The following is a 127,356-nucleotide window of genomic DNA, read 5'->3' as shown; positions in this document are numbered from 1 at the left end:
ATGAGGACGAAATTTTGTGACAACATACTCCAGCATTACTCTTGGCATTTTTCGACAAATCAAGAATGAATCTAGTCGATTTCCCTGGCTACCGCCCTTGTCCATTAAAGTGTCTGTTTGTTGCCTGAGCATTCCCTCTTAACGCCACCGCAAAATCATCGGAACGGCCTTCAGGTACCTCTTTGCTGTGGCCAAAGGCAGCTTTCTTATTACAAAGGCCATCTGTCGTGTTCTGAAAGTTAAAAAAGTTACAGAACTTTATTCCATACTAGTGCAGCACTAAGGCATAACTTGCGCGAGAACAAAGCTACCAAAACATGGATTCTGCAAGTGTTAACTCAACTCAAGAACGTAGAAGGTTTTCAGCGGTGGCCAACCTTCGTTCAATCACTGGATGCTAAATTAGAAAATCCTTAAATGAGACTCGACAGACACCTCATCTCCTATCGAGGCAAAATGAAAGAGCTCTTTGCACAACCCTTGCACTCTCTCGTGTGAATGAAAGTCACATTGCACGATTACATGACTAATTAGAATGATGCGTTCATGCGGCAAAGTTAAATTCATTTAGCTACCAAAACATGGATTCTGTAGGTGTTAACAGCACATAGGCATTCAAAGTCATCAAGCAGCTTGACTTGACTCAACTCAACTCGAGAAAACGCAATATCTATTTACATTGTGGCCCTTGTCAAGCTTTTGGGTTATGAAGCCTGAAATGGTGTGGCCCGACCTAAAATTCTTAATTTTCATACTTTTTCATCCTACATGAAAAAAACAAAAAAAGAAGAACTATCACAAGTGAACAAGATACTTTGTTATATAAAAAAATAAAAATTAAAAAGTAATTTTCGAGGTCTAGCCAGTCATGAATCGGGCAAGCCCGAAATTTTGAATTGAGCCTAATTTGGGGCCGGGATGCAGTAGTAGTCTGGCCTGCCCGAACCATGGCCCTGTATGGTAACCATCTAAACATGGCCAAATTTTGATTCTTTGTTCTCGGAATCAGTTTGGATTGCGTTTGGTAAAATTTTTGTTCCCGGGAACAAATTTGTTCACGAACAAATTGGGAGTAGAATCAAGAATAAAAAAAAAAAAATATGATTCTTGTTCCAGAATTAGAAAAAAGAATTAAACTTAACTGTTCTTCTCTTTTCTTCTTCTTCTTCAATCGCGCGACACCATCCGCCCCCATCCACCACCATCCACCGCCGTCCGCCGGTCCATCGGCAACCGGTCCGGCGAGCTGGCTGGAGGCTCTCCAGACTAGGGCAAGGTCCAGCGAGCTCGTTGGAGGCAAGCCCAGCCACCAACAAGGCTTGTGTGGCCACCGGCGAGGGTCGGCCGGGCGGCGCGGGCAAGCCTCCCGATGCCCGGCCCCCCACCGGTGGCCGGGCGGGCCTCGCCCGGCCCCTGGCAAGGCCGGCCCGGCCACCGACGAGGTTCGGCGGTGGGTGTGCCTTGCCCAAATATTGGCGAAAGAAGAAGAAGAAGAGGAGAAAAAAGAAAAAAAAGAAAAGGAAAAAAAAAAAAAAAAAAAAAAAAAAAAAAGTATAAAAATTATTTAAAAATTAAAATAAATTAATTTGGAACAGAGAAGAAGAAGAAGAAGAATAGGAGAAAAAAAAAAAAAAAGAAAAAAAGAAAAGGAGAAAAAAAAAAAAAAAAAAAAAAATATAAAAATTATTTAAAAATTAAAAAGAAATTAATTTGGAACGAATCAATGAGCACGGTACCAAACACAATTTTATTCCAGAATCGAAATCGTTTGGCAACCATCCAAACAAAGGCTCGATTCTGATTTTTTGTTCCTAGAATCAATTTGGGAACATAATCGCGTTTGATAAATTTTTTTGTCCAAAACCGATTCTGAAACAAATTTACTCCTAGAATCGCTTTGGACAAGAATTCGTAATCAAAAATTATGATTCTTCATCCGAGAATCAAAATTGCCAAAGCCTTATCTCCTCTCTACTCTCTCTCGTCCTTTCATCTCGACTCGCTCATCATTCTCATTCTCTCCCTCAAGAACGGCGACTACTGCTCCTCCCTCCTCAAGAACGGCGACGGCGACGGCCGCTCCTCTCTCCGCAAGAACGGCGACGACGACATCGCTGCTTCTTCATCATTGAAGGGCGTCGTTCAAGGTGAGTTCCTTTCTATGGTTGGTTTGGCGTCTGCGACGGGTGGCGCTCGCTCAGCGAGCGACCCCTAGCCCGAATCGGCGGGCGCCCGCACCGATCCGGCCGAGGGGTCGCTCACCGTCCGACCCCGGGGCTGATTCGCCGCTCGCCCTCGCCGAGCTGGCCGAGGGCGAGCGACGGTGAGCTGGCCGAGGGGTCGCTCGCCATCCGACCCCGGGGCCGATTCGGCTTCGCTCGCCCTCGTCGAGTTGGCAAAGGGCGAGCGACGGCGAGCCGGGCCGAGGGTCGCCGGCCTTTTCAGATTGTCTGGATTTGTAATTTTGTGTGCTGTGCTTGGTCGAATTCGAATCTAGAAATTCCGATCTTTGACTTATAGTGCAAATCTTAGATCCGGAATGATGCTAACGTTTAGGTGTATGGATGTATCATGTAAGCGAAGTGGAGGTCGGGCAGTCCTTGTCTTTTTAAGGTTGCGTAGGAGTCGTGTCTATTATCTTCATTATTTTTCACGCCCCCGACTAAGTTTATCTCCTCGATCCGGACAAAACTGGGCATTGCATTGCGACTCGGGTTCACAAAGGGTTGTTCTTGGTGATCAGATCCCAATTTGATTAGGACGAGAGTAGATTTGGTTTTATAGAGGTTATGTGTTTGTTGGAGAGTCAAATTTGGGCTCTAGCTTTGTAGAGGTGAGGCAGTATGATGAAACAGAAGTTAATGAACGCGAAAATGGTTGATGGTCTTTTACGCATGGAAGTTGGAGTGAAATAGAATGGTTTCCTTGTTTCACGTGGATTCATTTTGATCTTGAGTTCCTGCATACCACTATTGCCGATTCTTTGCGCGGAGAGCTTATTCTTGTTTCGATGTCGTGCGGGGTTTACGTCGGGGTTACGTCGAGATTCACAGCTCCGGTTTCAGAGACTTCCTTTTAGCCAGAGTTGCTTCGTGCTATTGTGAACTCCGGTTTCGAGCACCCATCCGAAGGCAAACTTCATATTCATTGAAGTATTGCAAATCAAATGGCAAGGATTACAATATGCTGGAGATTCAATAACTTTATATTTACGACTTTTGTAATATTGTTTTTAATTATTGACTTATCAAAGCTGATATTCAAAGTTGAACAATGACTATGTTACTTCATTATTCATTTATGGATAAGTTGTAGTGATGAGTTTCTTATTAAAGCCTTTTCTTTGTTTCAAAGAGTCATGTTGGTTTGAAGACTTTTATCTTCTTAAACGTTGGATGTTCGGTTTTGGGGAAGGGAATATATATAGAGAGAGAGTGAGAAGTATCTTGGCTAAATTAAAATTAACATTCATTCATATTAAATTCAAAATGGATTAAATATTTAATCATATAAAAGTAAATATTAATTGAAAATGAGAAATCACCCCGATAAAAGAAACTCTTATTTAAATATAAATAATATTGAAATTCTAATAAGAAAACCAAATTTAAAATAACAACAATTTTTGTTTTATTTTATCTATTTTTTATTTCTATATTTTATTTTTATTTCTTCCTATTATGAAATATATATTTGTTGTATATAGAATACACATTTAATTTTATATTATAATTTAGTATTTATATTTATTACATATTTTAGGGATATTAGTATAGTTTATACTATGGTTTATTATTTACTATATAATAAAAATTGATTAGTTAATATTTGTATTACTTAGTATAAAAATACAATTAATCGTGAATGGTTTATGAAAATTCAATATCAAATTTATATTAATCTAAAAAGGTAATTAAAAAAGAATTGGAATAGAAATTTTATATAGTTACTTCAAACGCGTTTCGTTCTTTTTTTCTATTCCGAATCGAAATTTTATTCGTTACCAAACGCATTTTTTATTCGAATTCAGGGCCTAAATAATAAAAAAATAATTTATTTCGGGAATCGGTTATCGGGGGAATGAATCGTTAAAACGCGCCCTAAACGGTTTAAAATGCTTAGAATCGAGTCTCGAAATGTAATTAAAAATAATAATTTCGATCGTAATTTACTCTTGGGAATGTAATCGTTATCAAATGCGCTCTTAAATCCATAATCGAGTCTCATTGTCAAGCGAGGAAGAGAGGTCAAATGAAGAGGCAAACTCGCTTGTTGGCTTCTTTTATATTTTGAATTATATTATAAATTTTGATTAAAAAATTTAAAAATATTGCTTAAGAAAGTGTAAACAAACACGTAGACACAATCTATAACCAAACACTTTGTCTGTAATGATTGCGTGAGGGGATCAGATCTGCAATGGTTACATTAACGTATAAAATATTTTGCTTAACGTGGTTGATCACGCATTAACCATTCTTTATTCTCTCTTTCCTTCCACGATGTATTTTTTTTTCATTTGTTATGAAACGGGACTTTTATAAAACGACATTCTTTCCTCGCGAGATTTGTTATTGTCCCCCTTGAGATATTGAACTGTCGACTCCCGGATCCATCGTTCAAATGCCGCATCCGTCGTTCAAATGGACCCTAGAGACAATAGACATATCCCGTTCCATTGCATCCATTCCTTCATCCGAAATGACCCAATTTCACCTACTGTAGAGATGATTGCTCCAAAATATATTCTGCAGTTCATGTAAACCAACTAGCCAAGTCCCTGGTCAACGGTTGAAATGGGTTTGATCTATGTTGTCCATTAACCGTGTATAACTTATCTAATAACTCGGATGGATCTAAAATGACGAACTCTCTAAATGAGTTTAGCTCTACATTCCAAACTTCGATTAATTATTCAAGTGAAAGCCCAGAGAAGTTTTGGTCTATCCACGAGACGGGTATGGCTATGTCATAGCATAAGATAACTTTGCCTTCAATTTTATTAGCACCATGGTGCGAGTAGCAATGATGGGCTTATCCAAATGGATAGTAATTTTAGCTCAAATAAAAAATTCGATTACGGGTGTGAAATTCCTACGATATCACCAGGAGTCACGGACACCGATTGCCTTTCCTACCCATTTCCTAATCAAAATGAAACGTGGAGTTTTGAGGTCGATCGATGCATAAATGCACCAATGAGCGACAAGTAATTATGGAAGCAGCAATGAGCAATGATAGAATCTCCATAGATGTGTGGCCGAAATTACAATCCATCTAACGTGGCTCCTGTATATTACACCTTTCCCCATTAACGATCAAATATTACACTTTTCCCCATTAACGATCAAAGGACAAAAACTGAAGGAAAATTATTAAAAGAGTCCTAAAAATATTTTATTTGTGCCTATTTAGTTTTAAACTTTTCAATTGTACCAATTGATTAAATATTTTTACGTTTTGCCAATTGAATCAATTTAGTCAATTTTAGCTGGAAATTGTTGATATGAACGTCGCCTCATCCTCTATGATATGGCCAAATTGTCGACACTAAAAGTCATCATGAAAGTATAATTGAGTTTTGAAACTTATCACAAAAGTGGTTGAGTCATAAAACTTTCAAAAAAGTGAAATTTGACAAATTTTAGGATTTAGTTGCACTTTTTGAAAGTTTTAGAACTTTATTGCAATTTTGTAACAAATTTTAAAACTTGCAACACAATTATTACACATTATCTCTATCAGTTTTTTTTTTTTTTTTTTTGAGTGATGACTTTAATATTACATTCCAATAATGGCACGAGAAAAAAAAAAGACGTGGTATTACATTTCAATGACAACCATAAACAAAATTGCACGCACAATTTCCTTTTCACGAACTTCCTCGATCAACGGTGGTTTGGCCCTAATTTTTTTTTTCTTTTATGTGCAATTGATTTAGCCTCGTAACGTGTTAAAAGCAGAAGTGTCATTGGACAGGAGCCACGATCGCTCGGATGCGAGCGTCCAGTGATTCCTATTTTGGGAGCTTTAGGCCCGCCCGCCCTTCGGAGATTCCATCATTGCTGCGTAATCACGCCAGCTTTGGCACGTTGATGCCCGGGAGAACGAGCTAATCGCGAGGCTTTGACGGGTAGGTGGCGAGCGTCTAATGGTTCCTATATAGAAGTTCAGAAAGTCTCTGCCGCTCCGGCCTTGGGGTGGAGTCTCTTCGAACGTACTCAGACATGGAGCGAGGCCGGGACAAGGGCGAGATCCTGGCAAGCAAAGCTCTCTCGAAGGTTTGGGTTGCTGTCTCTGCATCGCGCGTCTTCTTGCTGTTCGGTTCTTTTAGGATGTCTCGCATGCGCATCTAGAGCTCTGTGTGTGTATTACGTTCTATTGGGTCTCTTCCTGGTGCACATTCTTAAGATATAAACCTCATTTCCGTGTCATTTTTCCTCGATATTTCAAGCTTTTGGAGTAAACAGATACGCACCCAGTTTTAAGTTGGTATTAAGATTGAGTGCCAAATAAGAGAGGGTATTCTGTGATGAGAAGGTGAAGTGCAACCTAACTAACTCAAAGTTGCATTGTTATTCGAAATTGTGAGGACAATAAGAAAGGTATATTGGGGCTAAAATTCGCAAATAGAACTAGTTACATCGATTTTCTTTTTTTCTCGTGCACATGTCATGTCATGTCCCTTATTATATAAATAAATAAATAAAGAAGAAGTCAGGGCAAAGGAAAGAACTCTCTATGAGTGAAGAGTATTTCTGTGAATTTTTGTGTGGTGCGTTGTTGATGTTGCAGTACATATTGGAGACGAATGCATATCCGAGAGAGCACGAGCAGCTGAAAGAACTCAGGGAGGCCACGGTCCAGAAGTACCAAAACCGGTAATTACTAGGATTTCTATAATGGGAAATGAGAGCAAGATGGTATTGTTAATCGTATGAAAGTAACCGTCTTTTGTACACGGCATATTTTCTCAAGAAAACATTGTGACTTGTTTACTCGGTTCCTTGGGAAAATCATTAATCCCACTTGGTGGTTTTGCTAGCCACCGAGTGGGACTTCTCCTATTAGAAAAGAAATTCATTGATATTATTTGCTCGGTTTCTTGAAAAATTCGTGAATATCACTTTGTGAAGATTTTTAAAATCAGAAAGAAAAAACAAATAAACTAAAAAAATCGGGTAGCTTCTAATTGAAATTATAGCATTAGGCTTCTAATCTACCTGAGTGTTTTACGCCAAAATCAGTTATTTTATTCATCTTTTATATCTTCGTTATTGAATTAGAGAGTTGCAATTTTGATAAGGTGTTTAGTCATTGTCAAAGTGGTCGGCTAATGTGATATATATATCCACGGTTCACGACTGCGATGGAATTCATGTTAGAATCACAAATTTGAAATGGTGAATAGATATTTTAAAGCGAGCGGCGAGTGGGGTGTAATTATTAAAATATTAATTGAATTGATTTGCTAATGTTTGCTGCAGGAGTATAATGAACGTGCCGGCTGACGAGGGGCAGCTAATCTCCATGATGTTGAAGCTCATGAATGCGAAGAAGACGATCGAGATCGGAGTCTTCACCGGCTGTTCTCTTCTCACCACCGCACTTGCACTTCCGGCCTATGGCAAAGTAATAATCAATAACTTCAATTGAGTTAGACTCTTATTAGTATTTTAAATTTGTTTATAATTGTGATAAATTTCTTTTGTAATGAAATGAGTTAATCTTTCCTTGGTGCATATAATAGCGATAGACCCGGATAAGGAGGTCTATGAAATTGGCCTGCCATATATCCGAAAAGTCGGAGTTGATCATAAGATCAACTTCATCCAGTCGGATGCTTTTTCGGTTCTGAACGACTTTGTCGCGGATGTAAATATATGCGTGTCAAAGATCATTTTGATTCTACAATTTCTTAGAAAATTTGAAATTATGTGGTCCTAAATTATTATTGGAAATGTTGTCCACGCAACAATAATTGATTGATGTAGAGCCAAGAAAAGGGGACCTTTGATTTTGCTTTTGTGGATGCCAAGAAGGATGACTACATGAAATACCACGAGCTGGTGCTCAAGCTGGTGAAGGTCGGAGGAGTGATGGGGTACGACGACACACTCTGGTTCGGTGCGGTCGCGGTCTCCGAAGACGACGAGATGAACGACCACCTGAGGCTCCGGCGAGGCCAGCTCATGGAGTTCAATAGCTTCTTGGCGAAGGATCCCCGTATTGAGTGCTGTCTTCTTTCCGTCGGAGGTCGCCTCAGAAAATCGGGTATGAAATTCTACAAACCAGGAGCCCAATTACTCTCTAAGATCCTTGTAGTCTCTTCCTTGTAGACCGTTTCCCACAGGGACCGGACTGGACCAGCACTATGCAAAGAAGGCTTCAAAAAGAGGCGCCTACAAAGCGTGAGAAAATATTGGGTGGCCCGGGACCTCCACGTCAGCGTGGTCCCGGACCACTCGTGCGGCGCCACGGGGAAGTGTGGGCCCCTTGCTGTCTCTCCTCCTCTTCTCTCCCACGTCGTTTTAATTCAAACCAACGCGCGGGCATTCTCTCTCCTCTTTGCTCCTTCTCCTCTCTCTCCTCTCCCTTCTCACTCTATCCTCTCTTTCCTGACCCGACGACTCTCTCCCAAATAGCGCTCGCTCTCCGACGACGGCGACGCTCCCTGCCGACGACGGCCTGTCTCTCTACTCGCCGGCCTCTTCCTCCCGACCTCTTTGTTCCCGAATCGCGCTCTCTCCTGACGCTGGGCTTTCTCCGACGAGGGCCGCGCTCTCTCCGCTATGGTCAAAGCCGTCTCTCCCGAGAAGCCCTAGATCTGCGACGACAATCCCCGCTTCACTTCGTACAGGGCCGACGAGGTCCTTGGTCGGAACTGGTGAGTTGGTCCCTCTCGTGTCGATTTGATTCGTGGGGCTTTTCCCGGCCGCCTCTGTTTTGGTCGGTCTAGCGGGTAGTGGAAATGGAGAGGATTTCTGGGCTCTGCTCTTCTTTTGTTTTGCTGTATAGGGGTATTCCTGGATCTATCTGTCGGATGAAGGAGAGCTTGTTGTTTTGAAGTTTGAGATATGTTGTAAAGGAGCGATTTTTCCGGCTGCCTCTGTTTTGGTCGTTCTAGTGGGTAGTGGAAATGGAGAGGATTTCTGGGCTCTGATCTTCTTTGTCTTACTGTTTGGGGTAGTCCTGGGATCTATCTGAAGAATGAAGGAGAACTTGTTGCTTTGATGTTTGAGATTTGTTGTAAAGGAGCGACTTTTCGCGGAGGGCACGTGTTAACTCGTTTGGTATGTGAGAGAATTTGAAGGATAGAAGGAATACGAGGTAAGAGATGTTGATTGGTGTACCAGAGAGCGTGAAAATAGGGAGGTTTTATTGGTACATCATCAGTAATAATTTCAATTTGGGCTGTGGTCTTGTAATATAGATATAGCGTATTTAATAGGCAGACCAATCAGAATACAGGATTACATTTCGCTTGTAGGACTCAAGGAAAGCTTTTTCCGCAGTTACAAGCGAATTCATCATAACTACTCAGCAGTCAGCACATATCCTGTCACGTGAATATGTATGTATTTTTAGGGTGAATTGAATCAGCGATGCCCAACTTGTCCTTCTTTTCTCAGTTTTTACATGCAGCATCAAGAGGAAACTTTCTCTCTGGAGTAGAACATACTTTGATTTGCGATTGCTGTCTGTATATGGTTTTTGTTTTCTTGCGGCAACATTTTCAACTGTTGCCGTGACACGAAAGGAAATTGGAGGAAGAGGATGAAGCGCTTACTAAATCAATAGTATTCCATATCAGTTATTTAATTTCACAGCATTTTGCATCACTAACAGCCAAATTTTCTATTAATTAATAATATTACTTAAGAGTCTTTGTGACAAATGTATTCTGGTTGTAACTTCTGCAGAAATAGATCTTAGGTTCACGTTGCTGTATTAAGGAGTGCTACAAGACCGGGAAGATCTTTGTTTCTGTATGTGTTTGCCTCTCTGTAGTTGGGCTAACATTTTAGTCTCGACAGTCAAGGGTATTGAGTACACTAAGGATTTCAGTTGTGTCTGAAGAATCTATCTTGGGTAAATGTGTTGATGCTAAGTGGCAATGGGCAGGTTGAGTTGCGATAAACTGCTTATGATGTTAAATTAACAAATTGATCTTTGTTTTCTTGTGATAGGAAGCAAGATGGATGGCTTTTCTATTCATCTGGTTGAATTATGTTGTGCTTTCGATGCTTCCCGACCCTTTGCTATTGATTAAATAAGGTTTTGTCTTTTCTTATTGTCGCTCAACAAGCTTAGTGACACACAATGCCAGCCGGAGTCACGCTTGAAGTTCATCATAGAGGCCCTACAATGGTTTTATTACTTAATTCAACTTAAATATGATTTATGTGATTTTCGCCTTTGGAATGTAAATACAGCTGTTATATAGGTTAAAATCTGATGGAGTGTTTATGATTTATTATCCGACTTGCTTCGTGAAACTAAATTAGGCTCCTTTGATGTTTGCGAGATAGTTGAGTGTAGGCGAGTGCTCAAGTGGACATATGCATATGGTTATTATCTACCGAATATGATCATGCTAAGAAACAATTTTTTGAGTATTTGCAAGGTTTGTATTGGAGAGTAGGATTGTGGATAAACAATGGCCATGCATATCCTTCTTGTTTTCCTATTTACTTACATGAAATGGTTTCTTTACCAGGTGAGGCAGAGTTTGGATTGGAAAGGCTTCATCAGTGTGCAGAGAAGGAACTTCACCAGCTCCTTAGTGATGAGAATCCTTCTAGTAACTTTAATGACTTCCGCACCAAGTTAGCTGGACTTAACGCATCTTCTTGTCGATTCAATTTTCATAATTAGTCGAGTAAAATATGTCTGGTACAAATTACAATTGTGTACAGTCAATTTTATTTAGACTTGAGTCCCTAGATATCCATCTATGATATGGGAAATAGTTAGGCTACGATAAAAAAAAAAGTGTCTTGTAAAGGAGGGGGGATAGGCATTCTGTCATATAGGCAAATGCCTGCCCATTTTTATTCTGAATAGCCCATGAAAATACTAATATTGGAATTGGTGATTAAATTCCTTTCGCCAAAAAATGGGCTTTATCATTTCTGGAGAGAGCATGATATGTACCAATGAGCAGCTTCTTCCCGATAAATTAGTGTATGTAATATTCCTGCGGAATCTTCTTTTGGCTTCATATATTATGTAAAAAGTTCTGGGCGAAGCTCATGACTCATCCCGAGCATAGTATTCCTATTTCTAATCCTGCTCTTTATTGTCAAGCTTTCAAAGTTTACTTTATGGAATAATATTGACTCTCGCAGTTTATTGTTAACTTAAAAGCTGATTCGAGCCAAAAGCATTCTCACTAGTTCTTTTGACTGGATTTTTATGCTAAAAGATTGTTGATTCGAAAGTCAAACCTGGACAGTGGACTTACCAAGAATATGATCTTCCAGTGCATATGGCATTGGTTGGTTGTTATAAGGCTATTGGACCGTTACTTGTTTATTTATTTAAGTTCATAGAGTATTAGTGGGAAACAATAATTCTTGGAGCTGTTTTTCCATCACAAACACATCTCTCCTTCTATTAAAAGATCGGTGGCCCTCTCTACTTCAGCTGCAATGTAGTTTACATAGACACTTTTCTTAATAGCCTCTGTTGTGACTTCCAGAAGTAGCACCCATGTGTGCACGTAGACATGCGTTTTGACTTTCTTACATTTGTTTTTGTTGCTACAGTGTGACCAGAAACTACTTTGACAACCTTGTGAGAGCATTGGAGAATGGGCTATCAGATGTGGATTCCCATGGTGGTTGCAGCAGGGCAGCGAGCTCTAAGAATGGAGGGAGCAGCAAGGCAATTAGAGGTGGTGGAAGGGGAAAAGGAACTACCAGCACTCGAGCTGGTTCCAGCCGAACCGACGTATGTTAATGTTAAATCTGCAACCACTTGCCTGATGTGCCAGCATTGCAAATGAGGGCAGTGACGGGAAAATTTACAAAGGATGGTTTTCTCCAGAAACACGACTTTCATGGATAAGGAACTAGTTCAAGCGCATGGGCAGTGTCCTATAAAAGGATTATTGATATGAATCGTTCAAGTTCCCAATGACATATCAATTATTAGGAGGCTTAACTGTTGGTGTGGTGTGCTGACTGATTCAAGCACGAGCAGCAGCAGCTTTCGGCCTGTGTTTACTCTTGTTGTGTGTTGATGGTGGGGGCCTATAATGCCGGCCCATGTATATAGGCTGTAGGGTTTCATTGTCGATACTGTACTAATTTGGCAAAGAAAAAGAAATAGTGATTGTCACCAATCATTTAATATTTCATCTATTTGTTGCTGGAAGAGGCAAATGTACTCCGTTTGTCTTATATTTTGCATATTACTTTGTCTATTGGAGCTCATCCGATCCTTATTTTCCCTTTAATTACGCTTGGCATTGCAAACTAACTCTGATTAGTAGTTTCAATTGATTTTCCCTTTAATTACGGAAAATAAAAACATAAAAAGAGAATTTGAATGCCAAGCGGCGTAGGAATTTGACTATTTAGAATCCATGTATTCAAAATTTTCACAGCATTTATGTCACTGCAGTAGCAAACCAATGCAATGATTTTGTAATGCCTCCTTCCCAATACCCTTTTGATGAGACTTCGATTTTGTTTCTTCTCGATTCATCTGGATCAGATTAAGAAGCCATGGGTGGAACATCTTTTAGCCTCTGAGGGAAGAATGCCTCCTTCCCAATGCCCATTCAGCATCACTCTCGAGTACTGGCGTGAAGCCATTTTCCACTATAATACCCGCAAGGCTAGGAAAATAGCATAAAATCAACATCTTTCACCATAATACCTGCAAGGCAGCAAAATGGCTAGGAACAAATTATGAGAAATCTAGAGTTTCACTCTCACTCTCTGTGAGATATCTCCTTCTGTGGTGCAAAGCAAGAAGTCAATGGCATGTTTCTTTAATCTCCAAGGTAGAGTAGCTGAACAGAACATGCCTTAGCATGCCAATTGCTTGCCACCTTCTGGTTTGACTATCCCAAATTTTATTCTTTACAGCAGTTAAATCCTCCTCAGCATTATGAGCAACAGTTGGTTTGACTACTGACAGTTATGGTGCTGGTCATCATGTCAATAGCAGACCCTGTTATCAAGCCAATGTAAGATAGATAGCAACATCTCAAGAAGTGTGAAAGTTCAATCACAAGGCGGCAGCTAAACCAGAATCTTAAAATCGAAACAAGGTAAGATCAGCGAAACCAGAATCTTGTGAACCCTTCAAGTTATGAGCAATGCGATCAGCCATGTAAAGTAATCCTTCGGGTTCCGCAAGGCGGCAGCTAAATTGGGGAGTGAGACTGGAGGAGCTTTTGGTCGGAGGTGGCAAAGGCAAAGGCGGCAGCGTGGTTAATTGGATGAAAAGAGAGAAAATATTCTGATTGGTCTGCCTATTAAATACGCTATATCTATATTACAAGACCACAGCCCAAATTGAAATTATTACTGATGATGTACCAATAAAACCTCCCTATTTTCACGCTCTCTGGTACACCAATCAACATCTCTTACCTCGTATTCCTTCTATCCTTCAAATTCTCTCACATACCAAACGAGTTAACACGTGCCCTCCGCGAAAAGTCGCTCCTTTACAACAAATCTCAAACATCAAAGCAACAAGTTCTCCTTCATTCTTCAGATAGATCCCAGGACTACCCCAAACAGTAAGACAAAGAAGATCAGAGCCCAGAAATCCTCTCCATTTCCACTACCCACTAGAACGACCAAAACAGAGGCAGCCGGAAAAATCGCTCCTTTACAACATATCTCAAACTTCAAAACAACAAGCTCTCCTTCATCCGACAGATAGATCCAGGAATACCCCTATACAGCAAAACAAAAGAAGAGCAGAGCCCAGAAATCCTCTCCATTTCCACTACCCGCTAGACCGACCAAAACAGAGGCGGCCGGGAAAAGCCCCACGAATCAAATCGACACGAGAGGGACCAACTCACCAGTTCCGACCAAGGACCTCGTCGGCCCTGTACGAAGTGAAGCGGGGATTGTCGTCGCAGATCTAGGGCTTCTCGGGAGACGGCTTTGACCATAGCGGAGAGAGCGCGGCCCTCGTCGGAGAAAGCCCAGCGTCAGGAGAGAGCGCGATTCGGGAGGAAGAGGCCGGCGAGTAGAGAGACAGGCCGTCGTCGGCAGGGAGCGTCGCCGTCGTCGGAGAGCGAGCGCTATTTGGGAGAGAGTCGTCGGGTCAGGAAAGAGAGGATGGAGTGAGAAGGGAGAGGAGAGAGAGGAGAAGGAGCAAAGAGGAGAGAGAATGCCCGCGCGTTGGTTTGAATTAAAACGACGTGGGAGAGAAGAGGAGGAGGAGAGACAGCAAGGGGCCCACACTTCCCCGTGGCGCCGCACGAGTGGTCCGGGACCACGCTGACGTGGAGGTCCCGGACCACCCAATATTTTCTCGGAAGGCTGGCCGAAGAACCGACTTAGTCACCGCCCTAGACAGCTAATTTCCTTCTTCTCCAAGTAGTCTTGCTGTCCACGTACTCTTGATCCTTCTTTCTTCATGATTAAGAGTCAACAATTGTAGGCTTTCCTTTTTTTTATTTTGATAACCCAGAAAATCCCGAACAGCTGATAGACGACAAATAAATCTGGGGCCACGGAAGAATCACCACCTCCGAAAGCGGGTAAGTCACCAATTCGAATCCATTAAGCTAGTAGCTTTTAGATTTTGTTGAAAATGGATCACCGATTTCCAACATTATTTAACTATTTAATAGAAACTAACGCGGAAAGGAAGCTGCCAGGAAATTGTCCAGACTCATTATTTAACTATTTATGTCACGTGTATCTGTCCTCCCGACTCCATCTTCTTCCCATTCATCTTCAAGCCCTCTTCCGCCTTCCGTTTGCTCCAGAGTCTCCTGAGAGTCATTTACCCTGCCTTTTCTTTTCTCCCCTGCTAAAATCCCTAATCAGCCTTGGTCTTTCCACGACCAGCTAACGAGGAAATTCTCATCTCAAAGCAATTGCAATAGGTAGCCATTTCCAGGGTTCTTTTCCGCATTGCTAGAAGCCAAATTTCTCTACCATGAGGTACACTGATGAGATCGATCACCGCAGCCACCCACACAACCTGAAGCCCGAGGACAGCAAGGTCCTGTTCAGATGCAACGGGTGCAAGGAGGACGGCATCGGGTTATGCTACCGCTGCGACCAGTGCAAATTCGACCTTCACTTCCACTGCGCCATCACATCTGAGAGGATGTCTCACCCCTGCTACCCCAATTGCTCCTTCCAGTTCAAGTCGAAGCCCCCGAAGGGGAAGCTCCGCCAATGCAATGCATGCGGGAAGGACGTGAATGGCTTCTTCTACCGCTGCCAGGAAAAAAAAGGGGTCTACCTCCACCCCTGCTGTGCAAAGCTGCCAAAGCACCTGGACGGCGGCGAGGTGAAGCTCTCCTTGTGGATGGCGGTGAGTACGCCTTGCCATAAGTGTGAGAAGAAAAGGAATAGCTGGATCTATAGGTCCAGCTGCAAGGGGTACACTTTGCATGTTGCTTGTTGGAGGGAGATGCTGGTGGAGAGTTGGTGGAAAGGCCGCGGTGGTACTACGAGTGGGGTTCCGACTGGAGTCCCCTGCTTGAAGGACAGGCCCCAGACACCACATAAGATGAGCAAGAGCAAGAGCAAGAAGAAGAAGTGGTGTGAGATGCTTCGTTTGGCTCTTCAATTCCTGATATCTGCGGTGTTAGGTGACCCGACGACCTTTATTGCTGGCGTTTTTGTCTCGCTTATGTCTCGAGCATGACCGGTGATGTGTTGATCGAGGGTGGACGATGAATTTGCTTTTTAAGGATGTAAAGAACGTGGATGTGAAACGATTTGGATGGTGTTTAGATGGTGCGTGTATGCTATTAGAAATTAAACCAAATTCATCGATGCTTAGATACTTTTGAAAAAGAGTCAAAATTGCATCGTTATCTTTAATGAGTTTGTTCGTCGTTATCTATTATGAGTGTATTCCTATTTCTAATTGTAATGAATGCTTGTAGAGATAAAGTAAAATATGAAGATTTTTTATTAGATTTTATCCGGAACGCAAGCTTTTCCTACTAGAAAGAATAAAGGTCATTTAATAAGTCTAAATAGGGAGTCTTGTAATTGTTTTTCTTTAAGAATAGTAGGGAACTAAATCAGTGCTTCTGAAGAGGCGAGGAGTGGAGTTCTAGGATCCATTTTAAGAAGCCCCCGGTATGGGGGAGATCAAACAAAAGGGTATGAGCTTCGCTCTCGCTCCTCTGCTCTCCTCTGCGCCCTGTCGAATCGTCCTCTCTCTCCCTCTCTCTTTTCCCCGTTCTCCGTTCCGTTGCGGGGAGAACAGAAGTCGCACAGGTGCTTCTCTTCCCCCTCCTCTGCTCTCTCTCCTCCGCTGGTTGCCCGCGACGCCGACGCCGACGCCCACCTCCGCCTCCGCCGACGCCTCTGCTCTCTCTCCTCCGCCGGTTGCCCGCGACGCCGACACCAATGCCGACGCCCTCCTCCGCCTCCGCCGACGCCTCTGCTCTCTTTCCTCCGCTGGTTGCCCGCGACGCCGACGCCTCTGCTCTCTCCTCCGCTGGTTGCCCGCGACGCCGACGCCGACGCCCACCTCCGCCTCCGCCAACTTCTCTGGATGTTTTGCGAGTGTGATGATGAGCGCAAACTTTGGTGCAGACGCTGTCCGCTCGTCTGCGATGTATTTTGCAGTGCTGATTTCGGAGGCGGCGGTGGGGGAATTTCTGTAAGCATGGGAGACGTGACTGGGTACGACCGACCGTTTCTTCTTTTATTCCGTTTAGTTGCTGGTAGGGAGAGATTCAATGGCAGAGGCCCACCTCCGCCTCCGCCGAAGCCTCGACCGATCGTTCGGCTGGGGACTCTGCTCATATCTCACAGCGTCCTCGTCAGGTGCCACAGTAGCTTCTCGGTCTTTGATTATCTCTGCTCGTTGTTATTCGGGCGAATCTGTTCCGGCGACTCGAGCGCGAGCTCACGCGCTTCTTCGACCTTGTGGACTTCTTCGCAATGTCATCTGCTGCGTTGCTGGGGTTCTGGCTCTGCTTTTGCTGCCGATTCTCGCCAAGAACACCTACATTTCAGAAAACGCCCTCATGCCAGGTCGATACTCGTTCTTTCTCTGTGAATTTAATTGACTGATACCGTGGATTAGCGTTTTCATTACTGTCGTGTTCTTCCTTTTGACCTCCTCCAATGTAAGATGCAGCACTACATTTCTCTCCATCGTGCAATTAGCGAATAGCATACATTTCTTTTTGGTCTTATCCTTTAGGAGTTTATCTGGAATAGGATAGCTAGCACCTGAAATCACAGTCATTGCTAGAAAATTATGTTATATGTATTTGCAGTTAATTGTGTGGGAGAACCATGTGCTTGGAGGTGACAGATTTCAATGATTCAATTCATGTAGGAAATTATGTATGTTTGAGTGGGATTGTCAAAATATTCAGTTCAGAGGTCAAACCAAAATTCTATCTCATGGTGCAAGAGAGATGGATGGTAATCCAGAAGAAGTTCACTCTTTGACTCCATGATTGATTAGACAGACCTTGATTAGATCATTTATTTCCAGTAGGCATGCTCTCCTGTTTATAGTTTTGCATTGAATGCAGCCAACTATTTATCCAAAGGTCGTCACTGATTTCCTGTATCTGTTGCCACCTCAACGATGATTGGACTGACCATATCTGAAATCTAATAAAGCATCTGCCTTTGTCTTGGAACTTTTTAGGTGATCGCTTTTAGTGATGAAGAGGGAGTTAGATTCCAATCTACCTTCCTAGGTAGTGCTGCTATTGCTGGAATGTTGCCAGCTTCAGCCTTGCAATTTTCTGATAAAAGGTTTCTTGAGTAACTCCCATCTTCTTCTTTTTACCCTTTGTATTCATTATCAATGTAGTTATTCCAATTTTTATGCAGCAGTGTAATTGTACAAGAGGCTCTTAAAGAGAACTCCATACAAATCAGTGAGGAAAACTTACACAACCTCAAGTATGACTGAGATTCTGTTTGGGGTTATGTTGAGGTATATGCCTTTTCTGCCTTGCTAAACCAGCTGAGTACAGCCATTGTCTAATTTCTCATGTTGTCTATTCCGCTCCTGTAGGTTCACATCGAACAAGGACCTGTACTAGAATGGAGGGGTTTGCCTCTCGGTGTGGTGAAAGGAATAGCTGGACAGACAAGATTGAAGGTATAATGGATGTTTGAAATTAACCATGCACCCTGTTTAATTAGTTAATATTAGAAGATCTTGTTGCGTAAGGGAATCGGTTAACGCCTGTGAGAGTTTTCTGTTTTCTGTTAGAGGTAATTTCTCCACACGATTTTGCTATAGCTAATGGTGTGCATTATATTGGGAATAGGATCACACTTAGCCTTCGTATCATCCATCTAAGTTGCTTAATTTGTCAATATGATGAGAGGCAATAGGCCTTCAACAGTTAATCTAGGAAAATCTCTTCTGGGCCATATTCCTATGGATTATTCATATGCCAGAGTGCAATGTCTTATGTTTAGTTATTGAGTTTTATTAGTGACACTTCCAGAAGAATGCATACATTATAGACCGTGAAGCTCTCTACCTTTTGACAATATTTTGCAGGTAACTGTCAGAGGTTCTCAGGGGCATGCTGGTCCGGTTCCAATGTCTATGCGTCAGGACCCTATGTCAGCTGCAGCTGAACTCATTGTGCTACTGGAAAGTCTTTGTAAACGTCCTGAAGATTTTCTCTCCTTCGATGGTCACTACAAGGATACGACAGTGCAGTCACTTTCCACTTCACTTGTTTGCACTGTTGGAGAGATATCATCGTGGCCAAGTGCAAGTAATGTCATTCCAGGCCAAGTAAGAAATTGTTCATCTGCCTTCTGGTTATTATAGCAAGGCTGTCTAAAGATAGCTCAGAATTCTTGATCCATGTGGAGCGATTTAATTTGCCCGGTGGCAGGTGGTATTCACGGTGGATGTACGTGCAATAGATGATATGGGACGTGAAGCGGTGATCTATGAATTATCTAAATATTGTAAGTTTAGTTTTCTTAGAACTTTTTAATAAATTGGATATTCCATCTTGACAATCACATTTGACAATTTCATAGGAGAAAATATACTTATGTTTGCTAAAGTGCTTTTATAATAAAGCTGTCTTCATGTATAATGATGTCTTAAGTCTAACTAAATGCATTATCTAATTGCAGAGCTACGAAGATATTAAGTGCTTCTCTCTCTCTCTCTCTCTCTCTCTCGGTCCAAATGTGCACACATGCACAAAAAGTTTGTTTGAAGCTGGAGATGCTTCACATTTTAGTCAGTTTGGTGCTTGAATGGATATTTGTCAATATCGCCTGAATATATTAATACTCACAATTGGTTACTTCACTTGAGAGGTTCACATATTGCATTTTTCTTACCTTTTTGGTGGTGGTGGTGGTGGTGGTTGGTGTTCTTTTTTTTTTTTTTCTTAGGGGGTCTGTGGTTTAATAGAGATTTGTACTGATTATTTCATTGTTCTCCTGAAGCTATTTGATATGCGCACCAAGAAAATATTCGTAATGTTCTAGTGAAGATTTATGCATCTGAAGGATGCTTTGGGAAGTTATTATTAATGAAAGAGATAAAATTGCTACAAGAAAAGATATCAAGAGGCATTTGGAATGTAGAGACAGTTTAGAATAGGTTGGCATAATGAATCTATTTTATCTAACAACAAAAATGTCAACTTAGTGTATGAAGAATTGGGTTTACAAATTGATGCGTGCCCTTGCTAATTTTATTATGTGGTCACTTATTTCGAGCATCTTGTTCACCCTTTAAATAATCAGGTATTCTGATCTGTATTCTTCATTGTGGATGCTTTTACATGGGGTCTCTCTCAGCAATTGTAGAGCATCTCTTCCATCAGATTGATTCTTAAGCTGAAAGGATTTGAAATACATTAACTGCAAATCTCTGGATTCTGTTTCTGATGCCAGTTGTAACTTTGCAGGGAGCTGGAGCATGGATGCTTTTGGTGGAAAAGCTACTTTGTTTATCTAATCATTGTTCGTTGAGACTAATATGCTTGAGCATAATTGCAAGGAATATTGGTACCTTCATCCTCTCTGAGTTTTGCTGCTTTTGTCTCAAGTTGTGGAATAAAAGAAAAATTAATTGCGATTGTACATTATCTGGTTGGAGTCTTTTCTTGCAGTCAGCATTTTGTCTTTCTGGACTTCCATGGAAATAATATTTGGAAGACTTGGTTGTCTTGTCTCTCTGCTAAGGTAACAATGGTATCTCATATTTGATTAGTTTTGTGTTGGTTAGTTAAGGAAGGTGAGAATAAACTCCCATCTCCAACAGCTCAGTTTCAGTGAGGCTTTATGTTTTGTCTCCTTGTCTATGAGATTCATTTTGCTCTATTGTATATATTTCAGGGCATCCGAGCTGTAACTGGTCCAATGGGGTGTCTACTTATTGTCAAGGTACTTCCTCTACTTTATCCTACCACCTTATAGAGTATTTTGGCATACATGTAAACTTGTGTATACAAGGGAAAAACAAAAAATTTTGTAAACGGCACTTTCATTGCCACGGAAATTCCGGGAGTTTATGCAATTCTAGCAGCCGCATAGACCACAAGTACTTATTTCCATGTGCTATGACATCTGTCCAAAACAGAAGATCTAACAGAAGAAGGATTACAATCTCCCTTTTGCCGAATTATACAGGTGATCACTTGAACTTTGGATTGGCTGCTGAGCTGGCTAAATCTGAAGGTTACATAGTTGAGGTACTTCCCCTGTAATTACTTCTAGATGTGATTGTGATTTTAACATATGCTGGAGACTGGTGTCAAAAGGTTATGCCTTATTGCAGATGGTGATTGTTGGAGATGATTGTGCTTTACCTCCCCCTCGAGGCATAGTCGGGAGGAGAGGATTGACAGGGACTATTCTAGTTCACAAGGTTTGTGGTCTCTTTCTCTCTGAAAGGTTGTGCTTTAAATGTCCCTTTTGGCACTAAACAAGAATCTTTTCCTTCCCCACTTCTCATGGTCCACGCTTGTATCCTTAATTTTTGCCACCATCACTTTCATCTATTCGAGTGACTACGTCAACTTTAAAAACTCTCGTATTTTCTTCTTGTAATAGATCTTTAACATAGGAAGGTCCTGTTTTGGCAAATCAATTTGTAGAAAGTTTTTGAATTTTTAATTAAGAAAGTCAGGACATCCCTTTCAGATTATTCTTCTGAAGTTTTCATGCATCTGGCAATATCTATGGTTCATTGTTGTTGAGAGACTCCACACTTCTTGCCCTACGTTTATGAGTAGTGAAAGTGAAGAATACTGATATGATTCTTTGCTTTCATTTGTCAATATAAGGTCGCTGGAGCTGCAGCCACAGCTGGGCTCTCACTTAAGGATGTTGCAGCAGAGGCGAAGCGTGCATCAGAAATGGTTGGGACGATGGGTGTTGCCTTGTTCAATGTCTTTTGTCTGTTAGGTGTTAGTAATGGCTTGCAGGCTTGAAGATCAGAGAGATTTATGTTTGCTTGAAGTAGTTGTTCAATGCCTGGCAAAGACTTAAGAGTGTCATTTTTAGTTGGTTGGATGGCTTTGCCTTAGGCATTGTTGAGAAATAATCGTGATCGAAATGCAATATTGTGATGCTGAAGGTGATATATTGATTCTGATCTGTTATCGGTTTGTGTGTGCTTTAGGCGTTGGATGAGATTAGATATGAGAGCCTCACGGACAAGAGCAAGCTCGATGCGCAGCTCGAGCTGTTCATTAGGCTGGTGCCGGACAAGGCCAACAAGACCCTTTCGATCATTGACAGCGGCATTGGCATGACTAAAGCAGGTAATGTAATTGGCTGACAGAGATTGATCAATTTTCTTGCTCGTGTCTTTTGGCTATGGCTATGTTCCTACGCGATAACGGTAACTGTTACGCTGAGTTCATTTAAGTTGTGAGATGAATTGGACAGATCTTGTGAACAACCTGGGTACGATTGCGAGGTTGAGGACGAAAGAATTCATGGAGGCATTGTAGGCGGGAGCTAATGAGAGCATGATCGGTCAATTTGGTGTCGGTTTCTACTCTGCTTATTTGGTGGTTGAGAAAGTCATTGTGACTACTAAGCACAATGATGAGCAGTACATCTGGGAGTCCCAGGCCGGTGGTTCCTTCACCGTTACGAGAAATGTGAGTGGGGAGCAACTCAGCAGAGGGACCAATATCACCCTCTTCCTTAAGGAGGACCAGGTGAGTTCATTTATGGTTGCTTTTATGAATTGGTGGAAAAGATTTACTATGGTTTTGGATGATACATGATGCTAACAGCGTCACGTCTCTGTTTTCCTCAGCTGGAGTACCTGGAAGAAAGAAGGATTAAGGACCTTGTGAAGAAGCACTCCGAGTTCATTAGCTACCCCATCTATCTATGGACTGAGAAGACAACCGAGAAAGAGATCAGTGATGATGAGGACGGTGAGCCCGAGAAGGAAGAGGAAGGAGATGTTGAGGACGTCAATGAGGAGAAGGAAGAAAAGAAGTCCAAGAAGAAGAAGATTAAGGACGTTTCTCATGAGTGGTAGCTCATCAACAAACTGAAACCCATCTGGCTGTGAAAGCCAGAGGAGATCACCAAGGAGGAGTATGCTTCCTTCTACAAGAGCTTGACCAATGATTGGGAAGACCATCTTGCCGTGAAGCACTTCTCTGTTGAGGGGCAGCTTGAATTCAAGGCTATTTTGTTTGTCCCAAAACGTGCTCCGTTCAACCTCTTCGATACTCGCAAGAAGATGAACAACATCAAGCTCTATGTTAGGAGGGTTTTCATTATGGACAACTGCAAGGAGCTCATTCCAGAGTATCTTGGATTCGTGAAAGGAGTTGTCGATTCCGATGACTTGTCCCTCAACATTTCTCGTGAGATGCTGCAACAGAACAAGATTCTGAAGGTCATCAGGAAAAATCTTGTCAAGAAGTGCATTGAGATGTTCAATGAGATTGCAGAGAACAAGGAGGACTTAAAAATCTATATGATGGTTGAAAGTGTTTACTTATTTAGTCAATTGATGATAATATTTCGTATTTTAATAAATTAATTTTATAAAATGTATCGTGAATATTTATTTATCAATGATTATGGAGTTTCATATAACATCCACCAATACTACTTATTTTCGTTAGAAAGTTTCATACCAATGTTTACTTAAACAATGCTGATGAGTAGCACCGAGATGTGAATTAGTAGTGAAGCTGCAGGGCATGAAAAGATGAGCGGACATTTTTTCCACATTCATATCATATTTGGATCTAATTCTTATCTTTAGTAGTGAACTCAAGTGCCAAAGGAGTAGGACATCACGGATTTATCGATCATTCTCCGCAATTTAGTCATTGATTACTTGATAGTAGGATGTCGTAATGATGGACAAATGTTGCATTGAATCATAATCGGGCTTAGAATTTAAGCTTTGACGTACACTCCTAAGTCAAAATGAAGAAGAAGTTAGATTTGAATGTTCAGAAAAATATATTAGTACACAATTATAACGCACACATAAATGCTTGATGGCAAGAGTATTGGCACTATAGGACAAGACAACGTACAACGTTCATAACCCATAATGGATCATCAATCAGAGTAGCTGCAAAACCTCCATAGACAGTGTTCATATCCATGACATTTCTTATTTTATCAGTCCCAAGTGCAGGTAGTACTTTCTTGTAGTGCTTTGCCCGCACCTTCCACTTACTATCATCGTGCTTGAAAGCACTCGCGCTTCCTCCTTGTATTTCTGACATGCGCTCAGGTGCGACGTGCAGTCGCTCAGGCCATTTGGGGATGGATTTGAGACTGATATTCTTGAGCTTTAGATCCGGAACAACCACGCAAGGATGGAGCGGAGTATACCAAGCAGAGTCCAGCTCAAGGCTGTCATCGCATTTCGGTGGGTAGGCATCAGGTTTCACAAGGCGATTGTAGCAACTGCTGTTTGAAGTTTTCTGCCACATGGCGATGTCATCCTTCTTGTTATACAGCTTGAAGCACATTGAGGTGAGAAGCTTCTGCAGTCTGTCATAATCTGACTTTTGTTCCTGCACGGTGGTGTTCCATCCACGCCAGCGGTTTTGGTAGTTGACTGGTGGTCCTGAGAGGACCCAGAAACCTCCAGGCTGCAGTATCCGGTTGATTTCTAGGAGGTATAATCCACCTGTGACCAATGCACTTTCATAAGTAAGAAAAGAGAGATTTCATACCCGACATCCAATTCTTCCTGGTATTTAGATTCAACGCATCAAGAAAAGGAGTTACCAAATTCAGTCCATGGGATAAGGCATCTTGAGCAGTGGGCCATATCGAATGAGTTCGACGGGAAAGGTAGCCATTGCGTAGAGATGATGCCTAGTATTGCCGGAATCCCTCGTTCCAAGGCAAATTGGACTTGAGCTTCATGATTATCTCGAGGGGCAAGAGAAACGGTTAATATCCCATGATCCAACAAATTGCCTCCCCAGCTTGCAACCTGAAACAATTTAAAGATATTGTAGGCATCAGCTAAAACTACCACTAGAACTGTAAGTGCCAAATCTATTAAACCACAGAAGCATCTGCACATCTCAGAAATGCTAATTAAAAAAGTACCACAATTCTTTTCCCCTTCATGAGTAAGTACAAACTCACCCCACAACCCGTGTCAATGGCTGTTTGAACTGTGCCATCTTTCATACCCGGGATCAGATCTTGCATCAAATCAACATATGCACTCACACCCTTGGGAAACATCGTACCGCCACCAGGAAAAAGAAACTTCTCTCCTTGCTTTCTCAGCCAGTTCTGGTTTGATTTCTCCTTGTTGATCCAATCATATGGCACGTTCCTATGACCTGATCCACATATCCATTTTCACTATCGTGTCATGAATTCAGAAATTTCTGTTTTCTAGTATGATTGAGGAAACACAATTACCTGTACCAACATTCGTCCCTGCTCTTTGGCCTTCTGATCGGCGGCTTGTACCCTTCTGGTGGCGGGACCAAGCATTCCTTTCTCTCAAAAACCGCCGGGCAATGGCGCTCCATGAAAGTCAGACGATGCATGCCATACTTCCTCCACCTCTGTGCCCAAAAGAAGAAAACCACATATCTTAGATTCGTTCTGGTAGATCAGATCACAACAAACTATTTGGTCTGCTCGTACCTTAGGATCCGTGCAGGAGTGTAGTCTTGGTAGTCTAAGCTACACTCAGGGAACGAGACAAACTTCATCTGAAGTGGAGCAAAAAGAAACAACAGATAATCAAGGAAAGCAAACTAATTGGACGCGCTTCATGTGATTTCATAATTCCTTGAGATGAGAGGCATTCCCCAATTCAGCTGTTGATAATACTTTTATTCATTGATGTTCTCTCTTCAGAATAACTGTTGACTTTCAACAAGAAAAACTCACAATTAAAAGAGAACAGGCAACAAAAGGAAAAGTTAGAACTCGAAAGATCTTCATTGAAATGGACGCCCACCAAAGTATATAGCGTCACATCCACCTGAGTTTTGACTAAAGCAGAACCTAATTAGCAAACCAATTATAAACTGTATTGTTACTCTTGCTCCCATCGGGATAAATCTGACCCCTTCCTCTGTTCCCGGCCTACATATATGGGATATTTTAATAAGTGAACATCTTTATTAGTAGCGGGGTCCAGGGAAAGAATAGGAAAGGTGACTTCACTATATTTCTGACCAGAAACAGGAAACATAAAGAATGCAGAGTGCAATCGAAGTGATAGTACTCTGTTGCCGAGGGGCAACTAAATCTGAGGATACCACCCAAGAATCAGTAAATTTGTGACGATCCATCTAGTCCTTGCTCAAACAAAATCTAACTGTGATAAGCAATGACTGGTCAACTGAATTTGCGGAGCTAGGATCAAGAAGAGAACAAGAAACGAAGTTTACACCCAAGAACAACCAGATCCTCTGCGAATTACTTTGGAAGAGAACGGAGAAGAGCGAAATGGACGAAGGTGGGGTCAAATGTCAACGGGATCTGCGTTACGTGCGACAGAGAAGGAAGAAGAAAAGCAAAGTACCAAAGAAGGAAATGAACAGTTGCGAAACAGAGCAAGAACAAGAACAGGAGTCAGGAAAAGGAGGAGTGACCGTGTTTCAAGAAAGTACCTCACTCGACTCTGAAGAGAGAGAGAGAGAGAGAGAGAGAGAGAGAGAGAGAGAGAGGAGAGCCTTGGACACCTCTCTGCTTCAAATCTTGGGGAGATCCAGATGCAGAGCAACCCACCACTTGTGGGGTCTCAGGTCTCAACAGATGTAGAGAGAGAGAGAGAGAGAGAGAGAGAGGAGATGAGGAATTGAGATGAGCTCCTAGGACTCACAGGGATATAGGCATCAACATTAACATCTCTCCCTCCCTATACATGGCTTTATAAACCACTGGCGGCAAGAAAGGCATCCCGTCATTTAAAGTTAAAAACCCATGTAAACAAGAAGTTTTGGGGGTATTGCAGACTCAATACAGATGCTTACGGACATCAGTCAATTTCACATCCTTGTTCTTTCAAAGGCTTAATTTAAGCCATAGGAAGCCGGTCATCATACACATACACACACAGTGAGCGAGCTATAACTTATATGCTATAATGCTGGCACTTTTCCAGGTATTAGTTTGTCCACAGATTACTACATTGCACTCTATCCAAGTTCTCTGAGTACAAAAGCTCTGCACATTCAATTTAACGATCTCAACAAATGACTATCCAGATTGCCATTTGAAAATACCATATTTTAATTTAATCCATACAGACAAATCATCACTATCAGAGAGCCTACCGTATCCACATATTATGCCAGACGCTAATGCTTATTATTTCCCTGAAGCACTTCAATTGCAAAGCCAGATCACTTGAGAATGCAAATAATCTTTAGCTAGTTGATTCAGGATATGGGACATTGGAGTTTGACAACTTTAATCCGTAAGCTCAAGTTCATGACTACATCCGCTACTAACCTTTCACGATGGCGAGATACCAAAGCTGAATCAAGAGTAGTTTGCTTCAAATTAGCAAATCCTCTTCCCCTGCCCCTTCCTCTTGTAGAAGTTTTCCTTCTTCCTAGATCTGAAGTAGCACGGGAGGATCTAGAAACTCCCAATGATCCTTTCCGGCCTCTGGTGGCAGAGTTTGAGCCGAGTATCTCTGCTGTGTCCTCATCATCGCTAAAAGAAACTGTGCTTCCTATTCCTGCAGCACTCCTATTTCTAGCAGCCTGGGCAGAATTTAACATGAAAAATTTAGCAGTTAATGGCTTCACAGAGAAACTCATAAGAATCCAAGAAGGATAATCAGCACTACAGCTAGATTTACCTCCACAGAAGGTGCACTGGATGTTCCATGTGGGGTGTCACTGGGATGTACAGAACGTTCCTTAACGCGTTCCTGAATATAAAGAAAAAAGTCAATTAAACATCAATCTTTACTTTAGGCAGCACTTGGCAGGAAGAAGATGAGTTAAAAAGAACTTCAGCCTATCGTCAACGGGAATTAAAACCAACAGGCAAAAATAATGCTCGAGACTGTATCCAAGCTCCTAGTTTCTCTCATTGAAATGCCCTTCTGTAACTGCTGGAAAGACCTTACAATAAGATATACAAGAAATTCCTGCTTTACTCTAATAACAGCCACAATCATAGCAGAAAGTTAAAGCCTGACTACAGATTGAAGCAAATGAGCTAAAGCCCCAAAAATTTGGAAGAACTCCACACATTAAATGGTTGGATGAGACTAAATTCACCACATTATAAGGATAACAAGTCTCAATAGATAACTTCTTGCCTCCAAACACTCGCCGACTTTAAGAATTAGATCCTCCTCCTCGCATTTCAAGGTGTCGGAATCCCTAGCAATTTTGTTCTGCACATGTTCGTAAACAAAAAAGTATCAACACAGAAGCATAACAGAAACATAACATTTAAAATAAGAATGAACTTTTGATCAGCAGACTTGTGGTTGTCTTTAGCTTGCAGAAATATTACCTTCCCCCACAAAAACATTTAAACTAAGAATGAACTTTTGATCAGCAGACCAGTTGTAAACTTGAGAAGTGAACTCTGGCAGAACCCAAAAAAAAAAATGCAAGCACACTTTATAAACATGTTTAAGTGACCAAGGAAGATCGTTCAGTCCAACCATCACCATACCACAACACAGCAACCTGCGATCCTATGAAAGATATACACACCAAATAGTAATCTCTAATACGAATACATGCAATTCATTGAAAAGTACAGGGCATCTTAAAGTCCCATTTCTTGTATCACATGTGGAAGCATGTATCTCTTTGAGAGGACAATTTTTTCAAGCTCTTTCTGATTTTCTCTTAATTGAAAAGAAGCCTGGACAGAAGTTTGATGATGTTGGGGCCACAATAAATCTTAAAACAATATGTCCAGCATTACAACAAATATTTACGATGTGGAGGCCCAATGCTGTACATTATAAACAAACGCCTGATCTGACTTTTTAGGGGAAAATTTGCTCTTACTTCGCCATTCAGTTTAGACGAGAACTTAGGCTTTTTGCACCTTTCCACAAACATGACAGACATGTAAAATGGATACTTTGCAAGTCCATAATTTATAAACACAAAACATGCAGAAAGTTATCAAACCAAGCATTTGGCCACTCATCACATACCACTCCAGCAGGATCATCATGATTTCCATGAATGCTGAAGACTGGCAAGCCAACATTGAAGTGAGGGTCTTCATAATTCACATGGCCAAACCTGGGAAGACAAGAGTGATCTATTATAGACATAAGACCAACACCTAAAATATATGTACAATTCATTCACAGAAAAATGGTGCAGATGGATGCAAGAATTTTGATTTCAGCACAAAAGGGTGATATCGTACATTTTTGTTTTCTTTTTTGAGGGAGTTGGTTGCAACTTTTTCTCATCTCTCATATAACACAAGGTTGCTACAATTAAATCATGCAACATGTCCTTCATTATCGTCCATTCCTCCAACAAGTAAAAAAACAGAGCCATCATGTGTGAAACAGTAATTGCATATTTTGAAAATTTACGGTCTGGTCGCTAACAACTTCAAATTGCACCAGCCGGTCGTTGAGACAATAGCGACGAAGAATCTCAATGGCCTTTACTAATGTTGATCTTGAGGGTTTGTTCTCATGGAAAAGATCACCGCCTAGAAGTAAGAAATCCACCTGATAGAAGCACGGCAAATGCCAATAATTCAGACAAATGGATAACATATGCGAGTAGCCAAAGAGACTTTCATTCAAGAATTATTTTGAGAAAGACTCAGGATTTGGGAATCAACTATTGGTCTCAAAAGAAAACAACAAACTCTGATTGGTCTGCCTATTAAATACGCTATATCTATATTACAAGACCACAGCCCAAATTGAAATTATTACTGATGATGTACCAATAAAACCTCCCTATTTTCACGCTCTCTGGTACACCAATCAACATCTCTTACCTCGTATTCCTTCTATCCTTCAAATTCTCTCACATACCAAACGAGTTAACACGTGCCCTCCGCGAAAAGTCGCTCCTTTACAACAAATCTCAAACATCAAAGCAACAAGTTCTCCTTCATTCTTCAGATAGATCCCAGGACTACCCCAAACAGTAAGACAAAGAAGATCAGAGCCCAGAAATCCTCTCCATTTCCACTACCCACTAGAACGACCAAAACAGAGGCAGCCGGAAAAATCGCTCCTTTACAACATATCTCAAACTTCAAAACAACAAGCTCTCCTTCATCCGACAGATAGATCCAGGAATACCCCTATACAGCAAAACAAAAGAAGAGCAGAGCCCAGAAATCCTCTCCATTTCCACTACCCGCTAGACCGACCAAAACAGAGGCGGCCGGGAAAAGCCCCACGAATCAAATCGACACGAGAGGACCAACTCACCAGTTCCGACCAAGGACCTCGTCGGCCCTGTACGAAGTGAAGCGGGGATTGTCGTCGCAGATCTAGGGCTTCTCGGGAGAGACGGCTTTGACCATAGCGGAGAGAGCGCGGCCCTCGTCGGAGAAAGCCCAGCGTCAGGAGAGAGCGCGATTCGGGAACAAAGAGGTCGGGAGGAAGAGGCCGGCGAGTAGAGACAGGCCGTCGTCGGCAGGAGCGTCGCCGTCGTCGGAGAGCGAGCGCTATTTGGGAGAGAGTCGTCGGGTCAGGAAAGAGAGGATGGAGTGAGAAGGGAGAGGAGAGAGAGGAGAAGGAGCAAAGAGGAGAGAGAATGCCCGCGCGTTGGTTTGAATTAAAACGACGTGGGAGAGAAGAGGAGGAGAGACAGCAAGGGGCCCACACTTCCCCGTGGCGCCGCACGAGTGGTCCGGGACCACGCTGACGTGGAGGTCCCGGACCACCCAATATTTTTTCACGCTTTGTAGGCGCCTCTTTTTGAAGCCTTCTTTGCATAGTGCTGGTCCAGTCCGGTCCCTGTGGGAAACGGTCTACAAGGAAGAGACTACAAGGATCTTAGAGAGTAATTGGGCTCCTGGTTTGTAGAATTTCATACCCGATTTGCACCCGAGAGTTACTCGGGAAGTAGCAGAAGTTCGACCGTACTTGTGATTGTCGGACTTCCAATTATATCATCCACGCTGCAAATTAACGGACAGATTCGCCGTCAAAGAGGGATCAATTGGGGAGCACATGTTTCGATTTTCACAAGTTCTGTCACCGACCATCAAAGGGGGTCAATGTCTGAGCATACAAGAGCTCATAATGTCATTAGGACGATAGTAAGTAAATTCCATGTGTCGATGATTAGTGAAGAAAACGGTGATGCTAAGTTTGATTATTAGTGAAGAAAATGGTGATGCTAAGTTGGATTTGAGGAAATAATTTAGTTTGGGGGACCCTGAATGTGTAGATAGCTCGCTTGACTGCCCTAACCAAGAACCCATAAAAGATTCAATTGAGCAAGCCCTGAGGACTAGATAGAACATACTACATGTGGGGAAAAGTGTTCCTCTCGTACCAAAGGGTGACGACAAATGTCCTGAATACTACCATGGCAACTAATTGAAAAGAAAACACGAGGACCGTCTTTCGAAACAGTCTCCAGGGTGGAAGACCTGCCACCTTAAGCTTGCGACTTCTTAGATTTGCTGGTTGGCAACTGAGTCTCCGGCTGCAACACCAACATTACATCTAAGAAAATGACTTACAAGCCAACTTATGCCATTCACATGGTAAAAGATGGAACCACAGACTCTTACCTCTTTCCTCATGGGTTCTTCCTTTTCTGACAAAATCAACTCGATGTGGCAAGGAGATGACATATACGCTGTCAAAAATGAAACAAGATAACATTAGCAATAGTAGAACGAAGACGACAATGACAGAGGCGCAACATTTGATAACATACGGTTGATTCTTCCGTGAGCCCTGTAGGTGCGGCGCCTCTGCTTCTGAGCCTGTTTCACCTGGATATGAGACATGTAGAGCGCATCTACGTCCAAACCCTTCACCTGATGCAAATTAGACAGGCTCCATTAGTCTAGCAGAACAGCATAAAACCCATCACCAGAACGAAATTTTGTGCTGACATACTTCAGCGTTACTCTCAGCATTCTTCAACAAATCGAGAATGAATCTAGCCAATTTCACTGGCCACCGTCCTTGTCCATTAGAGTGCCTGTTTTTTGCCTGAGCAGTCCTTCCGACACTACGGCAAAATTGTCGGAATGGTATCGCTTGTTTGTGCACCAGCACATCCTCTAGGTACCTCTTCGCTTTGGCCGAAGGCAGCTTTCTGATTGCAAAGGCCGTCTCTCGTGTTCTGAAAAATGAAATCACAAATATAGATTCAATAATAGTGCAGCACTAAGGCATAACTTGCTCGAGTGCGTAGCTACCAAAAGACGGATTTTATAGGCATAAACAGAAGCATTTAAGTTCATTAAGCAACTTCAACTCAACTCTAGAATGCTGCAAAATTTTCTGGTGGCGGCAAAACTTTGTACAATCACTTTATGCTGAATTAGAAAAACTCACACGACACTTGAGAGACATCTCTCTGCACAACCGTTCACTCTCTCATGTCCACGAAAAGTCACATTGCGCAATTACATGACTAATTAGATCTATACATCTCTGTGTGCAGAGTTAAATTCATTAAGCTGCCAAAAGATGGATTTCATAGATGTTAAAAGAAAATTTTGAATTCATTAAGCAACTCACGCTCAACTCAGCTCAAGAATGTTGGGAAATTCTCTGGTGGCGGCTAACTTTGTACAATCACTGGATGCTCACACCAGGCTCAAGAGACACCTCCTATCGAGGCAAAATGAAAAAAATTCTATGTACTGCCCTTTCACTTTCTCATGTGCACGGAAAGTCACATTGCGCAATTATATGAACAATCAGATCAATACATCTGTGTATGCTGAGTTAAATTCATTAAGGTAATTCCTAAGTGTTCACAGCACGTACGCATTCAAATTCATCAAGCAACTCAACTCAACTCTAGAATGTTACATAATTTCCTGGCGGCGGCAGTATAGCAGGATGAAAAGGTAGACTTCCTCACATGACAGTCGAGAGACACCTAACGCCCTTCACTCTCTGTGCATAAAAAGGTCGCAAAGCGCAAGGTACATCTCTAAATCAGATAAACCCATCTACCGTTCCATCAAATACTGACTTTTTATTGCTAAAATAGATGCAGATGATCCCTCGAAATTTTAGTGACTATCTCCACTTGAGTTTTGATGGCTTCCCGACAAATTCTCGAGGCAAGAGTAATGCAATTTTAACGAACAATAACTTGATAAACCGCCATAAAAAAAAAGAACTTCATACAAATGTTACCTTGAAGTGAACCCTGAGATCAGAGCCCCTAGCCTTGCAAGCTGCGGAAAAGTGTCCGAGGACATCATTAGATCCAAGACACTATCCGATAAACGACCATATAACACCAGACAAATTCTGAATTTCCATGGGCTAAAGATAAAAAGGAAAAGGGGTGATCGAGCTGAAGCTTGCACTAGGTGGGTGTTTCGCTGGTTTTGATTCCGCCAAAAAGCCTTTCACCAAACGTTGCGATTTGATTTTATTATAGGAGACTCGGTTCTCTGTTGGATCCGAAAAGAGAAAGTCAAATGCAAGGGTAAATTTTATTCCCAACTTGTATATACAATCCCGACAATTGATACTCTGACGATTCAAAAACTTATAGCTTTTGGGCACAAATTACATCAAAATCTAGTAAAAAATATAACCTGAACACAAGTAGCTAGATAGCCTATACTTCGAACTCAAACTATATTATAATTTAATATACAACATTGACTGCTTTAGGTGTATAGCTAGAATTTAATTAACAACAATGCTCCTGGATGGGAAACGGAATGATAGAATTTAATCAATGACGTTGAGCTTATGAAACAACACTGAAATTTAATCAATGATGCTGAATTGGATAGAAACATATGCCGGAATTTAATCTACAATGGAAATCTTGAAATACTACAGCTAAAATGCGATAAAGTAAAGATGAAGTAAAGATGGTTATTATGTTGTGTAGGGGTTCCTTGTTGGACAGGTTGTAATATTTATAGGGTGAATTGGTAGCCATAAGTCGGTTACTTCTCCTTGAGAGCTACTCTAAGCATTCTCCATGTTTTCCTTTTTCTTTTCGACAACCTTATCCATAAACAATTATTTCTTGACTTGTCGACGATGTTTGTACGACTTGCTCATTAAGTAAATAACAACTTCTCTATTTTTATGCACATTTCATGTAGCAATTATTCTCGGCCGAGCTCTAATGCTAATCCAACTTAAATTTCAAGTTTGATGTGTTGTTCCTATAGCCCGACACGTGCCAATTAATTACCTTACCGTCAACTCTAGAATTTGTGTCTAGAATTTTGTCAACTACCATTCACAAATGCTGTCAGCCCCTAGCTTTCGCAAACAAAACGGGACGTTTCGTTCTTATTATTCGCCTCGTGACCAGCACGTGACAACATGGGTAATTTTGGATGCCAACAATGGGATTCTCGGGCTCTCTGGAGTACTTCACCAGCGGTGGGTCAAACAGGCAACGGACGATGCTCAAAAAGGATATTCTCGAGATGAATTCTCAAAGGAAGAATGGTCGAAGTAACCAACCATGGTGTCTGATGCGCGTGCCCTGGTGAAAGTTCTCCTCTTGCTTCGTTAGCTTCCGTGGCCGGGAGAGAAGGTACAATAGCACGTAGGCATTTAAATACATCAAGCAACTCAATTCAACTCAACTCCGCTCACCAAATGCAAGAGATGCCCCGTCGCCCATGGAGTGAAAACCCGATGTCTACTTTACATTTCAGGCCTTGTCAAGCTTTTGGATTACGAAGCCTGAAATGGCCCAGCCCGACCTGAAACTCCTAATTTTCATAATTTTCCATCCTACATGAAAAAAAAATGAACTATTGCAAGTGAACAAAATACTTCATTATATTGAAAAAAATTGAAAATTAATTTCGGGGTCAAGCCAGTCTTGAATCGGGGAAGCCCGAAAATTTCGGATCAGGCCCAATTTCGGGCCGGGACGCAGTAGTAGTATGGCCCGCCCAAACCATTTACACCCGTGATAGGGTCCCATTGCCAAGCGAGAGGGGAGAGGCCGAAGGAAGAGGCAAACTCGGTCATCGACTTCTTTTTATATTTTGAATTATATTATAATTTTTTATTAAAAAAATTGCTTAAGAAAGTGTAAACATACTTGTGGACACAACGTATAACCAAACACTTTATGTAGTGATTGCATTAGGGTATCAAATCTTTTTCTCAATGTGATTGATCACGCATTAACTATTCTTTATTCTCTATTTCCTTCCACAATGTTTTTTTTTTCATTTGTTATGAAACAGGACATTTATAAAACAACACATGCTTTCCTCGCGAGATTTGTTATTGTCCCTCTTCAGATATTGAAATGTTGACTCCCGGATCCATCGTTCAAATGCCGTATCCGTCGTTCAAATCAACCCTAGAGACAATAGACATCCCGTTCCATTGCATCCATTCCTTCATCCGAAAGGACCCAATTGTACCTACTGTAGAGATGATTGCTCCAAAATATATTATGCAGTTCATGTAAGCCAACTAGCTAAGTCCATAACCAACAGTTAAAATGGGTTTGATCTATGTTGTCCATAGAATTCGGGTGGATCTAAAATGACGGACTCTCTAAATGAGTTTAGCTCTGCGTTCCAGACTTCGATTAATTATTCAAGCGAAAACCCAAGGAAGCTTTGGTCTATCCACGACACGGGTATGGCCGTGCCATAGCATGAGATAACTTTGCCTCCACTTTCACTAGCACCATGGTGCAAGCAGCAATGATAGGCCTATCCAAATGGATGGTAATTTTAGCTCAAATAAAAAATTCGCTAGACAGTTTATAGTTGTTGCGGAACACCTCCTCAAGATTACTATCGAAGGTTCTTTCTTCCTGGTGCACATTCTTAAGATATACATCACATTTCCGTGTCATTTTTTCTCGATATTTCAAGCTTTTGGAGTAAACAGGGGAAACGTGCCAAAAAAATCCTAAACCTTTTGTTTCTGTGCCGATTTAGTTCTAGACCTTTTTATGTTGTGCCAATTCAGTCATTTCCAGCCAATTTTGCTCGGATTTTGCTTGATTAGACGCCGGCCGATCGACGTGGCCTGATCGGCGTTGACGTGAACAATTTTTAATAATATTTTAATATTTTAATATTTTTGAATTTTTATTTTTATTTTTTCTTATTATTTTTTCTTCTCCTATTCTTCCTCCCGCCGGTCGTCGGACCTCGGCGGCCGGCCAAAGGCGATGGCTAGTGGTCGAGGTCGACCTCACGCCACCTCGCCAATGGCCGTGAGGGTGGCCTCGCACTTGGCGACAAGGGTCAAACCTCGCTCGCCCGGTGCGAGGCCGCCCTCAAGGCTCCTGGCGCGAGGCTCGCCCTTCTTGGATCTGGCGAGGTTGAGCCTTACCCATGGCTAGCGAGGGCAAGCCCCGCCAGCTCGGTGTGAGGAGGCATGTCACTATTGGGAGACAATGGTGACGGCAATGAAGTGGACTGAGGTGATGATGGGGAATGTGACGGAGGAGTTCACTACGGCGATGCATGGAGGGTTCAGCTGGCCTCGCGCTGAGCTAACGAGGCTCAACCCTCGCCAGATCCAGCGAGGGCGAGCCTCGCCGCCCAATGCAAGGTTGCCCTCACGGCCATTGGCAAGGAAGAAGAGGAGAAGAAAAAAAGAAAACGAAAAAAATTATTAAAAATTGTCTACATCGGTGCCAATCAAGCCACATCGGGTCGGCCGGCGTCCACTAAGTAAAATCCGGCCAAAATTAGCTGGAAATTATTGAATTGGCACAACGTAAAAATGTTTAGAACTAAATTGGCACCAAAAAAAGTTTTAAGACTAAATCGGTATAAAGACAAAATGTTTATGACTTTTTGGCACTTTTCTCGAGTAAACAGATACGAACCCAGTTTTAAGTTGGTATTAAGATTGAGTGCCAAATAAGAGAGGGTATTTTGTGATGAGAAGGTGAAGTGCAACTTAACTAACTCAAAGTTGCGTTATTATTCGAAATTGTAAGGACAATAAGAAAGGTATATTGGGGCTAAAATTTGCAGATAGAACTAGTTATATCGATTTTCTTTTTCTTGTGCTCATGTTGTGTCATGTCATGTCCCTTATTATATATATATATATATATAAAAGCTGGGGGCAAAGGAAAGAGCTCTCCATGAGTGAGAGTATTTATGTGGATTTTTGTGTGGTGTGTTGTTGATATTGCAGTACATATTGGAGACGAATGCATATCCGAGAGAGCACGAGCAGCTGAAAGAACTCAGGGAGGCCACGGTCCAGAAGTACCAAATCCGGTAATTACTAGGATTTCTATAATAGGAAATGAGAGCAAGATGGTACTGTTACTCGTATGAAAAGTAACCGTCTTTTGTACACGGCATATTTTCTCAAGAAAACATTGTGACTTGTTTACTCGGTTCCTTGGGAAAATCATTGATCCCACTTGGTGGTTTTGCTGGCCACCGAGTGGGATTTCTCCTATTAGAAAAGAAATTCATTAATATTATTTGCTCGGTTTCTTGAAAAATTCGTGAATATCACTTTGTGAAGATTTTTAACATCAGAAAGAAAAAAAATATAAAAAAATCCGGTAGCTTCTAATTAAAATTATAGCATTAGGCTTCTAATCTACCTGAGTGTTTTACCTTATGCCAAAATAAGTTATTTTATTTATCTTTTTTATCTTCGTTATCGAACCAAAGATTTGGAATTTCGTTAAGGCGTTTAGTCATTGTCAAAGTGGTCAGCTAATGTGATATATATACCCACGGTCCATGATTGTGGTGGAATTCATGTTAGAATCACAAATTTAAAATGGTGAATAGATCTTTTAAAGCGAGCCACGATTTGGGTGTAATTATTAAAATATAAACCGAATTGATTCGCTAATGTTTGCTGCAGGAGTATAATGAACGTGCCGGTTGATGAGGGGCAGCTGATCTCCATGATGTTGAAGCTCATGAATGCGAAGAAGACAATCGAGATCGGAGTCTTCACCGGCTACTCTCTTCTGACCACCGCACTTGCACCTCCGGCCGACGGCAAGGTAATAATCAATAATTCCAATTGAGTTTGACTCTTATAAGTATTTTAATTTTGTTTACAATTGCGATAAATTTCTTTTGTAACGAAACGAGTTAATCTCTCCTTGGTGCAGATAATAGCGATAGATCGGGATAAGGAGGCCTATGAAATTGGCCTGCCATATATCTGAAAAGCCGGAGTCGATCATAAGATCAACTTCATCCAGTCGGATGCTTTCTTGGTTCTAAATGACCTCATTGCAAATGTAAGCATATGCGTGTCAAAGATCATTTCGATTCTACAATTTCTCAGAAAATTTGAAGTTATGTGGTCTTTAAATTATTTTTGGAAATGTTGTCGGTCCATGTAACAATAATTGATTGATGTAGAGCCAAGAACAGGGGACCTTTGATTTTGCTTTTGTGGATGCGAAGAAGGACGACTACATGAAATACCACGAGCTGATGCTCAAGCTGGTGAAGGTCGGAGGAATGATCGGGTACGACGACACCCTGTGGTTTGGTGCGGTCGCACTCTCCGAAGCCGATGACATGGGCGACCACCTGAAGCTCTGGAGAGACCAACTCAGGGAGTTCAACAGCTTCCTGGCGAAGGATCCACGCGTCGAGTGCTGTCTTCTTTCTGTCGGAGGTGGCCTCACGCTTTGTAGGCGCCTCTATTAGAAACCTCCTTACGGTCCAGAAGCAGGAGGTTACAAGGACCTTGGTGAGTCATTGGACTCCTTACTTGTTGACGCAAGGTCCATATGATGTTTCACGAATTTCGTACATGATTTGTTCCCGAGAGTTCCTCGGGAAGTAGCAAAAGTTCGACGGTATTTGTAATCGACCGACTTATAATCATGCGAGAATAAGTTTCGAGAACGTCAAAAACTTGTCAAAAACTTTTTTCCATGTATCATCATTCGAAAATCGATATATATCTTGTGGTCATGGCATTGGTATGATGACGCAAATTAAATAATGCTCATTGTTTCTTAGGATGAAATGAAAGAACTCTCGGCACAACCCTTCACTCGCTCATGGGCACCAAAAGTTGCATTGCCAAATAATTAGCAAAACGTTAGCATTCAAATTCATCAGGCGACTTGGACTCGAGTCAAATTAAGAAAATTGCAAGATTTTCCTAGCAATAGCTAATAATTGTACAATATAAAGATGTTAAACTTCAACTCCTCATGCTAGACTCAAGAGATGTCTCATTGCCTACAGAGGAAAATGTAATAGCCACCTTACATTTTGAGCCTCGCTGAGCTTTTGAGTGGTTATGAAGTTTGAAGTGGCTTAGTCCAACTTGAAACTTTTAATTTTTATTGAGTTTTTTTTATCCTATATGAAAAGAAAAAATTATTTATCCTACTCTCATTTTTATTTTACTTTCAGATTTTTATCTTGCCTCTTTTAAAGCATGGAAACCAAATTTTACACTTGAAACTAAAATGTCTCTAATCCCAGCCCCTTAAGTAGGTGAGGAGACTCCTCGCCTCCTCTTTCAAAGCGAGTGGTGCCTCTTTAATTTTCATATTGCATATCTACATGGTGTGTCGGTATATGTAAAACATGTTGCACATAAGCATAAGCTCATCGACCGGTGTCTAATTATTAAAATATAAACCGAATTGATTTGCTAATATTTGCTGCAGGAGTATAATGAATGTGCCGGCTGATGAGGGGCAGCTAATCTCCATGGTGTTGGAGCTCATGAATGCGAAGAAGACACTCGAGATTGGAGTCTTCATCGTCCACTCTCTCCTCACCACCGCATTTGCACTTTTAGCAGACGGCAAAGTAATTATCGATAATTCCAATGGAGTTCGACTCTGTAAGCATTTTAATGTTGCTTGTAATTGTGATGACATTGGTTTTGCAACGAAACAAGTTAATCTCTCCTTGGTACATATAATAGCTATAGATCGAGACAAGGAGACCTATGAAACTGGCCTGCCATATATTTGAAAAGCCAGAAGATCAACTTCATCTAGTCAGATGCTTTCTTGGTTCTAAATGATCTTGTCGTGAATGTAAGTATATGCGTGTCGAATATCATTTTGAATCTACAATTTCTTAGAAAATTTGAAATTATGTGATCTTAAATTATTTATGGAAATGTTGTCTATCCATGTAACAATAATTGATTGATGTCGGGCAAAGAAGAGGGGAACTTTTGATTTTGTTTTTGTGGATGCCAAGAAGGACGACTACGTGAAATACCAGTAGCTGGTGCTCAAACTGGTGAAGGTCGGAGGAGTGATCGGATATGACTACGCTCAGTGGTTCGGTGTGGTCGTGCTCTCCGACGATGACGAGATGGAGGAGCACCTGAGGTGCCGGAAAGGCCAACTCAGGGAGTTCAACAGCTTCTTGGCAAAGGATTCACATGTCGAGTGCTATCTTCTTTCCATCGAAGGCGGCCTCACGCTTTGTAGGCGCCTCTGTTAGAAGCCTCCTTTGCATGGCGCCGGTTCGGTCCTGTCCGGTTTCCGTGGAAAACAGTCCCGAAGTAGGAGGTTATAGGGATCTTGGAGAGTAATTATACTTCTTGTTTGTTGACGTAAGGTCTGTTTCATGTTCCAAGAATCTCGTATTTGTTTTTCTCCTAAGAGTTACTTGGGAAGTAGCAAAGTTGACCACGTTTGTAATTGATTGAGTTTGATTATACAAGGTAAAATCCTGAGAATGTCTAAGCTTTTTTCCATGCATCATCACTCGAAAATCAAAACATATCTCATAGTTGTGATATTGGTTCGATGGTACTTATTAACCAATCTAAATGAAAATTTGATTAGAAATCTTCACACAAGATTTTCAAGAGATGTCTCAATACTTATCGGGGTCAAATGAAAAAATTCTTGACACGACCCTCCACTTGATCATGGGCACGAAAAGTTGCATTGCACATTAATTGACAGAACATCAGCATTCAAAGTCATCCAGCTAATTGACTCGACTTGAGACTGTTGTAAATTTTTCCTGGCGGCAGCTAAGAATCGTACGTTGCCAAGATGTTAAACTTCAATCCCTTGCGCTACACTCGAGAGACACCTCATTGCCTATGGAGGCAATGTAATATCCACTTTGCATTTCGGGCTTCGCCAGGCTTTTGGGTGGTTATGAAGCACGAGATGGCCGGCCCAACCTGACATTATAATTTTCATTGAGGTTTTTATCCTACATGGAAAAAACAAGTGGAACTTCGCAGGTGAAAAAATACCTCTTTCAATTAAAACTTTAAAAAATAATTTACAATTCCGCCGACAATAGTCCTACTGGTTTCTTCTTTTACTTGGCTCACCGACCCTTCTTTGGCCTGCCTGGCCTCTCTTTAATCTATAAAGTCATCATTTTTTGAGTTCTACTTTCTACACAACGGCAGGGCGAGGTCCACTAACTACATACGAGGAAATGGCACTAGACTAAGCGGTTTCAAGACTGGTTAACCTGTAGCCGGGCAACTTTGTGGTGTCAGAAGCACTTGAATCGACATTATCATCCCTAATCGACTGTGCCGCTCAATATGAAGAATGCAAGAGTCCTAAAAACATGCTGGGCTATCACCATAATTTGATTTTGGAATCATGATAAGTTTGATCGCACGCACTGCAAATTTACAAACAGATTACCCATAAAAGGGAATGAGTGAGCGGATAAGATTTGATAATGTTATTAGGATGATATCAAGTACATTCCATGCCTCGATGATTAGGGAAGAAAAAACTGGTACTGATTTTGATTGAGGAAATAAATTTAGTTTGAAGGACCGTTCCCTCGACTGCCCTAACCAACAACCCGGAAAACGTTCAATTGAGCAAAGCCCTGAGGACTATAACGTATAGGGAAAAAGCGTTCCCCTTGTGCCGAAGGTTGACGACAAATCTCCTAAATACTACCTTAAAAAAGAAAACACGAGGACCGTCTCTCGAAAGAGTCCCGAAAGGAAGACGTGCCGCCTCAAGCTTGTGACTTCTTAGATTTGCTGGTTGCCAACTGAGTCTCCGGCTGCAAGACCAACGTTGCATCTAAGAAAATGACTGACAAGCCAACTTATGCCATTCACATAGTAAAAGATGGAACCACAGACTCTTACCTCTTTCCTCACGGCTTCTTCCTTTTCTGACAAAATCAACTCGATGTGGCAAGGAGATGACATATACGCTGTCAAAAAAGAAACAAGATAACATCAACAATAGTAGAATGAACACGACAGTGACAAAGGCGCAACATTTGATAACATCCGGTTGATTCTTCTGCGAGCCCTGTAGGTGCGGCACCTCTGCTTCTGATCCTGGTTCACCTGGATATAAGATATGTAGAGCGCATCTACGTCCAAACCCTTCACCTGATGCAAATTAGACAGGCTCCATTAGTCTAGCAGAACAGCATAAAACCCCCATCACCAGAACGAAATTTTGTGCTGACATACTTCAGCGTTACTCTCAGCATTCTTCAACAAATCGAGAATGAATCTAGCCGATTTCACTGGCCACCGTCCTTGTCCATTAGAGTGCCAGTTTTTTGCCTGAGCAGTCCTTCCGACGCCACAGCAGAATCGTTGAAATGGTATCGCTTGTTTGTTCACCAGCACATCCTCCAGGTACCTCTTCGCTTTGGCCGAAGGCAGCTTTCTGATTGCAAAGGCCGTCTCTCGTGTTCTGAAAAATGAAATCACAAATATAGATTCAATAATAGTGCAGCACTAAGGCATAACTTGCTCGAGTGCGTAGCTACCAAAAGACGGATTTTATAGGCATAAACAGAAGCATTTAAGTTCATTAAGCAACTTCAACTCAAAGTCTAGAATGCTGCAAAATTTTCTGGTGGCGGCAAAACTTTGTACAATCACTTGATGCTGAATTAGAAAATCTCACACGACACTTGAGAGACATCTCTCTGCACAACTGTTCACTCTCTCATGTCCACGAAAAGTCACATTGCGCAATTACATGACTAATTAGATCTATACATCTCTGTGTGCAGAGTTAAATTCATTAAGCTGCCTGTTGACACCTAAATTTTTGGGGTTAATTTTTGCTAAATAATATATATATAAAAAAAAATCAAATCACATGGCATATAGTTTAGGCAAGTTTTATATTCCATTAAGATTTTAGGTAATATACACTTGGATGTGTTTTTGCACAAAAAGGGGAATTTTTGATCAAATATGCAAAAATGTTGCGCGGGGTGAAATAATATATTCGATGAAATTTTACGCGAGCAAAATTGGTAGTAAAATATACCACGAAGATACAATTTTTGGGGTATAAAAGGAGTTGCGTACAGTCGAAAAGGGGGTTCTTTTCCGTTGCGGGTTCTTTTCCGTTGGGGTAAAAAAAGAACACAAAAAGCAAAAAGGTCAAAAGTGAGTGACGTGAAAGAGAGAAATAGTAAAAAGAAGGGTGAAACCCTAATCGGCTCTTGTTCATCTTCCCCGAAGAGCAGCCGGTGCGCCGCTGCTGCTCACCGCCACCGGCCTCCGTCCGCGAGCGCCCGTGCCCGATCCGCTCAAAGCCGCGATGCCGCCCCTCGTCCGAGCCGCCCTCTTCCGCCGTCGCAGCCGCCGGTCTCCGTCCGCACGACCCGCGCCGCCCGACGCCGAGCCCCGCTTTGCCCCGCCCGTCCCATCCGCTCGTGGAGCCACCGCTGCGCAGATCCGTGGTCCAGACGTCGGGATCTCTCCGCCCGCAGTCCGAAGCCCCGCGCTCTTGTCCCGACACCGCCGTGCCGCCCGATCGCCGATTGACGGAGCCCGCGCCACGATCCGACGTTGCGACGCCCGCGCCCCCGCGACGCCCGCTCTCGGTGCCGTGACGCCGCCGCGCCGATCCCCGGCCCCCGTTGCTGTGCCGCCGTCGCGCCGCTCCCGGTGCCCTCGCCGGAACCCTAGCCGGAGATTTCCCTTCGCCGGACCCACCAGCTTTACTTTTTCTCTTTTTCTTTTTCAGGAAAAAAAAAAAAAAAAAAGAAAAGAAGAAAAGCAAAAGAAAATTTAGGTATTTTCTTTATCTTATTTTTGCTTTATTATTTTTATTTTTATTTTATCTTTTTAGTGTAATTATCCTCTTATGTGAAATTGATAATTCCATGATATAAAATTGCCTTGAAATTAGTGATTGTCAGTCCGATTTTCGCGCCCGAAATCCGACTCGCAATTACTTAAAAAATTGCCAATCCGATCTCCCGCCCGAGATCCGATTCGTGATTTATGTGAAATTGGCCAACCCGATCTCATGCGCGAGATACGGTTCGTCAATTTTGGGTATCAATATTGCTTGATTTGTTGTGGTATTACTTAGGTTAGTTTTCTTAAAAAACAAAAATAAAAAAATGTAGTTTTAGGGTTTGCATTCATAATAGGAATTTTATTTCGAATTTTCAAAAATAAAAAAAATCAAATCAATTAATTTAGGTTGCTAGTTTTCTTTAAAACTTGGATTGCATGTTTAATTATTTGGCAATGATTAATTTCGAAATTTAAAAAAAAAGGGGAAAAAGGGAAAAAATAAAAAAAGTCATTATGCATATGTCGTGTAAAATTAGGGCATTTTTTGCACGTCATAGCATATTAGGGTAAAATTGCATTTAGTTTAATTTTAGATGTTTTTCTTAATTTACCATAAGTTTAGGTATTTTATTAAATAGATTGCATTTTAGGATTATCTAGGTTAAGATAATATTTTAGTTTTAAATTAGGATTTGGCTCAACCTAATTCCTAATATAAATTAAATAGGATCTTAATCTAATTAGGAAATTTTCACATTTCACCTAATTTCGAATTTCATGAAAAATACAAAAAAAAAATGTCATAGGTTAAATTAGTTTTATTATTTAAGATGAAATGCATTCTTTTAGAAAAAAATTTTCATATGCACGTCATTAGGGTTAGATTCATTGAGATGCATGTCATTCAGTATTTTTGCTAGGCCCATTTAATTAGAAATTACATGTCATTAGAATTAAGTCATTTAGTTAATATTGCATTGCATATTGCATGATTTTCATTAAAAAGTGAAAACAAAGAAAAGGAATTGCGTGTTAATTAGAAACCATATCTAGGATTGTTGATGTGGATTTTAATTTAACGCTGCAGATGCTTTCGTTGCTTTGAGGTAAGTTCTGCATTATTTAATTGCTTTATTGGGTGCTAAATTGGTGGTTTGCGCACTTGCATGAACACCTCACATGTTAGGGAGATAGTTTAAAATCAATCCAAATTGCTTGTCAAACATTTTTTCAAAATAAAAGAAAGGTACCGAAAGGGCGTTGGAGAAATCTAACGTAACCAAGTCCCCGTACCCTTAGTCTCTGGTTCGTAGGAGTAAAGTAAATCTCCCGTTACTTTACTAGGGTTTCTAATCGACCCACCAAAAATAGATTAGTGGCGACTCCTAGTTAAAATTCAATTGCATGTTAAAAATTCAAACCTAAGTCGCGAATTGGTATGGGCTTGGGAGAGCCCGAGTTAAGTCTAGGCTTAACAATCCATTAGCCAAACCCTAGGTGGTTCATACCCCAAAAATTGGGTCGCGACAGCTTGGCGACTCCGCTGGGGACTTGAGTTGAAACTTTTAGTGGACTTAGGCCAATTTTCTTAGTTGAAAAAATATTTTTGTTTGGCAGCGAGGATTCCAGGTACGTTCCTAACATTTAAGGTGTTAAATGTTTTTGCAGGATGGGAGGTATAAGGGGAAGTGTTTGCTAACTTTTATTTTGCAGGGAGGTGTAGGAATGTATGGTTTACTTTCATATATGAAGTGTTGTTTGATATAAGCTGTCATGCATGCCTTGCATTTATCACTACACTATTGCACACATAACCTGCCGCCGGACCTGGGCCGCATTAGGATCATCTAGGATGGTATTGAGATGGATACCACTCCGACCGCAAGCCCGCGGTACGAGTCGCCCATCTCAATCCCGAAATTTCATTCATGGTGTCAAGAGTATCCACCTCGGTTCGCACGCCCGCAACCTGGGTCGGCTCTTTGACTAAGCCGGAGTCATGAGGACCCGACATAGTCCACAAGCCCGTGGCTAGTCTGATCATCCTTGTGGCTCCACCTTGTCAAGCCTTATAGACTAGAAATCGAGCCACTTATCATGTGCATGTCTATGTGATTTCCCATCATTGATAAAGTAAGTTCTCTAAATTTTTTGCCTTTGCAATTTACTTACTTTATCGCATTATTTTGTCGGTCCATGGCATTAGGACTGTCCTAAGTCTTGATCAATATACAATGGGGACGTCGGACATTCGAATTATCCTCCCTCCGAAGGAAGAGCTTGGCGCTTGGTGGGACAAATTAGACCAAAATGGCCGTCAGTTTGTAGAGTCACATATTGGTCGACTGCTTCCATTGCTGCGCATCAACATCCATGGCGGCCTCGTCCAAGCACTTGCCCACTCTTGGTGCCCCAAGACTTCTACTTTTATCTTCGGCGATAAGCATGAGCTCACTCCCACCTTGGAAGAGTATAGCATTGCCATAGGAAAGTCCTTGAAAGCTGAATTGATTAGTCCGCCTATCGGAATAGATCCTGTTATGATTTTATCTGATTTTCTGAGAATTAAGGAAGATGATATAAGAAAGGTTTTAAAGGCTCATCGCAATACATGTCCTTTTTCCTTCTTGAAAGAATGTTTTGAGAAAGGCATTTCATCTCAAATGCGAAGGGTTTTCCTTTTAGCTTTCTTTGGGTTTATAGTTTTTCCTTACTACAAGAATGCTATTAACCCTTTGATTGCTCAATTAGTTAAACAAGTGTTGGAAGGAAAGAATTTTGTAAACACTGTTCTAACTGAAACTTTCCTTTCCCTCACTCGGTTTAAAGGGGGTGGTGATAAGACCTTCCATTCCTCTCCCGAACTTTTGCAAATTTGGTTTCTTTCACATATACAAGGGTTTGGTGGTCTAATGACTATACATGATGTTAGTAATTCCAATCACCCTATTATGAGATTTGAGAACAACCAAAAACATGCACCGGATTATCATTATTCTAAATGGCTAGCTTTCATAAAAAAACCAACTTCCAAAGGTTTCCTATGGCATGCTAAATGGTTCCAAGTTCGGGTAGCGAGACTCTCGTGTGGAGGAGTTGGCCCAATCCCTCTATTGGGATTCACTGGAGCATTGGAGTACTATCCGACTAGGGTGACTCGTCAATATCAAGTCGTACAAGAGCTTCCCCCGGCGTTACAAGCAGAGCCACTCCAAGTCAGTTTTGTTGATGGAAGCCGAGACCATGAAGATTCCATTCTTACTATCAAATCGATGTGGGACATGTGCCGTCCACAAAAACTCAAATGGCCCGAGGAGGAGTTGAAAGGCAAGGAAAGGAAGTACTATGCCTCGATTAAGTATGTCCAACAACACAAAATTCCCGAGGAGCTGCTTCCGAAGATACCGAAGGCGCCGTTGAAGATCACCAATCAAGCTGAGAATAAACGCCTCAAAAGAGTTGCTGAAAAAGCTCAAGAGGAGAATAAGCGATTGCGCCGAATGGTGTCCCAAGTGTATATTGATCAAGCCAAATGAAATGCTTGAATCAGTCTTGCTATTTTCATTTTTAGAATAATGTTTAGGAAGTTGGGTCATTTACTTTCTTAGTTCATTTGTTAGGGACATTTCGAATTTCTAGGCTTGTCAAAAGCTCTATTGATGAATAAAATTTCTAGAGTATTGCCATGGATCGACGTATTTTCATATGAGATACTTATTTGTATTCATTTCTTAAATTTAGGTGATAACGGATCCTCCACGCTCCCTATCATCACGCGATTAAGAGCAAGAATGGCCGATCAAAGCGAGATGCGTGATCGCATGTCCTCCGTGGAAGGCCAACTCCAACAGTTAGCTGCCTCTATGGAGCTTATAACAGCTCAACTTCAATCCCTCCAAGTGAATCCGGTTCCTCCACCTGCTCTCCCTGAGATAGTAGTCCCGAGGCAAGCAAATAGGGCCCAAATGAATGATGATGAAATGCCTGAGTTGGAAGATGACGTGGTCCTTGTTGGGAAGGCCAAGCTAGACAATGTTCCCAAGACAGATCAGGATGAGCGTGTTGCAAAGCTGGAGGAGAAAGTGAGACAACCTGCAGAGTCGCAAAGCTCACTCCCATTTGACCTCTCGGTCTATGAGAAGGTTAAAATGCCGAGCAAGTTTAAAATGCCAGAATTTGAGAAGTATGACGGGACATCTTGTCCGAAATCTCATTTGCAGATGTATCATGTGCGCATGGCCCAACACGTCAAAAATGAGCCCCTCATGATCCAATCGTTTCACGCAAGTTTGACTGGGCCCGCACTAAACTGGTATGTGATGAAGAACGTAAACCTCCTCGAAACCTGGAACGAAGTGGCGGATGCGTTTCTTAAACAGTACAAGTTCAACATGGACATCGCACCTTCTCGAGAAGACCTGGAGCGGATGGAAAAGAAAATGAGTGAGTCGTTTAAAGAATATGCCGTGAGATGGAGAAACTTGGCAGCTCAAATTACTCCTGAGCCTACCAACAAAGAGTTGATGAAGTTGTTCGTAAAGACCCTTCCATCGGAGTTCCGCAATCGAATGGCCAGTACGTATGTTGAAAGCTTCAATCAACTTATTCCTGTAGGAGAGCAGATCGAGATGGGGATAAGGGAAGGATGGTTTTCTGAGCCATCTACTAAAAGGTTCTCTGCCAAGAAGGAGAAAGAAGCAGCCGTGGATGTGAACGTGGCTTATAGCCAAGAAAGTGCCAAACGTGCCCCGGCTATACAGGTAAACCCAAGACAGCAACAACCCACTAGCCGTCAATCATTCGCCCAAGCGAATAATAGAAGGCAGTTCTCTCCTCTCCCTGGGTCTCCATCCCAAGTGCTGACAGTCCTCCGAAAGAAGGGTTTGCTTACTAATGAACCAAAGCGCCCTAACCGTGAAAGCATTCGTGGTTACGACCCGACGAAGAAGTGTGACTACCATAACGGTGAATTGGGGCATTCAACTGATGAATGTTTCACCCTCAAGCACAAGATCCAGAATCTCCTCGATACAAAGGCCTTTTCATTTCAAACTGCTCGGCCAAATGTCCAAAAAAATCCACTACCAGGGCATGAGGGTACAGTGAATGCTATCCTGGAACCTGAAGTCGGACGGATCAGGAACTCAAAGGTGCACGTGGCTGATGCCTATAATGGGCTAGTGAGAGCTGGGTATTACCGAGGTCGGGAAAATGTCCCTTTATCGGTGATGAGAGAAAGAGTTGCCAAAATGGTGGATGATGGCATCATTGTGTATGCTGATCGTAACTGCATAGTTTCTACTATCTCCCACCTCATCATTGATTGGGAGGAGGAGCAGGCTACACTTGATGCTGGCAAGCAAGAGGTTGATCCTGCGCTTGTAGACATGCCCCCATTGGAAGATGCATCTGACGAAGAGATAGTGATAGAGGTGCCGCAACCGTATGAGTATGTCAATGATAAGGCAGTGCCTTGGTCCTATGACCAGGATGTGGACCTTGTTACAAGATCTGGTCGAACCTATGGTCAAGCCAGTGCTCAACCTGCAAAGCCGGTCACTGATGAAGAGGCTAAGGAGTTTCTGGCCGTAATCAAAGCAAGTGAGTATAACGTGGTTGACCAACTACGAAAGATGCCTGCTCAGATCTCCTTACTCGAGCTCTTGATGACATCCCCCGTTCATCAAAAGTCGCTAATGAAGGTGCTGAGTGAAATTCGTGTGCCAGAGACGGTTGAGGCAGACAAGCTGGAAGAATTTGTGGGATCGGTCCTTCTTAAGGATTTGATTGCCTTCTCCGATGAGGAATTTCCTCTTGAAGGCAGGGGACATAACAAAGCACTCTACATATCCGTTAAGCACAAGTCTTCTCATGTGTCCCGGGTACTCATTGATAATGGGTCCGCTCTAAACATTTGTCCGTTGGCCACTCTTCATCGCCTTAAGGTAGACCCGTCAAGGATACATGCTGCGAAGACTTCGGTGCGAGCTTTTGATGGAACAAGAAAGGAAGTGATCGGGGAAAACAATCTCGATGTACAAATAGGGCCGGTCATCTTCAACATTCCCTTCCAAGTGCTGGACATCCCTACTGCATTCAATTTCCTGTTAGGTCGACCATGGATACATACTGCTGGAGCAGTGCCTTCAAGTCTACATCAAGCTGTGAAATTTGTGATTGAAAGGAAGTTGGTCACCGTGTATGGCGAGGAAGACCACCGGATTTATCATGAGACGGCTATCCCCTATGTGGAGCCGGATTCTCAGTTTGAATCAAGTTACCACTCATTCGAATTAGTGTCCACTATACATGCTTCTCGGGGTTCATCACCGCCTACCCCTGAAGTATCAAATGCTGCTCTCATGGTGGGAAGAGTAATGGTTGGGAATGACTTTGTCCCTGGCAATGGTCTTGGGAGAAATGGTCGGGCATTCGAAGCCCCATTGAAGCCCCTCGAGGTCCCGTTCGCTGGTTTAGGGTACCATGGACGAGGTGGGGGAAGCTCAAGGGACGAAGACAAGAGAGGCGAAACTCGCCACCCGACCAAGGGCGAGAGAGGCAAAACCCACTACCCCGAGCATTCACGAAACATTCCCGGTCCTCCAAGAATGATGCATGAAGAAGCGAAGTGGTAGACACTTTGGGGCAGCCTAGTGGCAAGTTTGATTACCTGGTGAAGTATTCAACCCCTCCTAGCTACTACATTGATCCTAGTGAGATAGTCCCAGATGGATGGGGTGGCATGAATGATCCGACACCCCCGAATGCAGAGAACCCTAATGATGAGCTGGATGGAGTTGCAAGCTTATTCCACAACCTCATCATAGGAGCCATTAATGAAGGACCCCCTGAAGAAATGGGCATTGGCCCACAAGAGTAACTCTTTTTATTGCACAACATTTCCTGAATTTTTATTGTTTTTTCGAGAGATGTTTTCAATTTCCTTTTCTTTTAGTGATTGAGTGTTGCATTTTTCCATTCAATAAATGTAATTGATTGATGAATATCAATAAAATTGCAAGTTTTATTTTGAGGGCATGATGAGGTATACCAAACCAGCCCGGTGATGATATCCAGCCAACAATAAAAAGAAAGTATCATCCATGGAGAAATTCTGAGGCCTGGGCTTCATCATGCTTCTTCATGTCAAAATGTTTAAAAAAAAAAACATTTTTGTCAAAGATTTTTCTTTCAATAAAAAAAAAAAAAAAAACAAAGATGTTGATTACTCTTTGTTTGTCTTTCGATTTATCTACTTCATGTTTCAGGAACAATCCTATGACATGCAAAGGTGTGGAAATGGTCCAATCCATTGCAACAAGTGCTGATAATGATGATCCTGAAGACTCGATCGAAGACCCCATACAACGTAGCTGGGAGCAACATGAAAAAGCTAAGCCTCTCACATCTGAGCAGACCATCACTATTAATTTGAGTGGCACTGAAGAAGCCAAAGAAGTGAAAATTGGAGCAAATCTACCCAAAGACAAGGCTAAACGCCTAACTCAACTACTAAAGGAATACCAGGATGTCTTTGCATGGACCTATGCTGACATGCCTGGTTTAGACCCATCGATCGTCGAGCATTGCTTGCCTACTAATCCGGACGTACCACCTAAGAAGCAAAGACTCCGGAGAACTAAGCCCGAGCTCTCGAAGAAGATAGAGGAAGAGGTGATGAAGCTCCTGAAAGTGGGATTCATTGAAGTCTCACAATACCCTGAATGGGTGGCTAATATCGTGCCGGTGATGAAGAAGGATGGTCGAGTTCGAGTTTGCGTCGACTATCGAGATCTGAACAAGGCTAGCCCAAAAGACGATTTCCCACTACCTCACATAGATGTCCTCGTGGATAGTATCTTGCCGGATTTGAATTATTCTCGTTTATGGACGGGTTTTCCGGGTACAATCGATAAGGATGAAGGAGGAAGACAAGAGAAGACTGCATTTATCACCCCGTGGGGACCTTTCATTACAAGGTCATGCCCTTTGGACTCAAGAACGCAGGGGCAACTTACCAGCGAGCCATGGTAACACTATTCCACGATATGATGCATCGGGAGATTGAAGTCTATGTTGATGATATGATCGCAAAGACTCGGCCTGGAAGAAGCCATGTGGAAACCCTGAAGAAATTGTTTGATCGACTCCGTGAATTCAAGCTTCGGCTAAATCCCACTAAATGCATGTTCGGGGCAACATCCGGTAAATTACTCGGATTCATTGTAAGCAGTAAGGGGATTGAGATTGACCCATCCAAGGCTAAGGCCATATGCGAATTGCAATCTCCATCAACAAGTGAAGGAAGTTCGGAGCCTCCTAGGAAGACTGAATTACATAGCCCGGTTCATTTCCCAACTTTCTGAGACTGCCAAGCCATTCTTCAAGCTCCTAAAGAAGAATGCACGAATCAAATGGGATGATGAGTGTCGAGAAGCATTCAACAAGTTAAAGCAAAGACGATGAATCCACCGGTTCTTGTCCCACCATCACCGAAGCATCCCTTGATTCTCTACCTCACCATTCATAGTGAGTCATTGGGTGCAATGTTGGCTCAGGAAAGTCCAGTGGATAAAAAAGAACGAGCCGTTTATTATCTGAGTAAAAAGTTCACTGTATCAGAGCTGAAATATTCTGATGTTGAAAAAACTTGTGTGGCATTGGTGTGGGTATTGCATAGATTGCGACAATACACACTACATTATCGACATTTCTCATAACTGAAAACGACCCCATCAAGTATTTACTTGATCGGCCAGCTTTGGTGGGTAAGTTGGCCAAATGGCAAATTTTGATCTCCGAATTTGATGTGCAATACATGCCACAGAAGTTGGTTAAGGGTCGAGTAATTGCCGATCTATTGGCCGGAAATTCACGAGTCTATAATGACGATGACGGTTTCCTTGATGACCGTATCTTGAGTGTAAATGAAGACTCATGGAAGATGTTCTTTGATGGAGCTGTAAACTTGTCAGTTGCAGTGCACCGGGCGGTTTTGATATCCCCGATGGACAGCACTATCCGGTAGCTGCAAAATTGATATTCCCATGCACTAACAATGTGGCCGAGTATGAGGCTTGCATCCTCGGACTTCAAGCTGCGATCGAGATGTGTGTGGCCAAGTTAATGGTATTTGGAGATTCGGCACGATCATATTACGCATCGTAGGTGAGTGGAAGACTAAGGATGCCAAGTTGCTCCCGTACCACAAGTACTTAGAAGATCCGTAAAGGAGTTTGACGAAATTTCATTTGAATACTTGCCAAGGTCTCATAATCAATTTGCGGATGCACTCGCGACTTTGTCATCTATGTTGCAAGTCACTGACGGGTTAGAGGTTGAACCTTTGAAGATAGAGGTTTTGCCAAAGCCGGCTTATTGTATGATTGTGACTGGAGAACCCGATGGAAAACCGTGGTATTACGATATCATGAATTACATTAAAAGACATGAATTTCCCGAAGGAAGCACTCGGGCCGATAGAAAATACATCACGAAGATGGCTTCAAATTTTTCGTTAGTGGTGAAAATTTGTATAAGAGATCTTACGACTGTTTTGTTGCGATGTATAGATGCAATAAGCCACTCAAATCATGCAAGAAGTACACGAAGGAATATGTGGCCCTCATATGAATGGGCACATGATGGCTAAGAAGATTATGAGATTAGGTTACTATTGGCTCACACTAGAAAGTGACTGCATCAAACATGTACGGAGTTGTCATCGTTGCCAAATCCATGGTGATAAGATAAATGTTCCTCCAACCGATCTACATCAGTTCTCCGAGCCATGGCCCTTCTCAATGTGGGGCATTGATGTGATCGGCCCAATAAACCCGAAGGCTTCCAATGGGCACCGATTCATTTTAGTGGCCATAGATTATTTCTCCAAATGGATCGAAGCTACGTCATTTGCAAGTGTCACTGCTCGCAATGTTGCAAAGTTCATCAAACGTGACATAATTGCTCGCTATGGTGTCCTTGAAACAATCATCACTGACAACGGAACAAATTTGAACAACAAGCTTGTTGATGAGTTGTTTAGCGAGTTCAAGATCAAGCATCTGAATTCGTCCCCTTATCGCCCTCAAATGAACGGGCTATTGAAGCAGCCAATAAGAACATTAAGAAGATTTTGGCTAAGACAGCCGAGAATTATAGAGATTGGCATGACAGGTTACCCTTCGCATTAATGGCGTATCGGACATCGATCCGCACTTCCACTGGGGCAACCCCGTTTGCTTTGGTGTACGGCATGGAGGCAATTCTACCTGTAGAAGTGGAGATTCCTTCTCTGAGAGTTTTATCTCAAGTGGAGTTGTCTGAAGCTGAGTGGTCGCAACAAAGACTTGAACAGTTAAACTTGATTGATGAGAAGAGACTGAAGGCTCTTTGTCATGGCCAAGCTTATCAGCAAAGAGTTGCCAGATCCTTCAACCGAAAAGTGCGACCGAGATATTTCGAGGTGAATGATCTTGTTTTGAGAAAACTGTTGCCAATTTTCCCTGATCCTGGTGGCAAGTTCGCCCCAAATTATGGTGGTCCATATGTGGTGAAGAAAGTACTTCCTGGAGGTGCCTTGATCTTGGCAAAAATGGATGGTCGTGAGTTTTCCACTCCAGTTAATTCTGATACTGTCAAGAAGTATTATCCATGATAGAATTCGCCATGTCTTGTCTTGAATTACAAGTATTTTATGATGAATAATATGCTTCAATCAGCTGAATTGTTCAAATTTGTCATAAATCTTGCATTTTTCTTCCTTGATGAATTGTGTGAAATAAATTGAATGTGTCAAATGAGATACTTTGGAATGATGAAAGGCAAGTCTTGTTCCATACACTATCCCATACACTAATCATCGGTGAGTTGTGTGAAGAAATTCCATGCCCACAAGGAAAATGGCTATCTCGCAAAGGGTACGTCAACCAAGGTGATGAGAGACATTCGTTTCTCTATCCCAAACACTACAGGTGATCCATTGCTTAACCCTTTTGAGCCCATACACTTATGGATATTCTTTTCAAATTACCCTGTCAAGAATCACCCCACATTGGGGCAAATGGGAGATAAAATGGCATCATGAGGTGAGAAAATGAATTGAAATTTTCTTGCTCTCACTTGCATCAATCTTTAAGTTGTGCTATTGCATTGAATTCATGTGTTAATTGAAGTGCCTTAGGATGATGAAGAGCATTTCTTTCTTTATCATATACACTTCTATCCATTGCATAGCCCACTTGAGCCTATGAATTTATTTCATTTAAACCTAGTTGGTGATCATCCCCACACTTTGGGGCAAGGAAAAAAAACCATTCAAATAACATGGCTTAGAATGCTAATAAAAATGGAGACTTTGTCCAAAAAAAAAAAATAAGTGCAAAATAATGGGGCATGAAAAAGCAGTGTGCCTGGTAAAAGCAAGGCCAATGCCAAAAAAAATAAAAAATCAAAATCAAACTCTTGGTATAGCAAGTTGTATCCCCAACAAGGTGGTATAAAAAAAAAAACTCTCAAATGCTGTTGCAATCAATGGAGTTGTGAAAAAAATCTTCGGAGAAGGAAAAAATGTCAAGATGATCACCAACTTTAACCCCTCCTAAACACTTTTTGAGCCTAATGATCCTTTCATTTCTCAACCCATGAACCAAGCCTATGTTATGTCCCTTGCAAAGTCTCTTCTGATTATGGCATTTGAATTAACTAAGGGGTTCACATGTTTTAAGCATCGCTCGAAGAAGTGCGAGCAAGATTATTTCTTTCTCATTTTGCAGGGTTCTTGACTTGTAAACCCGTGGATGATTACAGAATATCACTCATTTTTTCAAATAACCTCGACTCAAAAGAGTCCCCTTTGTTAAGCCGTTAACTAAGCCCACATTACGGTCCCTTTTAAAGACCTCTCTCAGATTGGTGAGATCGTACCACTTGCGAGATTGCTCGACCCTTGTTTGACATGACGATGGTGAGATAGAGTGATTGACAAAATCCTGCATCAAAGGTCGGGATGAAATTGCCATTTTAATGAGGATGAGAGAAAAGTCCTTTCGGACCAAAGGATCCCTCATTTGACACATTCATGACACTCATGTGTTCAGAATGGAAATTAGGTGGTGCAAGATTAATGGAAATCATCATGAACCTCCATTATAATGATGCATATTTATGATTACAAATGCATGTTGCTTCTCCTACAACCATGTTTTGCAGGAGACGTATCCCCAAAGATCGGAGATGTTACCAGGTAAGTATATCTCTATCTATACCTTGAATATTTGTCATTGCACAGGTATTCCCTTTTAAGCATACCGACACTCAATTGAGTTGTCCCCCAAAGATTTTTCCTCCAGATTCAATCTGATTAAGGCGACCGAAGAATGGTTCGGGTCCTGATCAGATGATTTCTGTCGCAAGGTTGGGCGACCGAAGAATGGTTCGGGTCCTAGCCAAGCAAAACCTTAATCTAGGCGACCGTAGAATGGTACGGGTCCTAGACTACATTTATTGCTTTAACAGGCGACCGTAGAATGGTACGGGTCTTGGAAAAGTAATTTCCTCATTCAGGCGACCGTAGAATGGTACGGGTCCTGGAAAAATAATTTTCTTCGTTGAGGCGACCGTAGAATGATACGGGTCCTTGACAACACCTATTCCTTATTCAGGCGACCGTAGAATGGTACGGGTCCTGGAAAATGAATCCTCGTTTGGCGACCGTAAAATGGTACGGGTCCTAGACAAAACCTTTCTGTCATACTGGGCGACCGTAGAATGGTACGGGTCCTGGGAAAGCAGTTCCTTACAAAACCTTTCTGCTGTATTGGGCGACCGTAGAATGGTACGGGTCCTAAGAAAGCAACTCCTTTCTGCCATACTGGGCGACCGTAGAATGGTACGGGTCCTAGGAAAGTAGCATCTTCACAAAGTCATGTTACTATTCTAGGCGACCGTAGAATGGTACGGGTCCTGGACAGGTAACACTCACTACCTCGAATTACTTTATCCTCCTCGAAGGTAAGTTATCCCGTAGGTTCATCTATCATTTGCATTAGCATTTCCATGCATCATACAAATTGCATTAAAAAATGGAATTCATATTCTGACAAAAAATCATTCATTGCATGAGCATGACCAAAATTTAGGTCTCAATTTGTCTTTGAAGGCAACCTCGGCGAGCTCACCTTCAAAGAGGGGCAGCTGTTGACACCTAAATTTTTGGGGTTAATTTTTGCTAAATAATATATATAAAAAAAAAAATCAAATCACATGGCATATAGTTTAGGCAAGTTTTATATTCCATTAAGATTTTAGGTAATATACACTTGGATGTGTTTTTGCACAAAAAGGGGAATTTTTTGATCAAATATGCAAAAAATGTTGCGCGGGGTGAAATAATATATTCGATGAAATTTTACGCGAGCAAAATTGGTAGTAAAATATACCACGAAGATACAATTTTTTGGGGTATAAAAGGAGTTGCGTACAGTCGAAAAGGGGGGGTTCTTTTCCGTTGCGGGTTCTTTTCCGTTGGGGTAAAAAAAAGAACACAAAAAGCAAAAAGGTCAAAAGTGAGTGACGTGAGAGAGAGAAATAGTAAAAAAGAAGGGTGAAACCCTAATCGGCTACTGTTCATCTTCCCCGAAGAGCAGCCGGCGCCGCTGCTGCTCACCGCCGCCGGCCTCCGTCCGCGAGCGCCTGTGCCAGTCCGCTCAAAGCCGCGACGCCGCCCCTCGTCTGAGCCGCCCTCTTCCGCCGTCGCAGCCGCCGGTCTCCGTCCGCACGACCCGCGCCGCCCCGACGTCGAGCCCTGCTTTGCCCCGCCCGTCCCAGATCCGCTCGTGGAGCCACTGCCGCTGCAGATCCGTGGTCCCGAGGCGTCGGGATCTCTCCGCCCGCAGTCCGAAGCCCCGGCGCTCTTGTCCCGACACCGCCGTGCCGCCCGATCGCCGATTGACGGAGCCCGCGCCACGATCCGATGTTGCGAGACGCCCGCGACGCCCGCTCTCCCGCCTCGGTGCCGTGACGCCGCCGCGCGATCCCCGAAGCCCCTGTTGCTGTGCCGCCGTCGCGCCGCGCTCCCGGTGCCCTCGCCGGAACCCTAGCCGGAGATTTCCCTTCGCCGGACCCACCAGCTTTACTTTTTCTCTTTTTCTTTTTCAGGAAAAAAGAAAAAAAAAAAAAAAGAAGAGAAAAGCAAAAGAAAATTTAGGTATTTTCTTTATCTTATTTTTGCTTTATTATTTTTATTTTTATTTTATCTTTTTAGTGTAATTATCCTCTTATGTGAAATTGATAATTCCATGATATAAAATTGCCTTGAAATTAGTGATTGTCGAGTCCGATTTTCGCGCCCGAAATCCGACTCGCAATTACTTAAAATTGCCAATCCGATCTCCCGCCCGAGATCCGATTCGTGATTTATGTGAAATTGGCCAACCCGATCTCATGCGCGAGATACGGTTCGTCAATTTTGGGTATCAATATTGCTTGATTTGTTGTGGTATTACTTAGGTTAGTTTTCTTAAAAAAACAAAAATAAAAAATGTAGTTTTAGGGTTTGCATTCATAATAGGAATTTTATTTCGAATTTTCAAAAATAAAAAAATCAAATCAATTAATTTAGGTTGCTAGTTTTCTTTAAAACTTGGATTGCATGTTTAATTATTTGGCAATGATTAATTTCGAAATTTAAAAAAAAAAAGGGGAAAAAGGGAAAAAATAAAAGTCATTATGCATATGTCGTGTAAAATTAGGGCATTTTTTGCACGTCATAGCATATTAGGGTAAAATTGCATTTAGTTTAATTTTAGATGTTTTTCTTAATTTACCATAAGTTTAGGTATTTTATTAAATAGATTGCATTTTAGGATTATCTAGGTTAAGATAATATTTTAGTTTTAAATTAGGATTTGGCTCAACCTAATTCCTAATATAAATTAAATAGGATCTTAATCTAATTAGGAAATTTTCACATTTCACCTAATTTCGAATTTCATGAAAAATACAAAAAAAATGTCATAGGTTAAATTAGTTTTATTATTTAAGATGAAATGCATTCTTTTAGAAAAAAATTTCATATGCACGTCATTAGGGTTAGATTCATTGAGATGCATGTCATTCAGTATTTTTGCTAGGCCCATTTAATTAGAAATTACATGTCATTAGAATTAAGTCATTTAGTTAATATTGCATTGCATATTGCATGATTTTCATTAAAAAAGTGAAAACAAAGAAAAGGAATTGCGTGTTAATTAGAAACCATATCTAGGATTGTTGATGTGGATTTTAATTTAACGCTGCAGATGCTTTCGTTGCTTTGAGGTAAGTTCTGCATTATTTAATTGCTTTATTGGGTGCTAAATTGGTGGTTTGCGCACTTGCATGAACACCTCACATGTTAGGGAGATAGTTTAAAATCAATCCAAATTGCTTGTCAAACATTTTTTTCAAAATAAAAGAAAGGTACCGAAAGGGCGTTGGAGAAATCTAACGTAACCAAGTCCCCGTACCCTTAGTCTCTGGTTCGTAGGAGTAAAGTAAATCTCCCGTTACTTTACTAGGGTTTCTAATCGACCCACCAAAAATAGATTAGTGGCGACTCCTAGTTAAAATTCAATTGCATGTTAAAAATTCAAACCTAAGTCGCGAATTGGTATGGGCTTGGGAGAGCCCGAGTTAAGTCTAGGCTTAACAATCCATTAGCCAAACCCTAGGTGGTTCATACCCCAAAAATTGGGTCGCGACACTGCCAAAAGATGGATTTTATAGATGTTGAAAGAAAATTTTGAATTCATTAAGCAACTCACGCTCAACTCAGCTCGAGAATGTTGGGGAATTCTCTGGTGGCGGCTAACCTTTGTACAATCACTGGATGCTCACACCAGGCTCAAGAGACACCTCCCATCGAGGCAAAATGAAAAAACTCTGTACTGCCCTTTCACTCTCTCATGTGCACGGAAAGTCACATTGTGCAAATATATAAACAATCAGATCAATACATCTTTGTATACTGAGTTAAATTCATTAAGGTAATTCCCTAAGTGTTCACAGCACGTACGCATTCAAATTCATCAAGCAACTCAACAAAATCTGAATTTCCATGAGCTAAAGAAAAAGGAAAAGGGGGTGATCGAGCTGAAGCTTACACTTGGTGGGATTGTCGGGCTCTCTGGAGTACTTCACCTGCGGAGGCTCAAACAGGCAACGGACGATGCTCAAAAAGGATATTCTCGAGATGAATTCTCAAAGGAAGAAGGGTGGACGTAACCAACCATGGTGTCTAATACGCGTCCCCTAATGAAAGTTCTCCTCTTGCTTCGTTAGCTTCCGCGGCCGAGAAAGAAGGTACAACGGCACGTAGGCATTCAAATTCATCAAGCAACTCAACTCACCTCAAGTCGGCTCACCAAATGCAAGAGACGCCTCGGTTGCCCATGGAGTGAAAACCCGATGTCTACTTTACATTTCAGGCCTTGTCAAGCTTTTGGGTTACGAAGCCCGAAATGGCTTGGCCCGACCTGAAACTCCTAATTTTCATAATTTTCCATCCCACATGAAAAAAAAAAAATTAACTATTGCAAGTGAACAAAATACTTCATTATATTAAAAAATTGAAAATTAATTTCGGGGGTCTAGCCAGTCTTGAATCGGGCAAGCCCGGAATTTTCGGAATAGGCCTAATTTCGGGCCGGGACGCAGTGGTAGTATGGCCTGCCCGAACCATTTTCACCCATGATTAGAGGTTGCAAAATGGGTCATGGACTCATTTTGCACCCATATTTTTCACAAATGGGTTGAATGTGAGTTATGAAGTTGTAATGGGCTATAACCCACATTCAACCCATTTTAAGTTTAGTTTTATATGGATTGAAAAAGGGTCACATGTTTGACCCATTTTTGACCCATTTTTAAAACCTAAAAAACATGCTTCCTTAGCGACAGCCCTTTGACCCAGCTTCGCCACTCACCTTCGAGTTGCCTCCGCCACTCGCCGCCGTAGCTTGCCTCTAAGTCGCCTCTGCCGCTCCCTCGAAAGTCGCCGACGACTAAGCCTCGCCGACGACTGGCGAGGCTTGAGACTAGCTAGATTGAGCTCACCGGCATCGGGCAGGCCAAGGCCTCGCCGAATCGGTGAGATAGAGCCTCGCTGCGCCCGCGCCCAATGCCGGTGAGCTCGATCTCGCCCGTGGCCGGTCGCCGCCGAAAAAGAAGAAAAAAAAAAGAAAAGAGAAAAAGAGAAAATAATTATTAAAATTAAAAATGATATTTTAAAAAATAAAAAATTATACTTTTTAAAATAAAAATATTTAAAAAATTAAAAATTCGATTTAAAAAAAATATTTTAAAAAGAATTATAAAAATTTTCCATTAAATTTGTATTGCATAAAAATTGTTAAAAATTTTGTATTGCATAAAAATATTTTAACAATAAGTAGGTTTTAGCAATACGGGTCGGGTATGGGTTGGATCGAGTATAGATTACTAGATTTACACTGAGAATATGGGTCAAAACGGATTAAATGGATCAAATATGGATCGACCCATTTTCGACCCGACCTATACCTGACCCAACCTACCCATTTGCCACCCCTACCCGTGATAGGGTCCCATTGCCAAGCGAGAGGGGAGAGGCCAAAGGAAGAGGCAAACTCGCTTATTGACTTCTTTTTATATTTTGAATTATATTATAATTTTTTATTAAAAAATTAAAAATGTTGCTTAAGAAAGTGTAAACAAACACGTAGACACAATCTATAACCAAACACTTTGTCTGTAATGATTGCATTAAGGGATCAGATCTGCAATAATATTTTGCTTAATGTGGTTGATCACGCATTAACTATTCTTTATTCTCTATTTCCTTTCATGATGTATTTTTTTTTTTTCATTTTATGAAACAGGAAAACGACACATGCTCTCCTCGCGAGATTTGTTATTGTCCACCTTGAGATATTGAAATGTCGACTCCCGGATCCATCGTTCAAATGCCGCGTCCGTCGTTCAAATGGACCCTAAAGACAACTCCGTTCCATTGCATCCATTCCTTCATCCGAAAGGACCTGATTTCACCTACCGTAGAGATAATTACTCAAAAATATATTCTGCAGTTCATGTAAGCCAACTAGCCAAGTCCCTGGTCAACGGTTGAAATGGGTTTGATTTATGTTGTCCATTGACCGTGTAATAACTTATCTAATGATTCGGGTGGATCTAAAATGACGAACTCTCTAAATGAGCATAGCTCTACATTCCAGACTTCGATTAATTATTCAAGCGAAAGCCCAAGGAAGTTTTGGTCTATCCACGACACGGGTATGGTTGTGCCATAGTATAAGATAACTTTGCCTCCACTTTCATTAGCACCATGGTGCGAGTAGCAATGATGGGCTTATTCAAATGGATAGTAATTTTAGCTCAAATCAAAAATTCGATTACGGGTGTGAAATTCCTACGATATCACCGGGAATCGCGGACACTGATTGCCTTTCCTAGCTTTTTCCTAATCAAAATGAAACATGGAGATTTGAGGTTGATTGATGCATAAATGCACCAATGAGCGACGAGTAATAATGGAAGCAGCAATAGGCAATGATAGAATCTCCATAGATGTGTAGCCGAAATTACCATCCATCTAGCGTGGCTCCTGTATATTACACTTTTCCCCATTAATAATCAAAGGGCAAAAACTAAGGTAAAATTATTACAAAGGTCCTAAAAGTATTGCATTTATTTTAATTTAGTCTTAAACTTTTCAATGATACTAATTGAGTAAATATTTTCACATTTTACTAATTGAGTCTATTTAGTCAATTTTAGCTGGAAATCGTTGACATAACATTAGTAATCCTATATGATATAACCAAACGGTCAACACCGACGTAGACAATTTTTACAATTTTTTAAAATGAATTTTTTGTCATTTTTTTCTTTCTTTTCCTTTTTTTTCTTCCACGCGGCCCTTGTAGGACTTGGTAAAAAAATGAAAAGAAAAAAATATATAAAAATTCAGTTTTAAAAAAAATTATCTACATCTATGCTGGCTGTTTTACATAGCACTACTAGCGAGTTTTGATCAAAAGTGATTGAATTGACTCAATTGGTAAAATATGAAAATACTTAAGACTCAATTGACATAATTGAAAAGTATAGGCTTGGATTAACACAAATATAAATTTAGATTTCTTCTTAATAATTTTCCTTGTAAGTAGACGGAGACATAGACTTTCTTCTTTTTTTCTCCTATGAAACAATAATGTCTCCACTCATCCTAACTTGTCTCCTGTTTGTACGGATTTTAAGGCTGAACAACTATTCCTAAAAGTAGTAAATATGATTCATGTTAGAAAATAATACAAAACCATACTTTCTCCATGGGGAGTCCTTAAAATGATAAGGATAGCTTCATCGAGAGTACTAAAATTGGTCGGAATAATTTTCTCGGCTCCTAAAACTTTAAATCTATCCAATTAAGTCCTAGAAGTTGTGCCTGAAAGAGATTCCATTAGCTCCGTGGGAAAATCCTCCTGGCCATTGTTTTTTTTTTTGAAGTAATAAATTCATAGAGAGCAGGAGGTGGCCATGGCATTTGTTAGTTGAGGTCAACAACCCTTGGGCAACTACACCACCGTCGTTGTCGCCACTATCATGAGATGACCATCAACGAGGGCAAGCTTGTCTTCGCCGGCTCGCAGAGAGGACCATAGCCCTTGCCACTGCTCGAGCAAGGGCCGTCACCTTTCCCTTGCAGACTAGAGGGAGCTAGTGTATCACTAGCGGTCCTCTCTCCATGAGATCTCTCTCTACACACACACACACACACACACATATATATAATAGGCTTTTATTATTATTTTTCAGTTTTGGGGTTTCTTTTTTCAATCTTTTAATGGTATAGAGTGAACTTGGCATCATATAAGATGGAAAAAAATTAATTAAAGAGTTCCATGAAGACTTTTCTCTTCCGAAAAAGGGATGAACTTAATAAAGTCCCTCACTTGCATTTTTGGTGCAAGTTTTAGGACTTAAATGAGTAAATTGAACATTTTAAGACTCAAAGTTTGAAATGGCGAACACAATAATGAAGAAGGAAATAAATTGGTTGCTTTTAGAAAATTATAATTTATTTTTTTGAAAGATGTGAGAAAATGATTTTGTAAAAGGAACAAAATTATACAAATGTAGTAGCTTTTATCAAAGTAGATAATAAAAGAGTTAAGCAAACAAAAGATATTGCAAGACAAATATTTATCGGTTCGGCTTTATACTTGGCCTCTTACCCTCGCCCAAACTAACACCCACCAATAAGGCTAGAATGTACTAACAATTTTAGAGAATTTATTGTATGTAGACGGTGCTTTTTTTAAATGAAGCTCGGTAGCTAACTCTACATATATAATCACCTCTCCCTAAAGTTTGAAAGTAGCTATCAAACTTCAAATCAAATTCAAAAAAGGTGCTGGTCTTCTTTATCTAGGATTGGAGATAGGGGTGTGCAATTGGACCGGGTATACCCGAGAATCGGACTGGCCCACCTGGAATATAGGGTCGGGAACCGGTTCCCAAAATTCGAAACGGTTCCCGGACCGGTTTTGGAACCTGTTTTGTAAGTACAAGTCTAAAATCCTATTTTTTCCCCTTATTTCTATTCTTACTCCCGCAATCACACAATGTTTTTCCTCTAAGCTCTCTCAAACACGCATGGCTCTCCTCCTTTGTCGTTCCTCTTGCTCACTTGCTTTCCTCCCTCATCGGCTCCCTCTCACACTGTCCGACGGACAGACGGTGTTCATCGCCGCCAAATTCTTGTGTACCACGTGGATTAGCTCGCCTAATTTCTCTTTTGTAGTAGGATTTATGTTTGCATAAATGAGTAGCTCCATGTAGTAGTTGTGAGAATAAGACAAATATTAAACCCATGTTTGTTGCTAATTCTTTGTCTTATGATTTTATTTATTATAATTAGCGCTGTGAATCCTTAATTTTTTGTTTAGTTAAAAAGTTCATGTATTTATTTATTATAAGTGCTTAATGTTTCGATACAAATTAGGAGGATTACGTTATTTTCTCGTGTATTAATATAAAATTTGAAGTCGTATAGAATATCGGGAGATTGCAAAACAAGTTCTAATGGAAACAGAGTTGACTCTGGACCGGAAAAATAGGATGGATTGGGTACATGGTTCAATACAAATAGAGTTGGATATAGGGCTCAAAAAAAGAGAATTGGTTATAACAGGTTGGGTACATGGTTCAAGTCTAGACTCTACCCACCTGGACTTAATCACCCCTAGTTGGAGAAGCACAAATCATGTACCCTACTAGTCTAAAGCAAAAGTTGCTTCTGTGTGAATTGACAGTTCACGGATCCTTCCAAGCATTTGGGTGACATCTTCTGGTTCTACAAAGATGTTCCCCTTTTTGGGGTGCATTCAAGCCTTAACCAGCCCTTCTTCTACCACTCATTCACCTTCTACACAAGTCCATCCAGCTTTAGACATCCTTCACATCCATTGTAAACCTTCCGTAGATGTAGAGCACTAACATAGCCTTTAGACGATCCCATTCTAGGCTCCATCCGGTATCTGCATTTGCCTTGTGCATTCAACCGATGCATAAATTAGGAGCCTTTGATCATTTTGTCACTCTCAAAATATCATAAGGGATTTTACCCAACTAAACTTATTATCATGCTGATTTTTTGTGACAACTTTTAGGATCCTTAATGAAATTATCTCGGGATACATGTACTAAAAGTCCTAAAACTCATCATGAAAGCATAATTGAGTCTTGAAACTTACTACAAAAGTGCAATTTAAGTCATCAAACTTTCAAAAAAGTGAAATTTAACCTAGTTGCACTTTTTGAAAGTTTTAGAACTCCATTATAATTTCGTGACAAATTTTAGAACTTGCAATACACTTATTATACATTATCTCTATCAGTTTTTTCTTTTTTTTTGAGTGATGACTTTAATATCACATTTCAATAATGGCACGAGAAAAAAAACACATGGTATTACATTTCAATGACAACCATAAACAAAATTGCACGCACAATTTCCTTTTCACGAACTTCCTCCATCAACGGTGGTTTGGCCCTAATTTCCTTTTTTTTTTTCTTTTATGTGCAATTGATTTAGCCTCGTAACGTGTTAAAAGCAGAAGTGTCATTGGACAGGAGCCACGATCGCTCGGATGAGAGCGTCCCGTGATTCCTATTTTGGAAGCTTTAGGCCCGCCCTTTGGAGATTCCATCAGCTAATCGCGAGGCTTTGACCAGTAGGTGGCGAGCGTCTAATGGTTCCCATTTAGAACTACAGAAAGTCTCTGCCGCTCCGGCCTTGCGGCGTAGAGTCTCTTCGAACGTACTCAGACATGGAGCGAGGCCGGGACAAGGGCGAGATCCTGGCAAGCAAAGCTCTCTCGAAGGTTTGGGTTGCTGTCTCTGCATCGCGCGTCTTCTTGCTGTTCGGTTCTTTTAGGATGTCTCGCATGCGTGTGTCTATTACGTTCTATGGGGTGAAGTGGGTCATCGCTAGACAGTTTATAGTTGTTGCAGAACGCCTCCTCAAGATTGCCATCGAAGGTTCTTTCTTCCTGGTGCACATTCTTAAGATATAAACCTCATTTCCGTGTCATTTTTTCTCGATATTTCAAGCTTCTGGAGTAAACAGATACGCACCCAGTTTTAAGTTGGTAGAAGATTGAGTGCCAAATAAGAGAGGGTATTCTGTGATGAGAAGGTGAAGTGCAACCTAACTAACTCAAAGTTGCATTATTATTCGAAATTGTGAGGACAATAAGAAAGGTATATTGGGGCTAAAATTCGCAAATAGAACTAGTTACATCGATTTTCTTTTTCTTGTGCACGTGTCGTGTCATGTCCCTTATTATAAAAAAAAAAAAAAAAAGAGAGAAGTCGGGGCAAAGGAAAGAGCTCTTTATGAGTGTGGTGCGTTGTTGATGTTGCAGTACATATTGGAGACGAATGCATATCCGAGAGAGCACGAGCAGCTGAAAGAACTCAGGGAGGCCACAGTCCAGAAGTACCAAATCCGGTAATTACTAGGATTTCTATAATGGGAAATGAGAGCAAGATGGTACTGTTAATCGTATGAAAGTAACCGTCTTTTGTACACGGCGTATTTTCTCAAGAAAACATTGTGACTTGTTTACTCGGTTCCTTGGGAAAATCATTAATCCCACTTGGTGGTTTTGCTAGCCACCGAGCGGGACTTCTTCTATTAGAAAAGAAATCCATTGATATTATTTGCTCGGTTTCTTGAAAAATTCGTGAATATCACTTTGTGAAGATTTTTAAAATCAGAAAGAAAAAAAAAAACTAAAAAAATCCGGTAGCTTCTAATTGAAATTATAGTATTAGGCTTCTAATCAACCCGAGTGTTTTACCTTATCAGTTATTTTATTCATCTTTTTTTATCTTCGTTATTGAACCAGAGATTTGCAATTTCGATAAGGTGTTTAGTCATTGTCAAAGTGGTCGGCTAATGTGATATATATACCCACGGTTCACGACTGCAATGGAATTCATGTTAGAATCACAAATTTGAAATGGTGAATAGATCTTTTAAAGTGAGCGGCGATTGGGGTGTAATTATTAATATATTAATCGAATTGATTTGCTAATGTTTGCTGCAGGAGTATAATGAACGTGCCGGCTGACGAGGGGCAGCTAATCTCCATGATGTTGAAGCTCATGAATGCGAAGAAGACGATCGAGATCGGAGTCTTCACCGGCTGTTCTCTTCTCACCACCGCACTTGCACTTCCGGCCGATGGCAAGGTAATAATCAATAATTTCAATTGAGTTAGATTCTTATTAGTATTTTAAATTTGTTTATAATTGCGATAAATTTCTTTTGTAATGAAATGAGTTAATCTCTCCTTGGTGTAGATAATAGCGATAGACCCGGATAAGGAGGCCTATGAAATTGGCCTACCATATATCCGAAAAGCTGGAGTTGATCATAAGATCAACTTCATCCAGTCGGATGCTTTCTCGGTTCTAAATGACCTTGTCGCGGATGTAAGTATATGTGTGTCAAAGATCACTTCGATTCTACAATTTCTTAGAAAATTTGAAATTATGCGGTCTTAAATTATTATTGGAAATGTTGTCCATGTAACAATAATTGATTGATGTAGAGCCAAGAAAAGGGAACCTTTGATTTTGCTTTTGTGGATGCCAAGAAGGATGACTACATGAAATACCACGAGCTGGTGCTCAAGTTGGTGAAGGTCGGAGGAGTGATGGGGTACGACGACACACTGTGGTTCGGTGCGGTCGCGCTCTCCGAAGACGACGAGATGAACGACCACCTGAGGCTCCGGAGAGGCCAACTCATGGAGTTCAATAGCTTCTTGGCGAAGGATCCGCGTATTGAGTGCTGTCTTCTTTCCGTCGGAGGTGGCCTCACGCTCTGTAGGCGCCTCTTTTAGAAGCCTTCTTTGTACAGTGCTGGTCCAGTCCGGTCCCTGTGGGAAACGGTCTAGAAGGAAGAGACTACAAGGATCTTAGAGAGTAATTGGACTCCTGGTTTGTAGAATTTCATACTCGATTTGCACCCGAGAGTTACTCGGGAAGTAGCGGAAGTTCGACCGTACTTGTAATCGACAGTCTTACGGACTTCCAATTATATCATCCACGCTGCAAATTAACGGACAGATTCCCCATCAAAGAGGGATCAATTGGGGAGCACATGTTTCGATTTTCACAAGGTGCTGTCACCGACCATCAAACGGGATCAATGTCTGAGCGTACAAGAGCTCATAATGTCATTAGGACGATAGTAAGTAATTCCATGTGTCGATGATTAGTGAAGAAAACGGTGATGCTAAGTTTGATTATTAGTGAAGAAAATGGTGATGCTAAGTTTGATTTGAGGAAATAATTTAGTTTGGGGGACCCTGAATGTGTAGATAGCTCGCTTGACTGCCCTAACCAAGAACCCATAAAAGATTCAATTGAGCAAGCCCTGAGGACTAGATAGAACATACTACATGTGGGGAAAAGTGTTCCTCTCGTACCAAAGGGTGACGGCAAATGTCCTGAATACTACCATGGCAACTAATTGAAAAGAAAACACGAGGACCGTCTTTCGAAACAGTCTCCTGAGAGGAAGACTTACCACCTCAAGCTTGCGACTTCTTAGATTTGCTGGTTGGCAACTGAGTCTCCGGCTGCAACACCAACATTGCATCTAAGAAAATGACTCACGAGCCAACTTATGCCATTCACATGGTAAAGGATGGAACCACAGACTGTACCTCTTTCGTCACGGGTTCTTCCTTTTCTGACAAAATCAACTCGATGTGGCAAGGAGATGACATATACGTTGTCAAAAATGAAACAAGATAACATTAGCAATAGTAGAACGAAGACGACAATGACACAGGCGCAACATTTGATAACATACGGTTGATTCTTCCGTGAGCCCTGTAGGTGCGGCGCCTCTGCTTCTGAGCCTGTTTCACCTGGATATGAGATATGTAGAGCGCATCTACGTCCAAACCCTTCACCTGATGCAAATTAGACAGGCTCCATTAGTCTAGCAGAACAGCATAAAACCCATCACCAGAACGAAATTTTGTGCTGACATACTTCAGCGTTACTCTCAGCATTCTTCAACAAATCGAGAATGAATCTAGCCAATTTCACTGGCCACCGTCCTTGTCCATTAGAGTGCCTGTTTTTTGCCTGAGCAGTCCTTCTGACACTACGGCAAAATCGTCGGAATGGTATCGCTTGTTTGTGCACCAGCACATCCTCTAGGTACCTCTTCGCTTTGGCCGAAGGCAGCTTTCTGATTGCAAAGGCCGTCTCTCGTGTTCTGAAAATGAAATCACAAATATAGATTCAATAATAGTGCAGCACTAAGGCATAACTTGCTCGAGTGCGTAGCTACCAAAAGACGGATTTTATAGGCATAAACAGAAGCATTTAAGTTCATTAAGCAACTTCAACTCAACTCTAGAATGCTGCAAAATTTTCTGGTGGCGGCAAAACTTTGTACAATCACTTGATGCTGAATTAGAAAACTCACACGACACTTGAGAGACATCTCTCTGCACAACCGTTCACTCTCTCATGTCCACGAAAAGTCACATTGCGCAATTACATGACTAATTAGATCTATACATCTCTGTGTGCAGAGTTAAATTCATTAAGCTGCCAAAAGATGGATTTCATAGATGTTAAAAGAAAATTTTGAATTCATTAAGCAACTCACGCTCAACTCAGCTCAAGAATGTTGGGAAATTCTCTGGTGGCGGCTAAACTTTGTACAATCACTGGATGCTCACACCAGGCTCAAGAGACACCTCCTATCGAGGCAAAATGAAAAAAATTCTATCTACTGCCCTTTCACTTTCTCATGTGCACGGAAAGTCACATTGCGCAATTATATGAACAGTCAGATCAATACATCTGTGTATGCTGAGTTAAATTCATTAAGGTAATTCCCTAAGTGTTCACAGCACGAACGCATTCAAATTCATCAAGCAACTCAACTCAACTCTAGAATGTTACATAATTTCCTGGCGGCGGCAGTATAGCAGGATGAAAAGGTTGACTTCCTCACATGACAGTCGAGAGACACCTAACGCCCTTCACTCTCTGTGCATAAAAAGGTCGCAAAGCGCAAGGTACATCTCTAAATCAGATAAACCCATCTACCGTTCCATCAAATACTGAATTTTTATTGCTAAAATAGATGCAGATGGTCCCTCGAAAGTTTAGTGACTATCTCCACTTGAGTTTTGATGGCTTCCCGACAAATTCTCGAGGCAAGAGTGATGCAATTTTAACGAACAATAACTTGATAAACCGCCATAAAAAAAAGAACTTCATACAAATGTTACCTTGAAGTGAACCCTGAGATCAGAGCCCCTAGCCTTGCAAGCTGCGGAAAAATGTCCGAGGACATCATTAGATCCAAGACAGTATCCGATAAACGACCATATAACACCAGACAAATTCTGAATTTCCATGGTCTAAAGATAAAAGAAAAGGGGTGATCGAGCTGAAGCTTGCACTAGGTGGGTGTTTCGCTGGTTTTGATTCCCGCCAAAAGCCTTTCACCAAACGTTGCGATTTGGTTTTATTATAGGAGACTCGGTTCTCTGTTGGATCCGAAAAGAGAAAGTCAAATGCAAGGGTAAATTTTATTCCCAACTTGTATATACAATCCCGACAATTGATACTCTGACGATTAAAAAACTCATAGCTTTTGGGCACAAATTACATCAAAATCTAGTAAAAAATATAACCTGAACACAAGTAGCTAGATAGCCTATACTTCGAACTCAAACTATATTATAATTTAATATACAACATTGATTGCTTTAGGTGTATAGCTAGAATTTAATTAACAACAATACTCTTGGATGGGAAACGGAATGACAGAATTTAATCAATGACGCTGAGCTTATGAAACAACACTGAAATTTAATCAATGATGCTGAATCGGATAGAAACATATGCTGGAATTTAATCTACGATGGGAATCTTGAAATACTACAGCTAAAATGTGATAAAGTAAAGATGAAGTAAAGATGGTTATTATGTTGTGTAGGGGTTCCTTGTTGGATAGGTTGTAATATTTATAGGGTGAATTGGTAGCCATAAGTCGCTTACTTCTCCTTGAGAGCTACTCTAAGCATTCTCCATGTTTTCCTTTTTCTTTTCGACAACCTTATCCATAAACAACTATTTCTTGACTTGTTGATGATGTTTGTACGACTTGCTCATTAAGTAAATAACAACTTCTCTATTTTTATGCACATTTCGTGTAGCAATTATTCTCGGCCGAGCTCTAATGCTAATCCAACTTAAATTTCAAGTTTGATGTGTTGTTCCTATAACCCGACACGTGCCAATTAATTACCTTACCGTCAACTCTAGAATTTGTGTCTAGAATTTTGTCAACTACCATTCACAAATGCTGTCAGCCCCTAGCTTTCACAAACAAAACAGGGCGTTTCATTCTTATTATTCACCTCATGACCAGCACGTGACAACATGGGTAATTTTGGGTGTCAACAATCGGATTGTCAGGCTCTCAGGAGTACTTCACCAGCGGTGGGTCAAACAGGCAACGGACGATGCTCAAAAAGGATATTCTCGAGATGAATTCTCAAAGGAAGAAGGGTCGAAGTAACCAACCATGGTGTCTGATGCGCGTGCCCTGGTGAAAGTTCTCCTCTTGCTTCGTTAGCTTCCGTGGCCGGGAGAGAAGGTACAATAGCACGTAGGCATTTAAATACATCAAGCAACTCAATTCAACTCAACTCCGCTCACCAAATGCAAGAGATGTCTCGTCGCCCATGGAGTGAAAACCCGATGTCTACTATAAATTTCAGGCCTTGTCAAGCTTTTGGATTACGAAGCCCGAAATGGCCCAGCCCGACCTGAAACTCCTAATTTTCATAATTTTCATAATTTTCCATCCTACATGAAAAAAAAAATGAACTATTGCAAGTGAACAAAATACCTCATTATATTAAAAAAATTGAAAATTAATTTCAGGAGTCGAGCCAGTCTTGAATCGGGCAAGCCCGAAATTTTCGGATCAGGCCCAATTTCGGGCTGGGACGCAGTATGGCCCGCCCAAACCATTTACTCCCGTGATAGGGTCCCATTGCCAAGCGAGAGAGGAGAGGCCGAAGGAAGAGGCAAACTCGCTCATTGACTTCTTTTTTATATTTTGAATTATATTATAATTTTTTATTAAAAAAAAATTGCCTAAGAAAGTGTAAACATACTCGTGGACACAACATATAACCAAACACTTTATGTAGTGATTGCATTAGGGTATCAAATCTTTTTCTCAATGTGATTGATCACGCATTAACTATTCTTTATTCTCTATTTCCTTCCACAATGTATTTTTTTTTTCATTTGTTATGAAACAGGACATTTATAAAACAACACATGCTTTCCTCGCGAGATTTGTTATTGTCCCTCTTGAGATATTGAAATGTTGACTCCCGGATCCATCGTTCAAATGCCGTATCTGTCGTTCAAATCAACCCTAGAGACAATAGACATCCCGTTCCATTGCATCCATTCCTTCATCCGAAAGGACCCAATTGTACCTACTGTAGAGATGATTGCTCCAAAATATATTATGCAGTTCATGTAAGCCAAATAGCTAAGTCCATAACCAACAGTTAAAATGGGTTTGATCTATGTTGTCCATAGAATTCAGGGGGATCTAAAATGACGGACTCTCTAAATGAGTTTAGCTCTGCGTTCTAGACTTCGATTAATTATTCAAGCGAAACCCCAAGGAAGTTTTGGTCTATCCACGACACGGGTATGACCGTGCCATAGCATGAGATAACTTTGCCTCCACTTTCACTAGCACCATGGTGCAAGCAGCAATGATAGGCCTATCCAAATGGATGGTAATTTTAGCTCAAATAAAAAATTCGATTACGAGTGTGAAATTCCTACGATATCACCAGTGAGTCGCGGACACTGATTGTCTTTCCTACCATTTTCCTAATCAAAATGAAACATGGAGTTTTAAGGTTGATTGATGCATAAATGCACCAATGAGCAACGAGTTATTATGGATGCAGCAATGAGCAATGATAGAATATCCATAGATGTGTGGCCGAAATTACAATCCATCTAACGTGGCTCCTGTATATTACACTTTTCCCCATTAACGATCAAAGGACAAAATTGGAGGAAAAATATAAAAGAGTCTTAAAAGTATTGCATTTGTGCTAATTCAATCTTAAACTTTTTAATGGTACCAATTGAGTAAATATTTTCATGTTTTGCCAATTGAGTTCATTTAGTCAATTTTAGCCAGAAATCATTGACATGAACGGCAGTCATCTTATGTGATATGACCAAACGGTCGACACTAATATGGACAATTTTTACAATTTTTTTTTAAAAATGAACTTTTTTATCATTTTTATTATTTTTTCTTTCTTTCCTTTTTTTTCTTCCACAAGACTTGGTAAAAAAAAGAATATATATATTCATTTTTTTTAAATTATCCACATCTGTGCTGGCTGTCTTACATAACACTACCGGCGTCTATATTAGCAAGTTCCGATTAAAAGTGATTGGATGGACTCAATTGGAAAAATTAAAAATATTTAAAATTCAATTAGTATAGGCTTGAATTAGCACAAATATAAATATAAATTTTCTTTGTTAATTTTCCTTGTAAGTAGTTGGAGACATAGACTTTCTTCCTTTTTCTCCCATGAAACAATAATGTCTCCACTCATCCTGACTTGCCTCCTGTTTGTACAGATTTTAAGTCTGAACGACTATTCGTAAAAGTAGTAATTATGATTCATGTTAGAAAATAATACAAAACCGTACTTTTTCCTTTGGGAGTCCTCAAAATGATAAGGACAGCTTCATCGAGAGTACTAAAATTGGTCGGAATAATTTTCTCGGCTCCTAAAACTTTAAATCCATCCAATTAAGTCCTAGAAGTTGTGCCTGAAAGAGATTCCATGAGCTCCGTGGGAAAATCCTCCCGGCGATTGCTTTTTTTGAAGTAATAAATTCATAGAGAGCGATTGCAGGAGGTGGCCATGGTATTTGTTAGCTGAGGCCAACAAGCCTTGGGCAACTACACCACAGCCCTTGCCAATACTCGAGCAAGGGCCGTCACCTTTCCCTTGCAGACAAGAGGGAGCTATTGCATCACTAGGGGAAAAGTACCAAAAAAGTCCTAAACCTATTGCATTAGTACCAATTCAGTTCTAAATTTTTCAATTGAATCAATTCAGTCCTAAACCATTTACTATTAGTACTAATTCAGTCCATCCGGCCAATTTTGGCCGTCGTCGGCCGGTGGCCGATGCTAACGTGGCAATTTTATGATTTTTTAATTATTTTTTTCGAAATTTTTATTATTTTTTTTTTCTTTTCTTTTTCCTTTTTTTTTTTTCTGTCTTCTTCCTTGCATTGGCCGGCGAGCCTCATCGGGCAAGGGCCGCGACCCTCGCCGGCTCGCCCGGCCTCTCCTAGGCCCGCGGGCGAGGCGACTTAGCCCGGATTTGGGCGAGGCCGGCCTCGGCCGCGACCCTCGGGGCGGCCGGCGAGGGCCGCGACCCTCGCCGGCGGCAGGCGAGGGCTTCGCGGCCCTCACCCAGTGACTGGCGAGCCTCACCGGAGGCTCGCCGCCACCGCCAGGAAGAAAACAAAAAAAAAAAAAAAAAGAGGAAAAAGAAAAGAAAAAGAAAAATTAATAAAAATTTCGAAAAATAATTAAAAAATCATAAAATTGCCACATCAGCATTCGACTACCGGCCGACGTCCACGTCAGTGTCGGCCGGCCAAAATTAGCCGGATGGACTGAATTGGTACCAATAGTAAAAGGTTTAGGACTGAATTGGTTCAATTGAAAAGTTTAGGACTAAATTGGTACCAATACAATAGGTCTAGGACTTTTTTGATACTTTTCCCCATCACTAGCGGTCCTCTCTCCATGAGATCTCTCTCTACACACTTTTTTATATATAAAAAAAGGTTTTTTTTTTTTAAAAAATATTTTTCAGTTTTTAGGTTTCTCCTTTCAATCTTTTAATGGTAGAGAGTGAACTTGGCATCACATAAGATGGAAGAAAAATTAATGAAAGAGTTCCATGAAGACTCTTCGCTTCCAAAAAAGGGATGAACTTAATAAAGTCGCTCACTTGCATTTTTGGTGCAAGTTGTAGGACTTAAATAAGTAAATTGAACGTTTTAAGACTCAAAGTTTGAAATGGCAAACACAATAATGAAGAAGGGAATAAATTGGTTGCTTGTAGAAAATTATTATTTATTTTTTTGAAAGACGTGAGAAAATGATTTTGTAAAAGGAACAAAATTATGCAAATGTTCCATGGTGCAATGGGACCTGGTCTGAAAATCTTCAATGGGCGATGAAATTTCTTGTTGGTAAGGACTTTTATCACTCAATTGCCCGTTTTTCGTTTGGTGCTTTATGCCACATCATTTGGATGTTCAGAAACAACATCCTGTTTAGAAGTTATATGTTGGCGATTTCGGCCGTAAAGAATCATCTCATTAAAGTTGTTAAAGACAAGGTCTTAACTTTTAAGAATGTCAAGGACAACCCGAGAAATAGAAGATTACAACGTAAATGGGAGATTGATCCTCGTATTTTCTCTTCTACGAGCCCTTAGATGTCCTTCGGATGGAGGTTTTAACGTGGTCGTCTACTTCTTCTTAGTCTGCTCGCCCGGTTATCTTTGCTGCCATTCTTGAAGCTTAGATTAGATGTGGGTCGTTGTGAACTCTAGCTTCTTTTGGTTTCTTTCTTGTTTTGTTGTTTGCAGTGTTGTTGTTGCCTGCTTTTCTTGCCGTCTTTTTAGAGGCTTTTTGCATTCGATGCCCTTTCACTCATTTTGACTTGTTGTCTTTTGAGTGTAAGTTTTGTGGTGCCGAATCTTGTGTATTCTTTGGTTAGTTCTATATATTATTACCCTTACCAAAAAAAAAAAAAAAGTTATGCAAATGTAGTTGCTTTTATCAAGTAGATAATAAAAGAGCTAAGCAAACAGAAGATATTGCAAGACAAATATTTAGTGGTTCGGCCTTATACTTGGCCTCAAACCCTCTCCCAAACTAACACCCACCAATAAGGCTGGAATGTACTAGCAATTTTAGAGAATTTACTGTATGTAGACGGTGTTTTTTTTACATGAAGCTCGGAAGATTACTCTACAGATATAATCACCTCTCCCTAAAGTTTGAAAGTTGTTATCAAACTTCCATTTAAATTCAAATCAAATTCAAGAAAGATAACGGTCTTCTTTATCTAGGATTGGAGAAGCACAAATTATGTGCTCTTCTATGTCTAAAGCAGAAGTTGCTTCTATGTGAATTGACTGTTCACCGTTTATACACTGGTCCTTCAAGCACATGGGTGACGTCTTCTGGTTCTACAAAGATGTTCCCTTTTATGGGTTCCGTTCAAGCCTTAACCAGCCCTTATCTACCATTTGTTCACCTTCTACACAAGTCCATCCAACTTTAGACATCCCTTAGATCCATTGTAAACCTTCCGTAGAAGTAGAGCACTAACATAGCCTTTAGACGATCCCACTCTAGGCAACATCTGGTATCTGCGCGTTGCCCGATGCATACAACCGATGCATACGTTAGGAGCCTTTGATCGTTTTGTTGTCCTCAAAACATAACGAGGGATTTTACCCAACTAAGTTTACTATCGTGCCGATTTTTTTGTAATAATTTTAGGACTCTTAATGAAATTGTCTCGAGATACGCGCATTGAAAGTCCTAAAACTCGTTACGAATATATAATCAAATCTTAAAATTTATTATAAAAATGCAATTGAGTTCTAAAACTAGTCATCAAAGAATAATCAATTCCTAAAACTTTCGAAAAAAATGCAATTTGACAAGTTTTTGAACTTAGTTATATTTTTTGAAAGTTTTAGAATTCCATCGCAATTTTGTAATAAGTTTTAGGACTTGCAACACAATTATCCAAATTGTCTCTATCATTTTTTTTTTCGAGTAATGACTTTAATATCACTTTCCAAAAGTGGCACGAGAAAAAAAAGGTGTGGTTTTACATTTCAAGGACAACCATAAACGAAATTACACGCGCTATTTCCTTTTCATGAAGTTCCTCCATCAATAGTGGTTTAGCCTGAATTTCTTTTTTCTTTGCCTTTTCTTTTATGTGCAATTGATTTAGCCACGTAACGTGTTAAGGGCAGAAGTGTCATTGGACAGGAGCCACGATCGCTCGGATGAGAGCGTCCAGTGATTCCTATTTTGGGAGCTTTGCGCCCGCCCTTCAAAGATTCCATCATTGCTGCGTAATCACGCCAGCTTTGGCAGGCTGATGCCCGGGAGAGCGAACAAATCGCGAGGCTTTAACCGGTAGGTGGCGAGCATCTAATGGTTCCTATTTAGAAGTACATAAAGTCTGCCGCTGCGGCCTTGCGGGGTTGAGGCTTTGACCGATGGGCGGCGAGCGTCTAATGGTTCCTATTTAGAAGTTCAGAAAGTCTCTGTCTTTCCTACCTTGCGGGGTAGTCTCTTCGGACGTACTCAAACATGGAGCAAGGCTGGGACAAGGGCGAGATCCTGGCAAGCAAAGCTCTCTCGAAGGTTTGGGTTGCTGTCTCTGCATCGCGCGTCTTCTTGCTGTTCGGTTCTTTTAGAATGTCTTGCATCCGCATCTAGAGCTCTGTTTGTGTTTTACGTGCTGTTGGGTAATGTGAGTCATCGCTAGACAGTTTATAGTTGTTTCGGAACACCTCCTCAAGATTACCATCGAAGGTTCTTTCTTCCTGGTGCACATTCTTAAGATATAAATCTAATTTCCGTGTCATTTTTTCTCGATATTTCAAGCTTTTGGAGTAAATAGATACGCACCCAGTTTTAAGTTGGTATTAAGATTGAGTGCCAAATAAGAGAGGGTATTTCTGTGATGAGAAGGTGAAGTGCAACTTAACTAACTCGAAGTTGCATTATTATTCGAAATTGTAAGGACAATAACAAAGGTATATTGGGGCTAAAATTCGCAGATAGAACTAGTTACATCGATTTTCTTTTTCTCGTGCTCATGTCGTGTCATCTCATGTCCCTTATTATATATATAAAAAAAAAAAAAAAAAGGCCAGGGCAAAGGAAAGAGCTCTCTATGAGTGAGAGTATTTATGTGGATTTTTGTGTGGTGCGTTGTTGATGTTGCAGTACATATTGGAGACGAATGCATATCCGAGAGAGCACGAGCAGCTAAAAGAACTCAGGGAGGCCACGGTCCAAAAGTACCAAATGCGGTAATTACTAGGATTTCTATAATGGTAAATGAGAGCAAGATGGGTACCGTTACTCGTACGAAAGTAATCGTCTTTTTTAACACAACATATTTTCTCAAGAAAACATTGTGAGGTTGCGTTTGGGAACTGCTTTCCCAAGGATCTTAGACACCTAAAGGCCTTTTGGCCAAATATTAGGTGTTTGGGAAAAACTTTGGAAACCTTAATGCCCATTAAGGAAAAGCCAGCCTTAGGGTGCCTTGGGCTTTCAGCTTTGGCTTTGCCCTTGTTTTTACTGTTCATCTTCTTCGTTGAGGCAGATATATTGTGCAAGGCGATTGAGGGCAGGCGACAGACTAGAGAGAGGCTGGCGACAGTCACCGTGACGGTCGCCGGTGGGTCACGCGACCTCCGGCAGGTGTCTAAATCGTGCGATCTGGTCACGCAACCCAAATCTGGGTCATTGGAGGTCGCGCAACCTCGCGGAGACTAGATCTAGGTCGAGCCAGTGCCGGAGGTCGTGCGACCTCAAGCACAACCCAGATCTGGTCGCCACAAGGTCGCGTGACCTCTGGCGGACCCAGATCTAGGTCAAGCGACCTCTGTGAAGGGCCGCCAAAGGTCGCCCGACCCTAGGCGGCCCTCGTCGGAGGTTGCCCGACCCCAGGCGGCCCTCGTCGATCGTCTCCGGGACTGCCTGAGGCCGGTAGTGGCTGCCTGCCTCGTCGGCCAACTTTTTATTTTTTTATTAATTACCAAAGTCATTTGTAAATTTAATCTTTCCAAACACTATTTTACACAAAGGTATTTCACAATGGACTTTTAAACTACAATTTAACAAACACAATTTACATTTTGAAAAACCCCTTTAACTTAAAGTTATTTGCATTTTTCCAAAGGCTTCCCCAAAAGTCCAACCAAACGCACCGTGACTTGTTTACTCAGTTCTTTGGGAAAATCATTAATCCAAGTGGTTTTGCTAGCCACCGAGCGGGACTTCTCCCGTTAGAAAAGAAATTCATTATTATTATTTGCTTGGTTTCATGAAAAATTCGTGTATATCACTCTGTGAAGATTTTTAAAATCAGAAAGAAAAAACAAATAAACTAAAAAAATCCAGTCGCTTCCAATTGAAATTATATCATTAGGCTTCCAATCTACCCGAGTGTTTTTACCTTATGCCAAAATCAGTTATTTTATTTATTTATTTTTGTCTTTGTTATCGAACTGGAGATTTGCAATTTCTGATAAGGTGTTTATCATTTTCAAAGTGGTCGCCTAATGCGATATATATATCCACGGTCCACGACTACGACGGAATTCATATTAGAATCACAAATTTGAAAGGGTGAATAGATCTTTCAAAGCAATTGGGGTGTAATTATTAAAATATTAACCGAATTGATTCGCTAATGTTTGCTGCAGGAGTATAATGAGCGTGCCGGCTGATGAGGGGCAGCTAATCTCCATGATGTTGAAGCTCATGAATGCGAAGAAAACAATCGAGATCGGAGTCTTCACGGGCTATTCTCTTCTCACCACCGCACTTGCACTTCCGGCCGACGGCAAGGTAATAATCAATAATTCTAATTGAGTTTGACTCTTATAAGTATTTTAAATTTGTTTATAATTGCGATAAATTTCTTTTGTAATGAAACGAGTTAATCTCTCCTTGGTACAGATAATAGCAATAGACCCGGATAAGGAGGCCTATGAAATTGGCCTGCCATATATCAAAAAAGCCGGAGTCGATCATAAGATCAACTTCATCCAGTCGGATGCTTTCTTAGTTCTGAACAACCTTATCGTGAATGTAAGTATATGCATGTTAAAAATCATTTCGATTCTACAATTTTTTAGAAAATTCAAATTCTGTGGTTTTAAAATTTGGAAATGTTGTCGGTCCACGTAACAATAATTGACTGATGTAGAGCCAAGAAGAGGGGACCTTTGATTTTGCTTTCGCGGATGCCAAGAAGGACGACTACATGAAATTCCACGAGCTGATGCTCAAGCTGGTGAAGGTCGGAGGACTGATCGGGTACGACGACACCCTGTGGTTTGGTGCGGTCGCGCTCTCCGAAACCGATGAGATGAGCGACCAGCTGAAGCTCTGGAGAGACCACCTCAGGGAGCTCAACAGCTTCCTGGGGAAGGATCCACGTGTCGAGTGCTGTCTTCTTTCTGTCGGAGGTGGCCTCACGCTTTGTAGGCGCCTCTATTAGAAACCTCCTTACGGTCCAGAAGCAGGAGGCTACAAGGATCTTGGCGAGTCATTGGACTCCTTACTTGTTGACGCAAGGTCCATATGATGTTTCGCGAATTTCGTACGTGATTTGTTCCCGAGAGTTCCTCGGGAAGTAGCAAAAGTTCGACGGTATTTGTAATCGACCGACTTATAATCATGCGAGCATAAGTTTCGAGAACGTCTAAAACTTTTTTCCATGTATCATCATTTGAAAATCGAAATATATCTTGTGGTCATGGCATTGGTATGATGATGCTAATTAAATAATGCTCATTGTTTCTTAGGATGAAACAAAAGAACTCTCGGCACGATCCTTCACTCTCTCATGGGCACCAAAAGTTGCATTGCCAAATAATTAGCAAAACGTCGACATTCAAATTCATCAAGCGACTTGGACTCGAGTCAAATCAAGAAAATTGCAAGATTTTCCTAGCGGTAGCTAACAATTGTACAATATAAAGATGTCAAACTTCAACTCCTCACGCTAGACTCAAGAGACGTCTCATTGCCTATAGAGGAAAATGCAATAGCCACCTTACATTTCGAGCCTCGTGAGCTTTTGAGTGGTTATGAAGTTTGAAGTGGCTTAGTTCAACTTGAAACTTTTAATTTTCATTGAGTTTTTTATCCTACATGAAAAGAAAAAGTTGTTTGTCCTACTCTTATTTTTATTTAACTTTTAGACTTTTATCTTGCATCTTTTAAAGTATGGAAGCCAAATTTTACACTTGAAACTAAAATGTCTCCAACTCCAACTCCAACCCCAACCCTAACCCCTTGAGTAGGTGAGGAGACTCTCTGCCTCCTCTTTCCATGTGGGAATAGTAGCTAGTGTTTAAAAAAAAAAAAAAAAAAAAAAGAAGTATAAGAAACTTCACAAGTGAATAAAATACTTCATTCAATTAACATTTGAAATCCGATAAAAAAAATAAAATTTGAAAAATAATGTTGGGTCTAGCAAGACTTGAACCGAACAAGCCTGCCGACAATTATCCTGCTGATTTCCTTTTTTACTTGGCCTACGGACCCTTGCTAGCCGGCCTGGCCTTTCTTTGATGTGTGCTGTCAACTCTGAATTTTTGGGGTCTACTTTTGAAACAATGGTGGGATGACAAGCCGTGAGGTCCGCCATCTCCTTGTGGTCCACGATAATAGATCCTGAGGAAGATTTAACTATATATGAGAAAATCGCAGAGAAAGTGTCAAAAAAGTCTGAAGATTATCATGTGACTCAGGAATTAAATTAAATATGTAACAAAAGTTTAAGAATTATATCGAACAAATTAAAAGTTAAGAAACTCATTGCACATTAAGTTTACTTTTATAAATCATATTAAATAAATTAAAATTTTATGATACATTACATATAAGATCAAAGTTTATGGACTATTTAATCGTCATTATCAAAGTGGAGATATTAATTTCCAAGAAGGTGTATATGATACTCACCAACATGTCACCCATGACTGCAATGGAATTCATGTTAGAGTCACAAATTTTAAAAGGTGAACAGATTTTTCAAAGCGAGTGGTGCCTCACTAATTTCGTATTGCATATCTACATGGAGCGTTGGTATATGTAAAATATGTTGCAAATAAACATAAGCTGATCAACCGGTGTCTAATTATCAAAATATTAATCGAATTGATTTGCTAATGTTTGCCGCGGGAATATAATGAATGTGCCGGCTGATGAGGGATAGCTAATCTCCATGGTGTTGAAGCTCATGAATGCGAAGAAGACACTTGAGGTCGGAGTCTTCACCGTCCACTCTCTCCTCACCACCGCAGTTGCACTTTTAGCAGATGGCAAAGTAATTATCAATAATTCCAATTGAGTTTGACTCTGTAAGTGTTTTTAACGTTGCTTGTAATTGTGATGACATTGGTTTTGTAATGAAACAAGTTAGTCTCTCCTTGATACAAATAATAGCTATAGATCGGGACAAGGAGGCCCATGAAACTGGCCTGCCATATATTCGAAAAGCCGGAGTTGACCATAAAATCAACTTCATCAAGTCGGATGTTTTCTTGGTTCTGAACGACATTGTCATTAATGTAAGTATATGTGTGTCGAAAATCATTTTGACGCAAGGTCATAGGGATCTTGTAGAGTGATTATACTTCTTGTTTGTTGACGCAAGGTCTGTTTCATGTTTCGAGAATCTCGTGTTTGTTTTTTTTCCTAAGAGTTACTTGGGAAGTGGCAAAGTTTGACCGCCTTTGTAATTGATTGACTTTGATTATGCAAGAATAAAATCCCGAGAATGTCTAAGCTTTTTTTTCCATGCATCATCACTCAAAAATCAAAACATATCTCATGGTTGTGATATTGGTTCGATGGTACTTATTAAGCAATCTAAATGAAAATTTGATTAGAAATCTTCACACGAGACTTTTGAAAGACACCTCAATACTTATCGAGGCCAAATGAAAGAACTCTCGGCACGACCCTCCACTTGATCATGGGCACGAAAAGTTGCATTGCACATTAATTGACAGAACATCAGCATTCAAAGTCATCCAGCTAATTGACTCGACTTGAGACTGTTGTAAATTTTTCCTGGCGGCAGCTAAGAATCGTACGTTGCCAAGATGTTAAACTTCAATCCCTTGCGCTACACTCGAGAGACACCTCATTGCCTATGGAGGCAATGAAATATCCACTTTACATTTCGGGCCTCGCCAGGCTTTTGGGTGGTTATGAAGCACGAAATGGCCGGTTAACCCGAAATTTAAATTTTCATTGAGTTTTTTATCCTACATGGGGAAAAACAAAAGTGGAACTTCACAGGTGAAAAAATACCTCATTCAATTGAAACTTTAAAAAAAATAATTTACAAGTCCGCCGACAATAGTCCTACTGGTTTCTTCTTTTACTTGGCTCACCGACCCTTCTTTGGCCCGCCTGGCCTCCCTTTTTAATCTATGAAGTCATCATTTTTTGAGTTCTACTTTCCAAACAACGGCGGGGTGAGGTCCACTAACCATATATGAGGAAATGGCACTAGACTAAGCGGTTTCAAGACCGTTTAACCTGTAGCCGGGCAACTTCGTGCTGTCGGAAGTACTTGAATCGACATTATCATCCCTAATCGACTGTGCCGCTCAATATGAAGAATGCAAGAGTCTTAAAAACGCGCTGGGCTATCACCAGAATTTGATTTTGGAATCATGATAAGTTTGATCGCACGCACTGCACATTTACAAACAGATTCCCCATAAAAGGGAATGAGTGAGCAGATAATAAGATCTGATAATGTTATTAGGACGATATCAAGTAAATTCCATGCGTCGATGATTAGGGAAGAAAAAACTGGTACTGATTTTGATTGAGGAAATAAATTTAGTTTGGAGGACCGTTCCCTCGACTGCCCTAACCAACAACCCGAAAAACCTTCAATTGAGCAAGCCCTGAGGACTATAACATACTGGTATAGGGAAAAAGCGTTCCCCTTGTACCAAAGGTTGACGACAAATCTCCTAAATACTACCTTAAAAAAGAAAACACGAGGACCATCTCTCGAAAGAGTCCCGAGAGGGAAACGTGCCGCCTCAAGCTTGTGACTTCTTAGATTTGCTGGTTGCCAACTGAGTCTCCGGCTGCAAGACCAACGTTGCATCTAAGAAAATGACTGACAAGCCAACTTATGCCATTCACGTAGTAAAGATGGAACCACAGACTCTTACCTCTTTCCTCACGGGTTCTTCCTTTTCTGACAAAATCAACTCGATGTGGCAAGGAGATGACATATACGCTGTCAAAAAGAAACAAGATAACATTAACAATAGTAGAATGAACACGACAATGACAAAGGGGCAACGTTTGATAACATACGGTTGATTCTTCCGTGAGCCCTGTAGGTGCGGCGCCTCTGCTTCTGAGCCTGGTTCACCTGGACATGAGATACATAGAGCGCATCTACGTCCAAACCCTTCACCTGATGCAAATTAGACAGGTTCCATTAGTCTAGCAGAACAACATAAAACCCCAATCAACAGGACGAAATTTTGTGCTGACATACTTCAGCGTTACTCTCGGCATTCTTCAACAAATCAAGAATGAATCTAGCCGATTTCACTGGCCACCGTCCTTGTCCATTAGAGTGCCTGTTTTTTGCCTGAGCAGTCCTTCCGACACCACAGCAAAATCGTCGGAATGGTATTGCTTGCTTGTGCACCAGCACATCCTCCAGGTAACTCTTCGCTTTGGCCAAAGACAGCTTTCTGATTGCAAAGGCTGTCTCTCTTGTGTTCTGAAAAATAATAAAAATCACAAAGATAGATTAATTACTAATGCAGCACTAAGGCATAACTTGCTCAAATGCGTAGCTACCAAAAGATGGATTTTATAGGTGTTAACAGAAGCATTCAAGTTCATTAAGCAACTTCAACTCAACTGAAGAATGCTGCAAAATCTTCTGGTGGCAGTGAAACTTTGTACAAGTACTTGATGCTAAATTAGAAGAACTCACACGACACTCGACAGACCTCTCTGCACAACTGTTCACTCTCTCATGTGCACGAGAAGTCACATTGTGCAATTACATGACTAATCAGATCAATACATCTCTGTGTGCAGAGTTAAATTCATTAAGCTGCCAAAAGATGGATTTCATAGATGTTAAAAGAAAATTTTGAATTCATTAAGCAACTCACGCTCAACCCAGCTCAAGAATGTCAGGGAATTCTCTGGTGGCGGCTAACCTTTGTACAATCACCAGATACTCACACGAGGCTCAAGAGACACATCCTATCGAGGCAAAATGAAAGAACTCTATGTACTACCCTTTCATTCTCTCATGTGCATGGAAAGTCACATTACGCAATTACATGAATTATTAGATCAATAGATCTGTGTGTGCTGAGTATAATTCATTAAGTACCAAAAGCGGATTCTGTAAGTGTTCACAGCACGTAGGCATTCAAATTCATCATGCAATTCAACTCAACTCAACTCTGGGATGTTACAAAATTTTCTGGCAGTGGCAGTTTAGACGATAGCAGGATGAAAAGCTAGAATTCCTTACAGGAGAATCAAGAGACCCCTAACACTCTTTGCATAAAAGGTTGCAAAGCGCAAAGTAGTTCCTCTAAATCAGATAAACCCGTCTACCATCCCATCGAATACTGAATATTTATTGCTAAAATAGATGCAGATAATCACTCTAAAAGTTTAGCGACTATCTCCACTTGAATTTTGATGGCTTCCCGACAAATTCTCGACGCAAGAGTAATGCAATCGTAACGAAACATCTACCGACAATAACTTGATAAACCGCCATAAAAAAAGCACTTCATACAAATGTTACCTTGAAGTGAACCCTGAGATCAGAGCCCCTAGCCTTGCAAGCTGCGGAAAAATGTCCGGGGACATCGTTAGATCCAAGACAATATCCGATAAACGACCATATAACACCAGACAAAATCTGAATTTCCATGAGCTAAAGAAAAAGATAAAAAAGGGAAAAGGGGGTAATCGAGCTGAAGCTTACACTTGGTGGGATTGTCGGGCTCTCTGGAGTACTTCACCTGCGGGGGGTCAAACGGGCAACAAACAATTCGCTCAGAAAGGATATTCTCGACATGAATTCTCAAAGGAAGAAGGGTCGACGTGACCAACCATGGTGTCTGATGCGCACGCCCTGGTGAAAGTTCTCCTCGTGCCCCGATAGCTTGCGCGGCGGCAGAGCGTACAACTTTGACAGAAAGGAAGAAGAAGAAGAAGAAGAAGAAGAGAAATCTTTGCTAGAGATGGAAACCCTAGTTTCGAACGGGCCTTCTGGAAATTGGGCTGGGTTTAATCTCTTTTTCTAAATGGGCTTAATGGCCCAAAATTTGGGGCTTTGGTGGAGAAACTATTCAAATCAATGTGAATCAAGAATACCGTAGTGAGTTTAATGTAAGAATAGTATTGGCTCAGCTTTGCAATTCTTAGCATGAGTTGTCATGTCTTTTTTCAATAGCAACAGCTCAAAAAGGAGACGGCACGATTATCTGTGTCCCCACTCTCACTTGCACACGTCGCAAAGTAGTGCAAGATTAATAGCATGGGGGGCAATAACTTTTAAGATAGCATTTCGTCATTACCGCGTGGTTATGGGTCGACATATAATACTTTCTCCACACTTCATTGAGCACGAGAAAGCGATTTATGATTTTTGAAAGTTTAGAGTAGCAAAGAAAATATAGAGATTAGTGCTCCCATCTATGCATATCTTCAATTATCAGCATTTTATCTTTCGAGTTCCCTGGTATAGCTTCACAAGCTCTTTTAGAATATGTACAATTCACATATAGCGTTGCATGTCTGTGCCCATTGGAATGGGAAACAACTAAAGAACGTATAAATCACATACCTCATAGTCAAGTAAAATAGGATATTTCAACACCCATTTCAAGTGGAAGACGAAAGAGGTGAAAGCATAGGCAAAATAAATTGTCCAATTAAGAAGTTTAAATTGATTAGTGGAGAGAGACCACATGTATATAAAGAGCATACAAATTCAATAATCAAGTGATGTAATATATTTCAATAAAAACTTTGGTGTAGGAAAAAATCAAAGAGACTGAGGATGAAGTATAGTCTAGTAGGGGTGTGTGATATCCAAGGTAAACAAGACACTTGCCATATCCTAAAACTTATTATAGCCATCGGTTCTAAATTTTGGAACTCAACTTATGAGTTTTTGAAACTACTCCGTAACATGGAACTTATCGGTAATATTCTATACTACACTGTACTTTTTCAATAATATTTTGTAGGATAAATTGCTGCACTTCCGATTAGTAACGTTATGCACATCCATTATGCAATATAAATAAGAGAGAGAGAGAGATATTTTTTGGAGATTGTCGATCAATTAAGCCTTTCATACATTCAAATGGGAAAATTTCATACAAAACAGAATATTGTAAATAATTAAGTAAACCTATATTTACTTAAAAAAGTACTATGCGCGATAAGTAACCTATACCTTTCTACAGGGTACAACGTGGGTACTGGGAGGTATAAACCAAAGCGTTGGAATCCGTAAATTTCACAGGTTCTCCTACTTATCCCCTGAGTCTCGGGTCGGGATTTCGGGCATTTCTTTTTTATATTTCCGGCCCATTATGAAGCCCGGTAAGGCCTGGCCTGGCTCGACATTTTTATTTTTCATTTTTTTTGTTCCAAATGAAAAAAAATGAAATTTTACAAGTGAACACATTAATTTATTGTAATATTAAAATAATAAATTTTACAATTGAACAAAATAATTTAATTAAATTAAAAAACTAAAAATTATTTAAAGCCTAACTCGGCTCAAAGCTCGAAATTTCTGATCAGACTTGTTCAGGTTCGAGCTTGATTATAGGCCGGGGATGTCCAAGCCTGAAATTTTGGGCCAGGCTAGTTTTGCGATGGAAGCCTGGCCTGCCCGACCCATTTTCACCGCCAGTGGAGTCCCATTTTTAAAAGAGAGAGGAGTCCATGGAAGCCGAATATTAATGAAGTAAGAATCAAAAGTGTCGTGGGTTATTTCTAGAGGTGTCAAAATGGATCGTGAACCCAATTTTGGGCGAATCCTTTAATACGACGTCGTAGTCCCTGTGAGTCTAGTTGTGTGCAAGCTCATGCCCTAGCACTTTACATCCCGTCCATTTCATGAAAGATGAACTAGTCGAGAAAAATATTTTTCGCACTTAAAAAAACACCTTCAAAAGTGGAAAAAATATTTTCCATTTATAAAAAGTAGAAAACATTTTCCATAACTTCTTCTACCTCACATTCTTTCGCCAAACACATTTTCCATTTATTTTTATGTTTTCTTTTTTATTTTATTTCTTAATTGAGTTTTTAATTCCTTTTTCTTTTTCTTCCCTTTTCTTTTTGTTCTTCCTTGGCCGGTCGCCCACCACGGTCACACCGGCGATTGGCCATAGGCCAACTCTAACCTCGCCCAAGGCCACATCCGGCGAGGGAAAGGCTCGAGCTTATTGGTCGAGTTGGCGAGCTCGCAACTTGCCCGATGTAGGTGAGCCTGAGCTTCACGAGGCCGGCGAGCTTAAGGCTCACCGATCTAGGCAAGCCGTGAGCTCATCAAATTTGGCCATTTGCATCTTGGTCAGCCACCAGGTAGCTTGCCATCTTTGAGGCACTCGGTGGTGGAGGAAGGAAAAAATAAAAGAAAGAATAAAAGAAAAATTTAAATAAAAATGTTGATTTTTAAAAACAAATAAATTTCAATTTCAATTTTTTCAAAAATATACATAAAAATTAAAATTCAATTTTTTTATGATAATTTTTTTCCAAAAAATCAAATTAGATAACAAACAATGGAAAATATTTTCCATTCAAATTTTAGGTTTCATTCGAATACCGACAAATAGAAAATGACTTCTTGAAAAATATTTTCTAGAAATATGATATTTTCCGCAAAATAAATAGACCTTAAATGGGCTCTTGAAGCCCTTCTATTTTAGATGATTGCTTTTCCCAAAATATTAGCATCTTATTTTTCTTGAAGTTCGATGGCCAATTTTTACATGCCTATATATATATATATATATATTTGGCTAAAATTGAATTAATACAACAGTTGAAAATTCCATGCAACGCTAAAAGCCAAATATTTACCATTTTATAGGTGAAATAGACATTTCTATTTTTCTTTTTGCTTTGAATTGCACTGTATGACAACTTATAAAGTTATAATATTGTTTTATCAAGTGAATGTGATTTTAAATGTTGATATTTATTATAGGCAAACCGTTGTGGTCGTAATGATGGGAGTAAATATTATGCTGATGATGGTAAAGGTCGATAAGATAATCTACAGCGCAGTACCTTAGATGACAACCTATGTATTTTTTATAAATATTTCAATTGATATATTTTATTTTATTTTTACATTTTTTCACTTATCTTATTGACTTTTTTTATTGTGCTAGTTTATTTTTTAAATTTAATCTGAAACTATTATCCAAGTGACATATTTAAAAAGCTTAAAGTGAGATAAATAGGTAGATACGGCATTTCATAAAATATATAAATTGAGTGGGATACAAGTCTCTATACAAATGGTCAAAATGATTAAACTTATCGAATTACTTTGGATTTGCTCTACTCATATGAGAGTTGTAGTCCTCACAATTTTTTTCATCAATCTTGGTCACAGAATTGAGGATATCTTGGTGAACACACTCGGAAAGAGTCAAAATAACTGTGAATTTTGCATCCCAACGTTGATTGTTGACAGGCAATCTTGTGTATAGATTCTCTTTTCTATATTTATGAGCAATATCTTAAATTTTGATCAAAAGGGTAAAAATAAAATGTTTAGAAAAGTATTAAACAGGCGCAGACAAAATCCGTAGCAATTGCATTATCGGTATCGAACGTCTTTCTGAATGTGCTCCATTCCGCATTAACTCTTCTCTGCTGCTGTCAAGAGATTGGTTTTTTTATTTTTTCTCAATCGAGAGGACAATAAATGTATCTGTAGTATAGGCGGTCATTCCGGGGAACTAAAGGAATGGTGGGCAGTCCTTCCCTCGAGAAAGTACCATGCGGTGCACGGAGACCAAGCCGGTGATCAAATGCGGAGATGAATTTCATTTACATTATTTGTGTGGTGGTCCTTAGCATGACCTTCAAAGGCTATGCTTATCGGAGACAACCCCAAGCGTAAAATGGGGTAATATCAAACCGCCAATCGCTCGATGGGTTTGACGCGGTAGACTAAGCGCGACCCAAATTGAAGCCTACCAAATTCAATTGTACATTTCATGCTTCAATTAAGTATTTAAAAGAGAGCTCGAGGAAGCTTCGGTTTGCCTACACGTTGGTTCGATCATGTCCTGACGTAAGATGACCTCGACTCTACTTCCATTAGCACATTGATGGGATGGTTATGACAATCAAGGAAGCACGGACACATTCAAAGGGCTTCCGTGTTGTGTCGGACACGCTCGGACATACGGTCAACATGTGTCGGACTTTTCGACACGTGATCAACTCTTTTCGACATGCTCCGACGCGCGTGTTTGAAGGTTTGTGAGCGGGTCTGCAGGTGCGAAGGGAAGAAGGTGATGGAGAGTGGAGGCAAGGGTGAGGGAGCTGAGGTAATGCCTTGAGCGACGGTGAGGGAGGGTAGAGGAAGAGCAAAGACCAAGACGATCGAGAAGGCTGTGACCGCCGATTGCAACGCTGAGATGAAGAATCGCAATGCCACGATGGAGGGCTGGACGTGAGGCTATGACGGCAAAGTGGGGAACAGAGGCGAGGTAGCGGTGAGAGAGGTAGAGATTGAGCAAGGGAGAGGAGAAGGTGATTGCTAGGGTTTTTGCCCTTTGGACTATTACGCTTTTTCAATTTTAGGAAGAAGAGCCTAGTGCGGTGTGACTTCAATTTTGGGAAGTGATAGGCACAGGCGGTGGGTGGGGTGGGGGAAGAAAGCGAGTGCAAGTGGTGGGTGGAATGGGGGAAGAAAGCAAGGGTGAAATAAAAGGGTGGGACATTTAGCCCAAAAAAAAATTAAATTTTAAATAACTTTATTAATAAATGATGAGGCTAAAAAATAAATAAATAGGCGAGTTAAAAAGTTATTTTGAAAAATAAAAGCACTAGATGTTAAATAATGATAAATTTTGATCATCGTAGAAAAGTATAAATTTATTTTGACTCTAATCTCTCATTAGTTATTTATTTCATTGATAACTTTTGTTAAAATCAAAAAATGTCTTTCCAATTTTTTATGAATAAATTTATTAATGTTTTTAGTATATATTTATTATAGGCTCTTTTTATTATTTATTTATTTATGAATTTGAATAAATTAATTTAAATATAATAATTAATCATGTATATATATAAATATTTATTTAATATATAACGTGTTACAACGTGTCGAAATTCTTTTTTTCTGAAAAATGATGTGTCGGCATATCGTGTTATGTCGTATCGGGTGTCGCGTATCCGTGTCAGTACTACTTAGATGATGACTTCACTTAAGATGAATACTAATTATGATTTTGACCTAATATTCTATCACAACTGTAGAATTTTTGTGATAACACTCCAAGAGAGTTGCCAATGATAATCCACATTTCCATTATTATCCTGATCAAAATAGTACATGGAGTTTAGAGGTCGACTGAGGATGATTGTATATATAAATGCACCGATGAGAATGAATAATGACAAAATCTTTGAAGTTTGGAGTTGATTAGTCCTCATACGACATAGGTGATCTGCCACGATGGCCAACAAATTCCTACCCTCTCGCAAAGAGGACCGCATCTCTTGCCAATGCTTGAGCAAAGTTTGTTGCCCTCACCGACCAAGAGGCAACTACATCACCCCACGATTCTCCCTCTGAAAATCTCTCTTCTTATATATGTTTTTTTTTTCTTTTTTTAAATCAGACTTTTTTTAATTTCCAGTATTATTTTTAATTGTTCTATTATTTTTATTTTTCAGCCTTCTCACGATGTAAAGCATACCTGGCTTCACATAAGATTAAAAAAAAAAAAAAAGAATAACAAAGCGTCATGTGAACTTTCGGTTCACATGAAAAGAAAAAGAAAAAAGACAGACTTCGAGAAATTTCTCAGTTGCATTTTTGGTGTAAGTTTTTAATGTTGGAAAATATGATTTCGAATGGATAGAACAATGGAATCGAATATTTAGAATAATCAAATCGGACTTTGAGGTGTGATATCACTTTTTTTAAGAATTTATTTGTCCCACAATGTTGTTAGTGATCACCGACAAATTTCCTCTATATACAACAATGTCTCAAATAAAAATACTAAATAGCACTTCTAGTATTTCTCAGGTCTCTCATGGAAAACAATTGGAAATAATGACTGTAGTTTCTTTTGAAAGAAAACTAAAAAATGGAATAAGAAGATAGTTTAATCTCAAAATAAACGTACTTATCTTTGTATTTTGAATATATGCAACTCTTCAAAAGGTTGCAAAAAAAAAAAAAGGTAATTTTTCGGGAAATGTTGCAAAATGAATAAGTACATCTCAAAAGTTACATTGAAAAACATAAAAAAAATTCGGAATTAAATAAATAATAAATAATAAATAACCGTAACTTTTCATGAACAGATGCATTGTTTCAACAAGATTTATAGTTAATTTTTATAAAAATAAATCCGAATTTTCAATAAATAAAAATAATGATCGTGTGTCAAATATCGTCCACGTGCGCACTCACATTTTTTTTACGTGGGATAAGACACTCTTTATTTGTTTTATAAACAAATTATCGACATTTAATACCTGTACGAGCTAATCGAAAGTTGTAGGAAATACTGTCTCGGACAATTTTCAGGAATCTCGATGAAAATGTCTCCATTCCATATCTTTTCGAGCAGTGACTTTAGATTCACGTTGGAACAACCCTTCCGAGGTTCTGTCCAGAAGAGAGAGAGAGAGAGAGAGATTTGACCGGTGAGTGGCCGTGAGAACAACCAATCACGAGGAGACACGAGAGCTAACTCCCGCTCTCCACATCCTCACCGTTCATTCCTTGTTTTTTTTTGGTCGGGGTTCATTCCTTATTTAAACAGCCACCATCTTCTGTCCTTGGGGAGCAGCAGTCACCATCTTCTGTCTTTGTGGAGCAGCAGAGTGTAATAGCCAGGCACGTTAGTCATGGGAGACTCCCACAACAGGAAGATCCTCGCAAGCGAAGCTCTCTCGAAGGTTCGTGTTACTGTTCCATCGGAGAAAGTAGGTCATTGCTAGACATTTTATAGTTGTTGCAATATGCCTCTCGTAGACTCCCATAGAAGGTTCTTTTCTTGTGGCGCGTATCATTGAGAGTGCGTGTATATATATATCTATCTATCTATCTATCTAATACATCGGACTTAACAAATGCATACGTTGAGTAAAAAATAATCCCACCTAAATTGACCAATTTCTAGGCAATACAAATTTAGTGATCATACCAGATTTATATTGCTAGAATACTTTTGTGTTTGACAAGGTTTAGGAAAATTCATCCAAACTAAGGAAAAACACGGAATGAGCAAGTGTGAGATCGTACAAAAGCAAGAGAACATCTTGGTCGGGTTTGTGTAAATTGTAAACCTATTCAAATTATTTTAGACCTTATTATTCTAAACTCATTTTGTGATTCATTTACTGAATACAAATATTCATACAACAAACCAGCTCATCAAATATAGGTTAAGGAATAAGTTTAAGACTTATTTTGATAGGTTTAATATATCTATCTCAGGTTATAAACGATTATACACGCGATTGATACAAGATCGAGTGCACAAGAAGAGAGAATATCCTTTGATCTGAAAGCTAAATTATCGAACTTTTATCTGAGTTAAGTGGTGAAAAATAAAGCGGTAACTGACTAATTCGAAACTACGTTATTATTCGAAATTGTAAGGACAATAAAAGGAATAAGACACGATTGGAATTCACCAAAGATACTAGTGACGTTGATTTCTGTTTTTCCGTGCTCATGTCCCTGGTTATAAAACAAAAAATAAAAAATCCCGGGTAAAGGAAATCGAGCCCTCTCTCTTCCTCAAAATGAGAGGTTGATGTTTTTGTGGTGCGTTATTGATGTTGCAGTACATATTGGAAACGAATGCATATCCGAGAGAGCACGAGCAGCTGAAAGAACTCAGGGAGGCCACTGTCCAGAAGTACCAGTACTGGTAAATTGCTTGGATTGTAGCAGTAGTTATCCACTCTCAATTGCCAGGTAGCATCTTAACGGTAGAAGAAAACACACGAATCAATGGATCTATGGAACATTTCTTTCTGCACACAGATTTTTTTCATGTTCAGCGTACGAGGCAAAAGAAGTCTCTTTCTATTCTACCAGAGTGATTCACTTTGTGCAAAATGCAGGAAGAATTTTTAAAAGAAAAATGCTTGGAGGAACCCATACCACCCTTCCCCAGGGGTGCTGTCCGGCAATAGATTTTGTATGGTCTGACAATAGATTTTGTAAACAATCAATTTGAGAATATGTGATCATGATGTTATTATTACTTTGTGGAAAGTAAAAATACCGTTGTCCAAGCATTGCTCAACTTTAAATATGAAAAGAATTAATGAGTTTGTAATACATGTATTTTCAACCCCTTTAATCGAAATAAAAAAGTTGAGAAAAACAGGTCTAGAAAAAAAAAAAATCTAGGCGGGGGAAGGGGGAGTGGGGGAACAGAAGAGAGAGAGAGAAAGAACCAAATCACACCACACTAAATCCTAACCTATAGCTCGAATACCCAAGCTCCCTCAATGACTTGGCGAGCTAGCTCATGGAGTCATCCATTCTTAAGAGACAACAATTTGAAGAGAATAGTTGGAGGCTGGATTAGCTTTAAGCTGGATCGGGTGTGGGCCGATGAAATTGTGATGTGTAAAAAATTGATCAATTTAGGTTTGATCGTTTTTAACCGAACTTGGCTCACATAATTGATGGACCTACGCGTCGGCTCGTATGTTGATGACGTGACTTGTGAAACCCCGTGTGTCTAATAGATTGCACATCATCATAAGCTCATCAACTAGTGCATGATGTTTGTGAAATATTTTTTCCTTGTGGAATAACTATCGCCGTGAATGATAAGTTACGAATAATGAAATCGAATTGGCTCGCTATATTTGCTGCAGGAGTTTGATGAATGTGCCCGCGGATGAGGGGCAACTAATCTCCATGATGCTGAAGCTCATGAATGCGAAGAAAACGATCGAGGTCGGAGTCTTCACCGGCTATTCTCTCCTCACCACTGCACTTGCACTTCCGGCCGACGGCAAGGTAATAATTAGTAATTCAATTTGATTTTCCCATTGTAAGCATCTTAATTTCTTTTACTGTAATGAAATTTATTTCGTAATCGAACAAGTTATCTCCTTATTGAGTAGATAATAGCGATGGATCCGGATAAGGAGGCCTTTGAGACGGGCCTGCCATTTATGAAGAAAGCTAGGGTGGAACACAAGATCGACTTCATCCATTCATATGCTTTTTCGGTGCTAAACGACCTTATTGCAAATGTAAGTACATGCGGGTCTCATATTATCCAAGGCTAATATCATTTAAAAAGAAAAAGAAAGAGAAATCTCAAACTGGCATCTCATAACACATTCACTCAAAATTTATTTCCGTCCCACAAAAAATCCAAAAGCGAAACCCCCACAACACATTTACCTCAAAAGTAATTTACATCTCATAAAAAATCCCAAACCAATAACCCGGACCCAAACTACCCTCCCATTAAAATGCATACATATTGATTCACGTCTTGCAATCTTGGTATATTAGACAGAATACTACATAAGGTGGATTTGAGTCGAGGGCGCCAGTCTGCTTTTTTCATTTTATGTGAGATAAAAATTAAGTTGGAAGTAAACATGTCGCAATAATATCACTTTGAAGTTTTTATTGGTTTCCTAGTATGATGTTTGTTCATTTGCTCTTATATTATTAAAATTCGACATGGTTCAAAATAAATCATGTCCTAGGAATTACATTTTAATTATTTAGACACTTGACCTACTTAACTCGAAAAGAAAAAAAAAAAAAAAAACCTTATGTAAATTGTATGTAGGGCGAAGAGGGAACCTTTGATTTTGCCTTTGTGGACGCCAACAAGGAGGATTACATCAAGTACCACGAGATCCTGCTCAAGCTAGTGAAGGTCGGAGGGGTGATCGGGTACGACAACATTCTGTGGTTCGGTGCGGTCGCGCTCTCCGAAGACGACGAGATGGCGGAGCATCTGAGGGTCGGGAGAGGCCACCTCCGGGAGCTGAATAGCTTCCTGGCGAGCGATCCGCGGATCGAGTGCTGTCTGCTTTCCGTCGGAGACGGCCTCACGCTGTGTCGACGCCTCTATTAGAACAGACCCTTCTTTTTTTATATGTGTCATTGCATTGCATTCCTTAAGGACTCTGATGTTTTATTGTTACTTTGGTTGAATGACTACAACGCATTCAGTTTGATCTTCATAAAACATAAATAAATTCAGCCATACCACATCAGTGTCTTACTTAATTTTTCTCTTTATATTTCGTGTCAACAAATTGACCGTATCCAATATTATCATCAAGAGCTTTGAATGAGGACCAATTATCGGGGTATAGTTTTCCAATACCCTCTAGCCAAGTACAAACAGAAAAATTTGTTTGTTCTGCAAAATATATATAACTTGAAAAATAGTTTCCTAAAAATAATTGTTTGTATCGTCCGAAAAGATGAAGAAACAAAAAAATATTTTCATCATCTATGAAAATATTTAGACATATATTGTTATAGATGATAAAAGTATTTTTCATTGATTAATTATTTCTAATGCTATAAGCAATCAATTTTAAGAAAATATTTTTCAAATATATTGGTGAGGTCTTTCGCCAATGAGTGCATTTATTTATGGCTGTATAGTTAGAGATGCACACTATGTAGCATCATACTATGACCCTTTTGCATATTGTTGCTCTTGACAGATTGTTGCTCTTGAAGTCTACTGATGACTTCAAACTTTTTTCCTTTGACCAATGATACCGAGGTTAACAGGGTAGCAATTCATTCAGAAGAGGTCCTTTCATACCCTTTCTAGGAATATTGAACCCTCATTCTCATGTAAGCTCCTCTTTTGTCTAGCATCTTTCACAAATAGGGCCTTGCAAAGTTTCAGAGTCGGATGTTCCTATCTGGTGAATTGTTAGAACCTGGATTCTCCAAAGATGAAGTGATGATAGATTGATGACTAGGGAAGAGCTGGTGATATATAAATAACATTCTCTTTAATAAAGTTAACTTTTCCAGCTGTAGAACAACGTAATGGAGGTGTGGTCCAAGATCATGGCCAAGTGTCCTATTAGAACTAACAACAGAGTGAAAATAATTAAATAAATAAATAGAGATTGACGCTCTACCCACTGAATTGTATTCTTTCCCAGCTTCCACATGTCGAATTCCAAATGCCAGATGAGAGATGGGTGGTTTAGGGCATACTTCGATCAATGATTTGAAACCATCTGAACGAATATAATTTAACATGGCGACCCATGTGGAATGCCCCCATTAGGCAAATGCGAGGCAAGACCTATCGCATCAAGGTCAAGAAGAAAGCGACTCTTCATCTTATTATTTTAGTACTTAAAGTACATGGCTCTCCAATCAATAGCGGATGCCAATTTCGATGCAATTTTTTGAAAGGATACGTATGAGATTGCTTTCTATGCATTTATGAAGAACTGAAAGTGATCCAACTCTAAAAAGATGACTTTTCTGTGTGCGTACGGCATTTTTTTTTTTTTTTTTTTTTTTTTTGGTTTTACGCCCGTAACTACTGCAAAAAAAGAAGGCAGGTAAGAAGGGTTATAGGCAATATGTACTTTTTTTTTTGGTCTTGGCAATATGTACTTGATGACTATTGAAAAGTAGGATGATATTTTTTTGAGCTTTTAAGGCGCTTCGGTTTGGTTATGGACTAATAGTTCTTGAATTAGTAGAGGTTGCTGTATCTCCTGTGCATTTATCACATGTTCGTAGAACCTTTATGTGGGTGAAGTTTTTTGACAGAAACTGCTTAAAACTCACGTTAGATATATTGTGAGTGGATTTTCTTTTCCTGATGTATTGCAAATACTGGATGTTTGTTAATAGATAACCAATTGATTGGAACCACTTATGAGGAAGGGAAAATTAAGAAGATGACGAAGAATGCTTCCCGATAGGATGCTGATATTGGCATAGATGATGTGCCTGGACATGCTCCTACGTTGTTCAGAGTGTGCGACAAGGATGACAATGCCTTGTGTTGTTATATCTCAATATGTAGAAAGCAAGCTTTGTCTAGTTATTTCCCACCTATAGTTACATTTGTCCAAATAGCACTGATATTAGCCTCTCGAACTGAAGGTGGAAATGTGCAAGTGTGATGCCAATAATGTCAAAGGTCGCGAACTGCTGGCAAAATGAATTTGGTTTATATGTCGTATACAATTGCCAGGAAAATTTGATGATATAGTCATTATAAGCTTGCTTCATTTTTTACCGAAAAGTGGTCCTTTCGAGATCTTCAGCTTTTCTAATTTTTTGTATGATTACCCCCAAATTCTGACACCAGGATTGGCTGATTAACATTTCCTTCTCTTTTGCTTAATTGTTCTTTTCTGACAGTTGTAGACTGTAGTTAAACGAATGGTATATAACCAATGTCAATAACGTGGAATTGTACTTTGCTAAAAAAAAAAAAAAGTGGAATTGTACAGCTGTTTCTTGAATAAAAGATGCGGCATGCTCCTCAGTTACCAAGAACCTCGTTGGCATTGTTTCTGCGGGCTCATTTCCAGCCGCAGCGGCATTTGCAGTTGGTGGAATGCAATCGGCAGCAATCAGAGAGGCGTATGATGGGTTGCCTAATATGAGCTACCATAAGGTTAATATTGAGATAGTAAAAGGCAAGATACTAGAGATAACAAGGCTGTGTAAGGAAGGATTCGAACTTGGTTCCATAGGTAAGTTAGAAGTCATAGGTTGGTCATCTTGCTGCTGACTGCTGGTTCTTTGGACATCTGCTGAAATGTCGGGCATGGCAGTGGTTGCTGGGGTGATGATTTCTTGCTTGGAACCAGCATTGACAATGATGTCAGTAATGGCAGTGACGTTGATGGTCTGAACGGCACCTTGGTCAGTGAAGCCCCACATTTGCATGTCAGGCAGTTTGGTCATCAATTAGAACGTCGTCGATGTCGATTGGAGCACTGATCGCATCAGTAGATAGAGTTTGCTCATCAGCAGTTCTGTGATTCTTTTCTGCATTGGGTGAAGAAGCAAGAATTAGCCTCCTGCGTTTTGTTGGAGTGGACCCCTCGCCCTTTTGTTTCTTAACGGTCGGTGAAGTGGATGGGCGCTTCCTACTAGTGCCTTCGGTGGTGCTGCTCCGGGATGATATAGACCCTATAGTAAGGAATGAAGCATTGGATATGCCAAAAGGAACAGAAGAAATCATGTGAGTACCTGATGTCGTTGTCCTTTTGGACGTCTTACAAGTGCCAGGAGAGGAGTGTTCTTTGAGTTTCTTGGTCTTAGGAGGAAAAGGGTTGCTAACCTTCACTCTTTTGATGATGGAGTTGAAGTCCTCCCCGAATATGTTCGCTTTAAAAACCCACGAGTCTATGAATTCGCTTGTAACTCCAGGATGAGGTCTAAACTCTCTGATGACGTGTCGATTAAAAATCTCATCTGTAATTCGATGACAGCAGTTGAAAGCCTTGTTGCTGGTTGACACATAATGAATACTCTTCCAGAATTGGTACTCCATTGAAATACAGGATAGGCATGGGAATGCCCAGGATAAGCCCAAATTGTCCTGCACGATACCGCAGGGAATACATTTCTAGCCCAGGCTAGAGTTTCCCTTTAGAGAACAATTTTAAGGGAAGGTCTACGGGAGTTAGAACAGAGAGCCAGAATTTTCGCATCTTGTTTGGATAGGTGAAGTTGAAGACGTTAACAAAGTCAAGATTGCGAAGAGGGCAAAAGTCAGCTGTATAAGTACATGGCCAGAAAAAAAGAAGGAAAAAAAGAAAAGTTTCATGATCATAAAACCAATCCAGAAAATACTGAAAAGAAGAAATGCCTGCGGGAATGGTTTTAAGACGATAACTCAGTTGTTTACATTCTCTGGTGTCTGGAATGTAGGGTTCAGCTTTGAAACTCCTACAGCGAGGCGGAGCATGTTTGACATCCGAAAACAAGGAAGGAAAATCAAGCTTCACCCATGTCGGAAGGATACCGGAAGGACAGGCGTCTTCGTACATAGATGCAGAAGCCTGTGATTTAGTCCCCAGTAGAGAATGGCCAGTACAACGCGCCTCAAAGCAAAGTGCTTGCCTTCAGCGAGGTAACAAAGCCAGGTTTGCCAAATCCTTCGAGACCTGCTTTGGTAGCCGGAATAACAAAAAGGCTGCATGTTCTTTTTGAGTGACCTCACCTAAGTCTTCGTAAAAACGGCTCATGAAAGTGGGTTGAAAAATGTCCTCCATGCGATCAAAATGAGTGCATTTAGCAGGTTCGGCGGAGGCTCTATCTTCCCCCAATGGACTGAGCCTAGTGATGGCAAATAGGTCGAGGAGAGTGGTCGACATGGCCTGAACCAAAGAAAGAAACGGATGGTTGATGGAGACCAGAAACTAGCCAAGCCGGCCCAAAGTCCTAAGTCAAGTTCAAAATAGCAGAAATGAAGAGCCTAGTCAATTTGCGCGGACTCCCAGGCTGATTCTTTCGGAGCCCTTCTCCCCAAATACCATTGGAATAATGTGGGTAAAAAGGGAAAAAGGGAAAGGATCTGAGTAAGTTCTTAAAATGTTAAAGCAAACATAAACAAACGAGAGATTCGTCCTAAGGTGGGAGGTGTCACCTCTCGTATTTCCACTCATCCAAGAAAAAAAAATTAGATGGGACTATAGGTGGTGAAGATAAACATCACATCAGTATTTTGATATTAGTTACCGTCGAATAGGGGAGTATAGTAACTCTTCGTGCTTGAAGTGATATAGGGTGGTATCAAATTCACTCCTTCCATTAATAAGTCCAAACGAATTCAATAATGTGCTTAATATGGAATGGAAGCTTTTCATCTCGGTACCAAGCAAAGCAATCTTGGGGCGACAAAGGGACTTGAGGCTTAATAAACCTAGGGCTCAAAATTACCTGGTCGGGTTCAGTTGTAGATTCATTAAGCAAAGAAAGGAGATGATTGTTGTTATTTTCATCTTCTCGAAGTTGATCAAAGCGAGACAGGTACGCCGAGGGTGAAAACGCAGGAGACTGATTCTTGGGCGACATCGCAACTCTAACTAGTAGGAGAAAATCCAAAACCAAGAAAGGTGAATGAGCTCGAGAGATTTGTGACGAAGGAGAGAAGTGAAAATGCAATCTTGAGCTCGACGTGTCCAATTGAGATGGGAGAAGATAAAATAATTGTCAGGATTTCTGTACATTAATAGGCTTTTTTCTTTTTTAAGGCTATATGTTGACGACAAAAAATAACTCAAGTCATGATGGATTCTTGAGTATCCATGGTAAGTTGTCGAATTGTTACAAAATCGGTGATTAAGACGAGTGGTCGTTATCGATGAAAGAAGAATCGAGAAAGACTGGTAATCGACGTATGGTAACTTGGATGACCAATTAAAGAACTAATGACGGGGAGCCCAAGACAGTTGTCGACGTACGACACCGGAGGGTCAACCACATCCGAAGAAAATCAAACTGATAGGAATCTTGTACAAAGCGCAACCGTCAATAAGCAATTAGAAGAGGCATGAACTTCAACCGCCTTTGAGATTTTCAGCTCCGCGCTCAAGATCATTAATTGCATAGAATCAATTATAAAGGATCAACAATCAATCACACTTATCAATTTTTCTGCAGTACTTTATCAATTCTTTACCAGCAATTCTTTATAACTTTAGAAAATATAGTTTGTCCCGTGTACATTATTTCCTGTTTGAATCGCCACATAACCCAATTCACTTTAAGAAACCAAAGATCAATTCTTTGGTGAAAGGTCTTTTATCAACGACCATTTTTGATGAAATAGTTCTGTTATAGTAAAACGAAGAAAGCTCACGTCTATACTCTAAGGGCATGTTGACCCAAAAAATAATCCGGATATCGATAAACACATGTCTAGCATTTGGATGAAATCAAACACGTGAATAGCACATGAACATGAAGAATCATGTGCATGGCAATGAGTGTCACTTTGCATATGCCAGCTTATCGACAAACATAAAGAGATAAACATGTGTATCAACATTGGTGTTCATCAATGTCATATGTCTAGTTATCAAAATATGTAGCAGATAGTCGGTAACCGTCCAGAAAAACATCAACGATGAATGATTAGCAAACAGACATTGAAACACAATTTTGAAATTGAAAATTGACAAGACATTTAAAATCAAGAGTGCATATTTTTTTAGAGAACAATTATCGCTTGAAAGCAAGCTCGTGGGACAACCATCTTTACAAAAAGAAGATCATGGAGTGGTTCACACCTGGCAAGAACAACCGTTTGAGAACATGGTTGTGAGACTTCTGAAGATATAGGAACTTGGAGGCGATTGACAGTTATTACTTGAGGAAATGCAAGCGTAGAAAATTGTTAGAAGGCAGTTACTTTAAAACCATTATAAATACCATCAGCCACCTAGCAAAGAGCCCCAGTACAAATCGAACCAAATGTTATCTTTCAATTACCTTTTGTTTTCCAGTACTGTACTGTAGTTTTCTGATTTGCATCATCGATTAATTGCCGGCATAGTATCTTCACCTTTACGTTTTTGGGTTATGTCATTGATTAAATTCTAGCGGAGCCTACTTACGTTTGGTTACCCTATAGAGTCAGGGCATTTGGACCTTGTTGTCGATTAAATTCCAGCACAATTTGAGTCTCTATGATCTTGTTCAAATTTGAAAGCGTTGATTCCTCTTGCTTGTGCTTAGTGATATTTTTTTGCCTGAAATTAGTTTAGAACCTTGGTCTCCTTTTGCTTGTGCTTGAGATATTTTTGCCTGAAAATTTGAATAACTACTTTCAGTATAGAATATTTCATTGCAGGAATAATTCCGGCGAAACATTTTTTTGGCATGCCTGGTGATATAAATGTTACTAATTTGAAAAAATACCATGTCACATACTACGAGTCAACCTGACCCTGACAATGCCAGCGATAATTCATCACCACAACCTACTAGTGAGAGAGTGGATGCGTTGAGTTATCAACGGCACCTTTGGTGTTAGATCAAGCGCAAAGAGGAGATGTGAATGTGCCGAGGCAACTTACTGAAGAACATAGAAGGCAAATAGTGCCAAGTCCGGTGATGTCGTCTACTATAAGGATGTTGGCGGAATACCAAAATGAATTGACCAACCACACAACAGAAAACCTTATCGATGTGATTGAGCCATTGATTGTCGATACTTCCCAAGAGTGTGTGCATGGGCAATATGGGACATCAAGGGTGTGTTTGTTTATATTTATTTTTTGTGTTTTTAAACAGTTTTTCTGTTTTTTGTTCCGGAACAAAAAGGAACAAACGCGTTTGGATGCGTTTCTGTTCCTTTTTTGTTCTTTTTTGTTCCCGGAACAAAAAGAAAAGAAACAAGAAACACAAATTTTGTGTTTCTTGTTTCAAACACTTTTGAGAAACACTTTATTTTTTTTTCTTTTTCCTCTTATTTTCTTGTTCTTTTTCTTTTGGCCGGTCACCGGCCTCGGCCATGGCCGGCGACCGGCCGACGAGGGCCGGCGGCCTCGCCCGCCCACGGCGAGGCCGAGGCTCGCCGTCCCCCTGGCGAGGCCGAGGCTCGCCGTAGCCGGGCGAGGGTCGGCCTCGCCGTAGCCGGGCAAGGCCGACCTCGCGTCGGCTCAGGCGACCTCGATCTCGCCCGGATCCGGCGAGGCCGACCTCACCCGGCGGCCGGCGAGCCTCGGCCCGCCCGGGCGGTGGCCCGGCGAGGCCGCGCCGCCCGCCGCCGGGCGAGCTCGGCCTCGCCGGATCAAGGCGAGGCCGACCTCGCGCCGGCCCGGGCGAGCTCAATCTCGCCCGGATCCGGCGAGGCCGACCTCGCGCCGGCCCGGGCGAGCCTCGGCCTTGCCGGATCTCGCGAGTCGGCGTCGCTCGGCGGTGGCCCGGCGAGGCCGCGCCTTGCCGCCGCCGGGCGAGGTCGGCCTCGCCGGATCAAGGCGAGGTCGACCCTCGCCACGGCCGCCGACCAAAAGAAGAAAAAAAAATGAAAAAGAAAAAAAAAGGAAAAAATAGAAAAAAATATAAAAAATAAAAGAAATAAAAAAATTATCCAAATTTACCAAACATGTTTTTGTTTATTTTTTATTCCCCGAACAAGTTTACCAAACGCGTTGTTTTGTTCGAAATTGTTCCCAGAATGTAAAACACTTTTTTCTATTTCTTCCTGGAACAATTTTTAAACGAAACACAACCAAACGCACCCCAACTAATCCAGTTCAACCACAGGTCAACCACACTGTTGCTATATTTATTGGGTATGTTTCTTCGCCTGCCCAAATCACTTTTGGTACCTATTGGGCGGGTCACGCCACATCCACCACCACTTAGGATCCTACAAAGAACGAAGCTATCGGCACGACCCAGACTTGTGGGTCGATGCTGGCCAATGGAAGTAATCTTGTGAATCCATTACAAAGGAGCGAAGCCATTAGTACAACCCAGAACTGTGGGCTAACTTTGACCAACGGGGGTAATCTACCTAATCCAGTTCAGGTTAAAATAAGTGGGAAAGATAATGGTGGGATGGTGAACCAAAATCCTCAGCAGAATGCATCATTGCAATTATTGAACATGTGCAACCACTAGGTGCCATGCCTCAACTCAATCTCATGCCCATAACATATGGGTCCAATGTTACCATTGACAATTAAGGTGCACCTCCAATCCCGCCAAGGGCAAGACATTCCACTACAACATCTCCCATAACAACTAGCTCCGCAATTGTTTCCACAAAGGATGCGTTTGGTAATAATTTTATTCTTGGGAACAGATTTTGATCATAAATTATTATTTTTTATTCTGTTTCCGGGAACAATTTCTAAGCATTTTAAGCTGTTTGATAATTATCCAAAATTTCTAATTCTGGAATAGAATTGCGTTTGGTACCGTGCTCATTGATTCTTTTTTAAATCAATTTCTTTTAATTTTTAATTTTTTTTTTTTTTACTTTTTACTTTTTTTCCTTTTGTTTTTTTCCTTTTTTCTCCTATTCTTCTTCTTCTTCTTCTTGTGGCCCGTTACCGGATGGCGATCGGCCAAACGAGGGCCGGCGACCTCATCGGAGCATCGCCGGCCCTCGGCGAGGCCGGGTGGCTAAGCCGACCTTGTCGGGGTATGGCTAGGTGGGTGAGTCTCCAGCGAGCTCGCCGAACGAGTTGCCGGTGACCGGTGGCGATGAACGGTGGCAGATGGCGGCGGACAGCAACCGCAGGATGGTGGTCAATGAAGAAGAAGAAAAGAGAAGAAGAAGAAGAAGAAGAAAAAGGGAAGAAGAAGAGTTGGTTTTGATTCTTAAATTTGTTCCTAGAACAAGAGTCAATTTTTTTTATTTTTTTATTCTTGATTCTGTTCTAAATTTACTTCCGAGAATAAAAACAATAGAAATTTGTTCCAAAAAACAAAAATTTTACCAAACGCAATTCTGTTCCAAAACTACTCTCGGGAACAAAAAATCAAAATCAGGTATTGTTTGGATGGTTACCAAAAAGCCCCAAAATGTTCCACATTCATTTCTACAACAAATTCTACAACCATTACAGCAACTACCATGGTACGACACTTAATTCTACAACCACTTTGTACGGACATCGTGCAACAATACTTACCACAACAATCAATTGTACAATCACTTTCTATGGACATCCTGCAACAACCTATACTGCAGTTTGTACCACAACCATTGCCACAACCCATTCTTGGCGCTGAACATGCCACTACGCTTGTTGCATTCGCACATGGTTTGAATCAAAATTAGTCAAAATTTCCCTAGCACGCATGTGAATTAGACTTCCACAATTCTGTTCACCTGATCTTTTAAGTCCTCACGAACCTCTCATTCTCTTTGACTTATTTACCCTTAAGCTCCTTTCAGTCTTGCAAGTTCTTTCACATACAAATTCAATGGTGTAGAGTCATCAATAGATATCTAAACAGGAATAACACTTGCATCTGTCAAACAATAAATCACATAAGATAGTTTTATCATTATTGAAATCTTTGGGAGTTTTCTTAATGATTCCCTTTTTTATAATGACAAAAACGTTTACGTAGATGCAGATGCAATTAAACACACGTGATTAGAGATTTGATATACAGTAAAATAAGATGTAAATTGCTTTTGACATTTAAAGAAATCAGTGTAGAAATAGTGTGCGATAAGTGTTGAAAATCTGTTTCTCTGGTCACCTTAAGCTAGCTGCTATTTCCTACTCATAAACCCCACCTATCGGCTAAGCCGCCTATCCCTCGTAGATAATACATTAGTTAGCCTACCCGCTGGCCAATAAATACGGATGTTTTGGACAAATGAGAAAGATTACCTACCTCCCCTTTTACAATTGGTATGTTTCCCATTCCCTATTCGTCCTGTTCCTTCTTCTTGGTTCCTTTGATTTGATAAGTCTAGTCGGCCAATAATCCATGTTCAAGTTTTATTACCGAGTGCGAGCTACTTTCTGTGTAAGGTTTGATTACGGGAAGGAAATAGAGGTCACAAGGTAAGGGACCGCTTTCCTTTTATGCTTCCCTACATGGAAAATCAATCAAACCAGTTCTCCCTTGACCTGCAAGTCTTCGAAATGGTTCTTGTTTATGCTCATATAGCATAAAAATGATTCATTGGGAGGGCCATGGGAAATCCACTTCATACCTTTGTATCTATAATCTAAACACTTCTTGCAACCAGTCCAACTTTAGTGGAACTTGTGTTATCTTAATTTGTTATGCCCGTAGATGAAAAACAGGCCAAGTTCTGCCACTACCTAATATCGATTCATTTATTTCTTGATATATGCATTTTTTTATTGTTTACTTTTTAACTATTAAAAAACGAACGGGTTAAATTATACTTTTCCCCTTGACTTGTTTAGGAACGGGCGGGTAGGTCTCCATTTAGTCCGTCAACTAGTGAGTGACGGCCTCAACTTAGTCCGTCATCTTCTTCGGGTGTAAGATAAGCGCGGCTCAGAGGCCTCCGCTAGTACTAATAACGACGTTTCGCTATCAAGCTGGCTCGTCCCCACTGAAGAATGAGGCCGACAGTGGAACAGCTTTCCATTTAGTGGGGGCAATTGAGACGTACCTAATTTTCTCATAAGGTAGAGGCTTTGAGCAGTGGGCCCACGTGAATACGTACGGTACTACTTTGTTTCTGTTCTTCAACGTTTTTGTCGTTCAGATGTCTCTCTTCCTTTGGCGATTTATAAGTTAGAATCTTGGCCTCGAGGAGCGGAGCAGGAGAGAGTGACAGACATATCAGACATGGGAGGCTCGGAAAAGACTAAGATCCTCGCAAGCGAAGCCCTCCAAAAGGTTTGGGTTTACTGTGTCGACATCATCGCGTGTTTAACTATCGATTGATCGATCATCAGCTTCGCTCTAAGTTAAAGGGTACGATTTGTGATCTCTCTAGGGGTTGTTTTTATGACCCTTCTGCGAGTTTAGTCAACTGTGCACGGAGAGACTTCGAGAAAATCCGCCGGAAAAGAGATGTCGTTAAGAAAATCGAACTCTTCAAGATACCTTCTCGGAGGAAAATCTTATTGTCGTCTGCATGTCCATCCTGCTGGTACAGTTATTGCACTTGCAAGATGCCTCTCAAGAATGCCATCGCCGGGTCCTTTCACGGTCCACGCCAATAAGATATGAAGTACATTTCGTTTCCGAGGGTTCTATGATAATTTTTTCTGAATAAACGGTTATGCACTCGATAAAGGATTGCGTACAAAGGAAGAGTGAACATTCTGTGATTGGAAAGTGAAATAGTGGAACTTCATTTTAGTTACTCTTTATTTCGTTGTAATTAATAAAGAGGACATCGCAGTTAAAATTCACCAAAGATACTAGCGACGTCAATCTTTTTTGTTCTTTCTGTGCTCGTGTCCCTGGTTATCCAAAAAAAAGTTGGGTCTCTCTCTTTCTCTCTCGAAATGAGAGAAATTTATGTTGTTGTTTTAGTTATACATATTTGGAAACACTAATGTTGGTGTCTTTGTGGTGTGCCGATGATGCAGTACATATTGGAAACGAATGCATATCCGAGAGAGCACGAGCAGCTGAAAGAACTCAGAGAGGCCACAGTTCAGAAGTACCAGTACTGGTGAATTTCTTGGATTCATAACAGTCATCCACTCTCATCAGCCAAAATAGCTTCTTTTAATCCACCAGAGCGTTTTACTTCCCGCAAATTTAAGAAATTTTTTTGAAATTTTCATCTTAATCTTCATTATAAAGCCAGAAATTTTTAATTTCGAACAAGATGTCACCTATGAATGTAATGGAATTCATTTCAAACTCATAAAATTAATAGGGTATATAGATCTTTCAAAACGACATATTATTCTTTATATATTGTAAATCTACATCGCGGGATGGTTGATGACGTGATGTGTGAAACCCCCCATATGTCCAATATATTGCACATAAGCATAAGCTCATCTAGCGGTGCGTGATGTTCAGGAAACATTAATGATTGCCGTGAATGATAAATTACGAATAATTTAATCAAATAGGTTTTCTATTTTTGCTGCAGGAGTTTGATGAATGTGCCAGCTGACGAGGGGCAACTGATCTCCATGATGTTGAAGCTTATGAATGCGAAGAAGACCATCGAGATCGGAGTCTTCACCGGCTATTCTCTCCTCACCACCGCACTTGCACTTCCAAACGATGGCAAGGTAATCAACAATAATTCCATTTAATTTTGACATGGTAAGTATCTTAATTTCTTTTAACCGTGATGAAATTTGTTCCATAATTGAATAAGTTATCTCCTTACTGTGTAGATAATAGCGATGGATATGGATAAGGAGGCTTATGAAACGGGCCTGCCGTTTATCAAGAAAGCCGGAGTTGACCATAAGATCAACTTCATCCATGCAGATGCTTTCTTAGTTCAAAACAACCTTATCAAAAATGTAAGCATGTGCTTGTCCAATGCTATCTAGGTTAATATCACCATAACTCTCAAATTGGTATCCACGACACATTTGTACCAAATTAATGTCAGTCTTACAAAAAAGTCGCAAACTAGAAATAGTATGACACATTTAATTCCAAACTAGTTTTCGTCTTAAAGAATTTCCAAACCAATAACCCTCGTCCAAACTACACTCCCTTAAAATGCATACTTGCCGACTCACATATTGCGGTCATGATATATTAGATGGAATGCCATTGGAAGGTGGATTTCAGTTGGGGGTATTGATTTGGTTTTTTTCATTTTACTTTGCGAGACGAAAATTGATTTTGGGTAAAATGCTTCATTGAAAAATCGGTTTGGGATTTTTTAATAGGGGGTGTTGCTAGGCTGACAGTGCCTTTTCAACCACAAACGGCCATGGAAGTAATATTGGCAACCGGAAGCATAATATAGACCCGTAGCAGATTTTAGAAAGAATCTTGACAAAAATTTCTCGGATTTTGGACAATATTCTTTTTTTTTTAAATAGACAATGAAATTAACAAAAAGATAATATAGTGGATGCTTGTGAACTTTTTTTAATAGCTTCGAATAACTATTTAAATGAAAAACTCAATTATTTCATAATGTACTTGCGACAATGTTTTCACATATTATTGATGCAAAGAAAGTCATATCAATAACCCACAAGCGTATTTCACTAATTTAATGAGATTCCGAAATATTATCGAACAAGTGAAAAAAATTTTACACTACAGTGAGTCTCGTTGTGGCATTTGTTGAACTAAGACACAATGTATACTTATATAGTTAAGATATGTTAAATTGAAATTTGGCTAACACGGTGACAAAGTTGGGCTATACAAAATATAAAAAAGGAAAGTGAGGCGAAAAATTTAATCAAACAAATTCAATATTCTATAAATTTTTACATAAATTTAATTTTGGATATACTAAATGATCATCTCTTTGATTTTTGAGTTAACTTGGATTGCTTTGACTCAAGTTGAATTTATCGATACTTTAAGTTGTACAAATAAAGATTCACGTCTTAATTTTGGTAACTGTGAGCATCTTGTTAAATGATGAATATAATTTTTGGGAAATGCTTAAGTAACATTATTGCTAAGTAATGGTGGCATGTAGGCCACAAGATGTAATTGATAGAAAATGCAAGAAAAATAATTTCCTTCCCTTCATTACAGCTAGTGTTATGCTAGCATCAATTGGTAGTTCACATTTTACTATTACTTCCAACAATAACAGTGACTGTCATGCTATCGTCATCCATAATTTTTTCACGTTTTCAAGTGTGAAAAGTGTTTTACATAGCGACCTTATCAATAGAAATGCTAAATTTATTTGTCTTATAATCAAAATGTCTGAACTGGTCTTTCGACATGGAATGTAAAATATTTCATGTTGATAATGCTTTCAATGAAGCTCTTTTCAATTCCCTAAGATTTTTCTATTTTATTTTTTAAATCTAAAGAATCCCACTGGGGTTCCTTCAAAAATCTTGTGGCCGGGGGGAGCACCGTTGCTGTCCAAGTAGTGACGGTGCCGTCACCCCATCATTATTTTTTTAATAGTATAAATTCTATTATGTGAGATATGCAATATTTTTGGAAAATTCAAAGTTTGTTCATTTGGTCTTAAATTATTACCATTCGACATATGGTGCATGGGAAATCGTGTCGTAGAAACTGGAGGTGGTAAGAGAACTCATTTGACGTTGTCAGTCCGTGCATAAACAATCAATAGATGTAGAGTAACATGCAATTATTGATATTAAAACAAGACCGCCTACTTCAATAGGATAGTTGACGATCAATAGTAGCGTACCATGTAATGTTTAACAAAAAAGAAAAAGAAAAAATGACACATTTGGCTATCCGTAGGGAGAAGAAGAGGGGGACTTTGATTTTGCTTTTGTGGACGCCACCAAGGAGGACTACATCAAGTACCACGAGATCCTGCTCAAGCTGGTGAAGATCGGAGGGGTGATCGCGTATGACAACGTTCTATGGTTCGGTGCGGTCGCGCTGTCCGAAGATGAAGAGATGGCGGAGCATCTGAGGGTCGGGAGAAGCCACCTCAGGGAGCTGAACAGCTTCCTGGCGAGCGATCCGCGCGTTGAGTGCTGTCTTCTTTCCGTTGGAGACGGCCTCACGCTCTGTAGGCGCCTCTACTAGAATCCCCCCCCCCCCCGTCGAAGGTCTATTTGACGCTTCGAGAATTTCTATGCACGGTGTGTCCTCGAGAGTTAATAATTTTTATCGTTGCTTTGGTTGAATGACTATCGACATATTAACTCGTTGTAATACAATATAAATAAACGTTGCCTACCACGTCAACGTCGCACTTGTATTTTCCCTTCATGTTTCACGTCAATAAATCGATCCTATCTAATATTAAGATCAAGAGCTCCAGATGCAGAGCAATTATTGGGGAATAGTCTTTCCCGGTTCATTTCGCAAAAATCAATGATTTGAAAAATATTTTCTTAGAAGCAATTTTTGTATTGCTTACGAAAATGAATGAATGAAAATATATTCGTCATCCGCAAAAAATGTTTAGACATAAATTTTTATAAGTAATGAAAACATTTTTTATTGATTAATTATTTCAACCAATACAAGTGATCGCTTTTAGAAAATATATTTCAAAATTTGAAGGGTTAATATCTTGAAAAACTCAAAGCCGGTATACCTGTGACAAATTTGCCTCAAATTAATTTTTTGACCACCAAAAATCCAAATCGGCTCATGACACCTTCTATTAACTCTCATCAAATTTACTGTTAAATTTGCTTACGCAGATGACACATAGTGACATTTTATGGTGACATGAAATCATAGGGTTAATATCATGAAAAATTCCAAATTTATCATAGGTGTACCATAAAATTTGGCATAAGTGTATTAATTTAGTATTTTTCGTGATACTTACTCTTGAGATTTCCACATAGACTTGTCACATTACCATGTGTCATCTACCTCAGCAAATTTAACATTTAAATTTGATAGTAGTTAATGGAGGGTAAATTTACCATAAATGTATTGGTTTAGGATTTTTTATGTTAAAAAATTAATTTTTGCTAAATTTGTCTTGGGTGTATCAATTTGAGATTTTTTGTCGTCAAAAAATTAATTTATGATAAATTTATCATAGAAATATCATTTTTGGATTTTTCAGGATATTAACCCTAATTTGAAATAGAGCATCATATTAAACATGAATTGTAAATATATAAAAAAAAGGTTTGGGCGAGTGCCTAAAATTATTCGCAAAATGTAGAGATCTCCCTTTAAATTTCCATTTTTGTTACACTTCATGAAAAATCGCTAACAATTAGCTTCTATCGTAAACTCTTTTTTTTTCCTTCTTATTTACAGTAGCTTATCTCAAAGATTGTAGATTTTCTTTCTTTGCTTGTCAATTTGTTTAATATGATGAAAAAAAGGGTTGAAGCTGAATACAAAATTTAACGCCATAAATTTACTAGGCCTATTTTATTACTTAATAAAACATGAAGTAATTCTATAGGAGGTAATAAAAAGAAACTATCATTCAAGCGCCTATCCATTCCAAGATTAGCAAGCTAGTCTATAAATCGATTCCTTCTCGAAAGTTATGTTGTCACTTTAGCTCGAAGTGAGAGCATAGCAATATTTTGATATCTTTAAGCAAAACAAGGCAATCATCATTAATCATAAGCTTTGGACTTACAAGATTAGCGAAGGCTTCGGAATCAATCTCAATAATGATTGTACAAAATCCAAGTTGTATTGTGAAGTTGAGTCCTAACCACAAAGCCCAAAATTTTGCTTGTGTCGACAATTATATTCCTACTATTGCGGCAAAACCATCAATCTAGTCACCCTTTTGTTTCTAAATAAACCCCTGTACTAGTAAGTTCTAGGTTGCTTTTAGAGGCCCTATAGGTATCCAATTTAATCACCCGAAAGGTGGATGGTCCTATCTAACCAAAATTAGAGAAGTGAATGATCCACTTAATGTCAAGTTATTCACAAACGAACCTTTAATGATTTTCTTTGTGTGTGATTGAATTACTTATATCGTATTTGAAGGAAAAACAAAATTGACTTGGAAAAGTGACTTCTTTCCACACACCTACTCCAAAAATTATGCTCCAATCACTATGAAAATTCAATTGCCCGTTACAGGCGAAATTTGAATTTAATTATTGCGACAAATTCATTGAGAAAAATTCTCCTATATATCATTGTGGGACAAACTCAAGCCATATCCTACAAACAATTAGACAATCCCCTAGAACAAGTAAAGTTATTTTCACATGTGACTGACATCTCAATCAATATGAATTTCCTTCCAAGTTGTAATGACACAGTCCAACATGGGCGAAGAATGGTTGCTGAGGATAGAGGGCTTGGATAAGAAGTGGGTCTTAGCAGGTTTCTAAAATGGCAAAGAGGATAAGAGTAAACCAAACTATGCACTAAGCATGAAGAGAGCGATTCTCAAATATATATGCAAAGCCTAAAATTAATTCACGGAGGCGCCTCTTGATATACCGGTAATTTGGAACTCCAAAGTTAAGTATGCCCAAGTGAGAGTGCTCCTACAATGAGTGTCCTCCTAAGAGGGTGCTCACCTGTAGGCCACTGGATAAAACCATGAGGCTTGATATGGAATGGGCCAATGTGATCAATATCTCAGTGAGTTAATCTAGGATGTCACAATGTGGTATCAAAGTAGGACCCCCTTTGGCAGGTGTGTGGTTTTGGGACAAATTAGGCAGAAGCTGGTGGGCCTGTAATTATCTAGTCCAACGAGGATGGGGAGTGACTAATGGGGCAAAGGGTCTAGACAAGGAGTGGCTCCTAGCAAGCTTTTAGGATGGCAAAGGGATATGAATGAAACAAATTGTGCATCAAATATGGGGAAAGCGATTCTAAATATGTGTGAAAGTATGCGCGCGTGCATGTGCGTGTGAAAGTTAGAATTAACTCACGAAGGCACATTTTGACGTAACAACAATACGTAACCTTAGAACTCTAAAGTTAAGCATGCCCAAGTGGGAGCACTTCTAAGATGGGTGACCTCCTAGAAATGTGCCCACCTATACAACGAAAGACAAAACCGTGAGGTTTTGTATAGGACGGGCCAAAGTAAACAATACATTAGTAAGTTAATCAAGGGCATCGCACAAGTTATGAAGCGTCCTCAATTTATTAGTCAATAGTCACTTACAAGCGGGTAGCCATATAAAACTTCTAATACGTTAAGATCCATTCCACTTCCAAATTGTGGGCCATATACTATTAGATTTTTGATTGATTGCTCCATCAGTTACCTCACATGCGGGAGAAGTACACTATCAGTGCCATAAGTTGTGTACAATGCTCACTTTGGTGCCAAAAGTTTACATCGGATCACTTAAGTGCCAAATTTGAGGAAAAACAATCACTTTGGTGTTATCGGCGAAAGATTCCGACCAAAATGATTACGTGACTTTAAAAAAATAAATCACAAAGGCCTTTAAACGACGTCATTTTGCCGTCCTACATGGAGGGCCTCACAAAAACGATGCCATTTAACTCATTTGGGGATTTTTTTTAATTTTATCTGGGGATTGAAATTAGGGTTTTTCTGACTTAGCTTGCTCGGCCATCGTCACTCGGCCTCCGCCATCGCTCGCTCAGCCGCCATTGCTTGGTGCTGTTTGGACGCCCTCGATGGCACACAAGGGAGCACCAACCTTGGTCTCTGAAGCCTAGGTACTGGAAGACGCAGGCCAAGCATTCGTCGGGGAGATCGGAGATGGAGAGGGAGACATCAATGGTGGCGCACTTGTCGGCAACCTCCCCGAGCACCGGCTAGATCACGGCCTTCGACTTGGCCGCCTAGTGGCCACGTCAGGGTTGGGGTCGAGGTTGAGGTCGGAGCCGCAGCCGTCGAGTGGCCATCGTCGAGGTCAGGGTCGAAGCCACAGCCACCGAGTGGCCATCGTCAGGGTCGGGGTTGGGGTCGGAGCCACGGCCACCGAGTGGCCATCGTTGAGGTCAAGGTCGAGGTCGGAGCCGCGGCCGCTGAGTGGCCATTGTTGCGGTCGGGGTTAGGGTCGGGGTCGGGGTTGGGGTCAGAGCTGCGGCCGCCGAGCGCGGGGGTCGTCAAGGACAGCGATTGGCCGGAGATTTAGAATTTTGAATTGGGAGAGATACCAAACGACGTCGTTTTGTTATGCTGACTGTACTCTCCAGCAAGCCACATCAACTTCAAAAATTAATAAAAAAGTGCATTATCAGATTTTCAGCCAACCGGATTGGAGTTGGCACCAAAGTGAGCGTTTTTCAAACTTTTTGGCACTTAAGTGATCCGACAGAAAATTTTGGCACCAAAGTGAGCGTTGTACACAACTTATAGCACTGATAGTGTACTTCTCCCCCTCACAGGCTAACTTAGCGAAAAAAAGACCCACTTTCGATACCCTCCCACAAAAAAGTATTGTCCCCATCAAAAGCCAAAGAAGGTTTGATAACTCTAATAGGAAAGATTATTTCTTCTAGTATAAATCCCTAAATCATCCGAAAATTCCAATTTTCATTCAACACATGATCACAAACTTTTCGAGCCCATCTTAGAATGAGATAATTGGACACTAACGACATTATAGAGCGCATCCATACCCAATATGCATCTATTTGTACAAACCTTAACATGTTTGCCATTTCCAAACTCCATTAAGCTCCTTCTTGTAAAGGCGACCATATGTTCACAATCGCCTTCTATAAGATCGAGTCGCCAAGTTTAGCATGAAAATCAGTTTTTTGCAAACAAAATTTAGTGGTCAGAATTTGTGCCCAAAGATTAATAGATTGAGTCTTGATACCCCATGTTAGCTTCATTATAAATTTGTGTTTAGTTAGTTCAAGAGGTCTAACTAAGACCATCAAATTTCTTAGGTTTGCATATGGACTCTTAATTCAAGAGGTGATTATGACGTTTATCACCGATATCTCCGCATATGAAAGAGCGATAATTATTTCAATCTCTCGACAAATTTGAGTTGAAACTTTAGTGCAATGCATGTGATAGATACATATAGACCACAAACTAGGATAAAGTAATTGGACCTGCCATTGACAAGTTTTAGAGTTTCATCCACTAAGCTTTGTTTCTGTCGTCTTTAACACAAATTGAAAATGCCTCGAATAAGTTCTTCCATGAGTTAAAGACACTCCCAGATACTTGCTAGCTCTGCAAATACACCAAAATCAGAAATCTCGCTCAAATTACGTTTTAGCCCTAGACAAATATTCTTTGAACAGGAAATTTTAGTGTTAACCTTGTTCACAATATGTCCTAATCTATTGCAAAAATCACCTAGGCATTTCATGATGACATCCATTTGATTTATCGAAATTCCTACCGTTAACAAGAGATTATCCGCAAATTTTAGATGAGAAATTTGCAGTCTACTGCTTCAAAAGCAAAAAGGTTTCCACCATTTTAATTTTGCTGCATCATTTATAAGTTTTTTTTTTTTTGGTAAAAGGTAAGAAGTAAAATAGCTAGAGAACCAAGGAGTTGTACAAAAAGCACAGCAACACAGCCGACTCCAAGAGAACATACACTCAGCTAGACACATGCGTCAAGATGAGTGGATGGGAGACAGGACGAGCTGCACAAAGGGAGAAAACAAGCAGCAGAGAAAAGCGCCAAGAGAACAAGGCGGCAAGAACAAAACAGAGAAGAAAGGCCAAACATTACGGCCAAAGGGAGAGAAAGAAGTCATCCCAAAAGAGGAAAAAGACACACTGAAGCAAGCAGAGGTCAGTCAGCCAAGCTGCGGAGAGGGAAAGCCCAGCAGCACACGAGCGGAATAAAGGGGGCTCCCGGGAGAAGAACAGACCACAGCGTCCTTGAGAAGAGAACCAGGGCACGACACCAAAAGAAGCACAAAGCTCGCTTCAGTCAAAAATAGAGGGATGGATTCCCCAAGCCATTTGGAGCCTATGGTTGCAGGGGATATCCGGAACACCCGAATAAGTGGATGCTTTATCTTTGACGGCATTTCGTAAATGCTCCTTCAAGGCCGGAAGGAAGAGGTTTTGGTTACGAAAATGATATTATTTCGTTCCTTCCGGATGAGGTAGCATAAGGCACCAAAGGAGAAGCGAGCAATGGCTTGATGAAAACTCGCATCCAAGAGATGGTTTACTACCCAAAGAAGGTTGTCTTCCCAGGATCCATTCCTCCGAGTCAAGTTACAATTAGACGCCCAGAATGAGGCTAGCCGTCCTGTGACTGAACATCCGAAATATAAGTGATCGATTGAATCCGGCCTAGATGAACAAAAGGCACAAGAGACATTCTGGATCCTCTCATATGACAGAAGCCGAACCTGGGTTGGTAATCTATTCCGAGTAATTAGCCATAGGTGCGTTTGGTAGGGCGGGGGGCATGAGGGGCTCAAGATAAATCGAGACCAGCTGACGAGTGAGCCTCTTGGACGAAGCATAGTCCATGCAGACGCAGTAGAGAATTTGCTAGAGGAGTGGCCAAGCCATACCAAACGATCATTGTGGTTGTTGAGGCAGGGAATCGGATCATTCCAGTTCTCAATAACCATTGAAACCACTGAGGGGGTATATAGAGCCGCAATACCAGTAGCCACTGAAGCATTCCGTGGGATACGAGAACGATATATGTCACGATCCGAGAAAAGCTTATTTAGTGGACCACGAGGATGCCATGGATCAAACCAGAAAGAAGCCGTTAGGCCATTACCAATGTTCCAATTAAAGTGGTGTTGAACCAAGTCACGCATGCCATGAAGTTTCTTCCAGGACCAGGAACAGATAGTCGGTCTGGGCGCATTCTAGAAGCTTTTATGCTTTAAAAAAACGAAATGAATCCACTTGGTCCAAAGCGATTCTTTATCAGAGAATAGGAGCCAAATATGTTTAATCATTGCAGCAATATTACTCACGCGAACCGAGCGGATACCCAATCCCCCTTCAGCTTTGGGAAGACAGACTTCTTCCCAAGATACTTTAGCCCCACCAGATCCAAGGCTAGGACCACGCCAAAGGAATTGCCGAAATATCTGCTCAATCCGATTAATAACCGAGGAAGGGAGAATGAAGACGGAGGACCAATATACCTGAATGGAGTGCAGCACAGATTTGATAAGCTGGAGTCGGCCAGCAGTTGACAGGAATCGATTAGTCCAAGACTGAACTCTCTTCATGATAGAATCAACCAGAGAGACACAGTCTTCCTTGCCTAGTCTTGATGAAATTATAGGGACACCAAGATATCGAAAAGGAAGAGATCCAAGACGAAAGCCTGATGCATCGGTGAGCGAGTTCTTGAGAGAATCAGATCCACCAGAGAACGAGCCCAGACCATGATGCAAAAGAGTTTACTCCATCCAGCAAGAGCCTAAGAGATGCCATGTTAGCTTCGGAGAATAGCAAGACGTCATCCGCGAAGAAAAGGTGGGATAGTTTAGAAGATTTACAACGCCAGAAGAAGTTGAAATCAGGCTTGCAGGTGGACCCATTGATGATACCAGTAAAAACTTCCATTACAAGCATGAAAATGTACGGGGATATAGGGTCTCCTTGACGGATACCCCTCCCGCTATCAAAGTAACCATGCAATTCACCATTTAGAGATATAGAAAACCTAGGAGTTCGGATGCACGTCATAATACGGTCAATAAATATGGATGGAAATCGAAATGCATGGAGAGTCTTTTCAATAAACTTCCAATCTATCGAGTCATAAGCTTTAGAGAAATCCACCTTGATAATATTCTTAGGGAGATAGGGACTATGGTGGAAGTCCGAAAACAGCTCTTGGGCAAGCATGATGTTGTCACTTATCCTTCTCCCTTTCACAAAGGCATTTTGCGTTGGGCTTATAATGGAAGGGAGGACAAGAGCTAACCTGTTGGCCAATAGCTTCGTGATGCATTTGTAGACAGTGTTGCAGCAAGCTATAGGGCGGAAATCATTAACTGACGTGCATCATTTATAAGTTGATATAACATATCTATGCAAAACATAAAGTGTTGAGGTTCTCTCACATCGACTGTGAAAGGGGCTAGTAGTCGATTTATAAATGTAAGAAAAATTCTTACCTTTTGAGCTAGCTTTTGGGGTGAGAAAGACCCAAGACCACCCAAAACAAGTATCATAGCCCAGGTTTGCCGACAAGTTTAGATCCAAAAGTCAGACGGGAGAGTCACGGATTGTTGTGGCTTCGACATAAGGCCCAAAGCGTGAGAGGGATTGTTAAGGTGTTCCACATCGGTTGTAGAAGGAGTTGGTGGTCGGTTTATAAGTGTGTGAGAGTCATGGGTTGTTGTGGCTCCAACCTAAGGCCCAATGTGTGAGGGGGAGATTGTTGAGGGTGTTCCACATCAATTATGGAAGGAGTTGGTGGTCGGTTTATAAGTGTGAAAGAAATGCTCATCATTTGAGTTAGCTTTTAAGGTGAAAGAGATCCAAGATCACCCAACATAAAGATGTATGGTGAAAGATGGTCTTTTTGACGTAATTCCCTAAATTTCTTGGTAGTCTCGTCATTCCACAAAACTTGTAAGGATGATGATGTGATGCAATTCATAATTAAATGAACCATAGAATATGTGAAGAGTTTCCTCAATGGTCGAGTCAATCACGTGCCTTTTTAAGGCCAATTTTAAGGATCATATACCCCATTTTCCCCTGAATTTTGGCCATCAAGTGAATTGCCTCTTGTGTAATAATAATTTTATCTTGAATATGTCTACTAGGAATAATACTAGTTTGATTAAGCAAGACGAGTTGTGGAAGCACTTCCTTTAATCTATTCACGACCACTTTGGTAAGAATTCTATGACATTAGACAAACTGATTGGTCTAAAGCTACAAATTGATTCGGGTTGGATTAAAACAAAAATAGTTTTATTAATCTTAGGCCATATTTGGTAACCATCTAAACATGGCCAAATTCTGATTTTTTGTTCCCAGAATCAGTTTGGGCCGAAAATCGCGTTTGGTAAAATTTTTGTTCTCGGGAACAAATTTGTTCTCGAGAACAGATTAGGAGTAAAATCAAGAACAAAAAAAAAAATTGATTCTTGTTCCGAGAACAAATTTGAGAATCAAAAACCAACTTTTCTTCTTCTTCCCTTTGGCCATCTCGTAACCACCGTCCACCCCTGCCTGCCGCCATCCGCCGTCTGCCGCCGCCGACGGTCACCGTCCGCCGGTCCGGCAAGCTCGCCGGAGGCAAGCCTAGCCACTAGCAAGGCTCAGCCTCGCTCGAGCCTCCCCAAATCTGGCGAGGCCGAGCCTGGCAAGTGGCCAAGCAGGCCTCACCCAACCCCGGCGAGGCTCGCCTGGCCACCGGTGAGGCTGGGCAAGCCTTGCAACGCCCAGCCCTGGCAAAGCCGAGCCTCACCCAGCTGCTGGTGAGGGTCGACCTCGCCAAGTGCCAGCGACGCTCTGGTGAGGTCGCCGGCCACAAGAAGAAGAAGAAGAAGAAGAATAGGAGAAAAAGAAAAAAAAGAAAAGGAAAAAGGAAAAAAAATGAAAAAAATTATTTAAAAATTAAAATAAATTGATTTAGAACAGAATCAATGAGCATGGTACCAAACGCAATTCTATTACAGAATCAGAAATTTTGGACAGTTACCAAACGCGTTCTTTTACTCATAATCAGTTCCTAAGAATAGAATAAAAAATAATCATTTATAGTTAGAATCTATTCCCGAACATAATCGTTACCAAAAGCACCCTTAGCCCAGTTACAATTCAAAAAAAAAAAAAAAAAACCGAATTACTAACTAGATTCCTTCTGATGCTAAAAGAAAACTGCTTGAAAAACATCCAATTAGGGCGCCTTATAAGGTCCCATATCAAAGAGTCTCTACAGAGTCTTCTTTGTCAACTGGATTAGCTAGATTCAAAGTTCGTGAAGAGCTCGTATTCGAATTCTATTAGGCTGCAGAATCTCGACTGGGGTTTGACATCTTCTGTGAAAAGGTTTATGTAGAAATTCACCATAATACCTTTCAATTCCTCATGGACAAACACCAATTCTCTATTATGATTCTTTAGAACATCAAATTTATTTTTCGATGGTGAATGATTGTGGTAGCATGAAAAATTTCGTATTTTTATTCCCGAACTGGAGAGTCTAGAATATTTATACCAATGGATTTTTTCCTGAATTGAGACATCAACAAACTCCTTTTCTAGTTTCACTTCAAGTTTCAACCAAAAAAAAAAGGATTTGTTACTCTCTTAGGTGCTTTTTGGATGCCTTCTAATTTGACTAGCAAATTTTGTTTTCTTTTGAAAATGTTTTCAAAGACATTTTTTTCCCCTCCTTGAGGTTGTTTTGTAGTTAGGGCAAATCAACATTAAATGACAACTCTATCATTCCAATTAAGTTGAGCAAACTCATTAAAAGAAATATGAGTTAAATTGAAAAGGCCAATTTAACTTAGGAGAGCAATCAAGAGAAGATGATGGTTAGATTTAATTCTTGGAAGTACTTGTATCGTCACATCAACAAATAATGAACGCCAAGAAAGATTATGTAATGCTATGTCAAGGCGCTTGAATTTCCGATTACATCCATTCCACTTGGGCATGTGCCATGTAAATTTCATTCCTGCCCAACCAAGATCAATTATACAATATTTGTCAATCCACTCTCTAAACCTAGTACATTTTGCAGCATTGACAGGTGCAGCCCATTTCTTTCATCCAGAAATGCAATGTCATTAAAATCACCAATGATCATCCGACGTTTTGTCAATGTAGGAGGTACCTATTCAAGATGATCCCTCAATTGTGTTTTAGCTAACTTATCTGGTTTTAGCGTTGACAACCGTTAACCACCAACTTCTATTACCCCCTCTCTAATTCCAATGTGAATAAATTGAGAATCAACCTAGATCTCATCCATAGTAAAGGATGCACATCGCGCATCACACTATGACAACCAGATTCTCCCGAAAAGCCTTATGCCTCAGCACAAGTATTCTTAGAAAATCGAAGTTTCTTAATTATTCAGAAGCTTGATCTCCACTCACTCTTGGTTCAACAATTATAAGCACATGAATTCTATGCGAACGAATCAAGTCCCTAGCAGTTACTAAAAAAATTTCACTTCCCATCCCCAACAATTCCACGTTAACAACCGCATTAGGTAAAATGTTTGAAAGAGAGAAGGGTACATCTAAACGGAGCGATCTAGCATCGTAGAATTCACCATATCAATATCATTATTTAAGCATAAGATGAATTGTCTCACCAAGAGAATCTAGAACCTTCGATGTAGTTGAATCGATGCCCCCAACCTATCAAGATTAAGTCTATAGAAACAAACCCTATGAATTTTGATGCTAGCCTCCCCACTCTTCCTCTTTCGCACTATGATCCTGATGGAATGGATTATCCCCCAGCAAAAGTATATTCCGAGTGCCAAAACTTAGTACAATGAGACATTTAAGTGCCAAAAGTTAGGAAAATGACACTTAAGTTCGAAAAATAGGACACTTAATCTCCGGCGAACCTTGTCGAAAATCCTACGTAATAATTTTTATTAATTTTATTCGCCTACGTGATTTGTTGAAGAGCTAACTCAGTAAAGAAACATAAAAACAACGTTGTTTTGGTGTGGATTTGAATTTTAATATAAAATTAATTAAATTAAATATAAAAAAATTTAAAAAAGAAAAGAAAAGAAGAATAAGAAGAAGAAGAAAAAGAAGAAGAAGGATAGGGGCCGGTGACCCTAGCCAACCCTCCCCCACTATTGCTAGCCCTTCTCGGTGACGGCAAGGAGGCAACAGCGATGAGGGCTGAGCCCTCAATCGCGTGCTTCCTTTTTTTTTTAATTTTTTAAATGAATTTGGTTTTAAATTTAGTTTAATTAATTTTTATATTAATTATTTATCCACCTCAACAGTAAAATGATGTCATTTTTGCATTTGTCTAATCACGTCAGAATGCAAAATAACATCGTATTGCACTTGCCTTGTCATTTTAGCCGAATTTTCTCACCGTTGGCATTTAATTGATCTATTTTGCTTCGATTTTGGCACTTAAGTATCACTTTCCTAATTTTTGGCACTTAAGTATTCATTCGTGCAAGTTTTGGAACTCCAAGTGTCCGACACTCATTATCCCCCTATTCGACAAGATATCAAACATTCTTGAGCGTTGAGTGTAAGTTAAATTCAAAGATCCTCTCATCGAGAATCCCTTTTGGGATGTAGCGCTTCACAAACTCGATTTGAAGTAGTGTTGAAGGATTGATATTTCACAGTCTCATTTGATGAAGCAATGGGTGAGCCAATAACAGGCTTTGAGGGCGTCCTAATCATGGCAGTAAGCAAGGAGGAAAAGGAAAGATTATTGTCAACCTTGGCATCAATATCTAATTATCAAATTGCAAGGTCGAACAGTTGGATACAATTTGTCGCATAAAAAACTTCATTAGATGCGATCCCTAAAAGGAGAATTGGTTGTGATTGATTTGATAATGATTTTTTTCATTGCAAAACTTTTTCCGCCTAAAGATTATCAGCTTGTGCTTAAGGAAGGACCTTGGATGATCTTTGATCATTGTTTGGCCATCAGTAGATGGCATCCCAATTTCGATCTAGACCATTGAGAGCATTTTTGCTAGCTACTAGAGGGAAGTATGCTTGCTTGTTGCGAAATCACATGCCGATTTCAGAAAAATAATACTCACAAACAATCCGTTAGACAAAATATATTAATACATAATAGAATCAAAAGAATACGCCAAAAATTTTGTTATCGAAATTCATCCAAACTTGAGCTACGTCTCCACGCAAAGGCACTCTGCGAATCTACTAGATTTCAAAGAAATTTGAAATAAACGATGGTTTTCTCTCAAGATCAGGACATAAAGAGATTGAGAACCTTCACAAAGAAAAAACTCACTTTTCTTTCCTCTTTTTCTTGCATTTCTATTTTTTTTCAGCATATTGACAGCTAGCGTCTTCATACCGCTAATATAAAGGTATAGTTTTTTAACCTAAAAGCAAATCTAACATAAAAGATAAAAAAGCCCCTTAAAAAAAATATTTTGTTTTATTTATAACAATCTCCCACTTGAAGACAAATATACCCAATGCACCAAGCAACTTTGTATCAATCTTCTTCAAAAAATAGTAACTAAAAAATTTGTGCCTCTGCAATACTCCTCAACAATTAACATGGAGTAATACTAATGATAATAATACAAAAAAAAAAAAAAAAATTCTCTATCTACCACATTAATCAACATGCCAGCTAGATTTTTCAAGTTATCAATCTTCTGTAACTTTGACTCCTTACTTTTCAATGTTGACCTGATAAAGTGATAACGCTTCTTGATATATCTAGTCCATGAGTGATAAACTACATTCTTTGCTAAGTGCACTACACTTTAACTATCACTTCACAGTGTACTGACTAGCTGCTTTTGATTTAGCTCCTCCATGTAATATTGTAACCACATGATTTCCTTGAAGGCTTTCCACTTCTATTATTAATAAAGTCACTACTTTTTGTACTCACTACTGTACTTGTAATTGTAAAGACATATCCAGTGGTACTCTTACCATATCTCAATCACCCGAGTGATCTACATCTACATAACCCTGCAACTCTATAGAGGTGCCATCATAATAAAGAAAGTACTTTGATGTACCTACTAGATACCTCAATATCCATTTCATTGCATTCCAATACTCTCTGCCTAGGTTTTGCATATATCGACTCGCAACTCCCACTACTTGTGCAATATCTGGTCTCATGTTCACCATGTGATACATTAAACTCCCTACTGTTGATGCATATGGAACTACTGCCATCTCATCTCATCTCTTAAAGCTTGAATGCTCGGACACATATTCTTGGAAAGTTTGAAGTGACTAGCTAAAGGAGTCGCAACCAATTTTATTTTGTTCATGTTAAATCTCTTTAACACTTTCTTCACATAATCTTCTTGCGATAGCCATAATTTCTTATTTTTTCATGTTCTTGATGATTTTCATGCCTAAAATATTCTTAGCCTCTCCTAAGGGCCCGTTTGGTTCGGTTTTGGGGAAATGCTCTTGGAAGAATACAAGTACCTTTGAGGTAAAGGGATTTTCCGAAATGCTAGATTATTTGATAAACTATAATTGAAAAGTGCTTTAGAGAAATGTAAGACTGTTTGGTTAACATATATTTGAAAAGCCCTTTAGTGTAACCAAATTAAGTTTTTTAGTTTTAGTATTTTTAAAATTGCAAAAAAGAAACAATGACTATATAACTTTTTATATTTTCATGTTAAGAGTAATGTAAAAGATATATATTAGTAAATTTATTTAAAATTTATATTAAAAGAATTTGATTATAGATTATATGCAAAGCTCAACTTTTAGCCTAGGGTTCTTTTAGGTTTGTTTTCAACTTTGAATAATTTGTTTTAATTATTGTAGTATTAATCATCTTTGTTAATTAATGATCATTCAAGTGTATTGATAAAAAGTTGAGCTATTGATTGTCAAAAGATAAAAATGACAAAAAAAAAAAAAGGTAAACCCAACATTTACAAAGAGTTTTTATTATTATTTTAAATATAAAAATAAAATCCGATGAAACTCCGTCGCCGATCAACGGTGGTTGGGATGTGGGGAAGATGATCGGTTTAAAAAAGAAAAAGAAAAAGAAGTCAACGAATGAATAGTAGAGGTAGACTTGCATTTCCGAAATGCTGAAAGCCCAAAGCAAGTCCCCACTTGCTTTAGGCTTTCAGCATTTCAAAGGCCAGCATTTGGCCAAGGACACCTCCAAATGCTAAACCAAACACCTAAATTTTTTCCCAATAGGCTTTCGAGGCTGAAAGCCCCTTGGGAATGCTGAACCAAACAGGGCCTAAGTCTTTCATAGCATATTGCAATGGTAACATCTTCTTCACTTCTATAATTTTCTTCATATTGGAGCTAGCCACCACATGTCATCTACATATAAAAAGAGATATACAAAAACACCATCATCATACTTGTGAAAATAAACATAATGATCAAACTCACAGTGTACAAATCATTTTTCTTTCCATCAAACTTTAGGTACAATTGCCACGAAACTTATTTCAAGCAATACAAGCTTTTGTTCAAGCGACATACCATGTGCTTTTTACCTTTTACTTCAAAACCTTTAGATTGCACCATATATAATTCTTCATCTAAGTCACCATGTAAAAAGGTTGTTTTCACGTCTAATTGCTCAAGATGAAGATCCTCCACTGCAACTATACTAAGCAGAATTCTAATTAATGTCATTTTCACTACAACTAAAAAAATCTTGGAATAGTAGATCCATTCTTTTTTAGAAAAGCCATTAACTACAAGTCTCGCCTTGTATCTAATACTATCATTCACTTCATTCTTAATCTTGTATACCCATTAGTTTAAGAAAGCATTTTTACATGTGGACAACATGGTCAACTTCCAAATTTTGTTTTGAAGTGACAAGCTCATCTCGTCTTTCATAATACACTCTCATTACAAGTGAGACGTGTCTATCTTTGCATTATCATAAGTCTCTGGTTCTCCCAAATCTATATATAAGATATATTTCAAAACAGTATTAGCTGATAGATCAAAAATTACCTTTGGCTTTTTCACTTGTAGACCTCCTTAAGACAGATACTTTAGGATCATTAGTTTGCTCTAAATCACTATGGTCCTCTTGAACTATCTCCTCATTGATAATAGGATCATCTTAAACCTCTCCTTCAA

At 40.3% G+C, this 127,356-nt stretch overlaps 11 protein-coding genes, 1 long non-coding RNA gene and 4 pseudogenes across 12 annotated transcripts; 9 read left to right on the top strand and 7 right to left on the bottom strand.

Moving 5' to 3' along the window:
* Positions 1–6,196: 6,196 nt before the first annotated feature.
* On the top strand, positions 6,197–9,773 carry LOC120287617 (flavonoid 3',5'-methyltransferase-like). Its single transcript, XM_039300607.1, has 5 exons — positions 6,197–6,281; positions 6,796–6,881; positions 7,488–7,632; positions 7,744–7,875; positions 7,995–9,773. Exons 1-5 carry the CDS (start codon positions 6,228–6,230, stop codon positions 8,337–8,339), a joined length of 762 nt encoding a protein of 253 aa, XP_039156541.1. The 5' UTR covers positions 6,197–6,227; the 3' UTR covers positions 8,340–9,773.
* A 2,774-nt stretch (positions 9,774–12,547) lies between these two features.
* Positions 12,548–14,322, bottom strand: LOC120287618. The gene is made up of 2 exons (XR_005545773.1): positions 13,302–14,322; positions 12,548–13,185 (listed from the first exon to the last, which is right to left on the bottom strand). It is a non-coding gene; the product is annotated as an uncharacterized LOC120287618 (long non-coding RNA).
* A 591-nt stretch (positions 14,323–14,913) lies between these two features.
* LOC120287616 lies at positions 14,914–16,061 on the top strand. Its single transcript, XM_039300606.1, has one exon. It carries the CDS (start codon positions 15,145–15,147, stop codon positions 15,862–15,864), a length of 720 nt encoding a protein of 239 aa, XP_039156540.1. The 5' UTR covers positions 14,914–15,144; the 3' UTR covers positions 15,865–16,061.
* Positions 16,062–16,248: 187 nt separating this feature from the next.
* Positions 16,249–23,269, top strand: LOC104421480 (annotated as a pseudogene).
* Positions 23,270–23,607: 338 nt separating this feature from the next.
* LOC120286376 lies at positions 23,608–27,251 on the bottom strand (annotated as a pseudogene).
* LOC120287461 (double-strand break repair protein MRE11-like) lies at positions 25,402–31,182 on the bottom strand. The gene is made up of 7 exons (XM_039300265.1): positions 31,148–31,182; positions 31,027–31,057; positions 30,073–30,134; positions 28,816–28,906; positions 27,955–28,032; positions 27,487–27,558; positions 25,402–27,388 (listed from the first exon to the last, which is right to left on the bottom strand). Exons 1-7 carry the CDS (start codon positions 31,180–31,182, stop codon positions 27,059–27,061), a joined length of 699 nt encoding a protein of 232 aa, XP_039156199.1. The 3' UTR covers positions 25,402–27,058.
* Positions 31,183–31,252: 70 nt separating this feature from the next.
* On the bottom strand, positions 31,253–34,806 carry LOC120287460 (60S ribosomal protein L17-2-like). Its single transcript, XM_039300264.1, has 7 exons — positions 34,734–34,806; positions 34,162–34,257; positions 32,978–33,023; positions 31,723–31,948; positions 31,538–31,640; positions 31,389–31,456; positions 31,253–31,300 (listed from the first exon to the last, which is right to left on the bottom strand). The coding sequence occupies exons 1-7, from the start codon at positions 34,804–34,806 to the stop codon at positions 31,253–31,255; spliced, it is 660 nt and encodes a 219-aa protein (XP_039156198.1).
* A 2,091-nt stretch (positions 34,807–36,897) lies between these two features.
* On the top strand, positions 36,898–38,695 carry LOC104415687 (flavonoid 3',5'-methyltransferase). Its single transcript, XM_039301116.1, is given in 4 exon segments — positions 36,898–37,043; positions 37,651–37,795; positions 37,907–38,038; positions 38,163–38,695. Coding segments are annotated over 3 exon segments (564 nt in total). The 5' UTR covers positions 36,898–37,043; positions 37,651–37,657; the 3' UTR covers positions 38,457–38,695.
* Positions 38,696–39,329: 634 nt separating this feature from the next.
* LOC120287459 lies at positions 39,330–40,232 on the top strand (annotated as a pseudogene).
* Positions 40,233–41,426: 1,194 nt separating this feature from the next.
* Positions 41,427–72,136, bottom strand: LOC120287458 (annotated as a pseudogene).
* Positions 41,966–42,704, bottom strand: LOC108954486 (60S ribosomal protein L17). Its single transcript, XM_039301049.1, has 3 exons — positions 42,697–42,704; positions 42,214–42,442; positions 41,966–42,129 (listed from the first exon to the last, which is right to left on the bottom strand). The coding sequence occupies exons 1-3, from the start codon at positions 42,702–42,704 to the stop codon at positions 41,971–41,973; spliced, it is 396 nt and encodes a 131-aa protein (XP_039156983.1). The 3' UTR covers positions 41,966–41,970.
* On the top strand, positions 66,060–68,488 carry LOC104415688 (flavonoid 3',5'-methyltransferase). Its single transcript, XM_010027018.3, has 5 exons — positions 66,060–66,218; positions 66,762–66,847; positions 67,449–67,593; positions 67,705–67,836; positions 67,956–68,488. Exons 1-5 carry the CDS (start codon positions 66,165–66,167, stop codon positions 68,247–68,249), a joined length of 711 nt encoding a protein of 236 aa, XP_010025320.1. The 5' UTR covers positions 66,060–66,164; the 3' UTR covers positions 68,250–68,488.
* A 5,513-nt stretch (positions 72,137–77,649) lies between the features above and the next one.
* Positions 77,650–81,078, top strand: LOC104415689 (flavonoid 3',5'-methyltransferase). The gene is made up of 5 exons (XM_010027020.3): positions 77,650–77,937; positions 78,526–78,611; positions 80,016–80,160; positions 80,272–80,403; positions 80,522–81,078. The coding sequence occupies exons 1-5, from the start codon at positions 77,884–77,886 to the stop codon at positions 80,813–80,815; spliced, it is 711 nt and encodes a 236-aa protein (XP_010025322.2). The 5' UTR covers positions 77,650–77,883; the 3' UTR covers positions 80,816–81,078.
* A 3,057-nt stretch (positions 81,079–84,135) lies between these two features.
* On the bottom strand, positions 84,136–86,592 carry LOC104415686 (60S ribosomal protein L17-2). Its single transcript, XM_010027015.3, has 7 exons — positions 86,461–86,592; positions 86,333–86,369; positions 86,150–86,190; positions 84,863–85,093; positions 84,676–84,778; positions 84,528–84,595; positions 84,136–84,440 (listed from the first exon to the last, which is right to left on the bottom strand). Exons 1-7 carry the CDS (start codon positions 86,461–86,463, stop codon positions 84,393–84,395), a joined length of 531 nt encoding a protein of 176 aa, XP_010025317.2. The 5' UTR covers positions 86,464–86,592; the 3' UTR covers positions 84,136–84,392.
* A 6,897-nt stretch (positions 86,593–93,489) lies between these two features.
* Positions 93,490–96,713, top strand: LOC104417751 (flavonoid 3',5'-methyltransferase). Its single transcript, XM_018860514.2, has 5 exons — positions 93,490–93,540; positions 94,435–94,520; positions 95,485–95,629; positions 95,737–95,868; positions 96,423–96,713. The coding sequence occupies exons 1-5, from the start codon at positions 93,490–93,492 to the stop codon at positions 96,711–96,713; spliced, it is 705 nt and encodes a 234-aa protein (XP_018716059.2).
* An 11,127-nt stretch (positions 96,714–107,840) lies between these two features.
* Positions 107,841–112,014, top strand: LOC104415685 (flavonoid 3',5'-methyltransferase). Its single transcript, XM_010027012.3, has 5 exons — positions 107,841–107,950; positions 108,652–108,737; positions 109,170–109,314; positions 109,423–109,554; positions 111,461–112,014. Exons 1-5 carry the CDS (start codon positions 107,900–107,902, stop codon positions 111,752–111,754), a joined length of 708 nt encoding a protein of 235 aa, XP_010025314.2. The 5' UTR covers positions 107,841–107,899; the 3' UTR covers positions 111,755–112,014.
* The last annotated feature ends 15,342 nt before the right edge of the window (positions 112,015–127,356 follow it).

This window comes from Eucalyptus grandis, chromosome 8 (assembly GCF_016545825.1).
Source record: "Eucalyptus grandis isolate ANBG69807.140 chromosome 8, ASM1654582v1, whole genome shotgun sequence".
Lineage (NCBI taxonomy): Eukaryota > Viridiplantae > Streptophyta > Magnoliopsida > Myrtales > Myrtaceae > Eucalyptus > Eucalyptus grandis.
The sequence above is the reverse complement of the archived record's forward strand: the minus strand, read 5'-3'. Positions and strand labels throughout refer to the sequence as shown.

Excerpts from the sequence above, each read along its gene's own strand:
- LOC120287617 (XM_039300607.1), top strand. The coding sequence starts at position 6,228 with ATGGAGCGAGGCCGGGACAAGGGCGAGATCCTGGCAAGCAAAGCTCTC. Across the intron at positions 7,633-7,743 it reads CACTTCCGGCCTATGGCAAA|ATAATAGCGATAGACCCGGA; the intron begins GTAATAATCAAT and ends TCCTTGGTGCAT. Across the intron at positions 7,876-7,994 it reads TGAACGACTTTGTCGCGGAT|AGCCAAGAAAAGGGGACCTT; the intron begins GTAAATATATGC and ends TGATTGATGTAG.
- LOC120287616 (XM_039300606.1), top strand. The coding sequence starts at position 15,145 with ATGAGGTACACTGATGAGATCGATCACCGCAGCCACCCACACAACCTG.
- LOC120287461 (XM_039300265.1), bottom strand. The coding sequence starts at position 31,182 with ATGGTAGTATTCAGGACATTTGTCGTCACCCTTTG. Across the intron at positions 31,058-31,147 it reads ACATTTGTCGTCACCCTTTG|GGCAGTCAAGCGAGCTATCT; the intron begins GTACGAGAGGAA and ends GTTCTTGGTTAG. Across the intron at positions 30,135-31,026 it reads GAGCTATCTACACATTCAGG|ATCTGCGACGACAATCCCCG; the intron begins GTCCCCCAAACT and ends GAGAAGCCCTAG.
- LOC120287460 (XM_039300264.1), bottom strand. The coding sequence starts at position 34,806 with ATGACCGAGTTTGCCTCTTCCTTCGGCCTCTCCCCTCTCGCTTGGCAA. Across the intron at positions 31,949-32,977 it reads AGGGTTCACTTCAAGGTAAC|ACGAGAGACGGCCTTTGCAA; the intron begins ATTTGTATGAAG and ends ATTTTTCAGAAC. Across the intron at positions 31,457-31,537 it reads GGCTCACGGAAGAATCAACC|CGTATATGTCATCTCCTTGC; the intron begins GTATGTTATCAA and ends CATTTTTGACAG.
- LOC108954486 (XM_039301049.1), bottom strand. Across the intron at positions 42,130-42,213 it reads ATGCTGAGAGTAACGCTGAA|GTGAAGGGTTTGGACGTAGA; the intron begins GTATGTCAGCAC and ends AATTTGCATCAG.
- LOC104415688 (XM_010027018.3), top strand. The coding sequence starts at position 66,165 with ATGGAGCGAGGCCGGGACAAGGGCGAGATCCTGGCAAGCAAAGCTCTC. Across the intron at positions 66,219-66,761 it reads CAAGCAAAGCTCTCTCGAAG|TACATATTGGAGACGAATGC; the intron begins GTTTGGGTTGCT and ends TTGATGTTGCAG. Across the intron at positions 67,837-67,955 it reads TAAATGACCTTGTCGCGGAT|AGCCAAGAAAAGGGAACCTT; the intron begins GTAAGTATATGT and ends TGATTGATGTAG.
- LOC104415689 (XM_010027020.3), top strand. The coding sequence starts at position 77,884 with ATGGAGCAAGGCTGGGACAAGGGCGAGATCCTGGCAAGCAAAGCTCTC. Across the intron at positions 77,938-78,525 it reads CAAGCAAAGCTCTCTCGAAG|TACATATTGGAGACGAATGC; the intron begins GTTTGGGTTGCT and ends TTGATGTTGCAG. Across the intron at positions 80,161-80,271 it reads CACTTCCGGCCGACGGCAAG|ATAATAGCAATAGACCCGGA; the intron begins GTAATAATCAAT and ends TCCTTGGTACAG.
- LOC104415686 (XM_010027015.3), bottom strand. Across the intron at positions 85,094-86,149 it reads ATCTCAGGGTTCACTTCAAG|AACACAAGAGAGACAGCCTT; the intron begins GTAACATTTGTA and ends ATTATTTTTCAG. Across the intron at positions 84,441-84,527 it reads AAGAACCCGTGAGGAAAGAG|CCGGAGACTCAGTTGGCAAC; the intron begins GTAAGAGTCTGT and ends TTGGTCTTGCAG.
- LOC104417751 (XM_018860514.2), top strand. The coding sequence starts at position 93,490 with ATGGGAGACTCCCACAACAGGAAGATCCTCGCAAGCGAAGCTCTCTCG. Across the intron at positions 94,521-95,484 it reads GTCCAGAAGTACCAGTACTG|GAGTTTGATGAATGTGCCCG; the intron begins GTAAATTGCTTG and ends TATTTGCTGCAG. Across the intron at positions 95,869-96,422 it reads TAAACGACCTTATTGCAAAT|GGCGAAGAGGGAACCTTTGA; the intron begins GTAAGTACATGC and ends AATTGTATGTAG.
- LOC104415685 (XM_010027012.3), top strand. The coding sequence starts at position 107,900 with ATGGGAGGCTCGGAAAAGACTAAGATCCTCGCAAGCGAAGCCCTCCAA. Across the intron at positions 107,951-108,651 it reads CAAGCGAAGCCCTCCAAAAG|TACATATTGGAAACGAATGC; the intron begins GTTTGGGTTTAC and ends CCGATGATGCAG. Across the intron at positions 109,555-111,460 it reads AAAACAACCTTATCAAAAAT|GGAGAAGAAGAGGGGGACTT; the intron begins GTAAGCATGTGC and ends GGCTATCCGTAG.